This window comes from Amia ocellicauda, chromosome 7, assembly GCF_036373705.1.
Source record: "Amia ocellicauda isolate fAmiCal2 chromosome 7, fAmiCal2.hap1, whole genome shotgun sequence".
NCBI classification, from domain to species: Eukaryota; Metazoa; Chordata; class Actinopteri; order Amiiformes; family Amiidae; genus Amia; species Amia ocellicauda.
Genome location: NC_089856.1, coordinates 1,901,239 through 2,041,319, shown reverse-complemented (window position 1 = coordinate 2,041,319; position 140,081 = coordinate 1,901,239). Strand labels below are relative to the sequence as shown.

General features: G+C 45.0%; 11 protein-coding genes and 1 long non-coding RNA gene across 19 annotated transcripts; 7 read left to right on the top strand and 5 right to left on the bottom strand.

The window, feature by feature from the left end:
* Window positions 1–14,303: 14,303 nt before the first annotated feature.
* dnmt1 (DNA (cytosine-5-)-methyltransferase 1) lies at window positions 14,304–31,945 on the top strand. The gene is made up of 34 exons (XM_066707852.1): window positions 14,304–14,732; window positions 15,762–15,804; window positions 16,190–16,297; window positions 16,990–17,209; window positions 17,671–17,743; window positions 17,992–18,076; window positions 18,224–18,264; window positions 18,362–18,413; window positions 18,690–18,773; window positions 19,260–19,369; window positions 19,468–19,586; window positions 19,684–19,776; window positions 19,872–20,023; window positions 20,570–20,757; window positions 22,619–22,799; window positions 23,146–23,243; window positions 23,458–23,608; window positions 23,713–23,828; window positions 23,995–24,196; window positions 24,479–24,615; window positions 24,713–24,889; window positions 25,002–25,226; window positions 25,521–25,713; window positions 25,863–25,953; window positions 27,367–27,495; window positions 27,589–27,871; window positions 28,004–28,145; window positions 28,312–28,478; window positions 28,581–28,758; window positions 29,043–29,238; window positions 29,584–29,747; window positions 30,001–30,117; window positions 30,450–30,540; window positions 31,626–31,945. The coding sequence occupies exons 1-34, from the start codon at window positions 14,686–14,688 to the stop codon at window positions 31,661–31,663; spliced, it is 4,491 nt and encodes a 1,496-aa protein (XP_066563949.1). The 5' UTR covers window positions 14,304–14,685; the 3' UTR covers window positions 31,664–31,945.
* A 1,443-nt stretch (window positions 31,946–33,388) lies between these two features.
* eif3g (eukaryotic translation initiation factor 3, subunit G) lies at window positions 33,389–37,023 on the bottom strand. Its single transcript, XM_066707851.1, has 10 exons — window positions 36,902–37,023; window positions 36,766–36,815; window positions 35,885–35,973; window positions 35,520–35,579; window positions 35,138–35,242; window positions 34,732–34,921; window positions 34,509–34,616; window positions 34,263–34,399; window positions 33,868–33,974; window positions 33,389–33,496 (listed from the first exon to the last, which is right to left on the bottom strand). The coding sequence occupies exons 1-10, from the start codon at window positions 36,919–36,921 to the stop codon at window positions 33,481–33,483; spliced, it is 882 nt and encodes a 293-aa protein (XP_066563948.1). The 5' UTR covers window positions 36,922–37,023; the 3' UTR covers window positions 33,389–33,480.
* Window positions 37,024–38,323: 1,300 nt separating this feature from the next.
* Window positions 38,324–39,244, bottom strand: LOC136753561 (P2Y purinoceptor 11-like). Its single transcript, XM_066709786.1, has one exon. It carries the CDS (start codon window positions 39,242–39,244, stop codon window positions 38,324–38,326), a length of 921 nt encoding a protein of 306 aa, XP_066565883.1.
* A 2,140-nt stretch (window positions 39,245–41,384) lies between these two features.
* On the bottom strand, window positions 41,385–44,658 carry p2ry11 (purinergic receptor P2Y11). Of its 2 annotated transcripts, none has more exons than XM_066707848.1 (2): window positions 44,158–44,658; window positions 41,385–43,562 (listed from the first exon to the last, which is right to left on the bottom strand). In XM_066707848.1, exon 2 carries the CDS (start codon window positions 43,503–43,505, stop codon window positions 42,597–42,599), a length of 909 nt encoding a protein of 302 aa, XP_066563945.1. In that variant the 5' UTR covers window positions 43,506–43,562; window positions 44,158–44,658; the 3' UTR covers window positions 41,385–42,596. The 2 variants fall into 2 exon arrangements, with proteins under 2 accessions (XP_066563945.1, XP_066563947.1); XM_066707850.1 differs by having other exon boundaries at window positions 44,284–44,658.
* Window positions 44,659–47,716: 3,058 nt separating this feature from the next.
* ppan (peter pan homolog) lies at window positions 47,717–54,288 on the bottom strand. Its single transcript, XM_066707847.1, has 12 exons — window positions 54,112–54,288; window positions 53,508–53,678; window positions 52,957–53,058; window positions 52,765–52,815; window positions 52,146–52,316; window positions 51,656–51,732; window positions 51,163–51,270; window positions 50,585–50,708; window positions 49,983–50,061; window positions 49,435–49,564; window positions 48,794–48,960; window positions 47,717–48,597 (listed from the first exon to the last, which is right to left on the bottom strand). The coding sequence occupies exons 1-12, from the start codon at window positions 54,124–54,126 to the stop codon at window positions 48,152–48,154; spliced, it is 1,641 nt and encodes a 546-aa protein (XP_066563944.1). The 5' UTR covers window positions 54,127–54,288; the 3' UTR covers window positions 47,717–48,151.
* Window positions 54,289–56,563: 2,275 nt separating this feature from the next.
* Window positions 56,564–67,152, top strand: angptl6 (angiopoietin-like 6). 2 transcript variants are annotated; one of them, XM_066707845.1, is made up of 7 exons: window positions 56,564–57,044; window positions 58,117–58,730; window positions 59,251–59,391; window positions 60,273–60,456; window positions 63,301–63,494; window positions 64,039–64,309; window positions 65,557–67,152. In XM_066707845.1, exons 2-7 carry the CDS (start codon window positions 58,143–58,145, stop codon window positions 65,739–65,741), a joined length of 1,563 nt encoding a protein of 520 aa, XP_066563942.1. In that variant the 5' UTR covers window positions 56,564–57,044; window positions 58,117–58,142; the 3' UTR covers window positions 65,742–67,152. The 2 variants fall into 2 exon arrangements, with proteins under 2 accessions (XP_066563942.1, XP_066563943.1); XM_066707846.1 differs by having other exon boundaries at window positions 56,564–57,242.
* Window positions 67,153–68,661: 1,509 nt separating this feature from the next.
* On the top strand, window positions 68,662–112,413 carry LOC136752490 (vascular cell adhesion protein 1). 3 transcript variants are annotated; one of them, XM_066707844.1, is made up of 16 exons: window positions 68,662–68,871; window positions 71,344–71,610; window positions 71,798–72,121; window positions 73,379–73,636; window positions 74,118–74,450; window positions 74,857–75,093; window positions 75,889–76,125; window positions 76,546–76,803; window positions 77,285–77,617; window positions 78,024–78,260; window positions 79,057–79,293; window positions 79,710–79,967; window positions 80,450–80,782; window positions 81,189–81,425; window positions 108,979–109,215; window positions 109,450–112,413. In XM_066707844.1, exons 1-15 carry the CDS (start codon window positions 68,814–68,816, stop codon window positions 109,161–109,163), a joined length of 3,792 nt encoding a protein of 1,263 aa, XP_066563941.1. In that variant the 5' UTR covers window positions 68,662–68,813; the 3' UTR covers window positions 109,164–109,215; window positions 109,450–112,413. The 3 variants fall into 3 exon arrangements, with proteins under 3 accessions (XP_066563941.1, XP_066563939.1, XP_066563940.1); XM_066707842.1 differs by lacking the exons at window positions 108,979–109,215; window positions 109,450–112,413 and adding exons at window positions 82,121–82,393; window positions 82,721–84,434; XM_066707843.1 differs by lacking the exons at window positions 78,024–78,260; window positions 108,979–109,215; window positions 109,450–112,413 and adding exons at window positions 82,121–82,393; window positions 82,721–84,434.
* LOC136754094 (intercellular adhesion molecule 1) lies at window positions 92,461–105,020 on the top strand. The gene is made up of 8 exons (XM_066710425.1): window positions 92,461–92,591; window positions 92,799–92,890; window positions 93,519–93,788; window positions 93,921–94,244; window positions 95,294–96,543; window positions 98,933–99,202; window positions 102,227–102,587; window positions 104,054–105,020. Exons 5-8 carry the CDS (start codon window positions 96,474–96,476, stop codon window positions 104,295–104,297), a joined length of 945 nt encoding a protein of 314 aa, XP_066566522.1. The 5' UTR covers window positions 92,461–92,591; window positions 92,799–92,890; window positions 93,519–93,788; window positions 93,921–94,244; window positions 95,294–96,473; the 3' UTR covers window positions 104,298–105,020.
* Window positions 112,414–116,467: 4,054 nt separating the features above from the next.
* Window positions 116,468–121,837, top strand: LOC136752488 (uncharacterized). 4 transcript variants are annotated; one of them, XR_010817306.1, is made up of 6 exons: window positions 116,468–116,775; window positions 116,951–117,050; window positions 119,513–119,785; window positions 120,286–120,603; window positions 121,211–121,397; window positions 121,528–121,837. It is a non-coding gene; the product is annotated as an uncharacterized LOC136752488 (long non-coding RNA). The 4 variants fall into 4 exon arrangements; XR_010817307.1 differs by adding an exon at window positions 117,677–117,821 and having other exon boundaries at window positions 121,211–121,837; XR_010817308.1 differs by having other exon boundaries at window positions 116,468–116,724; window positions 121,211–121,837.
* An 872-nt stretch (window positions 121,838–122,709) lies between these two features.
* Window positions 122,710–126,052, top strand: LOC136752487 (intercellular adhesion molecule 1). The gene is made up of 4 exons (XM_066707841.1): window positions 122,710–122,976; window positions 123,752–124,021; window positions 124,365–124,697; window positions 125,212–126,052. The coding sequence occupies exons 1-4, from the start codon at window positions 122,913–122,915 to the stop codon at window positions 125,286–125,288; spliced, it is 744 nt and encodes a 247-aa protein (XP_066563938.1). The 5' UTR covers window positions 122,710–122,912; the 3' UTR covers window positions 125,289–126,052.
* Window positions 126,053–128,126: 2,074 nt separating this feature from the next.
* LOC136752486 (vascular cell adhesion protein 1) lies at window positions 128,127–134,626 on the top strand. Its single transcript, XM_066707840.1, has 5 exons — window positions 128,127–128,303; window positions 130,112–130,384; window positions 130,819–131,151; window positions 132,848–133,126; window positions 133,345–134,626. Exons 1-5 carry the CDS (start codon window positions 128,234–128,236, stop codon window positions 133,440–133,442), a joined length of 1,053 nt encoding a protein of 350 aa, XP_066563937.1. The 5' UTR covers window positions 128,127–128,233; the 3' UTR covers window positions 133,443–134,626.
* A 72-nt stretch (window positions 134,627–134,698) lies between these two features.
* LOC136753552 (microfibril-associated glycoprotein 4-like) lies at window positions 134,699–136,868 on the bottom strand. The gene is given in 5 exon segments (XM_066709773.1): window positions 134,699–134,834; window positions 134,836–134,983; window positions 135,377–135,567; window positions 135,759–135,978; window positions 136,781–136,868. Coding segments are annotated over 5 exon segments (768 nt in total). The 3' UTR covers window positions 134,699–134,713.
* Window positions 136,869–140,081: the final 3,213 nt, after the last annotated feature.

Here is a 140,081-nt window from a genome sequence, read left to right as displayed (position 1 = left end):
CCATAAAGCACGCGTTTGATCGGCCGAGGAGACGGAGCGAGTTTCTGCAACAGGGTGTGCATCTTTTGCAACTGAAGATAACTAAACACCAACAGATGATTTGTTTTGATTTGCAATTACGAGAAATTCCAACACCTAAGGGCATTCTCATGAATTCACGGTTCGTGAAGAGTGCATGACGCGACAAGTTTCATTTGGATACTTATTTAATTAAATAAATATTTAGGTTAAGTCACAAGGGTTTTGTTTTTTCTTCTTCTTTCATTCTTTGTTCTGTTTACACCTACACTAAAATGGCATCGATACTCAGCTTGGGTGACAAGACCATGCAGTTTTACTTCACTGTCACGGCAGCGTCAATTTTTAAGGCACCATATTGCGTATAAGGTGAGAAACGTTAATCAACGATGAGAGAGTGGGCCTTTCCCATGCTGTGTGAATCATAGCGAGCAAAATGAAATCTGAGTAGGGTAACAGTCAGGCACACACAAGGCACTGTCTGTTGAAATGCAGCAGTATTTACAATCCAATGTATTAACTCATTAAAAACAATTCTGCAACATTAAAAAGTACCGATTTCCCAACAAAAACACTCTGTAACACTTTAGCTTAGGGCATCAATTTCCATTTTGTATTAACAAACCCTCGCGTGCCGTTTAAGCAGTTTTTCCCCAAGAAGCTGTGACAACATACAGACTTGTCGAAAGGGGACATCTTGCTCAAATTATACCGGGATTTATTATTCTGGGACACACAATACATAACTGAATTTGAACCCTCCGGGTAGACGTTGGAAAGATACCGAACAACAACGTGAATTTTGCCGTGTGTAGCAAAAGCCAGTGGATTATATTTCCCAAGTCTGTGCAAAAGTATTGTGTATTGATCGATTGGGTGATTGATTTGTTTTCTATCTGGACTTTCAGCCTGTTATACTGCTGCGTGGGTGTGCCCTAGTTAAGCTTGCACACCTTCCAAGTGAATTTTGAATTAATAATATTGTGGCGTTTTCTTTTTGCAAACAACGCCAACTCCCAGGCTTTGCAGTCCAACTCATGGTTTGGTAAATCAGATTACCAAATCCTAATGCTTGAAGCCCTTTCTCTATTAAATCAAAGAACCCTGTGCGTTCCCTCTTAAGTCTTTCATAAGCACAAAGAATGACATGCAAAAAAGAAAATGGAAGATGGAAATCCAGTCAGGTCTGCTGTTAAAGTTGGCGGCTTTTATCTGAGAGTTTCATGCCCCGGCGAAGTGGCGATGAGATCATGTTAATAGATATGGGCGTTTTGCACAACAAAAAAGGCAAATTCATGATCATAAGACAAAATAGAAGGCAGCTATTATTAGTATCATCATTTTGCCTCCAGCTTTCCAGGGTCATATTTTCTTTGCTTATCTGCCTTTTAAAGCATTCTCCACCCACCTGGTTTCTTGACCAGACTCGGCTATCGTAGAGCAGAGACAAGTTGGAGAAACGTAAAAGACGACATCGAGAAGCTCGTGTGAAGGATTCAAATGATGCTCTGGGGTTGTTGCAGCAAAATAACTTTGGTAAGGCTTGAGGTCCTATTCAAGGACAAAAACAGAGCCTCCCCTGAGTGGGACAGGTTTGCAGTTTGCGATTAGGCCCACGGTGTCGCGTCAGCTGGTTTGGATGTCTCTGACAGTAAAGGGGTATTCATTCAAGGTACAGAAGAAAAGCAAAGAGAACTGGACAACCATGTTTTTCAATTGAGAAACTCTGGTGACAGTGTTTTACAGGCTGATAGTTAAACCCTGAAGTGGCCATGGACAGCTGGCAGCTGACATGTTCACTAGCAAACAGTGTTCAAGACAACCAGTGAAATTAATTGTATTTTTTATCCATTCAATTTAATTTAATCATTTAATTGTATTTTTTAATCATACGAAAGCCATTCAGCCCACCCTGTTTACGTGTGGTCTGGGGATTCGGAAATGTCACCCAGCTGTCAACTTCAGCAGGAGGTGGGGGGGTTGTGTACAGTGCTTCCACCACTCTTTGTGTAAAGAACCGCACCTCTCCCATTTTCAGCTCTGTACGATTTCGTTCCATTCCGGCTTCTATCGTCAGCCAAGTGATCGTTGCGTAAAAATAAGTTGCAGTGACCAAACATCTGAGCCACCGGTCTCCTGCAGCTGACTGTGCGCCTCCCTCTCTCTCTCAGGGGGGAATGGCGGCACATGAAGGCTCACACGTAATCCAACACGTTTCAAGGTGTCGAAGGACAAAAAAAACAACCCAGCTGTGTCACTTCTGCAAATTCAGCTGGGGACCGGGGTTGTCATTTAGCATGAATCACTCATATCTTCTCTCTCTCACTTCTGCAATAGACACCGAGAACAAGGCAGAGAAGCACATTTTCCCCTTATACGGCACAGGACTAACCGTCCTCCAGTCCTAGCGTCCGATTCCCCGCCTTCTGCATCTCGCGTTCGCTTTTCACCCAGAGCACGCAGGCCCAGGGAGGGAAAAGGCTTTTCATCCCAGTTCAAATCCCCAGTGTGGTCCTTCAGAAGCCAGCGCATGATTGAAATTGCTGGCCTGTTCCCGCTAATAATAATAACAATAATAAAAACATCCTCGTGGATACTGTTGCTTGTTTTGCTTTCTTTTTCCTCCAGAAACATCATGACCGCCGAGACCGTCGACTGCCAGGTCTCCACAACAACGGAGTAAACAGCTGCAAAAGCAGACAAACAGAGAATCAGAAGAGCAGGACGCCTCTGTAAAAACACTGCGCTCAGGTTAGGAAATGCCAAAAGTGCTTGCAACACTTTTATTTTTATGGTATACAGTCTGAAACTGAACCTACTTGCAATACACTAAGCTAGAGATTCACACCGCCATCCCAAACTGTGAAAAACTTTCTACCATTCTCTAGGAGGGTTTGTCTCATTCCGAACTGTAGATGTTTTGCAGAATTTTGCATTTTATGTTATTATTTACAGTTTAGGAGTGGCTGCGGAGGTAGCATCACCTTTCACATATACACCCACCCACACACACACACACACTGGTAACAGATCAGTGCGAATGACAAAGTAATGGCGTATTCATATTGGCGGTCATGCGAGTGCAGGTTGTGGTTGAATGAGAGTTCAGATGATGGAGGACTGAAGCAGAAGGTTTGGTGAATCCTGCTTCCAAATCTGGGTCTGGGACTCAAACCCAAGTCCACAGCAGTGTCCGCTTCCTGCTGCGGCATGTGATTCATCCGGCCGAGGAAGCTGCTGTACATATGTCACGGACATAGGAGAATTTACAGCCTGCTTATGTCTTTTTAAGCCAGTGTATTTTTATACCAAGGCAGCATTGGGGATTGATTTAAGTGAAAGGCTGTTTACTGGGAACAGTTTGTTCTTGTTTGTTTTGTTTTCCGTTGACGTTCACTTCTGAAGCCGATTTCAAAGCCCACCACAGAAACGGAGACTCAGAGATATCAAGACGAAAAGCTTTGCCGGAGAGGGAGAAAAAAGCAGTACTAACAATTTTTTTTAATACAAATCATCTCTCATTCTCACTTTGACTGTGAAATTAAACAAGTGAATATCAATTCTATCCTAGTCAGACCACAGATCTAGTGTTCAGGTAGGACTGTGTACAGTTGTACCTTGTGAATTACCCTCTGTAATGAAATCTTCCTGCTGGAGGTGGAGGAGGACGAGGAAGATAATAAAAGAAGACAGTCAGTCCATATACTTTGGCGGTTTGGCGCCTGGCTCTCTCAAACACGTCTTGCCAATAAAAACAAATCTCAAAAGATGCCAAACTCATCAGCCTGTGTTTCGGATCCAGTTTATCTCACAACATCAGCGCCATTCCCAGTTCTGCAGACCCGCTGTGTGGTGTTTACTGTCAGACAACGAGCGCAGGACTGACTGCGGCAGGGGTGTGGGTGTGTGTGTGGGGGGGAGGGCGTAGGGGCAAGTAGAGGGTGGGGGGGTCACCGCTGGTAGTGAATTATAACCCCCCCACTTGGCTTGAGCCTGGCGCAGGACCAGAGCAGAGTCCTTTCAGTTCTCTACAGCAGTGTTTTCACACCTTTTCAAAGTCTGAATCTCACCTATTTAACACAGAACGCGGGGTGGGGAACCAGCCCTCCCTGCCGGCCCACCCGCCCCAGTATACACTTTGAAACAGGACTGACTGTGGGGGAAAAACCAGCGCTTGTCCCAACGCACCAGGTTGTGTCATTCTGGTAAGAGATACTTATTTCACAGTTTATTTTTCTCTTGAATGCTTCCCGCGTGCACAGAAAGCAAGAATATTTGACAACGGTACATTTGAATCAGGGAAAGCTAATTAATCCTTAATTAAGGATACAGAGGAAGGTATAAATGGTTATGTTTAGGTTGTTTAGCGTGAATTATATTGAGTAATTTAGCAATATTTACAGGTTAGGGTTGTTAGGGTTACATTCTGGTCTGGCCAGGGTTAGGGTTTGAGTCCCCAGTAATCCTAGACCTTTGGAAAGGTGAGGGTTGCATTTCTATACAGTTAACTGAACCGTGCTGGGATTTGCACGGGCCTAGATTGACACTGTGGGGTTGGCTAGGGCTGCTGGGGCTTAAATTGCTTATAGTCTGAATATTTTGTGACAACCAGGTCTGCATCTTTGCTGACTTTGGAGGAAAACGCTTTAAAAACAAAATGAGGATGGAAGAAAACATCTCTTTAATATTTAAGATATATCTGGAGATGCACAGATCTATAGATCCTTGTCACCAACCCCAGATTGTTCTTCTTCTTCATGAGACTTATAACCACACTTTTACTACATTTCTAAAGAAGTCAAAGCCTACAAAAGTATTGCAGAGCGCTGGTGACACTCACCCACGCAGCCCGTGAGCTGCTCAGAGGATTGAGTCATAATCGCCTTCGCAGAAAGGCTGACACTCAGAAATGCAGTGTCTGTCTGCCCCTCTGCAAACCTGAAAGCTTCAAGCCTCATTTTACCAGTAACTGTCCAGACAAGCACAGTTCTAGGCCAGAAAAGGATGCACAGGTATTTCATGCCTAACCATCGAGCTCAGTGAGAAAGAAAACTGGCACTTACTCTCGCTGCAGACTCCCTCCAGTTCCCTAAACAGACTATATTAACAAACAGCCGGCAGGCAGCATGTCTCTCTTTCAGGTGTGTACATATTTGGAAATGCATATACTGTTGTTCATTATAGGACAGCGGGCTGCCGGCTGTGATGGCGCATTATGGGAAGGGCCTGGCATGTCTTCCACTGTAAAGTCTGTTTCAGGATCAGGAGAAATTTCTTTTTTTTATGGTGGTTTGAGAAATTGGAACTGAAAAGACAGTGGGATTCTCATTGTATCGTGAAATCGTCTGTATATTTAATTGAGCAAACACTATGGTTGTTCCTGTTTCATAAGATCAGAGATTTCTCTGGAAAGCAGAATCCAGTGCTTGGCAAGCTTAGACAAATAAAAAGAACAACAATAATAATAACTACAACGTTGGATATATGAATATACGATGCCGAGGACTTTGCGGTTCAAGTATTTACGAGGAATTCATAAACTTGGCAGAAGCTAAAGGTTAGTACGCCGGGCTGCAAATACAAAAAAGAGACAAAAAAAAGAGAAAAGAGGATCTGTAAGGAACAGATTTTATAATTTGTTGACATCATTTAGCAGATCTCTTGATGCAAGACGGTTTCCTGGCAAGGTTTTACAAAAACGGATATACACTGTGACATTAAATATATAGATACACAAAGATCGCAGTGGCTGCCTAGTTGACAGGAGATGTTCGACTGGTGTGTGTGGGGGAACAAGTGAAGCCGGGACATCCCAAATCCCGTGACTTTACCCCTCCCCTAAAGAAAAACGAACAAATACACAAACAAACAAACAAAATTAAGAGCATAAGTGAGTGATTCAACGTTTAAAAGTATCACCGTGATTTTTTAAAAAGTGGCAAAAATAAGGAGGTGTTTTGCACAAGTAATTCTTACACCTCTTTCACTGACGTCCCTAAACCCCTCCAAAAAGGATGATTTAATAATGATCACTTTTCCATTTCCTACAGATCGAAAGAGCGTATAAAACAGGAGATGGGATCACGGCAGCCCAACACTATGACACCAGCGCCTCATCTCGCCGCCGGGCTGATTTCGTGACTCCGGTCATCCAGGTGTGAGTCTCCCGGCTCTGTGGTCAGACCAGTTATAACCATTTCGAGCGACTTTAAAACCACGCCACAGATGGATTGGGGGTTATCCGGCCTGCGAGTTTATTTTGAGTATATTTGCATAGGCAGACATGCAAGCTTGATGTCATGTTTTAATATCAAGCCCAGTTGGTGTCGTTCAAACTGGGCCAGAACGACCGCAGGACCAGAGGAGTCTTATCTGGTTTTCCAGGACTGCTTTCCTTATTAAAACCATTTCAGTACTTTAGACACACTGTGTGCCGCTGGTGCAGTTTATGGTTGAATGCAGGCAAACATGTACTTCAGGTGCTTAAACAGCAGCACGTCAACGAAAGCCTTCATGTTTTGGAAGTGTGGTTATGGTACGGCGTGTTTGGCTCCGTACCCACACTGTCTAACACTTGTTTTGTGAGCAGCTTGTGAAGTGAAGCACATTCTTCTCTGTCGGTTCCAATGAAAACCACAATCTGTGTGCGGCGGTGAGGTGGTGATTTGAAACAGCTGGTTAATCTTTACTTACGTGCTTCTATACATTTCTCACATATAGTCTGAAACATATTTTATTTTGGAAACACACAAAACACAGAAGAAGAAGAACAACAAAAGAACACTTTCCGATTTGCAAGATTTGCTTCCCTAGAGTATAAACCCTTGTCGATGTGTTGTTCGCAGTTAGGTAGGGCCATCCTCCTAGGGCACGCTTTTTCTGTGTGACTGGGTGAAGGTTGCCAGCTTTTTAAACCCAAACCGTGTCCAGGAGCAACATGGCCTCTTCTGTCTCGCGATCGCTCAGCTGCACCCTGCCTGTGTCTGATCCTAACACCGAGACACAGACGCTCGTGCTTCCCAGCCCTCAGGTTCTCCCAGACTTGTTTACATTCCCAGAGCAGAGAGAGAAAGCCGCGCTCGGAGGCCCGGGGCACAGAAAGTGGCTCTCTGGAGCTTCAGCAAAAGCCACCAGACTATATCGAGATACCAGTTTTATCACTCGAATCAGGCAGTGCGTGATGCCCTGCCGTGCCGTTTCTTTTGTCTTTCATTGGTTCTTGTCCAAGCCCTCACAGTGAATGAGTGAACACTTTTTATGTTGTGAATTAGCAGATGCACAGTGTGGGGCGTGAGGCCACCATTATATAGACCTTTCTGAGCATGGAGCCTCGTTATAGTAATTATCCATCATGAGCTCAGATGATCAGACTGTTTAACGGGCTTAGGCGGGGAAAACGTGTGGGGCAGGGGGAAAGAAATCACTGCCTCACAGTGCTCTGAAACCACCCCTGTTCCTAGAAAGCCACAAGCCCACACGAGTCACAGGTCTCACTTCAACAGCAGTCATTATATATTATGGGCAGGGCTGGCAGTACATTTGATTTAATTTTATGTAATTTTATTTATGCAATGTAAAATAATGTAAAAAACGCAAATGGAACCATAGTTTTACCTCTTAGCTCCACATCATGTAAATATCAATAAGTAAAAGAAAGAAAACCGGGCGGTTTAGACGTTCAAAATCTGCACGGCTATCAGCTATCCATTCACATGCAATTGCTATTATGTGTGTTAATGAAGGTTTTAAATATATTTCCTTCAAGAGACCTAAAATCACATAATTTAAGCTACACTTTCACAATCAGTGTGTACATTTCTCCTACCGGGTCATTTTAAATCAGAGCACAAAGTGATGAAACGTGAGGAATACTTTAAACTGGTGATTTAAATCTGCCGGCTTGGAGGAAGTCATTAAGTGTTCGGTCTGCAGCATTTAATCAGCTCAGCATTAGGCCAATTTAATCGCAGCGCCGTGCAGAATTTAAAGTATAACTTACTACAGTGGTTTAAGACTAGTTTAATATCTTTCACTGTGCTATTTAAAGGCTCTAAAAACATACTTTATGTGTTTCCTTTGCAAAATGATGTATCAAATAGGTACGTTTAAAGCAGTAACCACTTATATTCCTAACTGTGGTTCAAGCCAGTAATTGTACACATCCCTTTGCCTGCAACCAACAGGGATAAAGTTAGTGACACACTGACCCCTATTGGTCTTATTATAACCACCATTTACACTAGTGCTGCTGCTATCGTAAACATAATCATAAAAAGAGTGAACGACACTGAGGAGATTATAAAACTAGCTCAATTATTCTAAATATTGATCTGGTCTCTGCTACATATCACAATTAATCTGCCACGGCGCTTTAGCACCTGCATATTGAAGTACATTCATTGGCCGAAAAGACAAACTAAAAGTAAAACTGAAAAAAACTTTACTGCAAGGAACTGCTTGGGGTTACATTCGGGTTATAAATACCACACAGAGACAGTGGGCTGCCGAACTGGTGCGCAGACTCAGATGGTCTTCCTGAAGAAATCTCAAACTGAAGCGCCTCAATCCCGTGTCCCCGGTCTTCCAGGTGGGACGGGTGTCTTTGAACCGCCTGCCTGTGTGTTGCCTGAGCACGCGATAGCATCTCACATCCTGCCCAGCTGCCTACCTCCATCTCACAGGACGGGACGGGGGGATAGGGGACCTGCCGACGCCATGAATGACAGCGATTCACAACAACGGCCAGGTGTCATCCCGCGGCCAGAGATAGGATCTGTCAGACGGGGCCCAGCGCGCCCCGCCTCGGCCTGCTCAAGGAAACAATGTAGAAAGGGTGTCTTTGTGGTGCCGGCGCCGTACGTGCGAATTGTTGACTCGTGTTCATCTCAGCCTGTTCTCATATGAAATTACTTTTTAATTTTTTAACTTTGTCCTGATCCCACAAAAGATTTCATACGAAAATCGCAGGAAGAGTGATGGGAGAGTTCCTCTGCTGAAATGTGTGTCTACAAATTGCCCCGTGGGATGCAAACCTTGGGGAAATGGCCAACCGTGTCAGTTGGGGTTCCTGACAGGCGAGCAAAGGCATTGAATACTGTATTGCTACGTTTATATGAACCCCTGAAGGACAGTATGGCACACAGACACAGAAGAAGTAGACACACACACACACACACACCAACAACAACACGACACGTTTCAAAGCTCACGGCCACAGCGAATGAAACGCAGCAGATTTACATCCCCTGGGTTTCTTTGTGCTTGCACTCGCACTTTCATCTGCAACACCTCCGTGCCCTGACTCTCATGGTCGAGCACATTCTGAAACCAGCCCAACGGGCCCCCCTGCTGTGTGAAAGTCTCATCTCACACCGCAACCTCGAAAAGAAAAAAGACACCGGCTGAAGAGGCAGCACAGTCTTGGTTTTCCAGTAAACAAATGCGGTGCATCTAGTGTCGGTGTATTAACCTCACCGAATACCACTTCGTGACGGGGGCCGTTGAGTTCGAGCAGCGCGTAAGATGGGGTCTGTGGTAGCGGAGCCACTTGAGTGAACTTTCCTGTTACTTTTCTGCTTTCTTCACAAAGCAAAGCACAAAGCATCGACGCATTAAAGCCAAACTCTGCTCTGCTTCACACTTGCTTTTCTTGTTTGGTTGTTTCCTGCAGGCTGACGGGGTCATTCTGCAACGCATTAATTAACTCTGGTCAACCCAACCCAAAAACACCACAACACCAGACACACTTCAGCCATCGAGTGTGGGAAATGAAAGATGGATTTAGCTGCTGGTAATCGGGGTCAACCTGGGGTTTTCTTTCCCTTTATTACTCAGAGATCTTAAAACCTGACCTCGTGACCCATGTTTCACCTCTCAACCTACGTGTGAATAACACGAGCCGTGTAGGACACCGAGACCTTCTTCTGCATTCAAGCAGCAGTGCAGAGGATTGTAGGTTTCATCATTAAGCCGAATAATATCACAAATCATACAAAGGACCCTAGTACTGGCTGGAGAACTGGGCTGGGATCAGGGTTAGGGTCCTTATCAATGGGACTTAAGCATCTCCCCATAATGACAGCCTGTAACCCAGCACATAGCTCAGAAAGGTTAAGGTACGAGACAATTGGACACATACAGACAGGTGACACATTAAAGGAAAAACCTGAATAAATGAGTGGAGGAACATAATGAATGCAGACGCCTCCAAACAGGTGCACTGCATGACGCAATTAAGCAATTAACATCCTATCCTGCTCTGTGGCATGTATACAAATGCTGAGCAGACCCAGCTGACCTTGAGTTTGGATCCAGTTGGCAAGATGAAAAGATCAAAGTGACTGTGAAAGAGGGGGCATTATTGGGGCACGAATGGCAGGAGCTTCAGTCACACAGACGCTCAACTGGCTCGTGTTCTGGACAAGTGGGCGAGTGCGTGTGTGGGACACCAAGAGAACGGGACAGGCCTGACTGCTGGACCCCTACAGTGAGGGGGTCCGGAGGCTCTGTTATGCTGTGAGAGTCATTTTCCTGGCATGGTTTGGGTCCACTTGTCCCCTTAGAGGGAAGGGTCACTGCAAATCATGACAAAGTTATTCTGAGTGATCACCTTTATCCTATGGTGTGACATTTCTGTCCTGATGGGAGTGTCTCTTCCAGGATGACAATGCCCCCATCCACAGGGCACGAGGGTCACTGAATGGTGTGATGAGGATGAAAATGATGTGACTCATATGCTCTGGCCTTCACAGTCACCAGATCTCAACCCAATTGAACACCTGTGGGAGATTCTGGACTGACGTGTTAGACAGCGCTCTCCACCACCATCGTCAAAACCCCAAATGAGGGAATATCTTTTGGAAGAATGGTGTCCATCCCTCCAGTAGAGTCCAGAGACTAGAAACTGTGCCAAGAGCATTGAGGCTTCTGGGGCTCGTGGTGCCCAACACCTCACTGAGACACTGTATGTGTTTTTCCTTTAATTTGTCACCCGTCTGTACATCACTTCCTGTTTGTGATCTGTACACAAACCCACTGCAGAGAAATAAAACATTAGAGAGCTTTTTCATGTGTGAAGACCCTACAGCGAAGCAGATTGTGCTTGTTTGTCACATACAGCTGCAGGTGTTTCCAGTAAGTGAAGTTCATTCCGGGTAAACATTAAACCACACTAACAGCTTCTCCAGGCTGTTCGGCTTTATATTAAAACTCTTTTTTAGGGGGGTTTTGGTTTGGTTTTTGAGTCTTGCCTTTAAAGGTGAGCTCTTGCTATGCACAACAAGACAGGTGATTTTTTCGGAGAGTAGATTGAGATACTCATTCACTTTTGGAGTCAAGGATCTGTTCCGTAAGTTTAATCGACGTCTGTCTGACCTGAAGATGAATGGAAGACCTTTTCTTTCCTGTTGATAGTTGGAAGAAAGAGCTGAAGAACTGGGACTGAAGATTCTTCAGTTTTAATTAATCTCTGACCTGTACATGAGAAACTTAAGAAACATAAGACAGTGTCCAGTCGAGAGGAGGCCATTCGCCCCATCGTGCTCGTTTGGTGTCCATTAATAACTAAGTGATCAAGGATCCTATCCAGTCTGTTTTTGAATGTTCCCAAATTGTCTCTTCAGCCACATCGCTGGGGAGTTTGTTCAGATTGTGACGCCTCTCTGTGTGAAGAAGTGTCTCCTGTTTTCAGTTTTGAATGCCTTGAAGCCCAATTTCCATTTGTGTCCCCGGGTGCGTGTGTCCCTGCTGATCTGGAAAAGCTCCTCTGGTTTGATGTGGTCGATGCCCTTCATGATTTTGAAGACTTGGATCAAGTCCCCACGTAGTCTCCTCTGTTCCAGGGTGAAAAGGTTCAGGTCCTCAGTCTCTCAGTAGGACATTCCCTTCAGACCTGGAATAAGTCTGGTTGCTCTCCTCTGAACTGCCTCTAGAGCAGCGATATCTTTCTTGAAGTGTGGAGCCCAGAACTGTCCACAGTATCCAGATGAGGTCTAACTAGTGCATTGTACAGTCTGAACATCACTGCCCTTGTTCTCAATTCTACACTCTTCAATCTTGTTGAAATACTATCCGCATATCTCTATACTTCCTTTCAGAAAATCAATGAGATCAACGTGGATTAGGGAAGCCTGGCTCCAGTGGCACACAGTTGTCGAACTAATCCACTGCACTACCTGGCACTCAAACAACACTCACTGTCAGTAGGTGAGGATCTGGTGTGAGGCCCAATATAGATGCAAGTCCGCCACTGAAGAGCAAGGCGGGTGGGAGCTGTGTGCAACCGAATGTCTTTCCCCTCCCTGAAAACTTGCCATCCGCTTTTCTGAAAAGTGTTTCGGAGGCCTTTTTATACACGTCCTTCTTGTCTTATTGACAGAACAATCGCTGGGAGCCTGGACCAAAAAAAGACAACAGAGAAACAAATTACACAGCCAGGGGCCCGAAATAATAGAAGAAAACCCCCCAAACAAACAGGAAACCACAGATGTTATAAACGCGTGAAAAATGATAAGAGGGGCCTTCCACATGCACATCGCAGACACAGATGCGGACGTGTTTATTAAAAGAGTGTGTTTGTTTGAGTTTGCGATGGAACAAAATGTATTCTGTTAGTTCGGGCCCTTGAGGCGTACACGTGATGCACGTTTGTTTAAATGACTGAAAACTGATCATTATTATTATCATTGATGCGAACATTAAAGAGGTGAAAAACTATTTATGAAGTGTTGGATGATGGCATGCAATCTGTGTAATAAAGCACAGATCTGTGGGAATCAAAGGACATTCCCAAGAGCGATGCACAGACAGCCGTTTCCACTCTGTCACTACGTAATCATGACCCAGAACAACATGACAATTTGCTCTCGCCCCTGTTGGTGAATTATTTACTTTGTACTCGGGCGCCCCCCTGTGGAAGAGGGGGAATTCACAGCCCAGAAAACCCTACCATGGAGCAGAGCAACACCAGGACAGATAATATAAGCAGCCTTAAGATGCATTGGGGTTTTCCCTATGCATAAAATGCATCATAAAAGTACTACACATATGATGCAGATACGATAAGCATAGGAAACAATAAGGTACTGATACTATTATTAACATGGTAAAAATACACAAAACCCACACAGATAGACAGCCAGCGTGCAGGGCAGGCGAGAGGAGGCGCTGCGGACTCATCTGCATTTTCTCCACGTTTCCCAAATGCCTCTGTAACTGCTTTGTACTGCACGGACACTCGGTGAAATATGATCACTCAAATAAAAACGACAATGAGAAACGTGCACTAAATAGTGGGCTGCACAATTAGAGCAAATTGCAACCAAAAAGCTAACGGGGGAGGGAGCGGATCCAGGGGTTTATTCCCAGCAGGAAAACAGGATTTCCAAACCCTAAATGCAAGTTACCTAAATATAACAGTCCCTGACTGAAATGCATATTACTGAAGTGTCTGTGTTTATTCAAAGTGTTGTAATCACACTCCATTGTCTTATTTCCAACAATTAACAACTAATTGCATGGTCTTAGATGTATTACAGTGGCGGGAACTTCGGGGCACAGAGTAGATAACAATGATGCTACTAAAGAAAGAAGGAAAGAAGGAAGGAAGGAAGGAAGGAAGGAAACGCCTGGGTGCTAAGACCATGCCTGTTCGGACACATCGCTGCACGTCCGCCGGACGGTTGAAGTTTCGCGGCAGAGCCCTCCCGCGGCGCTACTGGTACCACACGGTGCACACGGCGTCCTTGTGGGCGAGTCCAATCCTGCACCCCGGGGGTCGAGCTGATAACCTATACGAGCCGTATTCATTTCCCCCTCACGTCGCCGCAATGATTATCGCATCGCTGCCTTATAAATGACACAACATGATGATCTGCTCTCTAAGCGCGGCGCCGTCCCTGCTGGAAATAGCGTTATACTCCGTAGTAGACAGCCACACCCCCATTGTCCTTAATGTGTATCACTTGGGCTGCGCGTCTTCAGATATAGTATTTCACAGTAACAGGGGTGTGCATAATAACAGTCAAATGCGTATTGTCGCACAGGGCGTACTTTAATAGCGCAGATAACAAGTGCACTTATTATTTCCACCCCCGAAGCCCCGTCTTTATCACAAACAGCTGGGGCAATTGAAACAGCGCGCTGGGAATTGAAGCCGCTCGTCCCCCCTTTTCATCCCGGAAGTGGTAAAACCCGGGATAGGTTGCTGGGGGGTGCGACCATTCTGGAGGGGGGGGGGTGGGGACCAACATTGCACTGGAAGGAACCCGCCAAAGATGCATCAACCGCAAGAACAAACACGGGTCTCGTCTGGGGGGGAGGCGGAAACGCGCATCCCGTGTGAGGCTGAAGCGCCGCCAGCGGACGTGGTTGAACACGACCCAGCAGACGGCCGCCTCACCTCTGCGCTTGACGAATGGTAGAGTCCGGTGTACCCCGGTTTCCGCGCGAAAAGCCGGCCCGCCGCGCCGCAGCTGCAGACAGGATCCATAAGAAGCGCCTCCTCTGCGCTGCACTCCGCCTGCGCTGCGCGTCTTTAAGGATATTTTATTTTTGTAACCCTCTTTTGCGGGTTCTTTGTTTTTTTCCCTTCCTTTTAATCTCACACAGCCGCGCACTGCATTTTTAATCGCCTTTCCTTTATTTTAATCCAGCGCGTTCAAACTTGCGATGCCAGCCAAGACAGCCCGGTCCCTCCCCGAGGACGTCAGGAAGCGGTAGTTACCTTCGCCGTGGTGTCCGCGGCTCTGCCTCGTCCCTCCGCCCGGCCGGTCGTGTTCTGCGCCTGGTGTCGGGGGGGACAGGAAATGCATGCATGTCGGCTGTCCGTGTGGCTGCTCGTCTGGTTGTTTGGGAGGAGAGATGGATGGATGGATGGAGGGAGAGAGAGATGGGTTGCACGTTGAGCGCGCGCTGTCTGTTTTCACGGATTTGGCGCCAAAGATCCCCGTTTTCTGGCTGCTGTGGCGCCGGTGTTGTGACTGACGCGGCTCTGGGGGGGGCAGGCGCAGTGACGTGTGTTGCTGGTGCTCGGACACGTTTGTTGTTGTTTTTTTTGGGGGGGGGGGTCGTGTTGTCCTGCGGCTCTGTGGCGCGCGGGTGGGGGGGCACGCACAGGCGCACGGCTCGCGCTCTCCCGCGGTGCAGATTTCCCGCAGTTCTGCACCCTCGCACCGTGTGCATCCCCCCCCCAGCGGCGTGCAGATCTGCGGGAATCGGCCGCGCACCTGGACCCCCATCACAACCACAACGTCGCTGCTCCTGGACTGGTGGTGCTGGTGTCGGGTCTCCGCATCAGTCTCCAGTGTGCATGGGCTGCACGGTGTCTTTCAGGCTGCTTTCCCCCCCTCGTCCCTTCCTTTTCTGGGGTGTGATGTGTGGACGTAGGTTGTGCAGGAATGCGTTTACGCTCTTGCTCAGGTGTGTTGCAGGATCTCGCCCTGCCTCTCATGGTGACTCTCACTTTGAACTTCACCTCTGAAAGCATCTGTCCAGGTGAAGTGAACGCGTCCCCCTGTTTTCAGTGGTGCTACTAAGCAGCAGTGCTTGATTACAATACAGGGGATGCCCGATCTCCAAGTGTTGGTTATTTCTCTTGGAGGCCGTTTCAGTGCAGAACTGGGCAGCTGTACTGGAGGGAACCTGGACTTGAACCATGTTCTCCTCGATGTGCGCTGCTTTGCTTGACCGCTTTACTCAATGAAGTGTACCGTCCTGATCACCTGTTAATGTGATTTCTTTTACAGGCTTCAAGTTTTGGATAAAGATGGGGATGGTCTCACAGACGAGGTACTTTTCACTTTGCAGTTATTTGAACTCCCAGGTGGCAGGAGGATCACTGTATAGTTAAAGTCCAGACCATCGGGTGTCCCCAAGCCTCCCTCAGTTTGTCAGCACACATCTTGTTTAAAGTAAGAGCAGAAGCTCAAAATGAGCAGTGATTTAAGCGTCTTGATTAGTTTTCCAGTCCCAGCATCCCCTTAAGCTGTTGCTAGAAGAAATGTTGCATCTACATGTTGCCTGTTTGCCCGAGTAGTTTGTTCCACACCCCTGCTACTCTTTGTGTAAGAAGTGCCTTCTGTTTTTAGCGTCTTCTCTGCCCCATCCCTCCCCCAGAAATGTAGTTTCGTATCGTTTCATTGTGGTCTGATTGGCTCTGTTGCTGCTTTTGCAGGAGTGTGTGAAGGAGAAGCTGAGTCTGGTGCATGGCTACCTGAAGGCAGATGCCCAGGTTCAGCTCAGCAGTCTGGAGAGCAAGCTGAAGAAAGAGGAGCTTTCAGTGGTAACTTGACCCTTTTCTAATTTTTGCATGTCTCGAAACGGTGCTCAGCTGTCGTGAAAATCACGTTTCGTATCCTTATTTCATAGAGCGTTCAGTCGAGTACATTCAGAGGGCGGAAAATTGGGACTACAGTCTACAGTTTTTAATCTTGTTTGACATTCACTGGCTCTGTAGAGCATTAAAATCTGTATTCAGTGAGGGGATCGGCCCAATTTCAGTCTCGTGTCAGATTCTCTTTGCTCCTCTGATCAAACGAACCCTTGCTAATAGGGTCCCTGACCTTGACGACTTTCAGATTGTTGTGCATCCCTCTCTCCATCCATCTAATCTCATGAGGGCTCGCTTGCTTCCTTGGCCAGAACTTGAACACTTCTCTAAAGTGTGAGGCTGACAACGATGCCTTGTAGCAGACGCCACCGCTCTATTCACACCGAGCTGTACCGGTTATTTATGTATTGGCACACAGGCCCATACCAGCACATAACCTTTGAGGAATAGTCACTTATTTCCACTGTGGTCCTCTTGCATGGATACTGAACTTTTAACGATACAAATTTTAAAAACCAAAACAATCCTAGGTGTGAGTGATTGGACTGAGCTCGGGAACACTGCCGATGTGCAGGGCAGCGGCTGGGGGTGAAAGGTCACACCGGCTGGGGCAGCAGAAGCCTGACTCTTGCCTTCCCGTGCAGGAGGGGTACCTGACCAAAGTGAAGGCGCTGCTCGGCCAGGAGCTGAGCGCGGAGAACGGGGAGCTGAACGGCCAGGCCAACGGCTGCGCGGAGAACGGGGAGCACAGCGACGACCACAATGGAGAGGCGGCCATGGAGAGCCAGGACGAGGGAGTGAAGTCGCCCGGTGCCGCCAAGCCCAGGGGGGGCAGGAGGTCCAAGACTGAGGGGGACGCGAAGAGTGAGTGAACGGCTAGGACGGGCGTGGGGTGGGGACAGCGGGGGTTTGGAGGGGCAGCCCATCCAATAGAGGGAGGCCAGAAACTACATTTAAAGCAAAACCCACTTGAGAGTGACATCGTGTAGCCAGTAGCAGTTGAGATCTCGGGCACTACACTGTGCTTGTGAGGTCACGGCACTTTCCTTCCTTGGGCGTTGCCAGTCCCGTTGCCAGTCCTCTCACTGGTTCAATTACGAACATCCTTCTCTAGTTTACCTGATGAAAGCGTGGGGCGGGGGAGCAATAAAACCAGCTCCGTACTTCCTGGTGAAGTCGCTGCTGTTTTCCAACCTCCGTGCTGCCCCGGGAGGATGTGCGCAGACATGGCCTGTCTGTTCTCTGCCGGTGTGTCGTGTCCTGACTTCACGTGTGTGTCTGGAGGACTCAACTAGATCTTAATGGTTTTGTCCCATTTCTCGCAGAGTCTCCAGTCAGTTCAAGGGTCACCAGAAACTCGGCGAGGCAACCGACAATCTTGTCCATGTTTTCAAAAGTGTAAGTATGCCTTGTATTCGGCACAACCTATGTTTAGTTTGGGTCTTTTATGTAGGTTTGTATGACAATCCCCTCATATCTAAATGCATTGTGAGCTCTCATCTGTAGTTAAAATTGGTCAGATGAGTCTTTGACAGGAATTCACTTCGAGTCTGAACCCTCTCCGTGTTTTGGATATTAGGTTTACTTCTATATGGACTGACTTGATTAATTTAAACTCGCGTACGTCTCTCCCCTCCCTTCTCCAGCCCAGCCAAGCGTAAATCCGATGAAGCGAATGGAGTGGAGGAGCCGAAGGCTAAAGAGGAGGAAGAGCAGGAGGAGGAAGAGAAGGTGAGCATCGACGCGTGGGGTGATAACAGCCGGCCGTGGGGTCACGTCTCCATCACTGCATAGACTTGTCATTTTATGAGTGTGATCTGGTGCAATTCCAGGTTTAGTCTGGAACAAAAAGCACTAATTCTACTTTTTTCTTTCTAGTCACAAGACGAGAAGAGATTAAAGATTGAATCGGAGGAAAAGTAAGCATTTGTTTCCCTTATTTAAATGTGCAATTGCAAGGTTTGTACGATGTGCCTATGCAGCTCAAATATGGCGTCCTTGCTTTCTTGTGTCTAGGCCTGAGACTAAAGATGCTGCTATGGAGAAGAAACCTGTACCGCCAGCCAAGGTGAGGGTTATTACATCTTTTATTAATTTCAGTGTGTGGCGATTGGGTCTTTAGTTGCAATTTTGTGTAATCGATATTTTAGTACATTCTTGTCAATTTGGACAATATGAAATGGTTTTAGGTTAGACGATCATTTAAATGAAGGCATAACTTTTCCCCTCCCTTCTTACTGCTGGAGTTCTTGTTAAACCATTCTCCCACAAATCTGATGTGTTTTGAGTGCCTGTAGACCCGTCTGAGAAGCCTGTGTATAAACCTCCCCCGTTCCCCTTTCAGACTCCGCCTCCCAAATGCCCGGACTGCCGGCAATACCTGGACGACTCGGACCTAAAGTTTTTCCAGGGAGACCCCGATAATGCCGTGAGTACTCCAGCCGCGACCTCGGCCTTTGGTGCGCCGTCTCCAGTCTAGGGCTGTCTGGGCACGACCGCTCGTAGTGGAGACCCTCTACGGCCGTGGTCTCCACCCCTGGTCCTGCCGCGCTCCTGTCCAGCAGGTCTTTAGAGGTCCCGCTCCTAATGCCAATTTATAAGTGCCTGGAAGGATTGCTGTACAGGGTGTCGGTGACTATACGGTGGCTTCTGTGGTCTACACCAGTCCGGCTGCATTTTTGAGCTGCGCTCGTGTGTTTACGCAAGATCAGGTTTAATTCTTGTGGCACGCTTCTGGTCTCGTCGATGAATGGCTTGTACTGCAGGTTGAGCCGACTGTTCTGCAGTTTATTTAAAAAGTGACTTAACTTACACAAGCAAGTCCTCAGGGTGCTAGGAATATAGGGACACAGTTTATGGGGGGCGTGTGCTCCGCAGTACGAGGTGCGAGGAATGAGCTGCCATTGTGTTGCAGCTGGACGAGCCGGAGATGCTGACGGACGAGCGTCTGTCCCTGTTCGACGCGAACGAAGACGGGTTCGAGAGCTACGAAGATCTGCCCCAGCACAAGATCACCAACTTCAGGTAGGGCTCGGTCTTGGACGGTTTTCTGAGACTTGATTAGTCTTCCCCACTGCTGTCTGCCGGAGGTGTAATTTCCGCCCTTCCTCTGGTCTCTGCAGTGTCTACGATAAGAGGGGCCACCTGTGTCCCTTCGACTCGGGGCTGATTGAGAAGAACGTGGAGCTGTACTTCAGCTGTGCCGTGAAGCCCATCTATGACGACAACCCCTGCATGGACGGTACGAGCTGCTGTAGTGTGTTTTTTAAGGCTTGACCTTCACCTCTCTCTCGCGCGGTTTTCCCTTTATTTAAATCTCTTGTCATCTCCTCTCCCAGGTGGGGTTCCTGCAAAAAAGCTCGGCCCGATCAACGCCTGGTGGATAACCGGGTTCGATGGCGGTGAAAAAGCCTTGATTGGATTCACTACAGGTACTGAATAGCGTAGCCGTATACAGGAACTATACATCTACCTGTAATGCATAGACTTCAAGGGCCAAGGCGCTGATCTCTCCTTCCCCCTCCAGCCTTTGCCGACTACATCCTGATGGACCCCAGCGAGGAGTACGCGCCCATCTTCGCCCTAATGCAGGAGAAGATCTACATGAGCAAGATCGTGGTGGAGTTCCTGCAGAAGAACCCGGAGGTCAACTATGAGGACCTGCTCAACAAGATCGAGGTGAGGAGCGGTGCGGCGCCGGGCTGCTCCTCCCGCTGGGGCGAGAGGCGTGGCTTCGTGGTGGACGCTGCGGTGTTCAAGACCGGGTGCTGGGTGTGAAATGTAAACTCGACTCGTTTTAAAGGTTTCAGAGACAAAGTTCCCCGGTGGCGTCTGTTTGAAGTCCGGCCTTTTCTTCTGTGACGCATCTGTCTCGCTGATTCAGGAGTGCCGGGGCTGAATAATCCAGTGTAAATTGAGTTCAGGTGGTGTCTGCGGCCTGTCTGACACTTCGGCATGGCTTGGCCTTGAGTCATTCTGTCCGGATAATAAAATGAATAACTGGATGTGACACATAACCACCGGTTTTCATGATTCACCAGTGTTTCCTTGTAATAGTTTAACCCTTTACAGACCTCCACTGTTTTTGGATCGCCTCATGATCTCAAACTTTTTCATAAGCTGCACTATTTAGTCAAATTAAGCTAATGTTCAGTTAAGATCTCAAGGGCGGGGGCTCCTCCAGGACCAGTGGTCTAAACTCGTCTTGCCCATCTCTCTCCTCAGACCACCGTTCCTCCGGCTGGCCTGAACTTCAACCGCTTCACCGAGGACACGCTGCTGCGGCACGCCCAGTTTGTGGTGGAGCAGGTGGAGAGCTACGACGAGGCGGGGGACTCGGACGAGCAGCCCATCATTGTCACGCCCTGCATGCGAGACCTCATCAAGCTGGCGGGGGTAACCCTGGGCAAGAGGTACCAGTCTGCGGGGGTTTCGGGTGGCGGGGGGCTTGTGGGGAAGCCTCTGTGGAGCGGCTGTGTGGTCGTCCCAGCTGTCATGGTTCCACGGTTGCTGCCATTGCGTGCCGCTCTGTATAGTGCCTTGCTGAGTTGCTGCCGGGGTGAGGTCCGCGAAGGTCCATGAAACCTTCGGCTGCTTTTTGTTTTTCTTTTAAGCAGTATGCAGTGAATGGCTTTATCCCCCCCCCCCAGTGACCCTCCCATCTCCATCTAGGATGTCCATCTCTGTTCACAGGGGTTCATTAAATGGGTATTTTAACCAGAAGGCAAGTGGTGCTGGGCATTTGGATGCTGTTGGTTTGCTACAGCAGCTCCATCCGTCTCCTTTGCCAAGATCTGAGCTCGTTCTTATTTTAAATGATTGACCGTTGCAGGTGCACAGGCCAGAGCTGAGAAACCGTACACCGGCCCAGACCACTGAAGGTTTTGAAACTACTAGAGTACTGTACGGAGCCTTGTGACGGTTTTCCTGAATCCAAAGGCAGGGGATGCTATTTGAGCATTTTTACCTAATCAAGCTATGAAGATTAAAAAGGTTTTTTGATTATCTCAAGGCTAAGAACCCTGTGAATTACCCAGAATTCACAACTCTCCAGTTACAATATTCAGTGTTGTATGTGGAGGTGTATTTCCAGAGTCCCCAACCCTGGCCCTGGAGGAGCCCCTCCCTGCTGGTTTGTTCCAGCCGAGCTCCGACTTAATTGAACCCTTAATTGAAGTAAGTTTGCTTAGATTGAATTTAAATTCTGTGACATTGATTCTTTTAAGTTCTTTATACAATTCTATTAAAACTCCTACTGTTTAAAATGATCATTCAGATTCTAATTAGTTCAATTAAGTGTTCAATTAACACTGAGTTTGTTTAGAACAAATCAGCCGATTGGGGGGTCCTCCAGGACCAGGATTGGGAATCCTGGGTGTATTGTAATCCCGAAGGAGTCCCCGTGTTTCTTTGAAAACGATCTGCTCCTGACCTGGTGCTTTGCCTTACTGTGTTAATCTGTCTTTGGTTTCCCTTATGCAGCATGCTATTGTACTGGTAGGTATGATTCAGTTTGAATGCTTCCCTGCCTTGTCTTGTTCTGTTCTGGGTAAAACTCTTAACGATGGGAATTACAAGTTGAGCCCCCAGCTGGTTTCTGCTGCTCGAGTCCAACCTCATGCAAAATCGGTGTTGTAACGCTCAAAGAGGGAGGGGGAGGGGAATGCTTGTTTGTGTGTGTCTAGTGGTCCTGTAAACAGATGTCAAGCTGGGGTTGCATGCTGTGGATTGCCGCACGTTTGCGCCGCACGTTTGCGCCGCACGTTTGCACCGCACGTTTGCGCCGCACGTTTGCACCGCCCTTGTGGCTTTGGCATGAACCCTGCTTATCGTTTACAGAAGAATCCACCAGCAGTTGCAGGAATACCTGGTTCAGACCATGACCAGTCATTCAAGAAGAACACTTTCTCAATTTGTAGGGTTTTGTTTATTTAAGGTAATTTTACTTTTTTCTAACCTGCATATTGTTTGGGCAAGGACTCCAAACAGTCAGGTGTAATGGGACTTTGTAGACGAGTTCTTGGTTTACTTCATCTCCCCCACCCCCCCCCCCACACACTAACTGGCCTGCCCAGTGATTTGTGGTCTTTCTGCAGTACTCTGCCTTTGAAAGTTGATCGAGAGGCTTTGTATCTTGAAAGATGTTAATGATGCAGAATGCTGCACAGAGCTGAAAGGGTTAATGTAGTGATCTACCCTTCTGGATATGTGTGGGGGGGGGGACAACTACAACAGCCTCGGTCTGAACTGGGATCGTCTGATGCTTCTCCGCAGGCGAGCCGCGAGGAGGCAGGCCATCCGCCACCCCACCAAGATCGAGAAGGACAACAAGGGTCCCACCAAGGCTACCACCACCAAGCTGGTCTACCAGATCTTCGACACCTTCTTCTCTGATCAGATTGAGCAGGATGACAAGGAGAACGTCACCAAGCGCCGGCGCTGCGGGGTCTGTGAGGTGAGCCCGGCTGGCACGAACCCAATAATGAGGATTTAATGGAACTGAAAACCTGGAGACGCTGCAGGGCAATGTGCCTGCCCGCCCATTCCCAGGTTTCTTTCAGTGCTGGCTGACATGTTGGCCTCCAGCCGACTGTGCTGGGAAGTTTTAAAGTGACCTGTAAAACCCACTGGATTACAGCACTTAAGGGAGACGGTTAGCTCAATTGTGTGTGAGTTGGAAAGTCCAGCACAGCGTGGTAGAATGTTTTCAATTAAATTGGGATTATTTTTTTAAACGTTTGGCCAAGTGTTGCCTCGGGTTTCTTTAGTTGTTGGTCTGACTCCTTGTTTCTCTGGAACAGGTCTGCCAGGCTCCGGACTGCGGGAAATGCACGGCCTGCCAGGACATGATTAAATTTGGGGGGAGCGGCCGCAGCAAACAGGCCTGCATGAAGCGGAGGTGAGCCTCGGTCTGGCCTCCTGGTCTCTCGGCACTCTCGTTTCAAGCTGGGGGGCTGCGAGTGTCCTCAATTGCTCTTCTCCTTGGCTGCTTACCTTCTTACTCGGAACCCGCCATCTCCTGTAGGGTGTTCTTGCCTCTCAACATTTGAAGCTTTGAATCCAGAAAAGCCCTTTTAAAGAAACGGCCATTTAATTAACAAACTGATCCCCAGGTGTCCAAACCTGGCGGTGAAGGAGGCCGAGGATGATGAGAACATGGAAGAGGAAGACGTCCTGCCGGTGAAGATCACGCCCAAGAAGATGTCCCAGGCCAAGAAGAAGCAGAGCAAGAGCAAGCTGTCTTGGGTGGGAGAGCCGGTCAAGGTATGATCTAGCCTCTAGACGTATTGGAAGCTTTACAGGTTGGGGGGGAAAAGGCACGTTTTTGGGGTTTGTTTGGAGTTGACGTTGTGGCTTTTCTTCTGCAGACGATGGGCCAGAAGGACTACTACATGAAGGTCTGTGTGGAGGAGGAGATCCTGGAGGTGGGGGACTGCGTGTCGGTCAGCCCCGTTGACCCGTCCCACCCTCTCTACCTGGCCCGGTGAGTGCCGAACGCTCTGTGCCGGCTGCTTTTATAATGTCCAAGAACCCCGGCACCTTCCGAGTATCGAACCCTGTCGAGGACAGACTTCAGTGCTGGGGGGTCCGCCTGGTTTAATTCTGTAATGCGATGAAAAGTGCAATCTGAGAGATATCGTCCCCTGCAGGATCACCGCGCTCTGGGAGGACAACAATGGCAAGATGTTCCATGCCCACTGGTTCTGCCGGGGGACGGACACGGTGCTGGGCGAGTCCTCGGACCCCCTGGAGCTTTTCCTGGTCGATGAGTGCGAGGACATGCAGCTGTCCTACGTCCAGAGGAAGGTCAACGTCATGTACAAGGCCCCGTCCAACAACTGGGCCATGGAGGTAAGTGGACCCCCATATAAGTGTTGTTAAACCAATCTTCAAGACTGGTCCCTGGTTCTGGAGGGCTGCAGTCTGTCAAGTTTAGATCACTAGAGTTGAGTAGTATAGTTGAGTAGTTGAGTATCTGAATTGGGGGCAGGGGGACGTCGCTACAATTTTAAAGTGCTATTGGAGTCCTGTGTAAGGACGTAGCAGTTCGTAGAAGTTTTAGGATCAGAGAACTTGATGTGTCGCAGAGGTCGGGAATTCTCGGCTAAAACGTTTTCTACAATCCGTTTCCAGGGTGGAATGGACAACGAGATCAAAGTCATAGATGACGACGATGGCAAGAGCTTCTTCTACCAGCTGTGGTATGAGCCAGAGTACGCGCGCTTCGAGACACCTCCCAAGGTCACCCCCCCGGAGGACCGCAAGTTCATGTGAGTGCTTGCCCGGGCAAATTGAGGGTTCCTCGTCTCCGACTTCCCGTTTGCCTCGTGAGCGGGCCTGTCCTGACCCCCGTGTCTCTCCCCTCAGGTTCTGCGCCAGCTGCACACGCCAGGACGAGGTGGCCGCGCAGCAGACCCCAAGGGTGGAGGAGCCGCTGGACTTGGAGCACGACTCCAAGGTGTTCTACGCCATGGCCTGCCTGAGAGGGGAGCAGTACCGCGCCGGCGATGGTGTCTACATGCCTTCGGATGCCTTCTCCTTCAAGTAGGGACCTGGCGGGGGGCCCGGGTTGTCTATCCCGGAGCTTCAATGGCAGAGTTAAGTTGACGCTGTACAACCAAAGCCTTATTCCTACTTCTCTCCACCCCCCCTGCAGCGTGAAGGCCGCCAGCCCGGTGAAGCGGCCCCACAGGAAAGAGGATGTGGACGAGGAGCTGTACCCCGAGTACTACAGGAAGTCCTCAGACTACATCAAGGGCAGCAACCTGGACGCCCCCGAGCCATTCCGGGTGGGCCGCATCAAAGAGATCTTCTGCAGCAAGCGCGGCATGAGCAAGACCAGCGAGCCCGAGATCAAACTGCGCATCTACAAGTTCTACAGGTACTGGCCGCTGTCCCCCTCTATCCCCCTCTGTCCCATGGGGAGAGGAGAGGGAATAAGGGTCTCAGTGTTGCGTTGTAGACTTGAAACCAGTGGTTCTCAACCCTGGTCCGATGGACACCTTGTCCTGCTGTTTTTTGGTTCTGACTGAGCTCTTAAAAATTAATTTCTAGTGGGGTACTTAATTGAACCCTAATTTAATGAATCTGCATATTCTGATCTTAAACTTTAAACCGTTGCAGATCCTCGACGCTTTTCCCTTCTCTGCTCAATAACCCCTCACTCCTCCCCCAGGCCAGAAAACACCCACAAGGGCCTCAAGGGGGGCTACCACACCGACATCAACATGCTGTACTGGAGCGACGAGGAGGTGACCGTGGACTTCAAGGACGTGCAGGGCCGCTGCACCGTGGAGTACGGGGAGGACCTGATCGAGACAGTGCAGGAGTACTCCAGCGGGGGGCACGACCGCTTCTACTTCCTGGAGGTAGGGGGCTCACCGGCGCTCGGCTTCCCAGAGGGGTGCGGCTGACCTGCAGCTTGCCTTGATTTCTCCTGTTTTGGTTTCATCCCCCTCTTCCTGTGGATCGAATCAAGCTCGAGGCACAGGGTCTAACCTGGTCTTGTTTATCACAGGCCTACAATGCCAAGACCAAGAGCTTCGAGGACCCTCCGAACCATGCGCGCAGTGTGGTCCAGAAGGGCAAAGGCAAGGGCAAAGGAAAAGGTAGGCACTCCCGTGCAGCAGGGGTCCTCTCGCTCGCTTGCTTGACTTGCTTTTAAAGGCGCTATAAAAGTGTATTAGCAGTAATTGTGTAATGTGCAAGACCTTTCTTCTCTTCCTCCTCCAGGAGCTACTTTAGTGTGTTTTTTGGTGTTAACCCACAGAGGACTAGCAGGCCAATTTTCAGCCCAACCTTCCGCCCCCTTTTTAGCCTTAAAAGGGGTTTTTATTGGACAGATCTACATAGCAACTAATTGTTTTAACCAATAGCAGATATGTTTATGGAGAATAAACCATTCAAAAAGCTTTTAAAGAGTTTTGTGTTGGTTAAAATATTAGATGGGAAAAGATGGCGTCTCACTGCATGAGAGCGCTTTTAAAGGAGTCGTGGAATGTTTTGAACTATTTTACTGCTTCGGAGACCAGTAAAACAAACTTTACAATACTAAAAACTTTTAATTTGGCACATTGATTAGTATTGTACAGTTATGGCAGCGATTTGGAAGTGGGGGGGGGGGGGCAAGTTTATTATGAGAACATGCGAGGGGTGAAGATGTATATTAAGACGTTTCTACTTTATTTCCGCTGGTCAACATGTCTCCTTTTTCAACAAATAAGACCAATTGACACGAGCTGGTAAGATTAATAAATACACCGTATTAACAGTCCAATGTGTATTTCCACACGGCAACCCCGACCGGACGATTTCTCCATCAGAGATCATATCTGCCCCGAGCTGAACACAAGAGTTTACAATCAATGCAACGTACATTTATTAAATATTACTGGTAATAACTACAACAATCTGTACGTTTTTATATTTATTCAACACACCGCACAAGCCGACTGGCCAATTAGTTTCATTTTTTTGTTTTGCCGTGTAATTGACTAGTTTCTAGACGGGTGCGCTCCTTGCAACACTGATTTTATATCTCAAACAAATTTGTAAACATCCAAGTTTTTTTTTGTATTTTCAAAACAGCATTCTGGGGATTTGTATGGATATGGTTTTCTAAGTGTTTATAAGCCAGGTCAATTCGGAGAACGGGAATGTCTTGAAAATTAAAAATGGTGTCTAAGTTTAGTTTTTTTCTTTGCCAATGCACATTTCTGTATTCATTCCCAAAATACACTAATTTTGGAAGAATGAAAAACGTCCGTGCCTTAAGTTTCTTGTGATTTAGGTTTTATATTATGCTTATGTATCGATGTTCAATTTGCTGCTCTATGTTAAGTGCTGTGATGTTTTTGTTTTTGGAGCTCTAGGCCTGAGGCATTGCGCATCCCCTGTGGGCCTAGTACTCTGGGTTAAGCGATGCCCTTCCGACTTCCGGATGTTTCATTTGGCGCACAAGCAGTTTTTCCTGGTGTGACACAACAAGGGTTTGGGCTGACCACTCGTTTCTCGCCCCCCAGGGAAAGGCAAAGGGAAGTCGTCGTCCCCCCAGGAGCAGCAGGAAGCGCAGGACCTGAAGCCCCAGAAGCTGCGCACCTTGGACGTGTTCTCCGGCTGCGGGGGGCTGTCTGAGGGCTTCCATCAGGCGGGTGAGTCTGGCATGGTCATTCGGTGTAAAATCAGTCTGAGTAACTTGTACGGCCCACAGCCCGGCTGATGTTTCTCCGGCCCTCTCCTCGCAGACATCGCCGAGACCCTGTGGGCCATCGAGATGTGGGACCCGGCCGCCCAGGCCTTCCGGCTCAACAACCCGGGCACCACGGTGTTCACCGAGGACTGCAACGTCCTGCTGAAGCTGGTCATGTCCGGCGAGAAGACCAACTCCCTGGGCCAGAAGTTGCCGCAGAAGGGGGACGTGGAGATGCTGTGCGGCGGCCCCCCCTGCCAAGGCTTCAGCGGCATGAACCGCTTCAACTCCCGCACCTACTCCAAGTTCAAGAACTCGCTGGTGGTCTCCTATCTCAGGTCAGTGGTGGGACTACAGGCCTGGTTGGGTGTTGATGGGTGAACGTCTGAGTTTCCTGTGCTCTGCTCCCGTGGTGCAGTTGTGTGGCTTTGTCTGCTCTTTGCTGACCGGTCTTCTCTCCCCCGGTGCAGCTACTGTGACTACTACAGGCCCAAGTTCTTCCTGCTGGAGAATGTCCGGAATTTCGTGTCCTTCAAGCGCTCCATGGTGCTGAAGCTGACTCTGCGCTGCCTGGTGCGGATGGGATACCAGTGTACCTTCGGCGTCCTGCAGGTGAGCAGCTCTGACTTGAAAGACCCAGATGAGACCATTGCAGTATTTCTTGGCTCGTTTACAAAGGGAAGCGGCGTGAATATTGATCAGAGATCCATCCCAGCCTGCTGTGTTCAGAGTTGGTTGCACATGTCTTGTCAACGCCAGTTGTGTCCTTCCTCTGCAGGCAGGGCAGTACGGGGTGGCACAGACCCGCCGCCGAGCCATCATCCTGGCCGCTGCGCCGGGGGAGAAGCTGCCCAAATACCCCGAGCCCCTGCACGTGTTTGCCCCCCGCGCCTGCTCCCTCAGCGTCGTGGTGGACGAGAAGAGATACGTGGGCAACATCACCCGGTAACCGCTCCCTCCCTCCTGCCCTGAGCAGCAAGACTGTGGAAACGCCCTCCCACCACCTCCCTGCAAACCCACATGTCTCTCTCCCCCGTCCCTGCGCAGGATCGGCTGCGGCGCATACCGGACCATCACCGTGCGGGACGCCATGTCCGACCTCCCGGAGATCCGCAACGGGGCGTCGGGGCTGGAGATCTCGTACAACGGGGAGCCCCAGTCCTGGTTCCAGAGGCAGATCCGCGGCTCGCAGTACCAGCCCATCCTCCGGGACCACATCTGCAAGGTGCGGTGCTGCCACAGTCCGTTCATGAAAGTCTAGGGTCAGGGTTCTGATGCCCCGGCCCTGCGCGATTAGTGGCTTCTCTCACGACTTTTTTTTTTTTTTTTAGTTTTGAGTCTCTTGCGTCCTTTGGTTTTTATAGTTTTTCAATGCGAGCCTTTGTTACAGAAGACTATAATATTTGGTGTAAATGTGGCCAAATCTGAATTCGCAGTCTCTCGTGGAACCATTTAAGGTCCACTGGTTTTAAGTGTACTGCCGGATCTAACCTGTCTCCCCCCATTCAGGACATGAGTGCGCTGGTGGCGGCTAGAATGCGGCACATCCCACTGGCGCCGGGGTCCGACTGGCGCGACTTACCCAACATCGAGGTGCGCCTGAGCGACGGCACCACCACCAAGAAGCTGCGCTACACGCACCCGGACAAGAAGAACGGGCGCTCGAGCACCGGGGCCCTGCGGGGGGTCTGCACCTGTGCCGGAGGTGAGCGGGGGCCGCGACTGGGACATCGCAGGTCTAGACTGTGCTCCAGCGGCACAAGCTTGGGGTGTATAGTGGGGGAGATGCAGTAAACTATGTGGCTTGTATTTTACATGGGGGAGTTGTTCAGGGCAGGGGTAGGTCCTAAATTGGTTCCTTAAAGGTAACTTTTTATCAGTTTAAACCATCGGTGTAAGCTAATTATGACTTCAATTAGTGTTGTAATTTGTTTAGTCCAGGTTATAAAAACCTGTATTCTTAATCTAAAGCGCAACTGTACCACAGCAGCTTAGCAATCAACATGCATCTGCTGTAAAACTCATTCCCTTCCCTTCCTCTTGAATTCAGGCAAACCGTGTGACCCAGCTGACCGCCAGTTCAACACCCTGATCCCCTGGTGTCTGCCGCACACCGGCAACCGGCACAACCACTGGGCCGGGCTCTACGGCAGGCTGGAGTGGGACGGCTTCTTCAGCACCACCGTGACCAACCCCGAGCCCATGGGCAAGCAGGTAACCCCTCCAGAGCCCCGCTCCGCCTCCTGCAGGAATGTCAGGGCATGAGGTCCGGTTAGCCTTCTTGGCACATAATTCGGTCTTAAAATGGAAATCTTTAAATTCTCAATGCACTTAACTGAGGTGGATCAGTTTGCCATCCTGCCCTGCCGCCTGTATTGGCCTGTACACCCTGGGCTTCAGGATGCAAGGGTGTCATCGCTGAGTGTGTAAATTCTGACTGTCCGTCTCTCTTCCCCGTGGTTCCCAGGGCCGCGTCCTGCACCCCGAGCAGCACCGGGTGGTCAGCGTGCGGGAGTGCGCGCGGTCGCAGGGCTTCCCCGACACGTACCGCTTCTTCGGCAACATCCTGGACAAGCACAGACAGGTGAGGGGTCTGCGCTCGCGCCCTGCCCCCCTAGTGCCACGGGGGGTTGAGTTTTTTCCTTGTCTGCCCACGCACCTTTTAAGGGATGTTTGTCGGTTTTGCTGTCGGCATGCGAATGTCTGACCTCTGCCAATTGTAAAAGAGGCACCGCTGAGATCTTCAGTTGTCTGACTGGAGCGGGTTTGTGCTGATTTATTGAACTTGGTGTTGATGGCCTTGAATTAAATGTATATATTAGATTTAACCCCAAGCAGGGCAACTGGAAATGTAACTTCCCTCTTGCTCGCGTGTTGGTGTAATCTGAATTTCCCTCCGTCTCGATGCGTCTGCAGGTTGGAAACGCCGTCCCGCCGCCTCTCGCCAAAGCCATTGGCCTGGAGATCAAACAGTGCTTGTTGGAGAAGATGAAAGAGAGCAGCGCAGGTAATGATCTGGAACTCGCACTTTCTGAATTCAAACTTCATTTTTCAACAAACCGTCACACTGAGTTTACATTTCTTTACATGCACAATGTGTTCAAATCCTAGTGACACCACCAGTTTTATGTATAAAAAATTAGGCTGATTTCCATACAACTGAAGTCCAGTAGATGCTACTTAACTAACTTCTCTAAAGGAGACGTCGCTGGAGTTAAAAGATTTAGAAGTTGAATTTAAGCAGTTGCTATAGGTTATCTAATCCAGTATGTGGAAAAAGTGTCAGTGAAGACGGAATATTACTGGTCCGGTCGAGGGAGTGCTTTAACCCGCTGCAGTCCTGAGTCGGACTGGATCAGACATTGTAAAGATGCAGTTGCGGTCCTGTGTCGGACACGGTCTGACGTCTCTGATCGCGTCTTTTGCAAAGAAAAAGCCGAGCACGGCCTTCAGCAGCCTTTGATAACATCGCGATGGAAAACTCAAAACTTATGGGCGAAGCCCCCCTGTGAGAGTCGGCAGTCAGGAAGTGACGGACGCAGGCTAAACTATACTGTACTATAATGTACTGCCAGAACTTTTTTTTAGTTTTGCACTTATTTGCACCTGGAGTAATAGTCAAAAGCCTGTTGGTCCTTTTTTTCTAGTTGAGTTGTTTTGCACAATTTTACAATGAGGGTGTCCTTTGGAATAATACTGCTTTGTGCATTGTTTTTTGCAAAATTATTTTATTTTAACTTGGTCTGAAATGTTTTCTTCACAAAATTGGACACGACGGCTGCAAAATTGGACTGCAGAGGGTTAAGATTAAAATACAAATGAGGCTGTTTTAACCATAACCCTTGTCGTCCACGACCACCATTGTGATGCCAGTGCAGTACATACAGTAGCAGTGCAATGCGTTTAGTTCTTCCAGCTGGAATAAATGAAACTTGAATTAGTTTGGTAGACTTGTTGTGACGGGGTCTTGTAAAGATTGACGCATCGCAGGCTCTTCAGCCGGGTGTCGGAGGCGCCCGTCGTGCCCTCGCTGTGCAGTCTGTAAAGCTCTGTTGTCCAACTGCAATACCACTTATTTCTGTGCTCCAACAGAGAATGTGAAACAGGAAAACGTGTACATGGCCGACTGAATCCTCGCACGTTCCCGCTCTCGAGACGCCGCCTCCGAGGGGCTTCTTATAAAGCACTGAAGCCCTGCATTTCACTCCCATATCAGCGAGCGATCGCCCGCCGACCGACCCATGATTTTACAAAGATGACAATGTGGTGCCATTGTGTAATTTTATTTGTCTGTTTTTAATGTAATTTTAACCATGTATTTGCAACATCGATCCGCTTCCAGCAAGCGGGAAATAATTGTATGTAGTTTTTATATGTTGTAATATTTCAAATAAAGCTCTTATTAAATGGAACTGCTGTGTTTTGGTCAGATTGCCGGAGGGAGAATTGTTACACACTCCTGTACTTCCGTTCACGGCAGGGTTGTGTGCCTACCTGCCCAACGTCCGAGCTGGGTTGGGGTTTTGACCCTCGTTAGTCCTAAAGGGTCAAGTGGACAAATTACAGGCTGTAACTTTTTTTTGGATAATGTTCTAAACCGTGGCGAATGCTCTTGTGTACACGGATCAAATTAACACCATGGCTATTAAATAACTGAATATATTGAAGCTGTACAGCAATTACCCAGCTGGAATTTTAAAATCTAATGGGCTGTATGGAGCCTATAGTCCACTTGTGCCAGTACAGTGTATTGGGACACCGAGCCGGGGCAGGGCTTTGGTGTTGGAGGTACCAGGGATGATCCTCTGCCTGTACATTCAATTGGATCATTCAGACCAATGCCATTAGTCCAAATGACTGGTTTCCAGCCCTGCTAAGTAATTTGCTTAAATTTTACTCTTTAACTGTATGTAATGGATAAAAAGTTGGTTCCTTAATAGTAACATTGTAAAAGGAATTTAATTTTACAAAAACTTAACCCCCCTACAGTTTTAAAGGTGGTGATGTAGGATATTATAAGGGAGCAGTGGGTAATGGTTTTTAGTTTTTGTGCCATAAATACATTTTTGTACACAATTCTCATTAAAAACTCATTTAAATTTTTGACCCAGAGGGATGCACTTCTTAGTGTGTAGTTCCACTTGTCAAATGTTTTCCCAAGATACCCCTTCATTTTCCAAATCTCTCAATGCTGGTTTTAGGAAGAGATGTGACTGGAAATCACATACCAGTCTACCTAGTATCAAAGATGCCATACCACTTTCAGTGTGTGTTCTGCCCTTGATGCAGATCAAGCAGTCGAACTACAGTAGGAAGATCCACTGTTGATCCAAACACACTGTGCCATGGGTGGAAGGCCTACAGCAATACAAGAGGACCTGCAGTGTGTCCTGTGCAAACATTTCACTCAGGTCTGGACTTCAGTGGTCCTGGAAAAAGCCCTTTCACCTTCTCTCCTCACTGCACTCTTGCTTGTGAGCAAGTCATTCTGTGAAGATGCTGCACTGGGAGTGTCTTCATACTTCAAATCCCATTTTATCTTCCCACTCCTGTTCAGAAAGTGACCATAGGGGCCCTTCGTCATGTTGCAGAACAGGGATTTGTTGACTGTGAGGTGGTCATGCACATTAAGCTTAATTTGACACCAGTATGTTTATTATCCATGGAGACTCCAGGGATGGAACTTTTTACTTCAAAAGGAAAACATCCATTTGTAAACAGACAGCAAAACTAGAAATACAAATCACTGTTCACTGAAAATAAATGCCGAGTTGATTTTAAAATCAAACCTAATAATGATCAGAACTAGATAAGACCAGGTAAGGCTGTTGAAAGACATTAATCCACAGCAGATATTGAAGACCAGATCATATTTATTAACAGACAATTACAATTCTGATTCTCCTCTTCCTTCACGTGGGAAAGGTTCACAGGAATTCTTTCCGTCTCAGTTGTTGGAAGGTCTGGAAGAAGAGTTTTAAAATTGAAATCCACACTTCAAACCTGTTGTAGCCATATCTGTTAGCATATCACTGTGAAACACCAGTCAGCGCTACCTATAGGCTGCAACGTACTGTAACTAACCTGAGGGGACGGATTCTTAACAATGAACGCCTTTGAAGCCGACAACACTCGAATCCATAACTTACTCAAAGTGCTTTTCACAAATTTAGTGTTATTACTTCCTCCACATGAGCTTAAATCAATTACAATAAGCGTCACTAATTAAATTAATCACATCTATAACTGTGCACCTTGTCAACGGATCAGGTTTTGATTGGACAATTAGCCATTAATACAAGGTAGTGATGCATTTCTGAAGAAAGAGACTTACTTGGCCCATTCGACGTTCAGGATCAAGTGATCGTAGCCGAAGCCGGACACGCCGGCGATGGCTCGGGCCGCGTCCTCGCGCCGGTGGAAACTGATGAAGGCGAAGCCCTGCGGGACGAGAGGGAGGCGGTCAGAACAGCGTGCCAACCCGACCGCTCGGCAGCTCAACCACCCCAGCCAGGGCCCGCCCCAGATCGCTCTGTCTGGAGGTTCCGGCTTTCCTCACTCGGACAAGAGAACGTCAGCCTGGACCGTCAGGAAACCCACCCCCCACCCACGCCTGATCATTTTTTATTAAAACCTCTCTGCCTTCTGTGCCACCCACAGCTCGGGCAGACAGACACAGTCACCCCCACAGCGGTTTCAAAGGACCGTCTCCGGGAACGCCCTGCTCACCTTGGACTGGCCGGTGTTCTTGTCCTTGGCCAGGTAGATCCTGGAGATGGATCCGAACGGGCGGAACAGCTCCTGCAGGTCCGTCTCCCTGGTGTCCTCCGACAGGTTGGTCACGCGGATCGTGGCATTGTCGTCCGCTGGGGGGAGGAGAAGAGAAGAGGTTTGGCTTGGATCTGGGACGTGGGAGAAGGCAGGACCGACACCGTCTCTAGCCTAACATCTCCAGCCACGTTCACGTCGACTCACCTCTGCGGTTGGGCTGCATGGACTCCCCTCGGCGAGTGCTCCCGTCCCGCAGGCTGGGGGGGACGTACTTCCCGGTCTTGCTCTGTGCTGGCTGTGCCGGCTCAGGCTCTGTGAAACCAGAAGGTGACAGCCGTTTTAATGCCCCCTCACCTGATGCATGAACATTGGGCCCTTGGGGCTCTAAAACAAAAACAACTACAAATGAACGGGAGAGGTCAAGTACCAGAGGTCTTCTCCTTGTCCCCGGTGGAAAGACCCAGCTGCTCGGCCAGCTCCTTCTGCATGGGGCCCAGCGTGTCCTTGTACGGACAGCGGGTGGTCCAGTGGTCTCCTTTACAGATCCTACAGGAGACGATCTTCTGGCCCCTCAGCTTGTTCATGGGATCTTCCTCCAGGTCCTGGCTGTTCAGATCCTGAGAGAAGAGGGGGGACAAGAGACGAGTCATCCTGGGGGTATCATTACATCACTTCCTGCTATCAGCCCATGCCCAGCTTCTTAGCACCAGCCTTGCTTTAAGCTCATTAAAACATTCCTGACTGCTGCTCTCAAGGCCCCCGATGCTGCATGAACGTTTGAGGGCCTTTTCTCTTCACAACGAGCTTCCTAAAACCCAGCAATTCCGGCTCACCTCTTTGCTGGAGATGAAGGTCATGAAGACATCGTCGCTGACCGTGGTGGTGGCCACGTTGGGGCCGGGAGGGTCGAACTCGGAATTCCCAAACTTCTTCCAGTTCTAGGCAGTGCAAAGACAGAACACACAAGTGAGCCGAGCCGAGCAAAACACCTACCCGTCGTGGGTGACGTGCTTTCATTACAGCGAATATAAAACCCTAGAGAAGAACACCGGGCTTGGTTTGTAGAAAGGTTAGTAACACATGGGAATCTACATGTAAGCCTACAGAAATGCGTCTGAACTGCTTGTCAATTAACCAAGTTGGGGTCAAGATGCACAAACATGGCTGGCACAGTATAAAACCGTAAAACACATACTGACGCATCCAGGGTCATACCTTTCTCCGGGCAACAACTTTAGAGGCCTTCCTGGTCTCGATTTTGAACGTGCGGACAATCTGGAAGAAATCGGCAAGAATTTGATTATCGGATGCTCTCCACCATCCTTCCAGCACGATCTCCAGACACTATTTCTGTGGTACTGATGTTGTGTGGATTGCTTAATGCATTTACCGCAATCTACAGTCCCGGTCCTGTGTGTGAAAGTCACGATTACACCGGTAAACAGACGCCACCTAATCCTGGCCCTCCATTCTGTGAAGCTGAGTTTCTGGTGGCTTATGATGAACTGCAGCTGGATGAACCACAAAGGCATGTGTGTTCATTTGACACCCTCTGGACATTTTCCCATTCCCAACCTCACCTTAAATTTCTTGCCATCCTCGTCGATCTTGTACTCTGTGATGGTTTTGATGTTGCCTTTGATCGTTTCCTTCGGCGAGGGGAGCGTCCCTGTGAAACCGTGGCAAAGCGGTTAGATCCCCCCCAGGACATGGAGAGACAGCGGAGGAGAAACAACTACAGAAACCCTGGCACCTCAGAGGAACACAGACAGGGTTTGTTTGTAAAGTGGGGCCTTGACATATACTGTCCATTAAAATAAGTGTAAGAAAAACCTGACATTCATTGTTTGTGCATCTATACCAGGTTTGACATTACTGCTGTAAAATACAATTAAAATACTTGAAGCAAACTACCTTTAGTATACATTGTAATGCAGTCTTGTATACAGATGTTTAGCATCAATGAAGTATGGCCCGGCATTATATAGGCCTACGTCACCAACCTGCTGGTTCATTGTTATTTACTAGTTTATTGTCAGTTACAGGATACCAGAGCAATACGAGAGTGCAAAAATGTATATAAAATATACAGTTAACATCCTGCTGCATACTAGTTTTAATAGCTAACAGGTAAGAGATAAAGTACGGAGGTTAGGGGACATAGGGCATTTTTGTAAAGTAATATAAAGTGCAGACTCACTGCAGTGCTGAACCGCAAAACACTCACTATTGCTGCAACTACATTATTTTCAACCTCCGCCATTTTCCCAGGCCGTTCCTGCGTTGCGACCACAGCGACAGTTCGCTAACGAGAGCCGGCCCAGCCTGGCTGTGCTGTGGCCGACACGCAGCGCCGCTCCCCGGGCACAGGGCGGCCGTCTGCCCGGCCTCGGCTGCACCACACGTGCGACGCGGCTGTTTGCGGCCTATCTCTGCCCATAATGGCTGCTCCGGCGCTTACCCGAGTCGTCGCCTTCTTCCTCGACCTGGTCGGCCCAGCTGGGCTTGGAGCTGCGGGCGAGAACAGGCAGCGCGGCGGGTTAGGACACGGCGGGTTATATTTGCGTCAACAGTAACCGCGCTGATCGGAGACTTACTCGTATTCACCAGACGGCATCCCGGCCCGTAGCTCAGCGCGCAGAAAGAGCGAGAATCACGAAGGCAGCCGAGCTTAATCGATCCGGCCCGAGCGACGGCAGACGCGCTCAATCGATCCCAGACCGCGGGTTTAAAGGAGCAGCGCCCTCTACCGGAGCGGAGGAGCTTCTACCTGTGGAGAGCGTGTATGTTTTGGCACATGCTGACTACTGCAGAGGATTTAAAATACCTGTTTAGTTTGCCCACCGGTTATTTGAATTGTATGCATTGTTTATGGTTTGTGTATTTGTTTATTTGTGTTGTCTGCTTATCAATTGATTGATTGGTTTCAGAATAATATCATACTCTCTCATTTTGTATGAATACCTGTTTTTTTGTTTTTTGCTTTCTAAAGGGGAAACATTGCTATACTATTTTAAAAGTTACTTGGTATACTGTACACAACTTCTGATTTCTCATTTCCGAGGTGCATAACTGTGATTTTCAATTTAATAGCAGATAGATTGTAGTTTGTTTTGGAAAAGTCCATTATCAAATGTCTGATTTTATTTTACTTTGAATCAGAGCTTCTCCTAATGTGTGTGTGAGTGTGAGAGGGGGGGGGGGGGTGTAATTTAAAAGTTAACCCATGCTGGGTTCTCTCAGTTTAGGGGGTAGTAAACAATTGTCTATTAATGTTACTGTTACAGCTAAATTATACTTTTGCCAAATCTGTATTCCTAGATATCATCATTTAATTCTATTAAATAGCCTAATAGTTTGTTCATTTATCTATGTAACAAAGCTGTTCAGTTTGATTGACTTCAGTGGTGCTAAGTCCTAAGTGAAACCATTGAAATTGTGATTGTAAGTTCCTATTCCAGACGTTCTTGCATCACATACATTGCTTCAGCAGTAATCTCAGCAACATTGCTCTGCACTCAAACTTAAGCTCTTCAATTGAATCCTCGAAGCAGAAACAACAAACCCCTAAGGCAGTTATTACACTCTGTCCCTTTAATAGCACATTTTACACGCACATAAACATTCCCATTGTCTCTGTGCAATTAACAGACACCTTCATACTACATTCAAATTCTACTCCCTAATAACATCAGCGCATCCAGGTTTAACATCAATTTACAATGCAAAGGGGTTATAAAAGGTTTTCAATGGTAATGGTGAGTTTAACATTAACAGAGTGCGTGTGTGTGTGTGTGTGCATGCTTGTTTCCATGTAGTGTTAAAAGCTTGACTCTGAGTTGGTGTCGATTTGTCAGACAATCGTTTAAGCAAAAAGGCTTTGCAAATATGAATCAATGTATATCTCTGTCTCTTAAATACCCGCAGCTGCATAAGAAGTGTCCAGCAATAGCATATGTAAGAGGCTAGTCATCACAGATGCATGTATAGGTGTGCAGATAGCATTGCTCTGGGGCATTTCAGGCTGTTGGGTTCCCTCCACAGCACCGAGCTCGACAGCTCTCCATCAGTGATGCGTAGAGCAGGGGGTGCACACACATGTTCAGGGTGATCAGACCTTTGGTCACCTGATACACATTATACACGGAGATGTTGCATCTTGTAGCGTCGTGCACCTTGAGATACTGGTTCACATTCCTGAAGACGTGATAAGGGATGAACGAAACAAAGTACAGGGACACGACGGCTCCCACCATCAGAGCTACCTTGTGCTTGTCCTGCGCTGAAATGCTGTGGCTTCTGCCGACCTCCCGCAGGATGCAGTAATAGGAGGCGCAAGTAGCCAGGAAGGGCACGGCGCACCCAAAAACGGTCAAAAACAGACTATAGGAAAGGTAGCTCTCTTCGTCGTCCTTCCCAGAAGCGGTCTCGCAGTGGGTGCGGTTGGAGCTGACTGGGGTGGATGCGAACTTTGCGATGGGGGAGCAAATCACAAGAATGAGAATCCACACGCACACACTGACCACCTTGGCATGCTTGGTCTTGATGTGGCTGTTGGTGAAGAGAGGGTGCACTATGGCTACGTAACGGTTCAGGCTGATGCAGGTGATGAAGAAGATGCTGCCGTAGAGGTTGCAGGTGAAGACGAAACGCAGGACCTTACAGAGAGGGTCCCCGAAGATCCAGTGCTTACCCCTGGCATAGTAGACCACCGGCAGTGGCAGGGTCAGCGCGTAGATGAGGTCACACACCGCCAGGTTCAGCGAGAAGATGACCCCGGTGTGCCAGTCCGGCCGCTCTCTGGTCAGCAGGAAGAAAATGGCGCCCACATTGCATACAAACCCCACGCAACATTCAAACCCATACACTGGGGGGAGATACGCTATCTGCACGTCGTCAAAACCACTAGAACAGTCATTTCTAGCCACCAGGATGGTCATTTCAGAAATAATTATTCTTGTATGTATTAATTTATTTTAAAGTAATTAGATTAGACCTACTGTTGGATAAGATGGCACAGGTTCTCTTTGGTTTGTCCTTCAGGAATCCGATGTCATGAGTTTTCTGGTGTATCGCAACAATATCCCAGAAAAGGATGTCCAACTGTTTCCCCTCACTTCTCTCAAGTCTTCGTGCTCAGCAGAAGACAACACACCTGTCTGGTGGCACAATAGCCTGAGGACAGCCTCTGTGAAGCACTTACATAGTTCAATTCAAGTGGAATATGCATGAATGGTTTGTTTTAAATCCAATCCGGAGACGCATCTAAATGCTACTAGAGCTAAACAGCAAGGGCAGTAACATTGTCTATTCCGTGTCTGACACAGCAAACAAACCGTATATAGGCTATGTAAAACATTGGCCACAATTTATATTCTTTATATAAACAGACATAGTCAAATCCTCTTGGTAATATGAGTGCTTTCCAGGAGCATACAGTTGCCTATTCATCAGCGTCGAGCCTCGTTTCCAGGTATTGTAGCATTTTGTTGCTAGTGGTCCAGACATAATTGAAACCTAATTTAACTACTTTGCCTAATCTCAGACCTTGCATGATTTTAAAGTTGTAGAGTTAGAACATAAGAAAGTGTCCAGTCGAGAGGAGGCCATTCGCCCCATCGTGCTCGTTTGGTGTCCATTAATAACTAAGTGATCAAGGATCCTATCCAGTCTGTTTGTGAATGTTCCCAAATTGTCTCTTCAGCCACATCGCTGGGGAGTTTGTTCAGATTGTGACGCCTCTCTGTGTGAAGAAGTGTCTCCTGTTTTCTGTCTTGAATGCCTTGAAGCCCAATTTCCATTTATGTCCCCGGGTGCGTGTGTCCCTGCTGATCTGGAAAAGCTCCTCTGGTTTGATGTGGTCGATGCCTTTCATGATTTTGAAGACTTGGATCAAGTCCCCACGTAGTCTCATCTGTTCCAGGGTGAAAAGGTTCAGGTCCTCAGTCTCTCAGTAGGACATTCCCTTCAGACCTGGAATAAGTCTGGTTGCTCTCCTCTGAACTGCCTCTAGAGCAGCGATATCTTTCTTGAAGTGTGGAGCCCAGAACTGTCCACAGTATCCAGATGAGCTCTAACTAGTGCATTGTACAGTCTGAACATTACTGCCCTTGTTTTAAAGTGGTCCCTACAAGTGTTCTGGTCCAGGACCAAGATCTGGAGCAAAGCTGGACATTTTTGTTAGCTGCTCCACTCTCTCCCCCCTCCATCAAACTCTCCCAGATATTAAATCCAGATCTCTTGATTTAACAAAATGTGTAACTTCACAGGTATTATTGTGTGCTGTGTGTTATAAAATAATATCAGTTCTCACACCAGCTCTTAGTAGGTTATATAATACACTATTTTTGTATTAATTGTAATTCTCTGACACCTTCACTTTCTTGAAGTGATTGTATAATCTCGGTGCACATCTCTCGTAAACCACCTGCAAAAGAAGGAAAGTCTATTTTCACTCCACACTTTTAAGTATCTCCAAATTATTTCATTTTAACCCAATTCTTTATCTGACTAAATTTACCTGACATTTGACTGGCCAAAAGTTGGTGGCCAGGGAGTTCAGGTCACATGCTTGAGTCATGGGCTCCTGCACCTGGATGGCCACAGACATCTTTATTGCACTGTTTTCTACTTGTTCATGGTTGAATGGTTAAACAGATGTTAATGTTATAAATATTTCAGTTTTGTTAAACAGTTATTTACACAAAAGCTGAAAAAATATTAAACAAAGCACTGACTGAAGCTTTTAATCCAGACTTCTATATTCTTATCTATTTTATCATTTGGAAAATATATAGCAAAGCAACACAACTTTAATACACTTTTTAAATAATGATCAAATTTTGTGTGCCTCTGGAGCTGTTTAAAAGCAGCTAAGGAAGACTATTTTATCTGTTATTACCTGTTATTATCTTTTAGCATAGCCTATTTGTTGTTGTTGTTTGTTTGTTTCTGTATGCATGTTATGGCTGTTTTTTCTGTTACAAAGATACTATATACAAGAAGAAATGTCATACAGCACTAAACATAGGCAAAACAAATGTTATACAGCAGCAAAAAATGCCAAGAAACAAAATGATGGCAAGAATGAAAAAATAGGCAAGTTTTATTTTCAGTGTAGAAAGAAAAATCAGTCATAGGTAATTACCAACAGCACAATTTTAGAACTGATGTGTTAAATGTAACACATTCAAGGACAACACATCTTCCTGTTAAAATTCACAAAAGCACCACACAATGTATATTTGTAACACAATAATGTGTTTTTCCCACACAAGAATTAGTTGAACAAAAAAAAAATGTTTTTCTAAATGAAGATCTGCAGCATAGTTTGCGTGAGAGTAAAACTGCGTGAGAGTAAAACAGCGTGAGAGTAAAACTGCGTGAGAGTGTAAAACTGCGTGAGAGTGTAAAACTGCGTGAGAGTAAAACTGCGTGAGAGTAAAACTGCGTGAGAGTGTAAAACTGCGTGAGAGTAAAACTGCGTGAGTGTGTAAAACTGCGTGAGAGTAAAACTGCGTGAGAGTAAAACTGCGTGAGAGTGTAAAACTGCGTGAGAGTAAAACTGCGTGAGAGTGTAAAACTGCGTGAGAGTAAAACTGCATGAGAGTAAAACTGCGTGAGAGTGTAAAACTGCGTGAGAGTAAAACTGCGTGAGAGTGTAAAACTGCGTGAGAGTGTAAAACTGCGTGAGAGTGTAAAACTGCGTGAGAGTAAAACTGCGTGAGAGTGTAAAACTGCGTGAGAGTGTAAAACTGCGTGAGAGTGACACCCGAGGACCCGGAGATGCAGCGTGCAACATTTCTCTGTTAGTAACTTAAATTCAGCTTCAGATTTGAGTCTCACACTATGGTGACTCAACTACAAGTCTGCAATTCACAAACTCCAATTAAGTAATTTATTTATTGATCTTCTTAATACTGTACTTTTAATAAAGGCCTTTAACTGATTATTTGTTTGTGTTCGTGTGATTATGACTGAAAAACATTTAATAAGAAAATACAATCTAATTATTATCTAATTATTAACACTTAGGCCACTTATACTAACTGACATACTATCACGTAAACGAACATGCCTGCTATTATACTATAGTACCCTACTACATACTACTGTATTACTGGTGCTATGTATGTCTAACCTAAATTAGAAGGTTATACTGCTACATGTAGGCTACATGTATTACAAACTATGGACACTGCTGTACAAATAATACCTGTCCAGTAATAAACCAAGCAACAATCCACATGATGCAGAAATGATGATCTTGCATTGATCTTTTGAAATCCCAGTTTATTCTTTGGTAGCCCCCCTACAACACAGGGTCCTGAGAATACTGTCAAACACTGCCATGTACAGCAAGGGGTGGATGCACATGTTCAGGGTTACCAGTCCTTTGGTGACCTGGTAGGCTGAGTAAACCACCGTCGTGTGCGAGCTAATGGAGTGCTCAAGCTTTAGGTGGATGTTGTAGTTCCTGAGGACATGGTAAGGGATGAAAGACACCGTGTACATCATGACCACCGTGGCGATCATCACGGCCACCTTCCTCTTCTCCAGCCGGGTGATGTTCTCGTTCTTCCAGACGACCCAGAGGATGGAGAAGTAGGAGGCGAAGGTGGCCAAAAAGGGCAAAAAGCACCCAAACACGGCCAGGAACACATTGTAGGCGAAAGACGTGCTATAGCCTTCCTTCCTAAAGGAGACGCACTCCGTGTTGTTCCTCCATCCTGTGGTCACGGTGGCGAAACTCAGGACGGGGCAGGAGATGACCGTCACCACCAGCCACACGCCCACACTAGCCAGCTTGGCGTGCCTGGCTCGGACGTGGCTGTGCATGAAGAAGGGGTGCACGATGCCCACGTAGCGGTTCAGGCTGATGCAGGTGACGAAGAAGATGCTGCTGTAGAGGTTGCAGGTGAAGAGAAAGCGCTCCATCTTGCACATCGCCATCCCAAATTGCCAGTCCTTCTGGTGCCGGTAGTAGTGGACCAGCAGCGGCAGGGTGAGCGCGTACAGCAGGTCGCTCAGCGCCAGGTTGAAGGCGAACACCACGCCAGTGTGCCAGTTTCTGCGCTCCCTGGTCAGCATGAGCCAGATGGCCAGGATGTTGCCCGTAAACGCCAGGCAGAACTCAATCCCATACACCGGGGGCAGAAACTGTATCTGAAAGCTTTCGAAGTTGCGTGACTGGTTGGACATCTTGGTAGGGTTTCTTCTTTCGATATACAAGTAGTGTAGTGGCCACACTGATGAGTTCTGAAAGACAAGCGCACAGGCTGCTGGTCAAGGTCTGTGGTGTGTCATGTCACACGGAAAAGTTCATATTCATAAAGTTGATGTCAAATGGACCACTCTCTTATAAGACGAGAAGCAAGAACACGATGTTCCCAAGAAAATGTCATTTGTTTAAGCTGGTACTGAGAGGTTAATGTGACACTTTTTTCTCGTTGTTTTTAACGTTACCGTGTGATTTGGAGAACACATTTTGTGCGCTTTTTCTTTTCTTACAAAAATAATATTCTACAATACATCTCCACCAGTTCACGTTACATTGAAGATAAAAACGCGCTGTCCCCAATCCTAAATGTTGAACAGTATCAATATCGCCATGCATTTCACATATTTCTGTTTTTAACATAGTTTAAAAAGTGCCCAACAGATGACTGATAGTAAACATGCAGCTCAAACCCGACAGCACACTGCATTGTTAACAATACTGCTCATATTCACTGCGCAGCTCAAGCATCATTTGCAAGACCTTTGCAAACTGAGTGCAACATAGGAAACGCAAAAGAAGCGTGAAGTGTGAAGGCAGTGAATCGTTTAAGCGCATTCTTTTAAAAATACTTACGTGATATTGAGGTCTCGTACAATTTTTCAAATGCTACTACAAGACTTCCTCATTCTGTCGGTTCGGATCACAAAAATAGATGAAGCAAATGACAGAGACAGAAACGGGTGCAAACGCGCAACTCACAGGCGACTCAGCTCGACCCCCCGTCAGTGGAAACCGGCTTCAGCACCTCCAGCACAGGAAACAGCGGCAGGAAGAGCGACTGCGCCCCCGAGAGCAGCGGCTGCGGCTGCGGACGTGTGCAAACTGCGCATCACGACCCCAGCCCAGGCAGACCACACTGGGGCTTCACAAGCAGTCACTCTGTATGATCAACTCAAACTACAACCAGCAACACCAGCACATCCTCTCTGCGCTCTGAGTGCCCAGAGACCAGCTCCAGTGAAAGACAAACCACAGGACTGCCCTCCCCCAGTAATCGGTGATTGGAAAGTAAACTGGTTTCACATTATTGACCGAGCGCACCGCATCAGTACGACTGCTTTGCGTTTTTGGCTGCCCTGCCTCTAACTCGACTGCATGCTAACCCGACTCTAATTTCCTCTTTTCGCTGCTTTAAATAATCCTGCCTGCTTGTGCTCACATCACAGAAATGACAATTTACACTCAATACCTTTACATACAGCTCTGGACCACTCCAAGTTCAGAAATCAATGTTAAGTGGTCTCACTTTTTTCCAGAGCGGTGTATGTGAATAAATACACATTTTGAAGTCGTGCCAGTTTTGCATGTTTTAAAACAATCACAGATAAACATAACCTTAATATGCGTTTGATTGCAGATAGATATTACAAGGCAACAATTGCATGTGCAGTGGATTGCTAGCATATACAGCAGTACAAGGAGTGGTTCACCTGATCTTACTGCAGCAGGCTCTACAGCATGGCGTCAGAGGTCTCCGAGATGAACACGCTGATCTGTGGATGAGGGTGACGTTTATAGAGGACAGTCTGCTTCTCATATTAGGATATGCATTCATTCAAAAACCCGTCTGCTAGGCCGATTTACATGACAGTTTCCACAGCACACCCTATTCAGCATTATGTAGATCACCTTCCCAGAATAGAGTGGCCAGGGGCCGCCAGCGGGCCACACAACCCACTGTATTGTAATCACTCTGACCCCAGCTTGAGCGAACAAAGGCCCCCCACAGTCAACAGATGCAGGTATCGGTATACAGAGTCACATTTGGTCAAATAAAACATCTCCAACCTACAGTGAGGGAAAAAAGTATTTGATCCCCTGCTGATTTTGTACGTTTGCCCACTGACAAAGAAATGATCAGTCTATAATTTTAATGGTGGGTGTATTTTAACAGTGAGAGACAGAATAACAACAAACAAATCCAGAAAAACGCATTTCAAAAAAGTTATACATTGATTTGCATGTTAATGAGTGAAATAAGTATTTGACCCCTTCGACTTAGTACTTGGTGGCAAAACCCTTGTTGGCAATCAGAGGTCAGACGTTTCATGGAGTTGGCCACCAGGTTTGCACACATCTCAGGAGGGATTTTGTCCCACTCCTCTTTGCAGATCCTCTCCAAGTCATTAAGGTTTTGAGGCTGACGTTTGGCAACTCGAACCTTCAGCTCCCTCCACATATTGTCTATGGGATTAAGGTCTGGAGACTGGCTAGGCCACTCCAGGACCTTAATGTGCTTCTTCTTGAGCCACTCCTTTGTTGCCTTGGCTGTGTGTTTTGGGTCATTGTCATGCTGGAATAGCCATCCACGACCCATTTTCAATGCCCTGGCTGAGGGAAGGAGGTTCTCACCCAAGATTTGACGGTACATGGCCCTGTCCATCGTCCCTTTGATGCGGTGCAGTTGTCCTGTCCCCTTAGCAGAAAAACACCCCCAAAGTATAATGTTTCCACCTCCATGTTTGACGGTGGGGATGGTGTTCTTGGGGTCATTCCTCCTCCTCCATACACGGCGAGTTGAGTCGATGCCAAAGAGATCGATTTTGGTCTCATCTGACCACAACACTTTCACCCAGTTCTCCTCTGAATCATTCAGATGTTGGCAAACTTCAGACAGGCCTGTACATGTGCTTTCTTGAGCAGGGGGACCTTGCGGGCGCTGCAGGATTTCAGTCCTTCACAGCGTAGTGTGTTACCAATTGTTTTCTTGGTGACTATGGTCCCAGCTGCCTTGAGATCATTAACAAGATTCTCCCGTGTAGTTCTGGGCTGATTCCTCACCGTTCTCATGATCATTGAAACTCCACGAGGTGAGATCTTGCATGGAGCCCCAGACCGAGGGAGACTGACAGTTATTTTGTGTTTCTTCCATTTGCGAATAATTGCACCAAGTCTTGTCACCTTCTCACCAAGCTGCTTGGCGATGGTCTTGTAGCCCATTCCAGCCTTGTGTAGGTCTACAATCTTGTCCCTGACATCCTTGGACAGCTCTTTGGTCTTGGCCATGGTGGAGAGTTTGGAATCTGATTGATTGATTGCTTCTGTGGACAGGTGTCTTTCATACAGGTAACGAGCTGAGATTAGGAGCACGCCCTTTAAGAGAGTCTCAGCTCGTTACCTGTATAAAAGACACCTGGGAGCCAGAAATCTTGCTGACTGATATGGGATCAAATACTTATTTCCCTCATTAACATGCAAATCAATTTTTAACTTTTTTGAAATACGTTTTTCTGGATTTTTTTGTTGTTACTCTGTCTCTCACTGTTAAAATACACCTACCATTAAAATTATAGACTGATCATTTCTTTGTCAGTGGGCAAACGTACAAAATCAGCAGGGGCTCAAATACTTTTTTCCCCTCACTGTACACAAACAAGGTCTTACAGTTCCCTTATCTCACATCAGTGTAGATGCACCTTCCGCAGCAAATTATGTGCAAGGAAACAAAGCCGTGGGCAGCTCAGATAACTCTACATGACTTACTTCCACTCTGTGGGCAGCGCTTCACTCACCGCCGCGCCGCCTGGGGGAGGGGGACACGTTTCCACCTCCAGAGGCTGGCAGATCAAGCCCATGTAACTTAAAAATGTTGCCATGTTTTGCATGCCTGTACACAAACACTGGGTGGTGAAAGGCTTTGCTCTCAGTGATGCAACTGGATGTGAAGAAGCAGAACCTGGTCACAGTACGTCAGTGCCCTCTGACTGGGACAAACTAAAAAGCAACAATGTGCCAGGCTGGGCTCACAGGTGCTGAGCGACAAAGCATTCATTATTTCAAAAAACTCAGACATCTTTCAAATTTTTTTGGTTCAACATTTTATTGTACAAAACTTTAACATTAACTTTATCTGCATCTGTACAGCATGTATACACAAAAACACTGGAGGAATACAGAAGTGACAGGAGAGGAACAATCAGCTTTCTGGGTTTACTGAGAGCACCGTGCAGGAAACAGATATCGAACATGAAACCACAGCACTGTTCCTGGCAACTGAACAAGAACCAGACAGGCTTTGAATTAGACCCAGTCGGGCCAAAGAGCACAGCTGACCCTGCGCAATAAAAACAAGCAGTTTAAGGAAACGGCAGACGAACTGAAACTGAACTTTAGACGCTTAGAAAAAGGACACTCCAAGCACGTGGTCTTCTAGGAAAAAACAATGTACACCTCTTATATCGGCAGAGTGGGTTTTACACCGGTGACTGAGCAGTATGGAGGGGGGCTAATTCCAGACATCTCTGTAGGTCTCCCTGAACTATGCTTTGCAAAACGGGTTCTTTCGTATCATGAACATCAAGCTCAGACTAACCTTCGTCAGTCACTTCCCCGTCACATGCTTCACCCGCACCTGGACCGAGATACCGCCTCCTCACCAAAACCCCCAAACCCACACAAGCTGCTTCCAGGACCATGGCAGCCGACTGCACCGCTAAGACTCAGCCGGCAGCTCCGGCTCGTCACTATTTGTGCAAGAGACGGCCTCGATAAGAATCTGTTACATCCTGCCAATGCAGTACCAGCGTCGAGAGGTCCTCCACACTAGACAGACTTCCTCACCCGAGGCCTACGGCCTGCCTTTACCCTTTCTCTGCTTGAATCCTGGTTTCCCCCCAGGCCTCGCCTTGCTCTGCCCCTTTCCCTTCAACCCCGGTCGAGGCTTCCCCTTCTGCCCCTTGAACTTCAGTCCCTTCGCCGCCCCCGGGGTCGTCTTCCCCCCGAACTTCTTCCCCCCAAACTTGTTCCTCTTCTCCTCTCCAAACTTCCTCTCCCCCTGCCTTTGGTGCCGCTTCCCCGGTGCCCCGTCGCCCGCCCGTCCCCGCTCGGCCTTGCCCCTGCCTTGCCCCGGGGAGCCCTTGCCGTATTTCGGGCCCCTCTTGGATGGTCCCTCCCGGGCGGGGTCTCGGCCCGCCTTGTCCCCTCTCTCCGCGGAGAACTTCCTTTTCTTGAAGGGATTGTGGGGCTTCCCTTCAGCCCTCCTCCGCTTCCGCTTGGAGGCGTCTGGGAACATGTCTGAAAGGAAACGAGGAAAGGAGGGGACGGCTTTAGATCACGACCGCAATCGTACATCGCTCAACACGTACACAAGGAAAGCAAGGCCTTTGCATTTTAAATTGTGACAACCTGTCTAGTAAAAAAAAAAGCACCTAATGGGACGTCATCACATCCCTAACATCCACCCGAACACAAACGAGCCGCGCTCCCTCACCTTCGTCCGGCTCCTCCCCCACGGCCTCCCTGTAGTAGTTGGCCTCTTCGTCAGACTCCTCGTCCAGCGCCGGCTTGTCCTCCTGCGTGCCGGGATCCTCCACCTCGCTGTCGTCGCCCTCGCCCTGCTCCTCCTTCCTCCTCCGGATTCCCTCCAGACTCCGCTGCCTGTCAGGGTCACGTCACACGCCGAGTCAGTCACACGGAGAAACAGTTTCCAGCCATACGCTCGGGGGGGAAGTGAAACTGGTCACTTGTTACTGAAAATGAGTCACTTCCTCACGCAGACCAGATGGGGACGGTCAACTGCAAACCTCCAGCTCTTCCCCGCCCCGATGTGGCTCTCGAATAAGGGCTTCTACGTTTAGTTTAGCTCCTACATTTGCATGATGGCTTCAACATCAATTACAGTGCAACTACGGGGGGCGACTGTACTGTGCTTGTGAAAGGCGCTCGGATGCATCAGTAAGCGTTTACTTTTGAAGAGAACAATCACCGCACAATCAGTAGAACAGCTTTCATCACTTGCATCCAGTGTGGAGCGCTGGCCAGGGCTCTGGAGGGGTGTGGGGTCACTGCTGTACTCTTGACAAAGGTACTCTACCCAGAATGCTCTTCTGCCGGCCACCTCGGGGTACTCACTTGTTCTCCCGTTGTTTCTCCTTCTTCAGGGCGATGTTCTGCTCCTGGGCCTTCCTGCGATCCTCCTTCTGCTGCAGCTTCTTCGCTTTGCGAGCCTGGATCTCCCGCAGCTCCTCCTTGGTCTTCTCCACTGGAAGGGGGTTAAAGGGTTCAAATCAAAATCGATTGATAGACACGGGCCTCTAGACCGCAGGCCGGCTCTCAGGGAGAAAAGGCTCAGGAAAGGCTTGTGAAAAGCTCTGGGATGCATCAGTAAGCGTTTACTTTTGAAAAGAGACATCACAACACAATCAGCAGACTAGCTTTCATCACGTGCATCCTGTGCGGAGGATTCAGACCCAGGTGGGGGACACTGCTGCAGTGCCCAGAATGCTCCAGTACAAACGCAGCTGTGTAATTGGGAAACTGCTGTAAACTTCCTGGAAATTTGCAACAAATTCAATAACTTTCACGTTATTTTGACATCCAGTCCAGTTTGGGGCAGGACTGCTACTGTACTCCATCAGTTCCTCTCACTGAACTGAAAACCCACACAGCCGACCACTTACCGACAGCGTGGTACATCACATTGCCTTCGCCCATGCCTTCCTCAATTTTAATCAGCTGCAGGGTCATCCTGGGGCCGATCTGGGGACAAGAAGGAGGAGAGACTGATCATGTGGGCAACGGAAAAAATTTATAAAAAGCAGCTGAGTGGGCCTCGGCCGTGACATTAGACACGCGAGCGCAGTTTCCCACTTCCTGCACGCTGGGGGACCAGACGACTGAAAGACCTACATTTGAAAGGAGGGGGGGGGCTTGTCAGAAAGCGTTTACTCTTGTAGACGTCATGGAGAGGTCAGCAGACTATACCATCATCACACAAACCCCATCCCTCCTTCCTCACACGCAGTCGCCTGCCACTCTCTCCCTGCTCGTCTAGACTAGAGGTCCTGGAGGAGCCCCCGCCCTGCTGGTTTTTGTTTCAGCTGAGCCCTTACTTAATTGAATTCCACCAGGTGGAGCACATTCACCCACCACTACTCGTTCAATGCAGCTGTACATCCTATTTATCTGACCCCAGCCATGGAGATTAAAGTGCGGCTGGTCCCTGTGTTTCCCTGCTTCAGTGTCCGGACACAGTTCAGCTCAGCCACCCGGGCGTCCGTACCTCGGTGAGCCGCACGGCGCTCTGCTGGGCCTTCATGTTACCGCGGCCGGCGTACACCTGCGGCAGCTCCGTGATGTTGTGATCCCCGTCCTGCTCCGCCTCGCTCTCCGACAGGTTGGCCCCCCTGGGATGGAGAGACGACCCACAGGTTAAACGACAACCGAAGGGACGGCGCGGTGGAACGCCTTATGAAGTGGGTTCTTCTCCCTAGTTTACTTTCCACCACCCTTACAGATTCATTTGTGGTCTTGGTTTGCTCAGATGCTTTATATTCCCAAACCTGGTCCTGCTGGTTTCAGTCCTAACTGAGATCTTAATTGATTAATTGAATTCTAAATTTGTTTATGGATCTGGACTGGGTGCATCAGTGCGTTTACTTTGAAAAAGATCACTGTTCCATCAACAACACATTACATCACATCACGTGCACCCAATCCACCTACAAACGCTACTTAAACGTCACAGCGCAGCACAGAACTCACAGCGCGTTGTACCCGACCACGACCACTGAGGACCGTGCGCTCAGAAAGACCACCCCAGGGTCAGTGTAGCCCCCCCCCAAGGTCACTGGCTCTTACTTCATGAGCAGCTCGCTGATGTCCTCGAATCGGCCCATGTTGGGAAGCTTCTCCTGCATGAGCTTCTTCACCCCCCGGCTCATGCCCACAGGAACCACCTTCACACTGCTGCAGAGGGGAGAGAGACAGAGCGCGTTTACTCATTTTATCATGTTGAGCGAAAGCATTTCCCCCAATTAAAACACTTCCGAGATCAGAGCAATGATTAAGTCTGGCTGCCGAGCCCGACCCAAATTAATGAGACCAAAGACCCCCACCACCCTCAGACTTCCACCCCCACCCTGCGTTGCCTCCGAGACCGGGTGAATCAGTGCGTTTACTTTGAAACAAATCACTGTGCCGTCAGCAAGTATACGTGTCATCACTTGCACCCAGGTCCTTTGTCAACACAAGGCCGGCAGGAAGTGACCCGAGGAGACGTTACTGAAGTACCGCACCGGCCACAGCTGTGGAAACACGCCTGTGTCCGGGGCGACACCGACGGGGCACTTACTAGTGTCGGAACTCAATGGACTGGGTCTTGGGGTCGTAGTTGATCAAGACGCACCTCTTGATGCTGTTGAGATTCACCTGTGTGATGAAAACAAACACGGATGCATCACTGGAAACAGCAGCTGACGAGTGAAGTCCCAGCTCACGAGGCTACTGGGTCAAAACGCCCACCACGGAGATCTTCATACGATGGGTTCCTCACTGAAGCAAACTAAGACACTGCTGCCACCTTGTGGTCAAAAGCTGCAATGAACATGACTGTAGAGATGCTCTCTGCTTTCTATGGAGCTGTATTGTCACATTTAAATCTAATTCTTAAATTAATCAATTCCTAAATGAAAGTATAAATCAAATGAATTAAACCATTCCAAAATTACTGACAAACCGACTAATTTATGTAATTGTTTGCCAATTGATCTTACAATTTTAATTGGCAAACAAACTCTTATGTGCTGTCAATCAGGGGGGGCAGGTGCTGGACGGACGCTCACCTTGTGCACGTTGATGGAGGGGAACATGTTCTGGAACATGGTGGCCATCAGCTTGACGTGCATGCCCTCCACCCCGAAGTTGTTGAGGATCAGGAGGGGGTGGTGCGTGAACTGCTCCTCGTGCATCCGGTGGCGCTTCACGGACGACACCACATCCTTGATCAGGGCGTACTGGGGCAGAGGGGGGGTTTAAAGACCAATCACATCACACACCGGGAGAGAGGTTCCCTGTGAACTGGGCTGGGCTTCCAATGCACTGAAGGCCATAAGTTTAATTAAAATCCCCCCAGTAACACCTCACTGCATTTTAATTTTGGTTCCAACGGGTTACACAAGAGTAATTTATTCCTCAACTCAAACAAATGAGAACAGACTTCAACTCAACAAGGACATATTATAATTTGAAGCATAACGGTTTTTTCACAGTATAACGGAAATCAAGGCCTGTTACACGCATCATAAGTAACTTATTTCTGCACTTCTAGTGTCAACTAAGTTGCCTTGGATAGGGGCGTGTGCAAATAAATACATAAATAAAAGCCCATTAACTGTCCGTGAGGTTTCTATCAAGCTTGTGGTTCGGGATTCTGTGCAGCGGTTCTCGATCTAGAACCCTTACCTTCAGAACGCGGAAGTGGAGCATCGGGCCTTTGGGCAGACGGGCAAGTCTCTGCACGGAGAGAGAGGGAGAGGACGGAGGTGTCAGGTCAGAATGGGGACGGGACGCTTCTCCTGGAGTTTTTACAAAGCGATCCTATGAACTATCCCTCTGACCCTCCCCTCCGAGGAGAGAGAGGGCCGCAGCACTCACCAGGCCGATGCTGGAGGGCGACTTGCCGAAGATTAGGAAGTGCGTCACCCCAAGCGGTCCCGCCACGGCAACGAAGTCTTTCAGTACGTTCTTCTTGCGCACCTGGACGTGGGAGAAACGGCACAGGGATCAGGGACCGAGGCGTGAAGCAGCCAATCGACAATCGCTAGATCTGCATCCTGGGTCTCCAGCTTTCAGAGCCCCCTCCCAGGTGAGACCTGAACTAAGAAATGCAACACACTGAACTTCTGCCCTATAGGACCTACACGCTGCCAGACCCGCCCGATTCCAGATGCATCAGTGCGTTTACTTTGAAGTATCACAGAAACCTCAATATGTCTTAAGCTTTCATCACTTGCATCCAGCACTAGTCAAAGCCACAGAGTCCTGGGGGGCGCAGTGTCTGTTCTAACAGCAGCTCCCAATTAGTTCATGCCATGACTGACTCGGGTAGGCTCATCTAAAACGGTCATATTAATATGGCCGATCTCAATCTGTTGATTAGTCAAAACACTGAGCCCATACAACATGCCAGTCTGGAGAGCATGTACCGTGAGCGACTCGGCGGTGTAGGGCTCCATGACGCGCCGCATGTCCTTCACCAGCTGCTCCACGTTCTTGCCGATGTGGCCCCGGTGGAAGACGAACGAGTGCGGGACCGAGCTGTACTCCTCCTGGGCCACATGGAGGGCGTTCTGCCGAGACTTCTTCTGGTTCTTTGTCTGAGAGGGGGAATAGGGTTGATCACATGAAAGAAGTACATCGATCCATATAACCGGTCGGACCGCCGATATACCAGATGCATCAGCGCGGTTGAGTGATCAGGTTTTCAGAAACGACGGGCCTTGTCGTCCGCATCCCCTGATCACAGCTCCCGCGGGGATCCATCGTAAACCTCAATATTATAGTTGTAATTGTATTGTATGTAATTAAATTGCATTACAAATCGCAATCCTCTCACAAATACACGATTTAAACTAGCAAAAACACACTGCAACGATGCATTATATACCAAAGCACAAACACAACCTCATTAAACTGTTTGTCACTGAAGTCTGTTGGAGAGGAATTTATAATCGCACGTGTATTTATATAGATACACGTGCAACTGCAGTAAGAGCTGCTTTACAGCTTAATTAATAACACGTGGCTTACCTTACTTTTCCCCATGGCTAAAGGTTGTTGTTGTCTTAATACAAAATAAGCGAAACGATAGTGATGTTAAATAAATAAGAAATCTTTGAATGTACAGGAACTGTGTCTCGCCATAGCGCTCCGTCTCCCTCCGCTCACACGCTGCAGCCGCGCCATGCGCTTCCGGTGCGTCACAGGAAATGCGCTGCGCGTCACGGGAGCCGCTCTAATTGTGTCCGGACTGGAAATATACGTGAAATATACGTTCCTACGTCTGTGTGGCAAGAACGCGTGTAATTGATAGCAGGTTTACATTTCTTTAGAGAAAATGTGTAAACAAATGTTATCATCGAGGGGAGGACCATTTAGACATACACAAAATACAGCAAAGTCCTCAAACGCTAGGGTATGTCTAACATTGAGGTATGCAATTCAAATGATGTTAGACCATGGCAAAAATACCAAGGGTACATTTGCTAAGACCCCTTTAAAATGAAATGTCATTGTGTTATTATGTGCGTCTCCAGTGCAAAATATTGAAGCACAAATGTTAATATTTTTGTACTAAAATAAGTTCTACAGTGCAATGCCAAGGTTGTTAGTTTTTTTTTTTTTTTAAAGAAAGGTGAATATATATATATTGTATATTTTGGACTATAAAGACTTTAAAGCAAGCCTACATTGTTTTAAACCTTTGTGAATCAGTAATCAAAGCTGTACTGCTGTGCTCACAACACCGTAGAGAGTTGAACTCAATCTGATTGCTGTTTATTTCCACACAATGCATTGTTTGACGTTCTCATTCCCACTGGCAATTCTTTCCCCTCTTTTGCTGTGTCTGCAGTTGCTCTGCGGTGCCTGGCTCCTGTTTGTGTCTCCTACTGCCCTCTGGGGTCACTGCCCTGCACTCAGACCCCTCTTCCACGGTCGGCTGGCCCACCTGCCCCGGCTCAGTGTCCTCTCCCTGACCGTAATCGTGACCCTTTCTAATCCCCTTATCCAGGAATGTTGAGACTTCATGTGATGGGTTGAGAAATGGGGAGGAAGCCAGGGTCGGGAGCTTTCTGGGAAAATGGTACCGGTAGATCTGACTTGGAGAAGCAGACGATGGTTATCTGAGGGTCGATAAATCTACACTGACCTAAAGATGAGTTGTGTAGCTCCTCGGATCCCCTTTCACATCCAGTACTGTGTTGAATCATTGGCTAACCACACACGATGGGGCTTTGATTGACACATATATCAACGTCTGCCACAGCTTTGTCTAGGATGTCCGAGCCAGGACTGTAAGTGTACTGTGCAAAGACTGTGGTAAGGTTTATCACAAGAGAGGTTTTAACAAGACTCAGGTCAGACTGTTGGCTAGGTTCATTAAAGACTTCACACTGAAGTGTTGTTTGCATCTCGAATAGAAACCCGAACCTGGTCAATGTAACAATGTCTCCACATATGCAAATATCTGGCAGCCTAATAGATGCTCCAGATGTTTTTTGTTTGAGTGTTCAGTTGTTTTTTAGGAAAGCCATCCTGCAGATATGTTAGAGAATGTGTCTCCCAACAGATCCCCAGTACTGGATCTCTTGTGCTGTCAATGGGTTGCATCGGCTCCTATACAGCAGCCCAGCTGTTGTAGTGTTTTGACTAGGCACGTCTCATATTGCATATAGTTAAACTAGATGAGAGTCCCCAAGTAGACGAACTGGAAATCAAAGGCTGTCCCACGCCCAACCCCGCCCCCCACCACTCCAATTATCACATACCACTGAGAGCACAGAAGCCCTTATTATCTTCGCTGAACACTCACGAGATACAACCCTGTCACTGTTTACACTGAGGAGTCGGCGGTAAGATGGGCAGTCATTCACTTCCAGCTCATCGATATAAACAGAATTATCTCATCCACACGTGCATACTATGCTGTCTAATACATCCATTAGGGGATTTATCACACTGCTGGGGTATGAAAATGACACAAGAGACAGACAGGATTGTATTGGCGTGAATTCGTTTGATGTATCCCAAGTGCATTTTACAAGACTTTCAAATATTCTGCTCTTTTTAAACGGAAGGTGGGAATTCAAGAGCCAGAATATCATCAATACATTCCTCCTGGTGGTTTCATTTTCATACATATATATTGTTCTCATGACTGATGTTACAGAATAATTTAGTCCATTACCATGTCTGCCCTTCACCAAATGTCTCATTAAAATCTGTGTTCTACACAGGTTCCTTCAGTGACAGACTAAAAATATAGGAAGGCGAGAAGGAGATTGAGGGAGAGGGAGAGAGGGACGGAGGGAGTATAAGTAATGTTCAAAGAGTTGAAGCTGGGAGGAGGAAAGGGTTAAGAGGTCAATGGAGAGCTGCTGTAATTACGTTGTCTTTGTCTGTTAGGCACTTGTCAGCCTGAAAGCGACGAGGGGGAGGTCTCTTTCGTATAAATAAACCGCATCCCCCTGGCTCCTCTGTCAGCCTATCTCTTCAATCCACCTCCCTCTCCGGGGTCAGGGCAGTAGTGCTGGTGTCCGAGCGGTTCAACTCACTCCGGACTGAGAGACCCACTGGCATCACTGCAAAAACCTTTTCGACTTGGACTTCAAACCACGAGGAGGACCTGTCTGTGGCCGGAGGACGCGCGAGCCTGCGGGAAAGTGGGAGGCCAGCTGTGCCGAGCTCTCACTCATTATCGTCTAATTGGTGGGAGCTAAAGTGGCGACCCAGTAGAGTTTACTCCAGACCAATTATCCCCCCGCAGGATAGAGCCCATCGGTCATTGACCACAGCCTGAGGGAGTCCTGCTGAGGGTCTCCAGGCCTGTCACCCAGCTCTCGGGATCAGTCACGATCACTGGGCCAACTCTCTTCAGCTCTCTTGAGCAATCGCCGCCGTGGTCCTTATCATTGAGCTGTGGAGAGACGACTCCGGAGGATTCCAGCAAGATCCACCGTCTGGTGAGGGTTTTGTTTCTAAAGCTTTGCCGAGGGTGAAGAATGGATCTGAAGTAAAGCTGGGCTGGTTGTGTGGCAGTAACACTTCGACTGGTTCACGTCTGCTATGCTATTGAATGTGTCTTGGCATCTAAGACCTACAGAAACACAATCTAATTTCTTGGGCTGTTCTGGTGGGAGCCATACTGTGAAATCTTCTCAGTAAGTTAACAAGTAAAAACTGTTTGTTTGTCATCTGTTGCCTGATTTTGAATCTCAGAGCAGTGTTTGTCAGTGCCTGTGAATTTTACCCGTGTTTTAGAGATGCTGTGGTGTTCTTTTAATCTGCCTTGAATTCAGATGTCAGATATTGTTAAAAATAATAATAATACAATCGAGAAGAAGACTTATCCATGACATTATGTTCAAAGTAGGTGGGTGGGGGTCGTAGAAAAAAAAATGTCAGCGTGAAATTGACCCTGACTGTCGATGAAGATGAATTCAGTCTGGCCACCTTCCTCTCACCAGCCCTCAAACACACATCTTTAGAAGGTGCTAATGACTTTAATGGAGAGCGACGTGTCTCTGAAGTTCATTTCAGGACCAGCAACCAGTTGACCGTGTACATGCTCATATTGACCTGTCAATGGCTTCCATTTGCTGCTCTGACTCCAACTGTATGCCTTCTGCTCTCAGGCTAAACATCTGGAGCTCTAAAAACTCCCAGAAGGAACACCTGGAATGTGCAGAGATGGAGCCGTACACCTCCACGGCTCTGTTAACACTTTTCTCTTGTCCAATTCTCCAGTATACACGGAGTATAGTGTAATTGTAAATATCTCAGTGGACATTTCAGAGATGTGTTGCATTTACAATTGTTCAGGTCATAATGGATCCATTTAAATTGTTGTTGAGAAGCCAGGGCAAGACCGTTGCACACGAGTATCGTGTCATGCTGTAGGGGGTGATAAAACACTGCTTTTTATGTGTTTATCTGATGAGGGTGTGAAAGGGAATTTCCCCAGCCTTGAGGTTCTGTACAAGGGTGTGTGTTACTGTTAAACTGAATTGGTTTCTTCTGACTCACTACCTGCAGACAGACAGACAAGGCCAGTGAGACAGATGACAGACAGACAGAAGTCCACTGCCCTGCTTCTGCTCTTGCTGATGTGCGTCGGTGGGGTCCTCCCCAGTAATGAGATGGAGAGACGGAGGAGGGAGAAGGAGAAGGAGAAGACAAATGGGGAAGGAGGAGGAGGAAGCGGAGGACAGGAGGGGCGTGAGGCCTCTCAGAAGCGACAATCCCGTTCCTCTGAGCACAAGATGGCGACAGGGGCAACGGGGGCGACGGGGGCGACGGGGAGTGGGAAATGCTCCTACACGTTCATCGTCCCCCAGCAGAGGCTGACGGGGGCGCTGTGCCTGAATACCCGGGGGGGAGCAGAGGAGGGGCCGCTGAACGCCACGGAGCTGGCCGAGCTGCGGGCCCAGGTGGGGCGGCAGCAGCAGCAGCTGGAGCAGCTCCGGCAGCAGGTGGAGGTGGACGGCGGGCTGGCGGGGGAGGTCCGCCTCCTGCGCAAGGAGAGCCGCAACATGAATGCCCGCATCACCCAGCTGTACGCCCAGCTGCTCCATGAGATCATCCACAGGAAGGACCGGAGCCTGGAGGCCGTGCAGCTGGAACAGCGCCTGCTCAACACCACCGCGCAGGTCAGTGGGGATTGGGTGGGTGTTGGCAAATTGGCAGATATTGACTGTGTAAACTCCTTAATTGAATCAATTAAGTGCATAACAGTTTGGATGAAATACGGACTACCTGTTTATGTAGATTATATTTTATAGTGATGCTGTTATTAATATTGAGCATGTAGAAATAAAACATTGAATTATAGTGATTGTTAGACCTTGTAAAACTGTGTGTTAATGGCAAACTGAAATAGTTGCTGGTCCCAACACTCTACACCTGGGCGTACAGACAGACAGACAGACACCGGTTAGACAGAGGGGTAGACAGACAGAAGTCCACCGCCCTCCCACTTGGATACAGCCATCGACTAAATAACATCCCCCTCTCAGTCTCTGTGCAGAGTGTGTGTCAGAGATGCTGCTGGCTTTGGGGCTGATCCACTACCAGGGTTGTGTGTCACAGCTTGGTACTTCTGTAGGAACTCATTGTAAGAAGCATTGAGGCTGCAGAGGAAGATTAAACTCACTGCACTTGCTTCTCCAGGTGCTGCAGGTGACCGCCAACTACCAAGAGCTGGAGAGGAAATATGCCACCCTGGTGTCCCTCATCAGCAACCAGAGCCTGTTGGTCGCCCGCCTGGAGAGACACTGCCAGCCCACCACTGCCAGCACTGCCCCACCGCAGGTAGGGGGCGCCACTGGGCAGCATGCCATCATCTCTGATTTCCCAAAAGGGATGGAGAGAATATCTTCACAGCAACTGATTTTTAAAACCAGATTTTCATCATTGAAATCTCTTCTTTCATCTTGTGATTTAAGGGGCAGAAATTTGAATTTGCGGTATTTTATTTTAAGACATTTATGAAGCGACCTGAATGAGGATTTAGAAATTAATTTGACACAGTGGACTGTTGTTCGCATTTGAAACACTGAATAGTACAGTGTGGTGATATTGTAAAATCGGTATATCCATTAAAAAGACCGAGATTGAATATTTAATTTAATATTAAACAGATATTCAATTGAAAATCTATTAATATCCAACAACTTGATAATAAAGTTCAATAGACTGTTAATGTAATATGTATCTGTAACAGAAACATTGTAAATATAAAAAAAATGCAAGTTACAAAATCATTCAGCCATCTAAAGTGGAGGTATCTATGTTTGCCTCAATTGTTTCTTGTAACTTGGCATATGTGTTTGATATCTCCACTTTAGATGGCTGAGCGATTTTGTAAGTTTTTGATTACATTAACATTCTATTGATATGTATTTAGCAATTATTAATCGAATATCTATTTAATATTAAATTGGGCCACACAATCTAAAGCATTACTGAGACAGACAGAAATTTAGTAATTTAGGTTTGCGTGACCGAGGCACAAAAGGTCCTGCAGCTCAGTGCAATACAGCCCATAGGGGCAGTCTTGTATTAAATTTTACTTCTCGCTGCTCAAACACGGTGCGGCTGTCTGAAGCGCCTCAGTGAGGGCTGTTTTCATGATGCTGGCCGGCTCCAGTTGTCTCCTCCTGTCAGCTCTGTTCGTTGTGCTTTGCTCTCAGCCACCACAGGTGCCAGGGATGCCTCCGTCCGGGAGCCCGAACGGCAGCAACGACATCCAGAGAGACCAGAACCAGAGCCCCTGGGTAACCCCGGAGTCCCCTCCCCGGCCCCCCAACACCAGCCCTAGCCCCAGCCCCCACACTGACCGCCCCTTCGTTGGCTACTCCGCCACCAAGTCCCCAGGTACAGCCCTAAACAATAGCCACGTATACAGTGTCTTCTGATCAAAGTTAACTGTGGTGAAATTTGCACTATATCGTGTAAATTGATTTTAATTACTCATAGACTTTAACCGACTTTCACTGCGCTGCACTCCGTTAGATGGTCACATTATCATGATTTACTGTGATATATTCTTGCAAGAATTTACCAGTTCTACTTGGGCATGCTGTGACTAATACTCTATTGTATGCAGAGAAAAAATATAACAAAAATAAACTCATTGTAAATCTGTCGGTAATGACTTGCAAACCTCAGCCGTTACACAATTCACCTTCTGTCTGTATATGTCTTGTATGCATGTTTGTGTGTGTGTGTGTGTGTGTGTCTACACTTTAAATGACATGTGATTACCAGAACAAGTTTATATAAGTGGCCAGAAGCTAAACAAAATCAGCAATAAACAATCAGTTTGTGGAACGAGAGCACTTTCAAACCCTGCCATCCATTTTCCATGACCACGTTATCCAGTACAGTACAGCCTAGGGTTCGTGGTGAGCCAGAGTCGAACCCCTGTTTTAAAATCCTTTGTTAAAAATAATAAAAATGGAGCAATCAACAGCAGCTCTGTGTTCTGAGAGGGAGGGAGGGAGGGAGAGACAGAGAAAGAGAGGGGGAGAGGGAGAGACAGACAGAGAGCAGGATTGTTTATCTGTGACCTGTTATTAGGAGAGGGTCTGGTTTGAAACCTGCTGCCTGGGAAAATGTAAACAGACCAGCTGTTCCCATCAGCAAAGAAAGAAAAAAAAAGGTGGTGGTGGCAGGAAATTCCTTCAGTGGACAGCTTGTTAATTACGTTAATGGCCTGGCTGGCGCCCCCTGACCTCGTGAGTGTAGGGGAGGATCCTTTGACCTCTCGGAGCCTTGTCTGATGCGGGGCCGAGCATCTCTAACTATTGTTTCAGCCCGGCCAAAGCAGCAGCCCCACTTCAGCCCCCTCGTGAACAATGACTTTGCTCCACTGCCAGGGACACTGACACTCTATGCGTACATTTAAAAAACAAAATATATATATACATATCAGAAACCACCAGCTGTTCTCTAAGACAGTGATAGCTGTGATATCTGATTCCTGTTACCTCACACATGTTTAGGACAGATAGCACCAGGAATCTATTTTTCCCTCTGTCATATCTCCCCTAAATGTATACATTTCGAACCCACACCCACATTCGAACGCACACTTCTAAATTGTATACATTTTTTTCCTCAGTATATCGCTGGGGAGTATATATCTATATGCACTGTGTTCTCCCGATCCTTGTTGAATGCAACCCAGCATGACTTTCGTGTTCCCACCCCAATTTAGAAATCTGTAATCTTCACGTTCATGGGTCACTTCCTTTTTCTTCAGATCCAAGGGTGTGTAACTGTGCATCGTCCGCTCTCTGCCTCTTGAACTGCTTTTCTGTTGTGGTGTTTCAGTGGCTTTCCTCTGTAGTCCGGTTCCCCAGTGCTGAAAATGTTGTAAGAGGATTTTGTTATGCTTAGTTATTCAGCCAATCCAATAAATAGTTGAACTGAAAACTTGTAGGCCAATGTATACCTCAATAAGATTCTTTTTGTAGGGAAGATATGGTCACAGGTGTGCAATAATTCTTTATTTATGACAAACATAGAAAACTAATATCATTCAATCATATTACTGGAAACAAGTAATATTAAGCTTCTGCTGGATTAAAAAAAGAAACAGATAACACTGTCCTCACAGGGCAGTTTAGGTCAATCTGGTCAGGCAGGCAGCGGGTGTGTCTCTCTCTCTCTCACTTCCTCCTGATCTTCTTGCTGTGTTTATCTTTCTTCTTCTGTTTGTCTGTCCCTAGTTTTATAAGGTTTCTTTTTAACCAATCACATCTTGCCACCACCATGAGTTGTGTGCGTGATACAAATATATTTCGAATTTGGCTAGGAGCCAATCAGAGGACAGGTATCTTTTGGACTCTGGACACATAGTTAAGCCAGGGTCTAGCATTCCCCTTGGAAATTAGGGACTAAGTCAAAGGACAGAAGTCTGTTTCTTGTACCAAACCAGATAGCATAGAATTTCCCACAGAAAAATGCAATCTAACAAATAATATCTTACAATGTATTGCAGCTCTGGACACAATTCCAGCCCCTCAGCAACTGTCAGTCCTCTACTGTCCTGGTTAAACACACACAGACTCTCATTGAGATTGTTTATATGTTAGGCTCTCCTTATCTGTAATTGTCTGTTTTTAAGAAAACAATCTCTCCACCCCCACCCTTCTCCTCTTTCTCAAGTCTCCAGTATCTCAATTTCGTGGTGGTATTTATAAATGTTTCTGAGCCAGATTAACGTCCTTGGGGAAACCACCGATTTTGTCTTCTTCAAGCAATCTGCGGCACAAAATCTCTTTCATGGGCAGGCCTCCGTTCAGATTTTCCCGTTGGTGGTGGAGTGACAGCAGGGGCTGCTGGGTAAAACTGGCATAGTTAAGAGTCTGTTGTCTACAACTAGTTCATAATCCATCTACTGACATTACCCTGAATGCCTACAGCTTCCAATCTGAGGATCAGTCTTTTTGAAAATCTAAGTATATCATATCATATGCTTTCAGGTCCCTCAGGCATGCCACTGAGCAAAGCAGGGCCTCTCCGGGAAGTTGGATGCCCCACACTGCCAGGGGGTCTTGTATATTTTGCCGACCGTGCAGTGCTCACAGTACTTCAGTTTTCTGGGTCCGGAGGGGCAATGGGCACAGGTGTGTGATTGCGCTGCCTGTGCTTGCATCGTATTTGCCAGGTCCCCTGAAGAGTGTCCTTGGTTGTCTTTCTTGCCTCACGCAGGGCCCTGGCAAGATTGTCAGCACGTGCTGGAGGCCGGTGAGACGGACAGCGGGATCTACCTGCTCCGCCCACGCAACGCCAACCGTCTGATGCAGGCGTGGTGCGAACAGAGCCAGGCCCAGGGCGGCTGGACGGTCATCCAGAGGCGGCTGGACGGCTCGGTCAATTTCTTCAGGACCTGGGAGCACTACAAGGTGGGCGGGGTCTCCCGAGTCCGCGTGCAGACTTCCTCTTATGGAACGATGCGACTCAGCTTCCTGTTGTCGTTCCCTCTGACATCACTCACTGCTCACGGGGGGAGAGTCTGAAGCGACAGGCCACTGCTACTGCGACAAGACTATCTCTACGGCAGTTGGGACTGACCAGAGACAGAGCTACATCTTCTAGAGAAAGAAGAGAGAACCCTGTGCCCTAAATACCACAAATCCATAGTTGTACTGAAGGAGTACAATTTCAGGGTACATTATGAGACGAAATATGCCTTAACACACTCCAAATATACAGGCCTCATTCGGGTTACCCCACACTAGTTTAGTGAATTATTTTTGCCCTCCTGCCTGAGTATGACCTAGTAATTGGCCATCCAGGCACTAAAGTTTGGGCACCCCTTGCTCTAGACTCAGGGCTTTGATCGCCTACTGTGTGACAAGAGAAGTAAACGCAAAAAAAACAACAACAACACAAGGAAGTGGGCGAAGTGTCCCATAGAACTGAAGTCAATTTGTCTTTGTTTCACAGCAAGGCTTTGGAAACCTGGACGGAGAGTACTGGCTGGGGCTGGAGCACCTGTACTGGCTGACCGCGCAGGGGGACTACCGCCTGCGTGTGGCGCTGGAGGACTGGCAGGGCCGCCACGTCTACGCTGAGTACGACAGCTTCCGCCTGGAGCCCGAGAGCGACTGGTACCGGCTGCGGCTCGGGGAGTACCAAGGCGACGCCGGCGACTCGCTCTCCTGGCACAACAACAAGGCCTTCACCACCCTGGACCGTGACCGCGATGCCTACGCTGGTACTGCTATCTTATACACGGGGGTTTTGGGAGAAAAGAAAAGTGTATTGCTTTAAGGGCTATAAAAAGGAAAAATCAAATGGAACTTTTTCTGTCGCTCATGAAGGGAAAACCGAGAGGGAGGGAGATAAATTATCCTCAAGGATGTGGTAATGGGAAAAAATCCTCTCTCCCCTCTTTCCCCTCTCCCTCCTCCTCGTCCCCAATTTGAACTACCCCCCTCATTTATTCCCACAGTGAAAATCAGTCCCGACAAACTCCTGCAGCCGTGATGGCAGTTTCCATCACCAGATCATTTGATACCCCTCCCAGAAACTCCACCCGAGTACTTGTCAACATGGTGCCAATGATTCTGGTTTCCGTGTGGCCTGTTTAAGTGAATCTGTGTTCTGTGTGCGCCAAATAATAACACCAGCCGCTCTTGTGACAGGGTCAGACCGCTGTGCATCATTTCCCATGCCGGCTGCATTGCTCTAACACTCACACTGTGGTTTGCACAAAAGTGTTGTGAAAAGTGACACTTCCTCCTCATTTCTCCACACCCTGCAGTCACATTGGGCGAAGTCTTAAATATTAAATTTCCATGCCGGCCCAAGCCAGCTAACATGCTTGAGCCACTTCTAGACCGAAGATTTACCGCTCATAAAACCAAAAAGCAGATCTAAGTACGGTGCGATTGGAAAGCTGTGTACTTACTAGATGACGGCAGTTCACCGCAGTCGGGAGTGTCACCGTATCGCATTGCAGAACGCTTTGGTTTCCCACACTTGTGTGTGGCACAGTCTGCATCAATATCGACAGGATACAGAGCCACCGGCTGGGGATGTGGTTTTGCCATGTGTCGATAAAATGGAAGTGATGGCTCAGCTGTAGAATTACTGTTTATGTGTTTAGGTGTGTGTGTGTGTGTGTGTGTCTGTGTCTGTCTGTGTCACTGTTTGTCTGTCTATCTGTGTGTGTTTTTGTGTCTCTGTGTCTGACTATCTGTGTGTGTGCGTTCATGCCTGTGTCTGTCTGTGTGTGTGTGTCTGTGTGCGTAGGTGTGTGTGTTAGTCTGTGTGTCTGTGTAGGTGTGTGTGTCTCTGTGTGTGATTGATAATTTATATATATATATATATATATATATATATATATATATATGATACCATGTAACTGCTAGATCAGCTCTCACCCTTTCCCAACCCCCTGTCCTGTCCCTCCCCATATGTCCAACCCCCCCACACCCGTCCTTGCCCTTTCTCTTGCAGGAAACTGTGCCCACTACCAGAAAGGAGGCTGGTGGTACCACATGTGCGCCCACTCCAACCTGAATGGTGTGTGGTACAAGGGTGGGCACTACCGCAGCCGCTACCAGGACGGAGTGTACTGGGCCGAGTTCCGGGGGGGGTCTTACTCCCTGAAGAAAGTCACCATGATGATCAAGGCCACCTAAACCCAGAGGACGAGCCTCACGTGCCGTGGCTGGGGACCTCTTGGGCGGCAACTGTGACGAAATAAACAGACAGACAGACACACACAGACAGACGTCCCCCTCCTCGACTCAGCACCGATCCGGGGAGCTTCAGTTTGCTCAGGAGTTAAAGCAGTAACCCAACGGGGAAGGGAGATTCCAACAGAACAGGATCCTTTTTGCTTTTTGATTTTGTTTTTAATTTTAATACTATTTCCTCGCCAAATGTGGGTGATTCCCCACAGCTTGGTGTGTCCACGTGTCTTGGTTTCTCTCCGCCCTCTGACTGCTGTACTGCCATTACTAAATGTTTCCAATTTGGAGCAGACCATGGAAATTTCACACCCACATCACTTGGCTCTCACTATTTAAGGTGGTGGAGGGGGATGGAGGCAGGGGATTGTGCTGTACCTACAGGTTATACAGATTGCTTGTGAATGAAAAGTCCAATATAGGAACATATATATACGTGGTTAAATATATATGTTTTCATATTTTTGATGATGCCCTCAAATTTCAGGACACTGAAAGCTCTTGCAGATTTTCTCCCCAGCTGTCCACTTGCTGTTTACTGCCTGAGAGAAACTGCCCCACTGAATCGGGCCAGCAGAAAGGCCAGCAGGGTCAACCAGATGTCACACCATGTGAACCAGCAATCTGAACCTTCACAGACTTGACACTTACCTCTCAGCAGCCAAACTATTCATGAGCTTCCTGTCGCTTCCTGACAACCCGCACTGAATAAAATGCAGGTCAAATGCAAATCACTTCTGTGGTTTTGACACGGAGGGGAATTTGCAGAGAATTCACCCCTTCAGTGACATGAATGCAAATTGCATGACTTCTGATAAATGCATTTCAAATACTATTTCATGCCAATCATTTATTCATTAGTCCTCCTTGGTACTCCTTATGTCGTATTGTCCTTAACTGGTAGAGGCCTGTGTCCAGGCTGTCATGCCAGTAGTTTATAAATAGCTGCCTAAACACGGCACCTATGTAGTTAGTATTTATATCTATCACTCAGAGGCTTGAGAGGGTCGCGATCAGGTGAGATTGACTGGGTTTCGCGCATGGGAGTGGGTAGGGGTGTGATTTGCATGTCTCTTCTTGCTGAACAGAGCTAATGCAAACATGGCGTATGAATGAACCTCAGATACAATGTTCTGAAGTATTTCCATGATTTTAAATGCCAATGCGTTCAGGTCAGAAAATGCAATAACAAGTGAAGGGAAAATAGTTCCAAGTCTTGCATCTAAATACATTAGACCTTCCAGTCTGGCTACTGTGTCCTATACCTGCATAGTAGAGCACTTACTCACTGTATATGAATCCACTTGTGTTTCGCCACGTGATTGGCTGTTTGTGTTCAATAAAATCTTTAGACTTGAAACCTCTGTTGTGAACTTTCAATGGAAATTAAACCGTGAATCGGGTTGTGGGGTCAGGTATCGTCTTGTCCTTTCTGTGCAGTCAGTGGTATTAACCACTACACTTTTCAGTGCATATAGATCACCTGAAAAGCATCAGAGACCAACAGCACAGCCAGTCAGCATGGCTCTCAGTTTTTTCCTATACGGGTTTGTGTAATGCCACTGATTTGCAACCGGTACGTAATTTGGCTTCAGGAGAAAGGTAAGGGATTCTCAGGATGAACACAAGGCATACCTGCTCAGAATAAAGGTGGAGTTTTTATGTACTTTATATGTACAGCTCTGGAAAAAGTTAGAGACCACTCCAAGTTCAGAAATCAATGTTAAGTGGTCTCTTAATTTTGTCCAGAGCTGTTTATATATATATAAACATATATATATATATATATATATATATATATATATACATATATACATATATATATATATATACATACATGTATATATATATATATACATACATATATATATATACATACATATATATATATATATATATATATATATACATATATATATATATATTAAACACACTTTCTCTCACAGTCCATAGGTTTGTTATTCAGTTTTGAAGGGGTCTAGTGTTACGTGGTCTATTCGACATTTTTTAGAAGCACAACTTATAGTAGTAGTATAGTCAGGGGCATCGCAAGGGGGTAGGCATCCTATGCAATTGCCTGGGGCCCTGGGCTGAGGTGGGGCCCCCAAATGGGGAACGCTGCCCACCCCCCCACTCTCACGGGAGAAAACTAATTTTCAGAAAAGCATCTTTAGGGTAAATATGTAAAATAAAGTCAAATGATTGAATTTTATATACTGTACCATGTCTTACATACATTTTTTGATTGTAATTTTGTTTTGTACAGAATAAATTACTTAATAAGGCAAAGACATCTGCTGCATGTTTGCAATAGTAATAATTTATATTGAGGTTTATATATTTACATTAAACAACTACCACATAGTTTCATTTGTTAAATTAATATTTTAAGCCAACGTGTTGAGTAAAACTAACATATTAGTGTTAATGAAAGAACACATGATTTGTGCTAATATTCCTACACAAAACCAGCGATTCAGTGTTATCTCTATTGTCGCGGCTTGACTGCTTATAGAGATGGGAGGGCCGACAATATCAGGCCCTGCACGACCACATTGTGCACTTGGCTTCCCAAGCTGGTGTGAGATTCTAGTTTGTGAGGAGAAATACGATGAAAGTGGAAATTAAGGCCTCTGAGATTTGTTTGTATGTATATAAATAAAATGGATGCTTCTTACGTGAGCTAGACCTGCTTCTTTTCATACTCTTTTACAAAAGACTACAGCAAGACAGGCTTGATGCTTTTATATGAGTAAAAATAGTTTTTTGGAAGGAGGGGCCTGTTTTTTGTTTCTTCAGGTTTGTCAGCTTAGATAGAATGGATGGTTTCGGTTTGCTCACCCACACGTCGCAGTTTTAATTTCCTGTTAGTCAGCCTTGTGTGCAAAAAGGATGTGTCCGTCGTCTGATTACTCCAAGCACTGCTGATTTTCAGCCGGTTGGAACACCATATTTACCTCGTCAAAGTTCTTTCGTTTTTACCTTCCTTTCCCCCAGGACTGCGAACACGGTGATGAGATCATGAGGACCTGCATACTTCACGTGCTGACTCTTGCAAGCTTACTTACACTTTGTTCAGGTAAGTCATCTTTGTATGTGTGTGCATGGATATACCACGAGAGTAGCAATCAAGTCTAAAGAGAGGCCTCTTGAGTCTAGCGAGGAATGGAAAGCAATGTGTTGTACCTTTCTATAACCATTTATTGCATGCTACTCAAAAGGTCAGCCATCACTGTGTTTGCACCAGTACAGCAGCATCACCGCTCTCGTGCAGTGCCTGTGGTTAAGGGTCAGTCTTTTTTGGCGGCGCAAAGAGTGACGGCCAAGGTTGAAATTCAAAATGAAGTATTTTCCTGAGGACTGTAAATCATTCATTTGGGTGCATTTGTTCCTGTCTTAAAGAAGAGGGGGATCTAATCTAAGGAGGCAAATAAGAGTTAAAAGATGGAGGTACCTAGCCACCCGACCCCTGGCACTCTGAACTGGATCGGTGCCTTATAAATCCAGTCACAAGTTTGATACAGCGGTATCATTTTTATCGATAGCTTTGGAATCGATCTAGTTTAATGTAAAAAGGTGTCGGTGTGTCTTTTTCTGCTTCTGTACAATTGAAATACTCTGCCTTTTCCATGTGCTGCACTATATTGTGCCCATATTGCTGGACCACACCTTAATCAGATGATTTTGTGAGTTTCTTAGTGGCACAAGTTAGGCTGGTCTCAGTGCCATTGAGGAGGCATGAAAGAAATCTGCAGGTCAATTTTGTCCTGGAGATCTCTAAAGTGTACATGAGGTATTGAGATCAGTATTTAATCAAAACGAAGGCCTGTTGGCCCTTTGAGCTCCTTTAGTTTCTCACAGCTAAGCGATCCCACAGTTTCAAACAGACGTTTCTTGAGGGAGACGAAGAGTATGTTTTCGGTGTTTTTGCTTGTGTTTGCATTTTTTTCTTCAGGCCTGTATAATCTTCATAATTCGCGACATGTCACGTGCTCCATCAGTCGACTGCTCCCTAGGTGCTGCTGTAGCTTTCCCGAGATGCTCTCCCCCTCTGCAATACCTAGCTCTCTGCTAACACGTGCCTCTGCAATTTCTATGGTGTTCCATGCTTGAGATTGACGAACCTTGGCAGTTACTTAAAAGAGCAGCCTTGACAATTGCCGCAGCATCGCCACTGCAGATGGGAGCAGACACACACTGGTAGATCGGTGCGTTTATTATGAATTGATGGCATGGAAAGTAAAGACTGATTATCATTATTTTGAGAAGTAGTAGCAGTAGCGTTTGCAGGATTTGTATTACTATTCTGCCAATGCCTTCATTTAAGATAACTTCCATTCCTATATGGAACTGTACATATGTTAACTAGTGCTACGGTTGCATATTCATACATAGAGACAAATCACACTGTTGAATACAGTACTAGATTTGAGCAGATATTTGGGCTTAAAAACAACAAAGAAATACAGTGCAGAGCCCAATCACAATCTGAGACAGCAGGCGGCAATTGATACGAAGGGTGTGGAACTCTTGCAGAAGTTGTGGACAGCAGACTGTACACTGTGTGTGAGTGCTGCGTCCACAGCAGTGACATGATAATGAAATGAAATACAAGAAGCCACCCATTTGAAATGCAGAAGTCTACATTTAGCAAAAGGTGGAGTTACACACATTTTAACCACACAATCTATTAATTCACTGTTTCTGCAATACACAGAGGAGGAGCGAGACCCTGCATGTCCCCATGTCCTGAGGAGAGTTAGGGGGTTTGCGTGAGGCTGGAGGTCCACTTGAACCTGCTTGATAACATTGTTTCTTCAGCTTGCAAACAGGATGCGTGCTGCACTCTGTGCCTGAGGTTGGGTGTTTGTGGTCACATCTGTCTGCGTTGTGACTTCCTCTTGTATCATGAGCTCAACTGACTCGCCCGCTCACCAGCGCACAGCAGCAGATTGTGTTGCTCTCCAGGACCCGAATTGTAGACTCCTAATTTAGGATGAGCTGTTCAGAAACCGAAGAGACCTTTCAATGGAAAACTCGGGAAACAGAATCAATCAAAGTTCAAAATTTAAGTAGCTGGTTAATTGTAATTAATTGTAATTTTAATTTGATCAGTGTCCTTCACAGTAAGTTGTCACAGGGCACTTTCACAGGTGAACATACCAGTCAATTAACCCACAGGGAGAAATTCAAATCTCTGGGGTCTAGGGCCCAATAGTGTGGCTCCCCCCCCAGGGAGCGAGTTCACTACACCTGAGTGTAGTCATGAGAACAAAGGGAGTTTTTCCTGTGGTTAAAACACACTTCCCATAAATGAGCTTCCAAACTAGGAGTTACTGAAGCATAAGACCATAGGTGGACTGGCCATCGAGCAATTCTGGCAAATGCCAGAAGGGCCTGTCAATTGTTTTGGTTAGGTGGGCCTTCTTCAGCAACCAGAACCGCAGATCGACAGCATGGAGGGAGGCCCGCACTTTACTGAATGGTTAAAATTCCAGGGCTGTTTTATGGTCCCAGTCCGCCCCTTCATAAAGCTGTGCTTGTTTTGTAGGAGATGCTATGGACTGTCCCATTGAGATTTACCCCGAGAGAGTGGTGGTGAGATATGGAGATCCAGTAGCGGCTAACTGCACTGTAACACAGACAACCAGTGGAATGGGCTGGGAGGCAACGGTTGGACCCACAGGCATGCAAAATGATACCTCTCTCCTCTGGCGTGTCAGTAATCTGACTGACTGGAATGAAGAGCCCAGATGCTTCGGAATCTTTCTGACTGAGCCAATTCGGTGTGAGAAAAACCTCAGCATCAGTCTCTACAGTAAGTCACTTCCACACTTCTTCTACATCCTATCCTTTTATATTCTTGTAAAATATGAACAAGCGGGTTAAGTAAAGGCTGACTGAATATTTGTGCTACAACGTATTCCTAGTAAGATGTCTCTGTGATGAAACATCAATGAAAATGCTACCAGGTGGAGTGATTCTGCATGTGTTTCCCTCCACAGAGTATCCAGACAGTGTCTCTATCAGCTCTGTGGGACACACTGGTCCAATGGAGGAGGGGAGACAGTACCGGCTGCAGTGTGATGTCCAGAGCATCGCCCCAGTCCAGTATCTCTCTGTGAACTGGTATAGAGGGGGGGCATTAATCCACACTCTAAACTTCTCTGAAGACACCACTAGAACACCTGTGAATGTGTCTCCTACCCTCCTGATCACACCCAGCCGCACTGATGATGGAGTTCAGTACACGTGTGAGGCAGAGCTGAGACTGGGACCAGGAGGACCACAAGCAAACCAGTCAGAGCCCCTCAACATCACAGTGCTGTGTGAGTTTACAAGCCTATAATTCCCCCCAAAATCCCCCCCCCCCACCCCGGCTCTTCACTTTGTCTGTGCCCCCAACTTCTGCTCGTCAGTTTGCCCTAGTGGCTAAGTCGAGGGGCAACTGAGGTAATGTTGTATAAAGATTTGGATACTGTGGTAAACAAGGATTTCTTGAAGTGTAAGAAGACTGATCCCAGCTGATGTACACAGTCTGTGGCAGCCTCAGACTGATTTGTGAGAGCATGAACCTAGAAAGACAATGAAAATTATAGCATTATCCCCCACATTTCCACAAGGCTTTCTCAAGTATAAATGTGCCACCGAGCTTCTAGTGTCAAGAACGTTGTTGCCTAGTACGACCATCCCACCTAGTGGTGACATGTGGAAACTGCAGACTGGAGGGACCCAATAGTAAGAGGCAAAGTCCCGTGATTAGTGACCTGTAGCAACTTCGAGTTGAATAGTAAGCTGGACCTCTCAGTGGGCTGTATAGCTTGCAGAGTGTAAAATAACAGGTGGCTCGAGGGGGTACTTGCAACCCTTCTCCTGTGATCACATGGTCGAGGGGCGGGGAACAGGTCAATTCCTCTATGGGCCTCGACAGACTTGGCGAAGGGGTGTACCAGTATGCATTTGCTAACACCTTGGGATCTGTGAACGGAAGTGTAAATATAACGGTGGTATGTAAGTATCAAATTGTGGTTCTTCCCCCCCACCCCCTCTCTCTCAGTTGCCCTTAATTGAGCAAGCTATTTGCCTAATTGATCAATAACTTCCATGTGGTCCCAGGCTGTTAACGTTGACAAAACTTACTGGATAGAGGCTCTCCAGGACTGTGTTTGGGCACCATTGATGGAGCACCAGACCCTGGGTGACACAGATTTAGTGTTTTCATTTCCGCTAGTTCACATCCAGTGAGAGTTTCTGTCCATTGAGTTACTACTGACTTACTGCTCTCGGCACTTTTAAAACCAATTAACCCGTTAATAAAAGACACAAGCGCAAAACAACACTGCGGTGTATTTACTCTGCATCAATAGTCACCATGATGGAGGTCAGCCAGGAACCTAATTCTCCAGCCCGTTTTCTAAAGGAAAGGTCAAATTTGAATCTGACTAACAAACCTTATTATTATTATTATTATTATTATTATTATTATTATTATTATTATTATTATTATTATTATTACTTGTAATAGTATTTCCTAGTTAGTTTTTTTTTTTTGTTTCTTACTGTGACTTGTCCTGCTTATTCTGCAGACTGTCCCATTGTGATTGACCCTCCCACAGTGGTGGTGAGATATGGAGATCCAGTAGAGGTTAACTGCACTGTAACACGGACAACCAGAGGAATGGGCTGGGAGGCATCGGTTGGATCTATAGACATGAAAACAGATGTCCAGTCTCTCCTCTGGAGTGCCAGCAGTCTGACTGACTGGACCGCAGAGCCCAAATGTTTCGCAAACTTTAAGACTGAGCCAAAGCAGTGTAAGAAAGAGCTCAATGTCACTCTCTACAGTAAGTATCCTGTACTGTGACGTGCAAACAAAGGAATGAGAGCAGGGCTGCCCGTTGATATTCACTCCCACTCCTCCAGACCAGCCTGACCATGGAGAAATTGGCCTGGTACCATGGTCAATACCCTGCAGGTGAACCCTCACTGGGGTTCGTGTGTCAAGAGCTACATGGCAGGTTACTGGAGGCTCCGTTCTGTGATCTGTAACACGTGTGCAGGCCAACATTCGACACGAGAATGAGGAACCTAACCTGTTGATAACTGCGCCCCAGAATCCCCCCAATAGACCCATTTCTATGGATAGCAATCCTCTACATATGTGTGTGTTCGTGTGTACATGTGTGTGCGTCCGCACGTCTTCACCTGTCAGGACCCATAAACGCCTCTAAGCTGATTCTTCTGAGGCTCTTTCTTGTGGAGTGAGTTTCTCCACTGCCAGCCAGCATCACCCAATGCTGTAACTCTGTGTGTTTCCCTCCACAGAGTATCCAGACAGAGTCTCTATCAGCTCTGTGGGACACACTGGTCCAATGGAGGAGGGGAGACAGTACCGGCTGCAGTGTGATGTCCAGAGCATCGCCCCAGTCCAGTATCTCTCTGTGAACTGGTATAGAGGGGGGGCATTAATCCACACTGAAAACATCTCTGAAGACACCACTAGAACACCTGTGAATGTGTCTCGTACCCTCCTCATCACCCCCAACCGCACTGATGATAGAGTGCAGTACACGTGTGAGGCAGAGCTGAGACTTGGACCAGGAGGACCACAACCAAACCCTGTGATGAAGTCTGAGCCCCTCAATGCCACAGTGCTATGTAAGTGTTTACAAGCCTATAATTTGCTCTTCGTAAGATGGAGCTGACTGCTAGCCTTTCACACTTGCAGTTATTCATAAATCTACTGCTCTAAGAGGACTAAAGGGGCGTATTAAAATGGTATAATATTAAAATCGATATACCAGCAAGCTGCTTGGAAAGCCGTTTAAATTGTCAAAGATACATCATGGGGCAGAGGGTACCAAGACAGTGCAGATCAAAAAGTGAAGTTCAACACGTGTGATTTACTACATTGTAAAGTACACCTAATATTTTATTTAATATTTTTTTCAGACAAACCTGTGTTTAAATATTTAATGTGGTGCTTATTTGTTTAATCTTGTCAAATTCCCACTTGTGAGGAGTAATACTGACTGTGTGTATGTTTCTGATGGTGTTTGTGTAGATGGGCCAGAGCTATCAGGGTGTCGTGACCGTGTTGAAGTGATGGAGCACCAGACCCTGGGCGACAGTGTTGTCTGCACAGTGCAGGGCAGTCCTGCCCCTGAGACCAGCTGGCTCAAGGATGGACGAGAGGTTGACGCCTCTGCTCCCCTGAGCAGGACAGACGGAGGACTGTACACCTATAGAGCCTTCAATACGTATGGATCCACGACTCACAATGTCAGCGTTGAGGTGCTCTGTGAGTCTGAGCTGCTCATTATTTGAAATTCTCTTTCTTTTTCTCAGTACACAGATTTAGTGTTTTCATTTCTGCTAGTTCACATCCAGTGAGTTTCTGTCCATTGAGTTACTACTGACTTACTGCTCTCGGCACTTTTAAAACCAATTAACCCGTTAATAAAAGACAACCGCAAAACAACACTGCGGTGTATTTACTCTGCATCAATAGTCACCATGAAGGAGGTCAGCCAGGAACCTAATTCTCCAGCCTGTCAGTGTCACCTATGAGTCTCCTTCCTTCCCTGTGTCCCCGAGTGTGTGTCTGCATTGTGGCGCTTCATTTGAAGGGCAGACCTGACGTTTACTTTGCAACATTACTATGAAGCTAGTTCACATTCACAGTGCTATGTAAGTGTTTACAAGCCTATAATTTGCTCTTCGTAAGATGGAGCTGACTGCTAGCCTTTCACACTTGCAGTTATTCATAAATCTACTGCTCTAAGAGGACTAAGGGGGCGTATTAAAATGGTATAATATTAAAATCGATATACCAGCAAGCTGCTTGGAAAGCCGTTTTAATTGTCAAAGATACATCATGGGGCAGAGGGTACCAAGACAGTGCAGATCAAAAAGTGAAGTTCAACACGTGTGATTTACTACATTGTAAAGTACACCTAATATTTTATTTAATATTTTTTTCATACAAACCTGTGTTTAAATATTTAATGTGGCGCTTATTTGTTTAATCTTGTCAAATTCCCACTTGTGAGGAGTAATACTGACTGTGTGTATGTTTCTGATGGTGTTTGTGTAGATGGGCCAGAGCTATCAGGGTGTCGTGACCATGTTGAAGTGATGGAGCACCAGACCCTGGGCGACAGTGTTGTCTGCACAGTGCAGGGCAGTCCTGCCCCTGAGACCAGCTGGCTCAAGGATGGACGAGAGGTTGACGCCTCTGCTCCCCTGAGCAGGACAGACGGAGGACTGTACACCTATAGAGCCTTCAATACGTATGGATCCACGACTCACAATGTCAGCGTTGAGGTGCTCTGTGAGTCTGAGCTGTGAAATATTTAAAATTCTCTTTCTTTTTCTCAGTACACAGATTTAGTGTTTTCATTTCCACTAGTTCACATCCAGTGAGTTTCTGTCTATTGAGTTACTACTGACTTACTGCTCTCGGCACTTTTAAAACCAATTAACCCGTTAATAAAAGACACAAGCGCAAAACAACACTGCGGTGTATTTACTCTGCATCAATAGTCACCATGAAGGAGGTCAGCCAGGAACCTAATTCTCCAGCCCGTTTTCTATAGGAAAGGTCAAATTTGAATCTGACTAATACACCTTATTATTATTATTATTATTATTATTATTATTATTATTATTATTATTGTTACTTGTAATAGTATTTCCTAGTTAGTTTTTTTTTTATTGTTTCTTACTGTGACTTGTCCTGCTTATTCTGCAGACTGTCCCATTGTGATTGACCCTCCCACAGTGGTGGTGAGATATGGAGATCCAGTAGAGGTTAACTGCACTGTAACACGGACAACCAGAGGAATGGGCTGGGAGGCAACGGTTGGATCCATAGACATGAAAACAGATGTCCAGTCTCTCCTCTGGAGTGCCAGCAGTCTGACTGACTGGACCGCAGAGCCCAAATGTTTCGCAAAGATTCAGACTGAGTCCAAGCAGTGTAAGAAAGAGCTCAATGTCACTCTCTACAGTAAGTATCCTGTACTGTGACGTGCAAACAAACGAATGAGAGCACGGCTGTCCGTTGATATTCACTCCCACTCCTCCAGACCAGCCTGACCATGAAGAAATTGGCCTGGTACCATGGTCAATACCCTGCAGGTGAACCCTCACTGGGGTTCGTGTGTCAAGAGCTACATGGCAGGTTACTGGAGGCTCCGTTCTGTGATCTGTAACACGTGTGCAGGCCAACATTCGACACGAGAATGAGGAACCTAACCTGTTGATAACTGCGCCCCAGAATCCCCCCGATAGACCCATTTCTATGGATAGCAATCCTCTACATATGTGTGTGTTCGTGTGTACATGTGTGTGCGTCCGCACGTCTTCACCTGTCAGGACCCATAAACGCCTCTAAGCTGATTCTTCTGAGGCTCTTTCTTGTGGAGTGAGTTTCTCCACTGCCAGCCAGCATCACCCAATGCTGTAACTCTGTGTGTTTCCCTCCACAGAGTATCCAGACAGAGTCTCTATCAGCTCTGTGGGACACACTGGTCCAATGGAGGAGGGGAGACAGTACCGGCTGCAGTGTGATGTCCAGAGCATCGCCCCAGTCCAGTATCTCTCTGTGAACTGGTATAGAGGGGGGGCATTAATCCACACAGAAACCTTCACTGAAGACACCACCAGAACACCTGTGAATGTGTCTCGTACCCTCCTCATCACCCCCAACCGCACTGATGATAGAGTGCAGTACACGTGTGAGGCAGAGCTGAGACTTGGACCAGGAGGACCACAACCAAACCCTGTGATGAAGTCTGAGCCCCTCAATGCCACAGTGCTATGTAAGTGTTTACAAGCCTATAATTTGCTCTTCGTAAGATGGAGCTGACTGCTAGCCTTTCACACTTGCAGTTATTCATAAATCTACTGCTCTAAGAGGACTAAAGGGGCGTATTAAAATGGTATAATATTAAAATCGATATACCAGCAAGCTGCTTGGAAAGCCGTTTAAATTGTCAAAGATACATCATGGGGCAGAGGGTACCAAGACAGTGCAGATCAAAAAGTGAAGTTCAACACGTGTGATTTACTACATTGTAAAGTACACCTAATATTTTATTTAATATTTTCTTCAGACAAACCTGTGTTTAAATATTTAATGTGGTGCTTATTTGTTTAATCTTGTCAAATTCCCACTTGTGAGGAGTAATACTGACTGTGTGTATGTTTCTGATGGTGTTTGTGTAGATGGGCCAGAGCTATCAGGGTGTCGTGACCATGTTGAAGTGATGGAGCACCAGACCCTGGGCGACAGTGTTGTCTGCACAGTGCAGGGCAGTCCTGCCCCTGAGACCAGCTGGCTCAAGGATGGACGAGAGGTTGACGCCTCTGCTCCCCTGAGCAGGACAGACGGAGGACTGTACACCTATAGAGCCTTCAATACGTATGGATCCACGACTCACAATGTCAGCGTTGAGGTGCTCTGTGAGTCTGAGCTGCTCATTATTTAAAATTCTCTTTCTTTTTCTCAGTACACAGATTTAGTGTTTTCATTTCCGCTAGTTCACATCCAGTGAGTTTCTGTCCATTGAGTTACTACTGACTTAATGCTCTCGGCATTTTAAAACCAATTAACCCGTTAATAAAAGACACAAGCGCAAAACAACACTGCGGTGTATTTACTCTGCATCAATAGTCACCATGAAGGAGGTCAGCCAGGAACCTAATTCTCCAGCCTGTCAGTGTCACCTATGAGTCTCCTTCCTTCCCTGTGTCCCCGAGTGTGTGTCTGCATTGTGGCGCTTCATTTGAAGGGCAGACCTGACGTTTACTTTGCAACATTACTATGAAGCTAGTTCACATTCACAGTGCTATGTAAGTGTTTACAAGCCTATAATTTGCTCTTCGTAAGATGGAGCTGACTGCTAGCCTTTCACACTTGCAGTTATTCATAAATCTACTGCTCTAAGAGGACTAAAGGGGCGTATTAAAATGGTATAATATTAAAATCGATATACCAGCAAGCTGCTTGGAAAGCCGTTTAAATTGTCAAAGATACATCATGGGGCAGAGGGTACCAAGACAGTGCAGATCAAAAAGTGAAGTTCAACACGTGTGATTTACTACATTGTAAAGTACACCTAATATTTTATTTAATATTTTCTTCAGACAAACCTGTGTTTAAATATTTAATGTGGCGCTTATTTGTTTAATCTTGTCAAATTCCCACTTGTGAGGAGTAATACTGACTGTGTGTATGTTTCTGATGGTGTTTGTGTAGATGGGCCAGAGCTATCAGGGTGTCGTGACCATGTTGAAGTGACGGAGCACCAGACCCTGGGCGACAGTGTTGTCTGCACAGTGCAGGGCAGTCCTGCCCCTGAGACCAGCTGGCTCAAGGATGGACGAGAGGTTGACGCCTCTGCTCCCCTAAGGAGGACAGACGGAGGACTGTACACCTATAGAGCCTTCAATACGTATGGATCCACGACTCACAATGTCAGCGTTGAGGTGCTCTGTGAGTCTCAGCTGTGAATTATTTGAAATTCTCTTTCTTTTTCTCAGTACACAGATTTAGTGTTTTCATTTCCGCTAGTTCACATCCAGTGAGTTTCTGTCAATTGAGTTACTACTGACTTACTGCTCTCTGCACTTTTAAAACCAATTAACCCGTTAATAAAAGACACAAGCGCAAAACAACACTGCGGTGTATTTACTCTGCATCAATAGTCACCATGAAGGAGGTCAGCCAGGAACCTAATTCTCCAGCCCGTTTTCTAAAGGAAAGGTCAAATTTGAATCTGACTAACAAACATTATTATTATTATTATTATTATTATTATTATTATTATTATTATTATTACTTGTAATAGTATTTCCTAGTTAGTTTTTTTTTATTGTTTCTTACTGTGACTTGTCCTGCTTATTCTGCAGACTGTCCCATTGTGATTGACCCTCCCACAGTGGTGGTGAGATATGGAGATCCAGTAGAGGTTAACTGCACTGTAACACGGACAACCAGAGGAATGGGCTGGGAGGCAACGGTTGGATCCATAGACATGAAAACAGATGTCCAGTCTCTCCTCTGGAGTGCCAGCAGTCTGACTGACTGGACCGCAGAGCCCAAATGCTACGCAAACTTTAAGACTGCGCCCAAGCAGTGTAAGAAAGAGCTCAATGTCACTCTCTACAGTAAGTATCCTGTACTGTGACGTGCAAACAAAGGAATGAGAGCAGGGCTGCCCGTTGATATTCACTCCCACTCCTCCAGACCAGCCTGACCATGGAAAAATTGGCCTGGTACCATGGTCAATACCCTGCAGGTGAACCCTCACTGGGGTTCGTGTGTCAAGAGCTACATGGCAGGTTACTGGAGGCTCCGTTCTGTGATCTGTAACACGTGTGCAGGCCAACATTCGACACGAGAATGAGGAACCTAACCTGTTGATAACTGCGCCCCAGAATCCCCCCAATAGACCCATTTCTATGGATAGCAATCCTTTTACATATGTGTGTGTTCGTGTGTACATGTGTGTGCGTCCGCACGTCTTCACCTGTCAGGACCCATAAACGCCTCTAAGCTGATTCTTCTGAGGCTCTTTCTTGTGGAGTGAGTTTCTCCACTGCCAGCCAGCATCACCCAATGCTGTAACTCTGTGTGTTTCCCTCCACAGAGTATCCAGACAGAGTCTCTATCAGCTCTGTGGGACACACTGGTCCAATGGAGGAGGGGAGACAGTACCGGCTGCAGTGTGATGTCCAGAGCATCGCCCCAGTCCAGTATCTCTCTGTGAACTGGTATAGAGGGGGGGCATTAATCCACACAGAAACCTTCACTGAAGACACCACCAGAACACCTGTGAATGTGTCTCGTACCCTCCTCATCACCCCCAACCGCACTGATGATAGAGTGCAGTACACGTGTGAGGCAGAGCTGAGACTTGGACCAGGAGGACCACAACCAAACCCTGTGATGAAGTCTGAGCCCCTCAATGCCACAGTGCTATGTAAGTGTTTACAAGCCTATAATTTGCTCTTCGTAAGATGGAGCTGACTGCTAGCCTTTCACACTTGCAGTTATTCATAAATCTACTGCTCTAAGAGGACTAAAGGGGCGTATTAAAATGGTATAATATTAAAATCGATATACCAGCAAGCTGCTTGGAAAGCCGTTTAAATTGTCAAAGATACATCATGGGGCAGAGGGTACCAAGACAGTGCAGATCAAAAAGTGAAGTTCAACACGTGTGATTTACTACATTGTAAAGTACACCTAATATTTTATTTAATATTTTCTTCAGACAAACCTGTGTTTAAATATTTAATGTGGCGCTTATTTGTTTAATCTTGTCAAATTCCCACTTGTGAGGAGTAATACTGACTGTGTGTATGTTTCTGATGGTGTTTGTGTAGATGGGCCAGAGCTATCAAGGTGTCAAGACCGTGTTGAAGTGATGGAGAACCAGACCCTGGGCGACAGTGTTGTCTGCACAGTGCAGGGCAGTCCTGCCCCTGAGACCAGCTGGATCAAGGATGGACGAGAGGTTGACGCCTCTGCTCCCCTGAGCAGGACAGACGGAGGACTGTACACCTATAGAGCCTTCAATACGTATGGATCCACGACTCACAATGTCAGCGTTGAGGTGCTCTGTGAGTCTGAGCTGCACATTATTTGAAATTCTCTTTCTTTTTCTCAAAACACAGATTTAGTATTTTCATTTCCACTAGTTCACATCCAGTGAGTTTCTGTCAATTGAGTTACTACTGACTTACTGCTCTCGGCACTTTTAAAACCAATTAACCCGTTAATAAAAGACACAAGCGCAAAACAACACTGCGGTGTATTTACTCTGCATCAATAGTCACCATGAAGAAGGTCAGCCAGGAACCTAATTCTCCAGCCTGTCAGTGTCACCTATGAGTCTCCTTCCTTCCCTGTGTCCCCAAGTGTGTGTCTGCATTGTGGCGCTTCATTTGAAGGGCAGACCTGACGTTTACTTTGCAACATTACTATGAAGCTAGTTCACATTCACAGTGCTATGTAAGTGTTTACAAGCCTATAATTTGCTCTTCGTAAGATGGAGCTGACTGCTAGCCTTTCACACTTGCAGTTATTCATAAATCTACTGCTCTAAGAGGACTAAGGGGGCGTATTAAAATGGTATAATATTAAAATGTATATACCAGCAAGCTGCTTGGAAAGCCGTTTTAATTGTCAAAGATACATCATGGGGCAGAGGGTACCAAGACAGTGCAGATCAAAAAGTGAAGTTCAACACGTGTGATTTACTACATTGTGAAGTACACCTATATATATATATATATTTTTTTTTTTTTTTTTCCAGACAAACCTGTATTTAAATCAAAATCAGAAGACAGTTTATCCATTTACCAAGGTGAATTGCTAGTGCTAAACTGCTCTGCTCATGGCAACCCACCTCCAAAATATCACTGGAAGTATTCTGAGGCTCTTAACAAAGAGGAAAGAGACATCGGTGACGGCAGCACGTATAACGTCTCTGAAGCCTCACCTGGACAGAGTGGATTTTACACCTGCACTGTGAGCAACAAGCAGGGAGAAACCAGCCAGAAATTCTCAGTGACGGTGAAGGAGAAAGGTAACGGTGTGTTTAATTTCTATTGCCTTCCTATAGAGCACCTGGTACGCTGCAGGGAGATCTAGAAAGTGTCCTTCAGTCTCTCACCTGTGTCAGTGTGACCGCCGGACGCCTAGGCGATTCTAGTCCCTCAAATACACAGATCCATTCCCAATCCATTCCCGCCATGGATTGATTTTACTTTACTTCTCTTTTCTGAATCAAGACCTAGTCCCCTTGAGATCTTGCAGTGTAGATAGCAGCACTAGCATACAGGTGCTCTGAATTCCCCTCATATCTGAATGAAATGCATGTCTTATTTATATACATATATATTTTGTTTTGCAGATGGTGGCTCTGCAATAATTATTGGGATTATAGTAGGAATTATTTTTTTAATTCTGCTGGTGATACTGATTTGTGCCTTTATAAAGGACTATAGACATAAAAGAGGAAATTATATAATAGTAGGCCAACAAGGTTCACAAGCCAACGGAAGTCTTCTGCACAACGGACACTCAGACGGCATTGCACTGGAGACGCTGCCCACAGTCTGAGCCAACGGCAACTCTCTCCACAGCTTCTAAGAAAGGTACAGATTCCTCACTAGCACTCCAAAAGCCCCTCAATGACTTTATCTAATTCCACTCCAAAAAAGAGACTTTTGCATGACTCTCACAACTGGAAACTACGTGCTGACACTCAAACTTGAATCGTTAGGATTAACCAGACTGTCCTTGCTTCTGTGCCTTTCCCTCACCTTGTATTATGGCATTTCCGAAACACCTACTTCTTTGAAGGGGGGGTGGGGGGTGAAGGAAGTCCAGGGAAAATGAGTCGAGGGTTTAAGAGGTTTGAAGAGAGTTGACAATGTTTTCCTGCCCATGAGAAAACCATGGATCGGAGGTACAAACTGCAAAACCCCCAGGAAGAGACCACATTGGTTGTCGGGAGGAATATGTGAAAATGACACCAGTTTCACAGTTGGCTGAAAAAGCGCTGTAGCTCTCGTGATTCCTGTTCTGGGGGCCGAGACTTTGTTGGCGCATTTCATTTTGCAGGAGCACTTTGAGATATCCAAATTACTTCATATTTGTTTTTCTGCCCCCCACAATCCCCCCAGATGGAGCTGGTGTGCTTTGTAATGATGAAATGTGCTGTAGTACAGCTGTGTAAGAAGAGGAAGTCACAATGTGAGTAACGGTGTTGTAATTAAGAGTGGCTGGCGACGGGGGGGGAGTTCTCAGCTGCAGTCCACTGTCGGGAAAATGATCTGCTTGACAAAGCAGATTTCATCATGACTGTGTCACAAGATTTCGAGTGGTAACAGAAATCAATGGTCAACGGCCTCAAAGCGACACAACTGATACAATATCCGCATGCGGTTGCAAAATGAGCTGTGGACAAACTGAAGAGTCTTTTTTTGTATTTATGTTATTACTTTTCTTGCCGTTTGCTTTTCTTTTTAAGCAATGGCATCTTTGCTTTACGCTTGATGATTTTGCTTTTATTAGTGTTTGTTGAACCGACAGGCTGAAGTGCTTTCAATGCACCAGAGGGCTTCAGGATTTCAAACATCTATACACCCGATTGGTCTCACCACAGGTGCAGTATCGACAGTCAGGAAAAGTGCACAACTCTCCCGCTCACTGTATTATGGAGAGTTTAGCAGTTTTTACCATTTTGCTATTTTCTCTTTCCTCAAAGAATCATCTGAGGAAATGTTCTTTACCTACCTACTACCATTGTAGTTCTTCCCCCTTGAAAATAAAACCATAACCCTGGATTGTTCTCTTCCTTATCGGGCCCCTTACTGATATTCTGAGCACCACGATTCAGTTTTTCCGAATTCTTCTCGGTTCAGAGTTTCTACCATCAAACTGTATAGAACTGAAGCAATAGCTATTGTGACAACAAAGAATATTGATACATGCAAAGTACAGTGTTTCAATTTTATTTATATATTGTTATTTTATTTTTCTATTATGCAGCAGATGTACAGTTGTTTTGTTCTCGATTTAATTCCATCTCTGTGTACATACTGAATAAAACATCATTGTCATTTGCTGGTGTTGGCATATTTGTATCATGTACGTTCCTGTGGATATCAAAGTTCCTGTTTTTTAAAAGAACGCAGCCAGTGAGAAAATGAGGGACAAAAGCAAAGAATAGATTCTTACCCCTGACACATTTTGAGATGTATAAGAAACCTCATGTGCTTGTGAAACATCAAGAGATGAAATCATCTGGGTGGTGACAGGAATTTGGTGTGAACTACAGTCACTGCTTATTAAAAATAACATAAATAAAAATACTAATGAAAAACAACCATTCTCACCATATTTATTTTCTTGCCGCTCTTTCAACTGACACCTGGGCTCTTTCTCTGTGAGGCAATTTCTTGCACCAGCTTCCTGTGTGAAATGGCCTCTTAAATCAAGAAACTGACTGACACAACGTGTGGTATTTGTGGCAGAAAACCCAGCTATTCAATACAGGCTTGTGATGGCAAGGAACCGGTACCTGTACAGTATAGACTTCAGTGTTAATGAATGGAAAACCCACACCTGAAACACCATGTCCAAACCTTCATCCTAGGACTTTTTTCAGACATTACCACTAAGGGCCTGATTTTTCAATTTTTTTTTATAAAAAATCTGTATGTGTGCTTTTACACTTTCAATGTCTTTTTGTATTGTAGGGAGAGCCGTGGGTTTTAATTGACCTACGCGGTTTGTATAGAACGACTCACCCGAGGAAAATGTTTTATATTTTAATATAATCACCATCAAGACTTGTAGCAAGGTTTGTAGCAGCAAACTTTGTAAAAGGGAGACAACTGACCATGTATGTTTAAACAAGTTTTTCTGTCTTGTAGTAGCGTGTGCACTTTGCTGTTCTTCTAGACATTTTAATCTGCCGCATAGGGATTTGACTATTGTTTGTGGTTATCGTGTCTTTTTACATATTTCTTTTAGCCCACATGCTTAGTGTTCTGAACATTCATTGCTTATCTCTGCCTCGACCGGGAGTTACTTTACATGTAAGTTTACTTTAATGTGCTGCTCTACATTTTTGTTTTTGTTGTATTCTAGCCACTTGTATTTCTGATACCAGTTACTGTTAAAACATCTTTGCTTGGTTCCAAACAAAGTGTGAGGGTAGACATCTAACACTGGTTGAGTGTTAATGGCCTGATTTTAATGGCATGATTAAACTTGTCTCTATTTCATTATTAAAAAAAAAAAAACTTAAAAAATGTTGTGCTTACTGTATTGTACAAACTACAAGAACAATTAGGCCAGTGTAATTGCAACTGAAGCTTTTTACAAGGTTAATTTTTCATGTATCACTAATGCATGTATTTGGTCTTGTTGCACTATTTCTGTTTTAACACCTCCTACTGAACCTCACAAGAAAACATGTTCTGCTCTGCATCCTTGCTCAACATAATTGTTTTATAAGATAAGGGAATATTTCTGCATCTCCACACAGCAGCATATCACATATTACATGTACAGTGACCTCCAGATGTATTTATACGTGATGTAATGTAACAAAAGGTTTAAACGCAGGAAAGAACCAGAACACTCGCATCATAATCAAGTACCAAAAGTAAAATGATTGACAGCAATTTATGCTGTACAACCCAGTTACACAAAAACATTTAACCATTTACACTTTACTTAAAAAAAACCATGTTGTCATTGCCTTATATATCAATAGTACAAGAGTTAAAACAACTCCTATATTTTGTGTTTCCTAAAATATTGTTTCAAGCAGATTGCATATGGGTTAAAAACAGAACATTACCACAAGAATATAACATTTCGGGTTATAAAAAAAAAGTTATTGCATACGGTGGCTCGTTGAGGACATGAAAAAAATAATAGCCCCTTTTATTAACTCGTGATCATGACAACCTTATCTCTCGCTGTCGGAGGAAACGGGAGTGTTGTCATTTTCATGAGACAACGCTGAGACTGGGGCAGTGAGGTGTCAACACACAAATGCTTGCGACGCGACGCACTTCTGCCCGGATGGCAGTTTTAGATGTCCAGAGGGTCTGTTGCTGGGTGTCACGGTTACCTCGTGGGAGGACCGTAAAGCTGTTAGAGACAGGACCAAAGTGCAGAGCTAATGAGCAGACAGAAACCAAGGAGAATCCAAAGGCGAGGTCGAGGTCACAGACAAAAGGTCGAAATCCAGGAGGTCAAGAGAAACAGATACAGAACAGAAAGAGATAGATAGAGATAGAGACAAGGACAGGGCATAAAGTGAAAGAGGAAGGACAAGGAGAGAGAGAGAGAGACCGGGTTAAAGGGCAAGGAACAAGGAACCAGGAGAACAAGGCTTGGTGATGCAGGGAGAACTGACAACACTTTGCCAAGAGTGAGGGGTTTATAAAGGAGAGCAGAAACTAGGAAGACAAGAGCAGGACTAATGAGAACAAAGGACAGGAGCAGAAGTGCACAAGGGTGAGGAGGAATGTTAATTGATAGAATGAAAAAAGGAAAGCAGTGAAGGGAGCAGGAAAAGGCAAGAGAACATTGGTGGCCTCTAGTGGGGGAAGAGGGTCAGGGCTAGGGAACTGTGACAGTACCCCCCCCTCCACGCTGGGCGCAGCCGAATGGGACTGGACACAACAGGGGACAGAAGATCAGGAACAAAGGTACTGGGGAAAACAGAAGACAAGAAGGAGGGAAAGGGCAAGATTTCTAGAGAGTGGCCATAAGGCAAGGTCGGGAGGCCTGGGAAGTGGCCACAAGTCAGGGTAAAAAGGTCTGAAGGATGGCCATGGGATAGGATCGGGTTCTGGAAGTCTTGGAGGTGGCCATAGGTAAGGAACGGGATCAGGAGGTTTGGGAGGTGACCTCAGGACAGGAACAGGTTCAGGAGGTCTAGGGGGTAGCCACAGGTCAAGGACAGGGTCTGGAGGTCTGAAAGACAACTGCAGGACAGAGACAGGATTGGAAGGGCCGGGAGGCAGCTTCCAGACAGATGCAGGGTCCGGGTCGGGTGGAGGAGGTGCTGGAGGCTCGGTGGACGGATCCGAGGAGGCCTCAGGAGCCGAGGCCTGGGAAGGCGAAGCCGTGGAAGCCATAGGAGACTCCGAGAGTGGTGCCTTGGGAGGCGAAGCCGACGGAGCTTTGGGAAGCGGAGCCGTCGGAGGTGGAGTCCTGGAAGGCTCAGGAGATGGAGACGGTGGAACAGTGGAAGGTGGCGCCACGAAGGCAGAACCGAAGGAGGCGCAGTCTCAGGGGGCGGTGACAAGGAAGGCGGAACCACAGGAGGCGGCGCCAAGGGAGGCCGAGACGTAGAAGTCTCATAAGGCAGATCCGAGGGAGGCGCAGTCTCATGAGGCGATAAGGTCCATGCCTCAGGAGGCATGAAACCCTCAGTAGGCGGAGCCATAGAAGGCGGAGCTGTAAATGCGGGATCGGGACCTCATGTTCGGCGGCGGGCGCGGCTGGGGTCGGGACCTCTGGCTGGGTGGCCGGGGTCGGGACCTCTGGCTGGGTGGCCGGGAGAGGCTGCTGCAGGGGAAGGCGCTCAAGCACCAGGTTCAATTTGGCCCCTGGAGCAGCCGCGTATTCTCCCCGATCATGGCCCCCCGGGTAGCGAAGGCGGTCAGCATCACTGGGTCCATTTACTGGCGAAGTGTTCTGTCACGGTTACCTCGTGGGAGGACCGTAAAGCTGTTAGAGACAGGACCCAAGTGCAGAGCTACTGCAATAAGCAGACAGAAACCAAGGAGAATCCAAAGGCGAGGTCGAGGTCACAGGCAAAAGGTCGAAATCCAGGAGGTCAAGAGAAACCGATACAGAACAGAAAGAGAGACACAGGCGAACCAGGCGAACCAGGCGAACCAGGCGAACCAGGCGAACCAGGCGAACCAGGCGAACCAGGCGAACCAGGCGAACCAGGCGAACCAGGCGAACCAGGCGAACCAGGCGAACCAGGCGAACCAGGCGAACCAGGCGAACCAGGCTTGGTAATGCAGGGAGAGCTGACAACACTTTGCCAAGAGTGAGGGCAGTGAGGGGTTTATAAAGGAGAGCAGAAACTAGGAAGACAAGAGCAGGACCAATGAGAACAAAGGACAGGAGCAGAAGTGCACAAGGGTGAGGAGGAATGTTAATTGATAGAATGAAAAAAGGAAAGCAGTGAAGGGAGCAGGAAAAGGCAAGAGAACATTGGCGGCCTCTAGTGGGGGAAGAGGGTCAGAGCTAGGGAACTGTGACACTGGGGTGCAGACAATTTCAGCAGACTTGACTCACGTTGAAAATACACGAGGGAAAACACACATATATATTTATGGCATATACACTCTTTCAATTCCTCCTTAGCTGCAGACATTGCAGCACACAAACACTTTGGGGAAAACAACTCCGTATAAGGCATTGCTCATTGATATTTCCTCTTTTCTTAGAAACACTTCTAGCTATGTTTAGTTAACCCCTTTTACCCAGCCTTCCTCACTCTGTGACTCGCTTGTGTATTCTGGTTTCATTCCATTTCCACCCAGTCCAAAGACATGCGGTTCAGGTTAATTGGTCAATCGAAAGTGCCCGTTGTCTGAGTTTGTGTCCGAGGTCCGGCCCACAGCGGCCGAGTGGACCACCGCGCACTGGGCTTAGAGCAAACACTGCGCCTGGCATTTGTGTTAGTTTTCTTGACACAACTCCTAAAAACTATACAAACTACAATCACAAAAATAATAAACGTTCATATTAGCATATTCTTCTTGTGCCTATTTGTAAATAGGCTCATTCTGCATAATGAACACGTTACAAGTGTTACAAGGTACTGTGTTGTGGTGTAGTGGGCGAAATGCTCTGCTGTGATGGAGGGTGCAACGAAGGGGGTTCAAATCTCCGGTGGGGTGTTTCAAATGCATCTATCATGTATTTACTGTTATTACTATAATAATGCTTTTACTGTTATTATTATTCCATACAATAGCAGGGTTGGAATAAGTGTGTTAACCACTGAGTATAGTTATGCCTTCTTGAAATTATATCTTGTAAGCCTTCATCTGTGTACTTTGACAGAGTTGTCTGAGTGTCTGAATCACCACACAGTGGTCCCTTTTGATATGCATGAAATTGTCTGTGTATGTTTTTATACAGTTTTAACTGTTACATATGTAACGGTCTCAGTCCACTGTACGTTTTTCACTTTGATCACTTTGATTAAATACACCTATACTCACCTAAAGGATTATTAGGAACACCATACTAATACTGTGTTAGACCCCCTTTCGCCTTCAGAACTGCCTTAATTCTACGTGGCATTGATTCAACAAGGTGCTGAAAGCATTCTTTAGAAATGTTGGCCCATATTGATAGGATAGCATCTTGCAGTTGATGGAGATTTGTGGGATGCACATCCAGGGCACGAAGCTCCCGTTCCACCACATCCCAAAGATGCTCTATTGGGTTGAGATCTGGTGACTGTGGGGGCCAGTTTAGTACAGTGAACTCATTGTCATGTTCAAGAAACCAATTTGAAATGATTCGACCTCTGTGACATGGTGCATTATCCTGCTGGAAGTAGCCATCAGAGGATGGGTACATGGTGGTCATAAAGGGATGGACATGGTCAGAAACAATGCTCAGGTAGGCCGTGGCATTTAAACGATGCCCAATTGGCACTAAGGGGCCTAAAGTGTGCCAAGAAAACATCCCCCACACCATTACACCACCACCACCAGCCTGCACAGTGGTAACAAGGCATGATGGATCCATGTTCTCATTCTGTTTACGCCAAATTCTGACTCTACCATCTGAATGTCTCAACAGAAATCAAGACTCATCAGACCAGGCAACATGTTTCCAGTCTTCAACTGTCCAATTTTGGTGAGCTTGTGCAAATTGTAGCCTCTTTTTCCTATTTGTAGTGGAGATGAGTGGTACCCGGTGGGGTCTTCTGCTGTTGTAGCCCATCCGCCTCAAGGTTGTACGTGTTGCGGCTTCACAAATGCTTTGCTGCATACCTCGGTTGTAACGAGTGGTTATTTCAGTCAAAGTTGCTCTTCTATCAGCTTGAATCAGTCGGCCCATTCTCCTCTGACCTCTAGCATCAACAAGGCATTTTCGCCCACAGGACTGCCGCATACTGGATGTTTTTCCCTTTTCACACCATTCTTTGTAAACCCTAGAAATGGTTGTGCATGAAAATCCCAGTAACTGAGCAGATTGTGAAATACTCAGACCGGCCCGTCTGGCACCAACATCCATGCCACACTCAAAATTGCTTAAATCACCTTTCTTTCCCATTCAGACATTCAGTTTGGAGTTCAGGAGATTGTCTTGACCAGGACCACACCCCTAAATGCATTGAAGCAACTGCCATGTGATTGCAGATAATTGCATTAATGAGAAATTGAACAGGTGTTCCTAATAATCCTTTAGGTGAGTGTATATCACATTTGCATGTTCTTTTTGTAGGTCACTTGATATCATCCTGTGGTTGTTGAGTGACATTCGAATGAGTTGGCGCTCATCCCGGTCAGTGGAGAGTTGTCTTCACCCTCTGCTGGTCTGTAGCTCTGTTGTCCCCAATGTCTGCTGCTTGACCTTGTTCTTATGAACCGCCGTCTTTGAAATTTTAAGGATGTAAGTAACCTGACGCTCACTGTATCCCTCTGCCAGTAAAGCCAGAACTGAACCCTTTTCCTCACTCAAAACTTTCCTTTTCAACTCTTTTGGCATGGTCAATAGTTATTTTTTGATTCCAATTACCTTTGAGGTTCTACTAGCATTGTTTTTGCCACCCGGCTGGTCCTATTGCAAGAGGATAGTGATGACCACAGCAGTGTTTTTTATACTTTTCCTTAAATAAGATTTGGGTCAGGTGATCAACTAATCAGTTCCTCATTCAGTAGAAGAGGTGTGCCTGTGCTGGAATTTCAACAGACACTGGAATGGAATGGCTGCCATAGATGCTGATTTAAGAAAATATTTTTTTTTTCCAGGGCTCTAGTTTCAGTTCCTATACAGTTCTGTGTATTGCGAGGTTACTCATTAGAACTACAAATGGTCTTGGAATACATTTTTAAATATATTTTTTGTGGCAACAACACACGCCCTCCCCCACCCCCCCAAAAAAAACATGTTGTCTGTTTGCGCTCTGCAAATAAATGTTTTACCAACTTTTTTGTTGTTGTTATTGTCGCCTAAACCATATCTACCACATTTTATCACTGAGATCTAGGAACACTAAAAACATATTTAAAAAATATATATAATTACTGTCAACGATTCAGAAATGTAAAATTACACTATATTGCGTAAGAAACGCAGCTGTGATGTCTCTGCATGTTTGTTCAGCTGGGTCTAGCAGAGGTTAGACAATGGTAACTAGTTTAATATTGAATTGAAAATGCAAATATCTTCACAGAAACATAGGTTGTTTTGTCTTCGTATAGTTATCATTGCAATGGTTATTTTAAAGAGAGATTATTAGAGATATTAACATATTTATGCCTATAGTATTTTCTTGAAGGATAATGTCATTTTTTTTGTTGCTCCCTGCCCAGGATTAGGGGATCCCACATAAGCTCTAACCCAATTCGAACACTGGGAGCCCATCTTCTCCTGCTACAAAGCAGAGGGTAGTGCAGTCAGGTATAGCCCTAAGGGAGCGCTAAAAACACTTTAAAATGTTTAAACACATTTTTAGTTGCTTTTTATGTCAGTATGTTGCAGTAACTCTAATAAACACATGCACTGCCTCACCCTATACTTTATCCTTTACCAACCCCAGTCCAGACACAAATCAATAAGGAGTTGACTTGGTATTCAGATATATTAAAAAAAATATAATGGGAATTTGATTCAAGTCTTCAAAATCATGAAGGGCATCGACCACATCAAACCAGAGGAGCTTTTCCAGATCAGCAGGGACACACGCACCCGGGACACAAATGGAAATTGGGCTTCAAGGCATTCAAGACAGAAAACAGGAGACACTTCTTCACACAGAGAGGCGTCACAATCTGAACAAACTCCCCAGCGATGTGGCTGAAGAGACAATTTGGGAACATTCAAAAACAGACTGGATAGGATCCTTGATCACTTAGGTATTAATGGACACCAAACGAGCGCGATGGGCGAATGGGCTCCTTTATTATGTTCTTAAAAAATCTGATTTTGAAATGAAAGAAAATGAAGAAATGGCAGATCTGTGCAATGAAAAGTGTTACTAAAACTTGGTGGGTATGATGATACGTCCTTCCTGTTTCCCTTGGATAGTGTATTTAAGCAATTGACAGCAATCTGTAAAACTCATTTGTCTTCAAGGTATGTTTAATAATGAAAATAATACAATTTTATTTATTTATCAAATATTTATTTCCACTATTCATTCCACTTGTTGATTATGTTTTCTAACTTCCTGTTTTGAAATGTGTTTTATCCAGAGAGGGAGTCTCAGAAAAGAAGACAATGGAAATCATGATATTTCGCCATCAGTGCTGTTTGTGGGGTTTCGTCCTTTTGTTCACTGGCTGTGGTAAGTAACTGATTTGCTATTCTGTGTTAATTCCTTCCATTTGTGCCAATTAAGGTTACACAACCGTAGTAAAACTGTAGCAGTTAACAAGCAGGTATATGCACAGATGGAGAATAACAACTGTGTCCTTTTACAAAAGCATTATTTGTGTGTTAATGAACCTTTATAAACTCATTCTCCTTCAGGAAATTGTAAGCGAGAGCACAGAAAAGGGATCCTGGTAAAGCTGTATAATCCATTAAAATTAGAGATGAGATATTATAGTCATTGGGCTTCAAAGCACAGGTTTTGCCATTCAAAAATATCTTCCACAGAACAGGTGCTTTAAATTAGATTACGTGAACAGTGTTTTTTAACTACATTAGTAATGCTTTCTTAGGTGGTTACTACTTACCAATTATTTGACATAGATTACTAATAACTGCTAAAAAGTGTCCACATTTAAAAAGATATATATATATATTTATGTCCTCCAACATAAAATATTTAATCACACAAATGGCAGCTTTCTCCAAGGACCCTTTCAAATGGCAAGATTGTAGTTTTCTGTGTCTCTACGCACTTGGCTTGAGAATGGCGCACCCATCGGAGATTGAATGAGAAAATGAAAATCATTTGCATTTTGCAGTAGCTGCTGCAGACTGTCCCTTAAAGATTAACCCTGCCAGAGTGGTGGTGAAACATGGAGATTCAGTATCAGTTAACTGCACTGCAACACGGACAACCAGAGGAATGGGCTGGGAGGCAACAGTTGGATCCACAGGCATTAAGATTGGTCCCCAGTCTGTCCTCTGGAATGTCAGCAGTCTGACTGACTGGACTACGGAGCCCAGATGCTTCGTAAACTTTGAGACAGAGCCCAAGCAATGTGAGAAAAAGCTCAACATCAGTCTCTACAGTAAGTATCATTTAATTGCTGTACAGTTTAAGCTAAAGTCTCGTTCCATAACAGCTATGAATTGTGTAATAAAGTCTTGACTGAAATCCAGCTACCAATAATGTTTATAGTAATTGTTGTGTATTTCCACAGAATATCCAGCCAGTGTCTCTATCAGCTCTCAAGCCCGCACTGCTGAGATGAAGAAGAGGGGAGAATATCTGTTGCAGTGTGAGGTCAGGAGCATTGCCCCAGTCCAGTATCTCGCTGTGAACTGGTATAGAGGGGAGGCTTTAATCAACACTGTAAACTTCTCTGATGACACCACTAGAACACCTGTGGATGTTCCTGTTATCTTCATGGTCACACCCACCCGGACAGTGCAGTACTTCTGTGAGGCAGAGCTGAGACTGGGACCAGAAGGACCACAGCCAAACCCTGCTATGAAGTCTGAGGCCCTCGAATTTACAATAATGTGTAAGATCAACAAGCCTACACTTCGATCTTTTCCTCCTCCTTGTATGCTGCTCAGGGTGTTGACTGGTTACAACTCATAGCTGTAGGACCTGAATCCCACTGGAGGTCTTACGTGCTCCAAAAATAGTCCTGTTCGTATTAAAACACTGAGGTCCCTAATGACTCGGAGCTATTGAGGATAGGGCGATACAGAGATGCATAAATCAGGGTCAATGAGGAAAGTGCTCATGATGTTTGCCATCAGATTTTGTAAACCCCTTGTTAGGAAAAATGAAGGAAAGACAATTGTATAATTCTCCTTATTCAAGGAACAATCTCACTAATTCTGAAAACTAGTTATAAAATACACTAGTCTTGTTTTAATCATCTATTTGTGTTATAGATAAATATAAATATCCTGATCGAATCCATCCTATAAACACATTTTTACCTGAAAGGTTGTGGTTTTGTCGTGTTATAACACCCGGTTTAGAGGAAAAACTGTGAATCATCAGATTTGTCTTCCCCATGTAAATCCAATCAATGATGTGAACAACAGAGGAGTTTACAATTAAGCAATCATGCATACAAAAAGTGAATACTAACTTTCTTATTCCAATACAATCTGCACAAAGTAATTTAATTGTACGTATTTTTTTTAAGATAAATGCTGCCCCAACTCCTTATTCTTAGGTGACCTCTGTTATTGAAAAAGCTGATTAATTTCGAAATTGTTCCACTCAACAGGATGTTATGACACACCACATCCACAAAGATTCGAGAGTGTATGTGCTGAAGTATGACATCTGCCATTATTTGATACGTTTTCTATTTTACATTTTTAAAAGTTGCTTATACGATGGACTCAGTCTGGAAGAGTTGTATTTATCTTACTTACAGCACATATAGATGCTTAAAACTGAGATTTTAGAACTAGTAGGACCATTCCTGGGACCAAGTCATGTAGTAAACTTCCATGTTTTTTCAACAGTTTACAAAAACACACACACACATATTTGACTTATTTTCTAACATTGTATTGTTGTTTCTTACTTTCTTCGTCTTCACAGCTTCGGCCCCTGCAAGAAACACCATAGTGTCTTCTGTTGTCCTTGTGATCCTAATAGCTGTAATAACAGTATGAAGGAGCAGGAGCTGCCATTGTGGCTCTGGAGCTGCCAAGGGACAGACGCCCGACAACACAAAGAAAGAAAGACACCTGCAATCACCTGAAGCTCTGGAAAAAACTACTTTGTGTGTGTGTGTGTGTCATTTAGCAGATTTGCATGTGTTTTCAACAGCTGACAAACACACAAACTGTATATGCATGTATCACATTGTATTTCCCTGCTTTTGTTCTGTATAGCTTCGACCAATTAAAAAAGGGCCATTAAGACTTCAGCTGTAATTCTAATTATGATTGTCTAATATTGCCCTGTATGTAAACTTTATTTGAAATGTTGTTTTGGTGTTTGCTGTCGTCATAAAGTGACCTGGGGAGAGTAAAAGCCCCACACTAGCCCAACTCCTGTTGTATTGCCTGCTGATTGGTATGTGTGGGTCCCTGCAGTGTGTGCTCGGAGCTGCACATTGTGCTTCTCTTTATGTCAAGATGATCCTTGTTTAGTATTTGTTTACAGCAGATATTTCCCCCCCTCTTTCCTTCATCTTGTTGTCATCACTTCATTCTTCCTTCTAAGACAGTTAACAAGATGTGAACAAGGCCTGGTTATCTGCATGTGACAGGCAGCGGTGGGTATTTCCTGGGCGGCGCTGGACTGAAACCATCTGACACCCGCAGATGTCTTCTGTTACTATAAAACCTGCTGTAGTCGTATCTACTGTATTTTAAAGTATCAGCTTGTTTGTTTCCTTTTAAAATAATATGAATATTAATCATTAATAATACAATGTCACTATAACACTATCTAGTTCTCAACATCATCCTCAGTTTCATTATGACGATCCTCATTCTCATTCTTACTCTTGAAGGGTGGAGTTGCCACATGACATCCTTCCTGTACGTTAAGCCGCTTTATTTCCTGCTCTCTTGGGTTTTCTTTTCTTTCTGCAACTGCCACCTAAGAGAGAATCTCAGCTGGAGTCACTTTCAAATACTGTATAATAACTTATAATACGAGTACAATTCGTCTGATGGGAAAACTGCATGTTCTTGTATTTTAAAGACATTTTTATTGTATTTTATTGTTTTATTTTAATTTTCTAGATTTGGGGATCATATTTTAAAACATGGAGTACAAATTCACAATTCATATCCAGTCCTTTTTCTGTTTTTGCATCATTTTCCTGTCTGTCTGTGGTAAGTCACACTTTACACCTTGTTGAATCAATGCCACGTAGAATTAAGGCAGTTCTGAAGGCGAAAGGGGGTCAAACACAGTATTAGTATGGTGTTCCTAATAATCCTTTAGGTGAGTGTATATTGTCATTGAAATTAACTTGAAAACATTTCGCGATACAGAAAATAAAAAAGCCTATCATTTGATATTTTGAAAGCAACCACAGTCATACATACATCCTGACACTTCAGACAACTAAATATTCTACTTTTCAGCACATTTAAACAGTACATTTAAACATTTTAATAATAAGTCATGAAGGTGAACTTCCCTCTCGGCTCTCCGGTGTGACGTCATCGGAGGACACGCCTCTTCTGGTCTTGAGGAAGAGCGTTGGAGAGCTTCAGTGCTGAAGCTGCACATTGCTGACAGTATCAAACTGTCATAAGGAGTATTATTCATCCGTGTGATATGTTAAAGTTGTATTGGTCCATTTAGTAAAACAAGTTGCACTGATATTGCATCTGTCGGCATTTAGTCGGACATGATCCATCTCGCTGACCGTAACTCTTGTCCGACCATGCCAACCATAAGCTGACATCGGGCCAACGTCCTGTGCTATCTGGGATGGCCCCACTGAAATGAGCCCCCCCCTCCCCTCCGCTATCAACGACACTCCATCAGAGCAGTGATGATAGGATGCCCCCTCAGTTTGCCCTGTGCCCCCACTCTGCCACCCATTTGAACATAATCTGGACACGCCGCTGCTCATAGGCTTAATTTTCACAGGAGACTTTCTGCTGAGGTTGACAGGATGATGTTGGCTGATTGAAGATTTCTGTAAAAGCTATATAAACAGAACTGACCAGAGCACGGCTGCTCCACAAGGCTGTGCTGGTCATATTTTAGGATGAGTTTATGGGGTTTCTCATGCTTTGATTGAGATCTGTATGCTTCCTTGTTGATTTGAATATTCTGAACATATCCTTCCACTTCATATTGCAATCCCTTTTGCCTCGATCTGGAGGATATCACAGAGGTATTACTCCAGAAAGAATCACTTACACTGAGCGGTGATAAGCTACTTTCCCCTCCTTGCTCGGTGTTTACAGTAGATACCTTCATCCTTTTAAACTTCTCATGATAGCCTTCCATACCAACCTATACCATCTGTCTAGAATTAAACAGGACTGGTTATTTAAGATTAAGCAAGAAAAGTAACCTAGTTTGACATTTTCAAAACAATAGTGGGTTATAGCAAGGGACAGCCCAATGGCTGAAGCCACAACAGGACATGGAGTCCACCCTTCATTGCATATTTTCTTTTCCAAATTCTCTATAATTACGCTTTTATACTAATCATTTGAGTATGGAGCCGTTTACCTCTAAAAAGCAAACTAATTATTCAAACCTAATGTATCAAATTGATATGTGTCACAGTCGGTAGGATGGTGAAAACAGGGAAACGGAGGACCCAAGAGTGGAGCTTGGTAGTGATGGTCAGAAACAGGCTTTGGTCAGATACCGGCACAGCTGGGCAAAAGGCGTAGTCGAGGTCACAAGCAAAGGTTCAGAAGATCAGGCAAATGAGTTTCAAAGGAAGTCCAAGGTCACGGTCAGAAGGAAAAGCCAGAGGTAATCGTAGTACATTGAGACAAACAGCAACTGCTCGGAGATGTAGTTAAAGCATAGAAAACTTTGCACTGAATGAGAGTCAGGGAGGGGTTAAATGTGAAGGTGGGAGAACAGAAGATGGACAACAGGTGTGCGGTAAGTAATCAGGGTAATTGCGGTGATGATTGACTGAAGCTGGAAGAGGTATGGATGGGGCAATGGCGACCTCTGGTGGGGAACAGTGGAAGTGCTTAGATCGGGGTTGTGGAAGTGCTTAGACATGGGCCGTGAATTGAGAGATGTATTAGAACAAATACTTACTCTTTTGCAACGAATGTAGCAGAGGCCGCCCAGCTCTGTTACAGAAATTAAATTCAAATAGATATATGTTTAATTAACGTAAAGCTTTAAAAATGTATATATACTATGAGAAGAATATGTTCATCGAGTTCAACACAGGTTTGCCTGCCGGTGCAGTGCAGCCTGTTAAACCTTCTGTTGCATCAACAAGTGTTTAAATGCTAGAGTTTAAAACTCTGTGCAGATAAAGCCTTGAGACCAGGAACTATATGGTTGCACTTTATCCATTGTTTAATACCTGTGATTGTTTCCCGATTGGTTTAGTTTTTCATTTGAATGCATATGTAGCTTATATATTCAACAATTAAAAATAGCTTTGAAAGCAGGAAGGAGCTTTCAGGAGTGACTTCCACAACACTGCATCTGTTGTTGGGACTAATTCACATCCGTCTAAGACACAGTTACCAAAAAGATAAAGCCTCTTATTGTTCACAGGTGCTGCTGCGTTCTGTCCCATTGTGATTGACCCTCCTGCAGTGGTAGTGAAATATGGAGATCCAGTATCGGCCAACTGCACTGTAACACGGACAACAAGAGGAATGGGCTGGGAGGCATCGGTTGGATCCATAGACATGAAAACAGATGTCCAGTCTCTCCTCTGGAGTGTCAGCAGTCTGACTGACTGGACCGCAGAGCCCAAATGCTACGCAAACTTTCAGACTGAGCCCAAGCAGTGTGAGAAAAAGCTCAATGTCACTCTCTACAGTAAGTCATGTTTAATAAGTCCTGTGAATTATGTTAAATTAAATGTCCTGATCAACAGTCTCTTACCTTCAGTTGATGTTTAAAGGTGTCTTGGCATTATAACTGTTTTAAGGCACTGCTTAACACTGTGGAATGGACTGGTTGGGATTACATATATGTAAAATAAGTCCCCAATTACAGTGTGTACCAGTGTATTTTACATGTGGAATGCTTATTGTTATATTTGACTATGATTGTTGTAATTACTATTAGCAGTCATCTCAAACGGCAAGAAAACACATGTCATGAAACAGGCACAATGCACTTGCAACAACAACAACAAGTGAAGTGAAGGAATCCACTTCTCAGCTACAGATACTCACAGCAGAGGACGCAGCCCAGCAATGTTTCTAAGATGAAAGAACCTGGACAGTATTCTGCACATGAGGTTCATATAATTGACCAGGATCAAAGATAACTCAGAACAGATCAAAGATCAGTTCCTGCTTAATTATTCCCATGGTAGCTGTTTGGTTATTTTACTGTGGCCAATATCTTTTTTTATCATGATATTAGAACAGGGATGGCGAACCTGTGGCATGCAGAGCCATATACACCGATCAGCCATAACATTATGACCACCTGCCTAATATCGTGTAGGTCCCCATTTTGCTGCCAAAACAGCCCTGACCCGTCGAGGCATGGACTCCACTAGACCTCTGAAGGTGTGCTGTGGTATCTGGCACCAAGACGTCAGCAGCAGATCCTTTAAGTCCTGTAAGTTGCGAGGTGGGGCCTCCATGGATCAGACTTGTTTGTCCAGCACATCCCACAGATGCTCGATTGGAATGAGATCTGGGGAATTTGGAGGCCAAGTCAACACCTTGAACTCGTGATTCATCAGACCAGGCCACCTTCTTCCATTGCTCCGTGGACCAGTTCTGATGCTCACGTGCCCATTGTAGGCGCTTTGGGCAGTGGACAGGGGTCAGCATGGGCACCCTGACTGGTCTGTGGCTACGCAGCCCCATACGCAACAAACTGCGACGCACTGTGTGTTCTGACACCTTTCTATCAGAACCAGCATTCACTTTTTCAGCAATTTGAGCTACAGTAATTCGTCTGTTGGATCGGACCACACGGGCCAGCCTTCGCTCCCCACGTGCATCAATGAGCCTTGGCCACCCATGACCCTGTCACCGGTTCACCACTTTTCCTTCCTTGGACCACTTTTGATAGGTACTGACCACTGCAGACCGGGAACACCCCACAAGAGCTGCAGTTCTGGAGATGCTCTGACCCAGTCGTCTAGCCATCACAATTTGGCCCTTGTCAAAGTCGCTCAGATCCTTACGCTGCCCATTTTTCCTGCTTCTAACACATCAACTTTGAGGACAAAATGTTCACTTGCTGCCTAATATATCCCACCCACTGACAGGTGCCATGATAACCAGATTATCAGTGTTATTCACTTCACCTGTCAGTGCTCATAATGTTGTGGCTGATCGGTGTAGGTTGGCACACCAAGTGAGTATTTTTTTTTTTTTTTTTAGTTTATAGCCAGCCCGCCCCTCAATTGTCTAAATTGATTGACAATTTAGAAAACCAGTCAGTATATTTGGCAGTGACCCAAGTAACTGTGCAGCGGCGCTCACATTATTGTCTGAATATTCATATTTTAGGTCGGGTTCTTGTGCGCAGATTTTCGCTGTTATGCGCAGAACTGCAGAATCTTCTCTCCCATTGGTGGAGCTGCGCAGATCCGCGCAGAACACGGACGAGGTGTGAATGTCCAGATGTTAAGATGAGTTTTTATGCTGCTGTGCGGCGCTGTGGGAGCAGGAGGAAGATGACAAAGTGTAAATCTGTTCTGTCCTGATTCATCGTGTCGGCAGTGGATGTGTGACGGGGAGCATCGTGTTAATCTGCTGTATCAAATGCAGAAATGGCCACACATTCATATTTAACACTCTGACAATTTAAAACTGTGCATTGGCAAAAGAAAACTGTACATTCTCAATAATAAATTAATTATGCCTTTGATTTGTAGAGTACATTTGTGCACACTCATACTCACGGTAGATTGATACTACCAAATGTATATTAATCTACCAGTTTGTAAAATGTAAAAGCAGTAGATATTAAGTAAATATACATTGAACAAAACACACATTGGTAATGGGGGAATCTGTGGGTCTTGGGTCTTGTAGATTGTGATTTAAATGTTTTTTTCAACTGTACTTTAGCATTATAATCCTCAAACTCAATGTGTGATGAAATGTACTGCACTATAGCAGTACTGCAACATTTAAATGATGTATTCATTGTATGATGCACTTATTCTTTATTCTATAATGTTGTGACATGCTTTGGCATGGTGTTCCACTATATACAATTAAGGTTGATTTAATTTGAATGAGGATTAAAGATTCTCATTGTCCAAAATAAAAAGGGACAGTTCCAAAAATGATCAAGCTAGTGAAGTGCTGTTACTATTGCTTTTTTTATATTTGTAAATTGACAATAATCTATGAGCAAAAATGGAACCTGCATATTTATAATCTTTTTTGGGTAAAATATGTGCCTCGATTCATTCAGCTTCATACTTTGCTCAAAAAAATGTTGTTTCAGCTTCAACCACATCGCTGGGAAGTTTGTTCCAGATTGTGACAGCTCTCTGTGTGAACTAAAAGCAAACACATCAGGGGTCAGACTTCTCTATTTATGGAAAAAGTAAATGTCAGTATTACATAATGGGGTTTGTGTGTGTTTCCACAGAGTATCCAGACAGTGTCTCTATCAGCTCTGTGGGACACACTGGTCCAATGGAGGAGGGGGGACAGTACCGGCTGCAGTGTGATGTCCAGAGCATCGCCCCAGTCCAGTATCTCTCCAGTATAGAGTGGGGACCACAGCAAAATAATGAAAACACAAACTATATAGATCCTGTCCAGTGGATGAACCTCAGAACAGCCCAATGAATGCTGTACCAATCACAGATAACACATTGTGAAAGCTGACACTCTAAAACTCCTGTCTTTGCAGAGCTGCCGGACAGCGTCTCAATCAGACAAGGAAACAAAACCCAGGAATGGAATCAAACTGAACTCCACTGCGATGTTGTCAATGTGGCTCCTGCTAGATTCCTCACCCTGAAGTGGCTTAAAGGAGAGACACTTGTTGAGGAGACAGACTTTCATGACATCACAGAGAAGGACCCTAGGAATATAACAGAAACTCTGCTGATCACCCTCAGCCGCAGCGACGACGGAGTTCAGTACACGTGTGTGTCAGAGCTGAGACTCGGGCCAGGAGGGCCGCAGCCAAACCCTGTTATGAAGTCTGAGCCCCTCAGCATCATAGTGCTGCCGTGTGAGTTTATTTTATTTGAACTGACGCTGCATCAGTACGGTGGCAGTTCCTGTGTTGCAGGTGTGGCGCACTGAGCTGCCCAGGGTGTGGGGTTGACTGACTGCGGCTCATAGCAGGAGCATCCGATTCCCGTTGGAGGTCTTACTTGCTTGTGAACCCCATGTTAGGTGAAATGAAAGAAACATCAGGTGCCTGGAATATACACTACCGGTCAAAAGTTTTAGAACATCCCCATTTTTGCAGTTTTTATTAAACATTTAACAGTTCAAGTCCAGTGAATAACCTGAAATGGTAAAAAAAGTTAAGAGGTAAACTGCCAGAGGTTTTAAAAAAATATATGTCACCAAAAACTGAAAAATAATGTCTATTTCAGAGTTATATACTGTGTTACTACACCCTCTTAAGCTTTGGTTACGCACAGGTCCTGTGCATAGAAGTGACACTGTATTCCTACAATGCGCACATCGTTTGAAAGCTTATTTTTAAGCAAAAGGATTACATTATTTTTTTTAATCTCCAACTGGAAATATTGAGGTGTTCTAAAACTTTTGTCCGGTAGTGTATAGTATATTTTTTATTATTTAATAAGTAATATATTATTATTAAGTGATGTAGTAAACTTATATATTACATATATACGACTCATTTTCTTACAATTGTATTTTTCGTTCTTCCTTTCTTCGTCTTCACAGCTTCGGCCCCTGGAAGAAATACCATAGTGTCTTCTGTTGTCCTTGTGATCCTAATAGCTGTAATAACAGTATGAAGGAGCAGGAGCTGCCATTGTGGCTCTGGAGCTGCCAAGGGACAGACGCCCGACAACACAAAGAAAGAGAGACACCTGCAATCACCTGCAGCTCTGGATAAAACATACAAATAATGAATCTTCTGCCCATTTGTAGCCACAATGGCCACTCTATTATTGTTGGGATTTGACAATTTGATGTGAAAGAAGCTGAGGTGTGTGTGAGCTGGCAATCACTGTCCAGTAACAAACAAACAATTCCTTTTGAATAACATAATTATTTGTATTGTGTCACGTGTGACTGTATTCCTGCACTTTTGCAATATTACTGTAACCTGTGAGCCACCCTGGATAAGGGTGTCTGGCATTAAATAAATAATAATGGTAACACTTTACATTAGGTATCCCAAATTACAGTTTATGAACATAGTAGGTACTAAGTAACTACATGATAGTTACTCATAAGAACAGTGCATTAATATTGTTAACATCCTTAATGTGTAAAAATGATTAACAGTATATGTTAGTACACATTTAAGGATGACTTTGGAGCGGTTTACTGGGCATCATAGGCACAGGCTTAAAGGGGGTGGGGGGACGGATGTTGAGAGAACCTTAAATTGTTAAAAGTCCACTTGGCACACTTTACACACATTAAGTACATGTTAACAAATAGATAATTACAGTGTTCCAATGAGTAACAAATATGTAGTTACTGAGTACCTTCTATGTAATTAGGGAGACCTATTTTAAAGTGTTAGCATAATAATAATAATAATAATAATAATAATAATAATAATAATAATAATAATAATAATAATAATAATTGTTGCAGCTGGAATTGCAACTATTGTCTTGTGCAGATGCTGCCTGCTTATTGGTATGTGTAGTGTGTACATTGTGCTTCTCTTTATGTCAAGATGGTTAATTAATTTAAATATAAAACAGTACAGCTGCATTATTACACTTGAACATTTAAATACACAAATAAATAAATAAATACGGAAACACATTATCAAAAAACCTTATCAAGTAGCAGCATAAATACAAATAATCTCTCAGGTTTATCAAGAGACACAAAGCTGTTTACATAGTAATAAAATCACATGCTTTATATTAAATTAATACAATGCAGTCAATAAACCTTTGTTCTGTATTAATATGAAACTCGCATAAATGCAGCCTCACACCCCATACATCCTGCTCGTATTCACATCAAAATAATAACAAAACAATTACTATGCATTCATCGCCACCCTCAATCACTTCCTCTTCTGTAAACATTCACTCTATTGCACATTGAAATAAGGTATACTCATGTCAATAAATCATTCATACATATGACATTTCCCTTTGCACTGTTTGTATAGTTTTATAGACTGGCATGTACGCAATCATAAAATATGGAAGACATCTATTAATATTAAACTGCAGTGAGGGAGCGCACACTACAGCTGCTCCGTCACAATCTTGCCATCACTTCATTCTGCCTCCAATAGCCGTTAAGAAGCCGTGAACAAGGACTAGTTATCTGCATGTGTCAGGCAGCCTTGGGGATTTCCTGAGGGGCGCTGGAGTCACAAGCTCTGTTTCTGAACCTGCAGATGTTTTTGTTACTTTAAAACCTACTGTACTTGTATTATACAGTGTTTATTGTCCACTGTCCCAGTACCAGTGTGTTTATTTCCTTTGAAAATAATAATAAAACATGACTATTCTTCACTATGACCCCTGTTGTCTTGTTTGCTTTCAAAATCACTGTACTGCCACTTACAAAGCTTTTGTACTTAGCAGATGCTACATTGTGTTTATTGTCTGTGTGTGTTTGAAGAATTGTGATTATTAGTGTGATTTGTTCCCTTTGAAAATAAAACGTCATCTTCAAAACTTGGCTCCTGATCAGTGCTGAACTGCAGAAAGCGTGAGGCTTACCAGGACCAATCAAGTGACAGCTTTATTTGATCTGGTTTAATTCCTCCCCTCTGCTTGCTGTAAGCCCTTCTGCAACTCACAGCTCATGAAGAGATCCCAGTGGATGCAGTGGATGCTTTATATTACTTCCCATAGTAACAATAATAATAAGTACATATGTAAGTAAATAAAATAGTTCCTCTGATGGGCACACCAGTACTATTTGTTGAAGATCGAGTTCTGACAATGGAGATGACATTCCTGTGGCAGGTTCAATGCTTTTTGAGTGTTTCTGTTCTGTTCTGTTCTTGTCCTCCCTGGCTGCGGTAAGTCACCATTTCTTACTCTAATTTGCATCCCTGTTTGTACATGTAAAGAGACAAACTGCCAGGTTATTATAATAATGTTTTATAATTCAGACACACTTCACAGTCTACCTCCCCTTGCCTCGCTATATCCAGGGAGTGAGTGTGTGGAAGGGAAGAGAATCCCCATTGCTATAATGTGGTGTGTGTGCGTGTGTGCGTGTGTGTGTCTTGAGATGCATTTATGTTCTTCCAAGACTGATCCTCCATGAGCCGTGTGACAAACAGAGATAGGCTTACTAAAACAATAATTATTTTGCAGACGCCACTGACAGTCCCATTGAGATGGACCCTCCCACAGTGGTGGTGAGATATGGAGATCCAGTAACAGCTAACTGCTCTGCAACACAGAGAACCAGAGGAATGGGCTGGGAGGCATCGGTTGGATCTACAGGCTTGCAAACAGGTCCCCAGTCTCTCCTCTGGAGTGTCAGCAATCTGACTGACTGGACTGTAGAGGCCAGATGCTACGCAAACTTTCAGACTGAGCCAAGGCGGTGTTTGAAAAATCTCAGCATTCTTCTCTACAGTAAGTATCCTTGCTGTACAATGTAAACTTATATTAAAGTCAAGGTCATCTATCAAACGTTGGAGCCTGCATTGAGAGGGCTCTATTGTAATTAGGAAACAATTTATGTGTTTAGTTTTTTATATAATTCTTAAAACCCTACATTTACCTTCCGCTGAGAAAAATATTTCCCAAACAGAAATTGAATTAAAAAAAAACATACACGTAGAGATTATTTTTATTTTGCAAAAATATACCCTTGTTCATTTTAATGACTATTTTGTCTTAGTCTTTCTAGTTGATCTGGACATCGCCACACAAAGTAGCATTACAGTTACTGAATGGTCCCTGTATTAGATCAGAATGGAGCGGATTGGCTGGAGATGATATCGTGCAGCACTTTGACAGTGGGGTTTTGAGGCAGGGTTACATTTATATCCTGCTGTTAAAACTAAAAAGTTAAAACTATGCACCATTTGCGTCTTTCCTGTGTTTTTGCTGTCCAGTAGCTGCAAATTGAGCTTCATTGCGGAGTCCTGTCACTGACATGATTGCCATTGTCTGCAGACCAGCATCAGAAAGTAGCTGAACAGTTGTTGCTCTTATACAGGGGTTCATGTATGTGCAGGTATATGCACATATTTATTTATTTGAATTTAATTTGTTTGATTCTATTGAATCTACAGTTGGGCAATTTCACCGTTTCATCTGGAAGCTGATTGGTTGTTGGTACACATTCGTTTTCTAATATGAGATAATGTTCATGTTAATTATCTATTTCCACAGAGTATCCGGACAGTGTCTCTGTCAGCTCTGTGGGACACACTGGTCCAATGGAGGAGGGGGGACAGTACCTGCTGCAGTGTGATGTCCAGAGCATTGCCACAGTCCAGTATCTCTCTGTGAACTGGTATAGAGGGGGGGCATTAATCCACACTGAAACCTTCACTGGAAAAACCACTAAACCTGTGGATGTGTCTCCTACCCTCCTGATCAGCCCAAACCGCACCGATGATAGAGTGCAGTACATGTGTGAGGCAGAGCTGAGACTGGGACTAAGAGGACCACAACCAAACCCTGTGATGATGTCTGAGCCCCTTAACTTCACAGTGCTGTGTGAGTTAACAAGCCTTGTATTCCTTCCCCCCCCGCTCTTCACTTCATCTCTGCCCCATCCTTTCTTCATTTTGCCCCAGTATCTAAAGGTTTCAGCATTCAGGGGCAACTAAGGTAATGTTGTACAAATATGCGGATACTGGGGTAAACTCTATCAAGGATGTCTTAGAGTGTGAGTCTTGGCATATTTATTCATCCCAGCTGATGTACACAGTCTGTGGCAGCCTGAGACTGATTTGTGAGAGCATGAACCTAGAAAGACAATGAAAATTATAGCATTATCCCCCACATTTCCACAAGGCTTTCTCAAGTATAAATGTGCCACCGAGCTTCTAGTGTCAAGAACGTTGTTGCCTAGTACGACCATCCCACCTAGTGGTGACATGTGGAAACTGCAGACTGGAGGGACCCAATAGTAAGAGGCAAAGTCCCGTGATTAGTGACCTGTAGCAACTTCGAGTTGAATAGTAAGCTGGACCTCTCAGTGGGCTGTATAGCTTGCAGAGTGTAAAATAACAGGTGGCTCGAGGGGGTACTTGCAACCCTTCTCCTGTGATCACATGGTCGAGGGGCGGGGAACAGGTCAATTCCTCTATGGGCCTCGACAGACTTGGCGAAGGGGTGTACCAGTATGCATTTGCTAACACCTTGGGATCTGTGAACGGAAGTGTAAATATAACGGTGGTATGTAAGTATCAAATTGTGGTTCTTCCCCCCCACCCCCTCTCTCTCAGTTGCTACTCCTCCCAATTACTACAAAAGTCATAGAAGCACAGGAGTCGTCGTCTTCTTTTGGAAGTCTATGATAGTGAAATTCACCGTACACGCCTACATAGTTATTGTATGTTGGAAAGAGGTAATGTGGAAGTTATACAATAATAACTAACATCTGTCAATCAATTGCAATACTCAAGATGTGTCCTCTTAATTTACAATCGCTTTTGAAAATATGCCATTTCCCCCAAATAGTTAAATACATAGGACCCTTCGGTGTCTCTTGAGTTCCAGACTGCATTCTGGGTTTTGCTTTTCTTAACAAATGTATATCGACTCGCAAGAAAAGGTACACCTGATTGACAGATGTTACTTATTTTATTACTTTCACATTACCATCCAGCGTACAATAGCGATGTGGGCCAGTGCTGCTCAAACCCAGTCCTCGAGGGCCACTGTCCGACAGGTTTTATAGGTAACCGTTAATCAGCAGTTTCTTAACACCTGGAACAATTTCAATGTGATCAATTAAGCAGGTGATTTGTAGAGATCTGGTGTGAAGAGAGTGATCTACCCTTTTCATCCCTCAGTGGCCAGAGTTCCCTTAATTCAGTAAGCTATTTGCCTAATTGATCAATAACTTCCATGATGTGGTCCCAGGCTGTTAACATTGACAAAACTTACTGGATAGAGGCTCTCCAGGACTGTGTTTGGGCACCATTGATGGAGCACCAGACCCTGGGTGACACAGATTTAGTGTTTTCATTTCCGCTAGTTCACATCCAGTGAGTTTCTGTCCATTGAGTTACTACTGACTTACTGCTCTCAGCACTTTTAAAACCAATTAACCCGTTAATAAAAGACACAAGCGCAAAACAACACTGTGGTGTATTTACTCTGCATCAATAGTCACCATGAAGGAGGTCAGCCAGGAACCTAATTCTCCAGCCTGTCAGTGTCACCTATGAGTCTCCTTCCTTCCCTGTGTCCCCGAGTGTGTGTCTGCATTGTGGCGCTTCATTTGAAGGGCAGACCTGACGTTTACCTTTATCTCCTCAATCCACAGACGGGCCGGAGATAGCAGGGTGTCCCGACAGTGTGTCTGTGCAGGAGAATCGCAGTCTGGGCAGCACTGTAAACTGCACAGCGCAGGGCAATCCTCAGCCGCAGATCACATGGCTCAGGGGTGGACAGCCCATTGACATCTCTGCAGGCCTGAGCAGGACTGAGGGAGGACAGTTCACCCTGTGAGTTACCAGTCCAAATGGAAACGCCACGCACACAGTGAACGTTGCAGTTGTGTGTAAGTTGCCCCAGTGCACTGGTAACAGTTTGTGTGTGTCTCTCTCCATGTACATTGTGTAGACATATCACTGTCCCCACTGTGGCACTCTGTTCACTCCACTGTGTGATGGGAAATCATCTGTCGATAGCCCTTTACAATGCTCTTCTGTACAGAAATTTGTATTATTATTTTTGCATGTATCTTAATAATAGTAATACCCAATTGTTTCTGTGTCATCTCCTCGATCCACAGTTGGTGCTGAGCTATCAGGGTGTCCAGACCGTGTTGAAGTGATGGAGAACCAGACCCTGGGCGACAGTGTTGTCTGCACAGTGCAGGGCAGTCCTGCCCACGAGACCAGCTGGCTCAAGGATGGACGAGAGGTTGACGCCTCTGCTCCCCTGAGCAGGACAGACGGAGGACTGTACACCTATAGAGCCTTCAATACGTATGGATCCACGACTCACAATGTCAGCGTTGAGGTGCTCTCTGAGTCTGAGCTGCACAATATTTGAAATTCTCTTTCTTTTTCTCAGTACACAGATTTAGTGTTTTCATTTCCTGGTGCTGAGCTATCAGGGTGTCCAGACCGTGTTGAAGTACAGACACTTTTGAGTTTAGAGCCCATCGTTTTTAATATATCCTAATAGACCCTACACAAATGCACCTCCAGGCTTTGTTCACAATATACAGCTCTGGAAAAAATGAAGAGACCACTCCAAGTTCAGAAATCAATGTTAAGTAGTCCCTTAATTTTTTAAATAACTATGATCGCCTCTGGTCATCCAGTTTCCCAGTGTCTCTGAGTGTATTTTACCCATATGAATAAACAATAAATTAGGCTATATATGTTCCTATTGATCAGGACACATGCAAAGATGCAAGTTAAAGTAGGGGAGCTGGTTGTCACAATTTTTACTCAATCTTATATTTCTGTGTATCTGATGTGATGGTTTGTAACACTGTCTGTTTCATAACAAACCCCTTATTCCCCTCAGGAGGCGTAACACAGTGCAATCCAGTCAAACAGTTCAAAGGGGCAAATCCAGTAAGAGTTAGAGTAAACAGAAGTAATAGCATGATGATGTTAGGTAGGTAGTTAGCCCCAATCTTAACCTTTGTACTGCGTGTATTTTTCTATGTGTATTTACTTCCAAAGAGCAATGCAGCAGAAATGCTCAGGGAAACCTACAGGGAGAGACAGCAAGGGATTACGGGGGCTGTAGTCCATGGACTTCAAATTGAGGTTTCACTGAAGGACACATGAAACTATAGCTCTCAGGGTCCCACAAGCTAGCCCTCCATAGAAAGGCATCATGGGGGCTGTAGTCTTTCAGCTTCAGTCTTCAAACAAAGAGTATATATAATGGTAACATTATTCAAGATTATGCCATGCAATATGATCAGCAAAAATATATTATGATGATGATGATGGTGTTAGGTATTTATGAAGCCTAATAATAGTGCATATAATTTAGGGGAGGGGGGATTTATAATATTATACTACTGTAGCGTTATGTTGGGTGTATTTGGATAAGAGCATTTGGGCTCTGAGCTGAAGCACTGATCTAAAGAATACCTCTCCCCCCCAAAGTTATCAGATTTCCTTAGCTCATCAGCTTGGAACTGGTTTGCATCAAAGTGACAGTTGTGGGGAGGATGGCACCGAGAATAGGCCAAATAGGTTGGAATTCTGCTATGAGATGTCTGGATAAAGGGGCCTGTAGGTGATAAAAACTCTTTGAAGTGGATGAGAGCCGAAATCCCGACATAGAGCTACGAACCCAGGCATTTCCAAAAGATGGCATGGATTGACATCAGTCATAAATCAAGCCCCCCTCCAATAGGACACTGGGGGCTGAAACCGAAATCCAATCTCAAGAACTCAGGGACCAATCACCTATTGATCTGACAGACTATAAGGAACAGCGGACAGTCTTTCTCTCTCTCTCTCTCTCTCACCTGAACCAGAAACTTGCTGCCACAGCTCAACCTGTAGCTCTGTTGCCAGAACCGGAACCAGAAACCAACCAAGTCTTTGCCGGCAACAGAAGAGTTAAACTGGGAGAAGGAGATTGAGCCGTACGAAGAATTCTTTTAAAGGACTTTATTAAGTAAAGAACTTTACAGACTGCGCTGCCCGCCTGTGCCCACCTGATCAGTGGAGTTTTACAGCTGGACAATTGACTAAGTCGACTGCATACGAAAGTGTCAGTCATTTAAATAGCTATTGAGTCTTAAGAAACTTGACCCTTGGAACGAACAGGGTCCTGCTTTCCTCAAAGACTTTGTCTTCAAATAAGTACGGTGAGAGACCCTGCTTGCCAAGAAGATTTTGTGCACAACCTTGGAGCCTTCAAACCAGTGGAAAATCTGTTTGGAAACGACTCTACTTTCGCGAAACCCCAACTTCCAGGTGCATCGACTGAGTGGAAGTTCTTGGACGAAGCCGAACCGGACTGCCTTTGTTCCAACCACACGGACCTCGTGCCGTGTGCTGTTTTCTGAGCCCGAAGACAGAGAGGCCTCTCTGCGACGAAGTCCAGATAAGTTTAACAGTTTGGAGTTTGTGATTCATGACATTTGAGAAATCAATTAGAAATGTTAATCTGTGATTCATAACTCTATAATGTGTAATATCATTTAGTTTTCTTAAATATAAATGTGTGTTGCATTAAACTGTTTTGTTGATAATTCTAGAAATAAAATCTGTCAACGCCGAGAAATATCTTCTCATTCCTGTTTAACTGTTTAGTCTGAAATTGACACAAGTTAATAGACATTAGATTATTGGTGGCCCTGCCTATCCTTAATCATTGAATAATAATCAGTTAAGGGAAATTGTGGTAACAAGTAATGATAGGATCTTTCTCGGCACCTAAACGTAAATGAGACTGATATATATATAACGAGAAGTTACCTGACATAAATACTAACCTGTGTAGTTATTTAATGTCTGACTAACAATACTAACGAGAGACTCACCTTCGTCTTACTAACCGGTATTGTAGTCAATGTGTTTATAACCTTTTTTGTTTAACGATTTGTGTGTTATCATATGCGATCCCATGGTCTTTGATTTGGTCACGGAAGTGATTTGTCTTTGATTTGTTGATCTAGAGTTGAATTTTAATAAGTTTTTCCCTTTTGTATAATTAGTGTAGTGCTACATTTAGTCTTTGTTTTGAATAAATTTGACAATTTATATCTTTGGAATTGGTGTCTGCGTCCAATTATTACAGAAATTGAGTTCTACAAGATTCCAGGATTCGTGATAAGGTGATACTATAAATTCACTTCTTTAATTGAAATTTATAAGTGTACCTTACGCTACACTACCCATGGAGAAATGCATCCATTGTTTTGTGTCCTTCTGCCTTTTTTCCCACATATGTGACCAGTACCCTTCCGTGTTAAGGAAAAATATGATATTTATTTTTTAGAAAAAGGCTAATTTACATTCTACTCACACTGAAAAGTTTTTTTTTGGCAAACCTTTTTATATTACCAAATATCTGGACAAACTGTACAATCAGTAACTTTGTGATTGACTGAAAATCTGGGTAAACGCTGTGAAATGGACCATAGTTCTGGTTAGTAAGTTCTCTGAGTTGCTTCGTATATATATTGCAACGAAGACATACATATTGTGCGATTGTAAACCATCAAGAAGAAGAAAGGAATAAATTCTGATCTTACAGCCTTCTAAGAGTAGCACTTTTGATGGGCAACAGTCAGATATTGATAGGCAACATCATGATCTGCCTATGTTCTTCCCTGGGACCATACAGTCCGATCTGATACAACAGGTACTCTTTTGTTTATATGCAAATATGCAGCATTTAACACGAGTGAAACATTGTAACGAACACAATCGGAAATTAATTTAAAAAAACACAAAGAGAGCTAGTTTGCAGTACCCCTTTGTTATTTATTCAATCGGTTTTATTAAGTTTGCTAGTTAGGATTGTTTGCAAACTCAAGAAGCAACCGGCGCAACGATCAGCCTCTACAGCTCAAGATCATATGAGCCAACATATGTGAGACAACCAGTGATCATAAGTATAGGACTTGCTGGACACATATACACCGATCAGCCATAACATTATGACCACCTTCCTAATATTGTGTAGGTCCCTCTTTTGCCGTCAAAACAGCCCTGAACCGTCGAGGCATGGACTCCACTAGACCTCTGAAGGTGTGCTGTGGTATCTGGCACCAAGACGTCAGCAGCAGATCCTTTAAGTCTTGTAAGTTGCGAGGTGGGGCCTTAATTTGTATTTATTTCAGTTCATCAGCATTAGTTTAAATGAGTTGAAAATACATAGTAAGAAGAAGACAAGAAATTGCTATCCCTTAAAACAGCACTCTAATCAAATGAAGGCATGTCAAAAATCAGGAGAGCCCTGTCAGAGTAAATGTTTACGGCTTCGGAAAAGGACGAAGCTTTCCGGAGTCGTACGAAATAAGGAAGCCATATTGGATTTTCTATGCGGTTAAGGCCCGAGAACCAGGACTGTGTTATAGGTCTCGATCAGCTCTATTCTGCCTGCCACATGGGGCACCATGTGGCCACCAGATGTCACTGTCCACGAAAGGCACTTGGGTCCCTCTTGCCCTGTCCGGGTGTCACACACACACATTTGACTGGTTTACATTTTTCTCAGCAATTGGCTGCATTAAAGAAAATGTTGAATCAATCTTCTACTTTCAAAATAAATTAAAACAGGATAAATGCACACACTTGAAAATACAATATATGTGCAATTCACCTTTAAGCATCATGACTTAACCTCCTTTCATACTGCATGTCAACTTAAATTCATACTTAAATGCACAACTTCTCAAGATGACATAAAAAGAGTATTAAATGCACCTGGTCAGCAGCCTGTTACCATTACATTTCCTAGGAGAGAAGTATTAATCGGTAAGACACCCTTTAATTTCAGTTACATATGTTCAGTATCATATCAAGTTCATAGGAATTAATGTGGCATTTAAGGCCCATATAAATTAGTATGGAAATACTGTATATGCAATTCCTCTCTAAAAAGGGTATTTTGAAAATGGGGGGATATGTTTGGAAATGGAGGGAAATTGGCTCCCCACTGCGGGGAATTTCAGAGTATCTGGCAACCCTGAGAAGAAGACTTGGTGTATAGCAGAGAGCGACGGACTCCTCCACAGGCTAGGTGAGTGCTCTTTCGGTTTCATTATTACCACAGAGTGTGGAAGCACAGAGAAGATTAAGACAACTAAGTTTGTTGTGTTGATTTCCTGCCGTTCTGCAACCAGACTTATTCCAGGTCTGAAGGGAAAGTTCTACTGAGAGACTGAGGAACTGAACCTTTTCACCCTGGAACAGAGGAGACTACGTGGGGACTTGATCCAAGTCTTCAAAATCATGAAAGGCATCGACCACATCAAACCAGAGGAGCTTTTCCAGATCAGCAGGGACACACGCACCCGGGGACACAAATGGAAATTGGGCTTCAAGGCATTCGAGACAGAAAACAGGAGACACTTCTTCACACAGAGAGGCGTCACAATCTGAACAAACTCCCCAGCGATGTGGCTGAAGAGACAATTTGGGAACATTAAAAACAGACTGGATAGGATCCTTAATCACTTAGATATTAATGGACACCAAACGAGCACGATGGGGCGAATGGCCTCCTCTTGATTGTTAACGTTATTATGTTCTTAACTCTCCCGCTCACTGTATTATGGCAATAGAGAATCATCGGAGGGAATGTTCTTTACTTACCATTGTAGTTCTTCCCCCTTGAAAATAAAAACATAACCCTGGTTTGTTCACTTCCTTATCGGGCCCCTTACTGATATTCTGAGCAACGCGATTCTGTTTTTCTGAATTTCAGCTTCATAATTTCAACCATCAAACTGTATAGAACGTGTATTGTTCTGTAGAAGGTCTCTGAACTAAAGCAATAGCTATTGTGACAACAAAGAATATTGACATATGCAAAGTACAGTGTTTCAATTTTATTTATATACATTTAATTTTTTTATTATGCAGCGGATTTTGAACAGGTGTAGAGTTGTTTTGTTCTTGATTTAGTTCCATCTCTGTGTACATACTGAATAAAATATCATTGTCATTTGCTGGTGTTGGCATATTTGTATCATGTACGTTCCTGTCGATATCAAAGTTCCCGTTTTTTAAAAGAACGCAGCCAGTGAGAAAATGAGGGACAAAAGCAAAGAATAGATTCTTACCCCTGACACATTTTGAGATGTATAAGAAACCTCATGTGCTTGTGAAAAATATTAAATAATCTGGGTGGTGACAGGAATTGGGTGTGGACTACAGACACTGCTTATTAAAATTAAATTACAATTCTAATACAAAAAGAACCATACTTACCATATTTATTTTCTCTCTGACACCCTGACTCCCTGGCTCTTTCTCTGTGAGGCAATCTCTTGTGCCAGCTCCTGAGTGACACAAAACGTGGCATAAAAAAATATTTGTGGCAGAAAACCCAGCTATTCAATACAGGCTTGTGATGGCAAGGAACCGGTACCTGTACAGTATAGACTTCAGTGTTAATGAATGGAAAACCCACACCTGAAACACCACGTTGTTTTTTAATAAAAATATCAGTATGTGTGCTTTTACACTTTCAAAGTCTATTTATTTTGTAGGGTGATCTGACCTACATGCTTTTCATAGAACGACTCACATAAGGAAAATGTTTTATGGGTAACACTTTACAATAGGTCTGCCAAATTACAGTTTATTAACATAGTAGGTACTCAGTAACACGTTAGTTACTCATAAGAGCAGTGTATTTATATTGTTAACATGTTCTTAATGTGTAAAAATGATGTTAGTACACCTTTGTCTGGTAAGGATGCCTTTGGAGCTGTACTGGGCATCATAGTTGTAGGTTCAGAGGAGGGTGGGGGGGACATGGCCTCTGCAATGTTGAGAGAATCTTAAATTGTTCAACATTTGATGCCCCCCCACCAATATTGATGGCATCCACCCCAGCTCTGAAACTAAACATAAGTCCACTTGGCCCACTTTTTACACATTAAGTACATGTTAACAAATTGATAATTACAGTGTTCTTATGAGTAACTAACATGTAGTTACTGAGTTCCTACTATGTAATTAGGGAGACCTATTTTAAAGTGTTATCATAATAATAATAATAATTGTTTCAGCTGGAATTCTCTTTATGTCAAGATGGTGCTTGTTCAGTGTATTGTGTCCAGCCCCTTTCCTTCATCTTGTTTTCATCACTTCATTCTGCCTCCAATAGCCGTTAAGAAGCCGTGAACAAGGACTAGTTATCTGCATGTGTCAGGCAGCCTTGGGGATTTCCTGAGGGGCGCTGGAGTCACAAGCTCTGTTTCTGAACCTGCAGATGTTTTTGTTACTTTAAACCCTGCTGTACTTTAATATACAGTGCCGAACTGCAGGAGTGAGGCTTACGAGGACCAATCAAGTGACTTCTTGCATGTTATTTGATCTGGTTTAATTCCTCTCCTCTTCTTGCTGTAAGTCCTTCTGCAACTCACAGCTAATGAAGAGATCCCAGTGGATGTAATGTATGTGTTAAACAACTTCTACTACTACTACTACTACTTATAATAATAATAATAATAATAATAATAATAATAATAATAATAATAATAATAATAATAAATACAAACGTAAGTAGATAAATTATGAAATCCTCTGATGGGCACACCAGTACTATTTGTTGAGGTTTTTTTTTTTCAGATTTCTAGTCTTGAAGATCGAGTTCTGACAATGGAGATGACATTCCTGTGGCAGGTTCAATGCTTTTTGAGTGTTACTGTTCTTGTCCTCCCTGGCTGTGGTAAGTCACACTGTTTTACTCTATATTTGCATCCCTGTCTCTAGGTGTAAAGAGACAAACTGCCAGGTTATTATAATAATGTTTTATAATTCAGACACACTTCACAGTCTACCTCCCCTTGCCTTGCTATATCCAGGGAGTGAATGTGTGGAAGGGAAGAGAATCCCCATTGCTATAATGTGGTGTGTGTTTGTGTGTGTGTGTGGATCCACATCCTTCCAAGACTGATGCTCCATGAGCTGCATGACAGAGACCGAGATTACCAGTGTGTCCCATTGAGATTGACCCTACACAGTGGTGGTGAGATATGAAGACACAGTAACCATTAACTGCACTGCAAGACTGACAGCCAGTGAAATGGGCTGGATGGTATGGATCCATAGGCATGCAAACAGGTGCTGACTCCATCCTTTGGAGTGTTGGAAATCTGACTTTCTGGTTTGAACAGCCTAAATGCTACACATACTTTGATACAGAGCCAAGGCAGTGTGAGAAACATCTCAGTGTCAGTCTCTACAGTAGGTATTTGCTGTGAACTGTAAGCCAGCATCACAGCGCTGCCATGTGAGTTTGTTTTATTTGAACTGATGCTGCATCAGTACGGTGGCAGTTTCTGTGTGTTGCAGGTGTGGCGCACTGAGCTGTCAGGGTCCCATCCCAGTGTGTGTGGGGTTGACTGACTGCGGCTCATAGCAGGAGGACCAGAATCCCATCGGAGGTCTTACTTGCTCTCAAAATGCAAGAGTCCAGTTCGTCTTAAGACATAATCAGGTAAATCTGAAACAGATGCCTGAAATATATTGTAGAAGTCTTATTTAGTCATAAATAAACATGCTTTTCAACAGTTAACATACACAGGGTCACCTACGTCACCCCCGGTTTCTTTTTAGTGAGGAGGGGGACCTCACACCCTCCTTCTCCCCCGCAGAGGCTTGGCTCAAATCTCGGGTACACACACCAATAGCAGCAAGTGGTTTAGGAATCAGTTTTACAAAAACATTGCACATAATTTCAAAACAGAATATTTCAAATATTACTGTAAAATACAATAACCCTAACTCCAGCTCTCAATCCCCAGCACCCCGATCAATTGTCCACTGCGGATTCTCCTCGGTCCTTCCTTGGCCGGGATACAGCCGCTACCTTTCCATCTTTCTCTGGGAGTTAATTTCCACCGGCCGACAGTCGCTGATCTCCTGAAGGATCCCAAGTGCGCCGACCCACCAGCCTCGATCAAACGGGTCACGGTATCTTACAAGTCCTACAGGTGGAGGAAGCGCCGGCCAAAGGGCAGGTCCTCAAAGCGGCAGCTGCCCACAGATCAGCACGTCTATTCTTAATGAGAGTTTAAACTCCAAAAACACACTCAGCTCCTCTGGGTCAGAAACCCTCACGACCGGTGCGGTGCGGTGCGGTTTCAGCCCCTGCGTCTCTCCAGAAAGGAAGAGCCAAAGAGAACCCGTCCTTACTGCTCCATAGGCAGCCTTTTAAAGTCCACTGGCTTTCTTTCACAGAGGTGGGGAGGAAGGGAAAAGGTGCAAGGATTGCTCGGTCAGGGAACCAATACCCAGTGCAACAGGTGCGCTGCGCTTGGGCTAACCAGCTCGTAAATAAGCAAAAATAACCCGTGCAATCAATCAACTAATTTTTCTTTTTACATCACTGCACTGTAGTTTGCTCACTGTGCTCTACTTTATTTCTAGATTAACAGATTTTGCATTGTGCTTTATGTTATCTGTAATTATGAAGAAGCATACTTTAAAGTGTGTTTATTTTCTCTTAAATAAAACGTTACTTTTGTGGACCACCGCAGTCTCTCTCACACGTGACTTTCCCTCCGCGAAATATGGCGGATTTTTCAGTTCTGAGCTGGAAAAGGGAGGTGCTGACAAGGGACTGACTCTTCTTATCTGGTTTAACACTCCCCTTCTGCAACTGACAGTTGAACAAGAAACCATTTGGAACCGAAAGACTACTACAACAACCACTACAACCAATCCTCCTACTACAACCACTACAACTACTATTCTACTACCATTATTAATCACTCCGATGGGAAGACTGCCTGTACCCACTGTCTGACATTTTGATGATATTTTCATTGACCGGTTTTGGACGTCATATTTGGAGAATGGAGTGCAAACTCATATGTCATGTTCTCTGCTTTGTGGGTGTCTTTGTCCTTCTCCTCTCTGGCTGTGGTAAGATATTCCACTTTATGTCTATGTCCTGCACCCGGACCTGTCTGGGGGTGGACAGAGACCCAGAACCAATAATGATGTAGAATCCAGGCAATCACAGTTTACCTTCTCTTGCCCCACTGTATCCAGTGAGCGAGTGTTTGGGAGGGAAGAGAATCCCCACAGCTATAATGTGATGTGTGTGTGTGGTGTTGGGATGGATTCGTGTCCTTCTAAGATGTTTAGAGTTATTAAAAAGACAAAGCCTCTTATATTTCACAGGTGCTCTCCCACACTGTCATATTGCAATTGACCCTCCCATGGTGGTGGTGAGATATGGAGACCCAGTATCGGTCAACTGCACTGCAACACGGACAACCAGAGGAATGGGCTGGGAGGCAACAGTGGGATCCACAGGCATGCAACCAAATAGTACCCAGTCTCTTCTCTGGAATGTCAGCAGCCTGACTGACTGGACCGCAGAGCCCAAATGCTACGCAAACTTTCAGACTGAGCCCAAGCAGTGCGAGAAAAAGCTTAAAGTCACTCTCTATAGTAAGTCAAGTGAAAAAACTCATGTTCCTTAAGATAGCTCTAGAAGGAGTGCCTTTAGTTACAGGTAGCTGTTTAAGGAAATGCTCAAGGAATGGGTTGTAATTTTATTTACCTCCTGGCAAATACACACATCAATAGTGCTGCAATTTCACACACATTTTCATGAACGTTTACCATGACTGGTTATAGGAACTGTGTCGAACGGTCGAAACCACAGTAGTTACTGTGTTTTTTGTATATGAGGGCACATTTAGGACAGTTTATCTTAAAGCTGCAGCTGCTGTTTGGAGTCAGTTTCTTCTTTCACAGCAGTGCAATCCAGATAGCAGTAATGGTGTTTGAATTGTCCATTATGGGTTTAAAATTACAATATTTTTAAATGTTATTTAAAAAAAGAAGAGATAATTAACTATAGATTAATTCTTAAATAGGCTTCTGTATTGTTTAAAAAGTAAACGTGAATATAGCATCATGGTGATTAATATTGTCTGTTTCCACAGAATATCCAGACAGGGTCTCTGTCAGCTCCAACACTAGTGTGATGGATGCAGGGAGACCGTACCGGCTGCAGTGTGATGTCCAGAGCATCGCCCCAGTCCAGTATCTCTCTGTGAACTGGTATAGAGGGGGGGCATTAATCCACACAGAAAACATCTCTGAAGACACCACTAGAACACCTGTGAATGTGTCTCCTACCCTCCTGATCACACCCAGCTGCACTGATGATGGAGTTCAGTACACGTGTGAGGCAGAGCTGAGACTGGGACCAGATGGACCACAACCAAACCAGTCAGAGCCCCTCAACATCACAATTCACCGTGAGTTTATTTTATTTAATGTTTTTCTGCATTGTTCCCTTTTATTTTACACCACATACTTGAGGTATACAGGTAATTTACTCTAATGTAGCACACAGGACAAGTGGTGTTGGAATTCTCTGTCTGGAAGCTGGGCTCAGGTGTGGTGACTTGCTGTGCAGCAGTGCCCCCTGTGGGTTGGTGCTTGCCTGTGAAGCTCTCCAGGTTAACAATCGCTTTACTCCCAGTTGGGATTGGTAATGGAGCTCCACCTGGCACTGAAAAGTACCACCATAGGCCACCCCAGTGTCTCCCGTGCCTTTCAAGGCTAAGTCACACCTACTTAACATCATAAACTGTCTGTTAGAAACCTGAGCTTATCCTGATGTTCAGGTTAAGCCATCCTGGTGGGAATTGTCTTTCCTGTAAATATTGTTTTTCTCACTGTGTGTCTTCTCCACATTGCGGTGGCACAGCCCCCAATCAGACAATGTGATCCATCCCAGTTTTAATTCGTGATGAGGATCAGAGTGGGGGACGGCCTCACATTGATGTAGTGACCTACGATGACCTACTATAAGTGATATAACACAATCCTGTTGTGTGTTTTTTCATTGTTCCTCTTCAGCACAGTGCCGTGAAGTGTACATCGCCATTGTGGCCCCTGTGTTCTTCATGAACATTTTAATCATTATAATCTGCATGGTGATTAGAAAGAAAAAAGTGACATTTTGGTGCTGGAGTGGCCGAGGGATAGACACTCCAACATCAAGAGGACCAAAGACACTTTGACTCACTTACAGACCAAGAAAAAGGCAAATTGTATTATTATTATTATTATTATTATTATTATTATTATTATTATTATTATTATTATTATTATACATATCTTCCCCCACCAATAATCAGGAACAATTACTCGTGTTCTCTTGCTGTCCATTCCAGCTTTCTTCCTTAAGCGTCCAAGGGACACACTTCCCTGTACATGTTATTGTGCTGGTGCTCCAGATCTGCACCTGCCTGTGTGTGGCCCCTATCACTGCTGGTCACCCCGGGTGGAGCTGTGGTTGGAGCACCGAGCACTTCAGCAGCAGAGCTTCAGTAAACTTGGACCACTTTGGCGGACCACCCCCAAACTCTGTCTAGAGAACGAAGATAACTGATTCAGGACAGGGAACTCAAGTCATTCCTTCACACAAATACAAATGTTATCATTGTGGAGAAATAAATATGTACTAAGCCGTTTTATACTCAACATGTTTCCATGCTTCTTTGAAACCATGTTCTGACTGGAAGTGAAGGACACTGCTGGGGAATGCATGTGTGTGTGTGTGTGCATGTACATGTGTGTGTATGTGTGTGTGTGTGTGTGTGTGCGTGTGTATGTGCATGTGTGTGTATGTGTGTGTGTGCGTGTGTGTGTCTCTGTGTGTGTGTGTGCATGTGTGTGTGTGTCTCTCTGTGTGTGTGTGTGTGTGTGTGTGTGTGTCTCTGTGTGTGTGTGTGCATGTGTGTGTGTGTGTGTCTCTGTGTGTGTGTGTGCGTGTGTGTGTCTCTGTGTGTGTGTGTGTGTGTGTGTGTGTGTGTGTGTGTGTGTGTGTGTGCAGGTGGGGTGGACTATTACTACAGGGAGGGGTTACAAATTACAGTACTTTGTTTCATGTGTCACGGCTGGCTCTTAGCCCGTGACAATAAGGGATACCACACTTGGGAGGAAGGACTTACAACAAATGTTTTATTTAACTGAACTTAATATAACAAAACATAACAAAACAAAGATAATCAATGAGATGTGATCATCAGTAATCAGTAGTGTAGTGAGTGGATGTATTGTCAGGATGTATAGGCATATGTTGAAATATAAAAGTATAACGCAACACAAATCAAAACATGCTCGTGGAGAGAGAGACCTCCCGTGTGCTCAAGGCAGCAGACTTTTATTCCCTTTCTGAGACACACCAGTGGAAGCTATCAATCTGACGAGCCTCTAAGTCCACCCACCACCGTCCTGAAAGGGGAAAACTCCAAACACAGCAGCTGGAGCAAGAGAGCTGTCACATATGCAACATGCCCCATCCCCCACACCCATCCATGTTGTTTACAGTGATGCAGGGTCAGACCCTGAACTTTTCTGGCTGCCAACGATCAGAGCACAGATATCCCTGTGCTCGTCGTGCCCAGACAGGAAGGAAGGGAGTGTCCGTGCTGCTGTCCAGTGGCTGTGCCCATCCCCACCTCATCGCTCCTGCTTCTCAGTGCTGCTGCTGTGACCACAGAAACAACCAGGGCTGACTTTTCACGTAAAACAGGGGCATTTTGGCAGACACAAGATGAGGCTGCGTGTCCGATTGCTGAGCTCAGTTTTAGGTTTGTTCTTCATCTTCACTGATATGGGTAAGTGAACTGCCTGACAGTTTATTCTTTCCTTTTCCTTTTTGCACAACATTGGCAATACAATCTCCCTGATTTATGGACTAAAATGGTCGAGGTCTTGTAGCCCTTGAGAGGAACAAAGCAAACACATCAGCAATGGAAAGCTGATTGGAAAAAAGATGGCTGTTGATTGCCATTTCCTTTGAAGATTTTTCAGTTTTTTATTTATTATTTTAGGCCTTAGAAGTGTGCTTTCTCTTTACTCCAGAGATGCGATTTATGATAAATAATTAGTCCTAAATAATACAAGAGAGTAGGGGGAACAAAAGGTCGGTGTAAAAAGAGAAGACTCTGAAATTACACAAACACAAACATAACACTTAAGGTTCAGAAATGTTTTACTTTCTAATTCTTTCCCTCAGAGATCTAACATCCCCCCGTATAGTAACACTGCCATACACAATAACTGTTGCTAACAAAAACCTTTAAATGTTGCTAAAATACTGTCTTGATTGGTGCATTTGTAAAGCTAAAGTTAAGGGCAAACGGTAAAAACAAATGACCATGAAGCACGAGAACAGTTCAAAACTGCTTTAAAACGTCTGTTTAAGACCTACCTTGTTTTTTATTCACGTGTTTACAGTCATATTCAGTTTCAGAGAAAAAAAGGGTCTCAAAGTATGTTTGTGTGTGTGGGGCGGGGAATTGGTAATTACCCCCTGCTGCCATGGTCCCAACCCACTAATAACAGAATATAGTTTGAAGGAAGAAACAAATATATACATATATTTTTCAGGTGCTGATCCGGTCTGTCCCATTGTGATTGACCCTCCCACAGTGGTGGTGAAATATGGAGATCCAGTATCGGCCAACTGCACTGTAAGACAGACAACCAGAGGAATGGGCTGGGAGACATCGGTTGGATCCATAGACATGCAAACAGATGTCCAGTCTCTCCTCTGGAGTGTCAGCCGTCTGACTGACTGGACTGCAGAGCCCAAATGCTACGCAAACTTTCAGACTGAGCCCAAGCAGTGTGTGAAAAAGCTTGACATCACTCTCTACAGTAAGTATCCTTTCATAATCGCTGTGAAGTGTACGCAAACTTTCAAACTGAGCCCAAGCAGTGTAAGACAGAGCTCAATGTCACGCTCTACAGTAAGTATAATTTAATAATTGCAGTTCCTTGTAAACCAGTGGTTAACTGTTTCTATTTAAAGAGGATGGAGAAAATAACATGCCATCATTAACGTTCAGCCTACCCAGGTTGCCAAGCCATTTTTGTGCCATTAAAAACAAAACTGAAACTGCTGCAGGGTGTGAATGCTTTGTCTATCACAGCTGGATGCATTTTATATCTTGAAGGCAAGGGAGGGTGAAAACTGACTCCTCGTCATCTGTCTTTGCAGAGCTGCCGGACAGCGTCTCCATCAGACCGATTCCAGGAAAAAAAAAACAGGAATGGAATCAAACTGAACTCCACTGCGATGTTGTCAATGTGGCTCCTGCTAGATTCCTCACCCTGAAGTGGCTTAAAGGAGAGACACTTGTTCAGGAGAAACTCTTTAATGACATCACAGAGAAGGACCCTAGGAATATAACAGAAACTCTGCTGATCACCCTCAGCCGCAGCGACGACGGAGTTCAGTACACGTGTGTGTCAGAGCTGAGACTCGGGCCAGGAGGGCCGCAGCCAAACCCTGTTATGAAGTCTGAGCCCCTCAGCATCATAGTGCTGCCGTGTGAGTTTATTTTATTTGAACTGACGCTGCATCAGTACGGTGGCAGTTCCTGTGTTGCAGGTGTGGCGCACTGAGCTGCCCAGGGTGTGGGGTTGACTGACTGCGGCTCATAGCAGGAGCATCCGATTCCCGTTGGAGGTTGTGCATGCTCTGAGAATACAGTAACGCTGTTATTTTTTAAGTGCTGTGCTCCTTCAGGGCAATGTGTATCAACTGATGCAGGGATACACAAATATGTAAACATATAGATATGATGTTTGTTAATGCAAGATTTTTTAAACCCCTTGTTTGGAGATATTAACTAAATACATGTGTATACAATGTATGTATCCAAAATGAAATGCACATATACTTTAGTTAAATTGGAACATTAGATACCCAAATTCCATAGTATAATTCTTATTATTAAGTCATGTAGACTATCTATATTGAGTTTCAACAGCCAGCAAACATATGTTATTTTCTAACATTGTATTGTTGTTTATTTCTCCTTTTTCTTTCTTCTTCTTCACAGCTTCGGCCCCTAGAAGAAACGCCATAGTGTCTTCTGTGTTCCTTGTGATCCTAATAGCTGAATTGGTGCTGCTGTAATAACTGCACACACTGTATGAAGAAGCAGGAGCTGCCATTGTGGTTGTGGAACCAACAGGACTCAACACAGCGAAGGAAATCGCCTACAGCTCTACAGCTCTATTTTCCTGCTTTTAATTTTTTTAAATGTGTAATATTTTGGGTTCAGCCCTGTTGTATTCCCAAAGGGAGCTGGTAAAAGTAACAGGCCCACACTTTCCTTCAGATGTCTTTAATTGTGTGATCGCTAAATGCTTATTCTCCCCCCACACTCTTTCCCTCAATTAAAGCAGTCTACTCATGCTGCTTTCTCGCTTGACTAACCAGCAGTTAATACCATCAGACCTGATGATGTGTTTCCTGAACACACTGCACTTATATGGTCTGATGTTAGATTTTCAGTTGTATTATTTTGTTGTTTATTGTTAGATCACTACACTGTCATTTTCTGTATTAAAAAAATAACCGATGTTGCGATGTGCTTTATATTCTCTGTAATTCTGAAGAACCCTACTTTATAGTGTTAGTGTGTTTGTAAGGGCCTATGCGCTCGGCACAGGTTGTTTGTTTTGTGTATTGTCAAAAGCAATGTTTTTTTTCCGATCTTTTATCTATCCTACATCTTGATGCAATCTCCTCATTCTGTCCTCAGTGCCTTTATTAGACACCGAGGTGTTGCCTGTGAATTGTGTGTCTCAGTATGCAACTGTGCTGATTTGCCTTGAACACTGACACTGACATTTAAACTGTAAAATAAATAACAGTTTCCAGGTGTTTCAAAGAGACCCTGTGCTGGTGCTTTGTGTCCACAGCTCTTAATGCTTTACAATCCCTGTCCCTGCAAAACATGATCACATCAAAGTGTTCGTTCTGTTCATATTTTCCCTTGTTTTTGCAGGCCTCATTTCCTGACCAAGGCCATTGTCTTTCGAGATGCTGTTTTGGAAGCCAGATCAGATCTGTGTGCGTGCATGCGTGCCTGTGTTTCTGTGTGTTTCTGTGTGTGTGTGTGTTTCTGTATGAGTGTGTGTGTGCATGTCTGTGTGTGTGTGTCTGTGTGTGTGTTTCTGTGTGAGTGTGTGTGTGTGTGTGTGTGTGTGTGTCTGTATGAGTGTGTGTGTGCATGTCTGTGTGTGTGTGTCTGTGTGTGTGTTTCTGTGTGAGTGTGTGTGTGTGTGTGTGTGTGTGTGTCTGTATGAGTGTGTGTGTGCATGTCTGTGTGTGTGTGTCTGTGTGTGTGTTTCTGTGTGAGTGTGTGTGTGTGTGTGTGTGTGTGTGTGTTTCTGTGTGAGTGTGTGTGTGTGTGTGTGTTTCTGTATGAGTGTGTGTGTGCATGCCTGTGTGTGTGTCTGTGTGTGTGTTTCTGTGTGAGCATGTGTGTGTGTGTGTGTGTCTGTGTGTGTGTTTCTGTGTGAGCATGTGCGTGTGTGTGTCTGTGTGTGAGTGTGTGTGTGCATGCCTGTGTGTGTGAGTGTGTGTGTGTGTGTGTGTGTGTGTGTGTGCCTGTGCCTGTGTGTGTGTTTCTGTATGAGTGTGTGTGTGCATGCCTGTGTGTGTGTGTGTCTGTGTGTGTGTATGTGTGTGTGCATGTCTGTGTGTGTGTGTGTGTGTGTGTGTTTCTGTATGAGTGTGTGTGTGCATGCCTGTGTGTGTGTGTGTGTGTTTCTGTGTGTTCATGTTATTTTATTGTTTCATTGTGATACAAAACATTTTATGAAATGCTCTCCTATATTAGGTTAATAAAGTCAGTGCCAAAGTCTTAAACTTAAAGGCAACACAGGATAATTAATAAACAAAATAATATAGTAATTTTAGAGACTTGTGTGTTGTCTGTTATTTTATATGACTAGTTTTGTTTTCTTTAATCGATCTCAGACTTTGAAATGTATACACCACATACTTAACAATAAAGGTCACTAAATAAATCATTTAAGATACCAATTAAAAGGTATAGTGAGACTTAACGACTCGAAGACTGTTGTGGATTCCAACAATCAGGGTAATCAAAGATCTTCATGCAGAGGAATCGCTCTGGTTCTGTCCGGAAATGGACGAACACGGCCGCTGATCCCTGTCGGAACCAGCAGTGGTGTGGATGGCGTTATGCACATCTGTAACATCCAAACCATCACATTCGTCTGTTGTCTTTAGACAGTTTAGATTGCTTTGGAAGTCTATAAAATTACGCTGGTTTGTATTTTCCCTCATTTATTTTTAATGAGTAGCTACTGTATGTATATTAAATTAATTAAATTCAATAAAATCTCACTGTGTCCTGATACAGTAAAGTAATGATACCCAAATGCACTACGATGATGGTAAATTTGAGATGTATCAACATGGTGCAACAATAAAAATGTAAATGTGGTTTTAATTAAATGTTTTATATGTCATAGCACAATTAATGAATTAATTCATACAAATGTAATAATCCATCTATAATCAATGGGGCCTAACCCAACACATTGGCGCACAGCAGGGTACACCTACACACACTAGTACAAGGCAATGTGGAGTAAACAATCAACCTCAGCAGCATATCTTTGGGATTTAGGAGGAAACCGAAGCACCTGGCGAGAACACACTCTGGCACGGTGAGAACATATAAACACCACACAGGCAGACCCCCAAGACTGGAACCCAGTCGAACCCAGGTCCAGGAGCTGTGAGGCAGAGGCGTTAACCAGGACATCACCATGCGCCACCCCGAGTACAAAAGTGCAGAAAATGCAACCTGTTCCCATATTTCCATGCAACAATGTTCTGATATGGGCCGTCCTGAGCTACACCCCGTACTGTGTCCCAGTCCCAAGAGAGGAAGGAAGGGGAGTGTACGGTGCTGCTGTTCAGTGGCTGTGACTTTCTCTCTGCTGCTTCTCAGTGCTGCTGCTGTGACCACAGCTCCCAGCAGAAACAATCAGGGCTAACTGTTCACGTAAAAGGGGGGGGATTTCGACAGACACAAGATGAGGCTTTGTGGCCCATTTCTGTGCTCAGCTTTAGGTTGGTTCTTCTTCTTCTCCCTCGATGATGTGGGTAAGTGAACGCGTCTGACTTCTTTTTTCTTTTGCGGTTCACTGTCAGTGCGGTCGGTACTGTATCTGCTAATGTGGTGGCTAAGCTCGGATAGCACAAATCGGCAGTAAAATCTCCTTGTAAGCGTCTGAGGACATGTAACCCTAGAGAAAAACAAAACAAAGAAACAAAACAAAAAACAGACATCTCATACATAATTGCAGTGCACTGTATTTCCTTTGAGGAGTTTCAATGCTTGAATCAAATCCCTTAGAGGACTTAGGAGCAAGCAGGTGCTTTCTCTTTACTCCAGAGATCCCATTTAAGATTTAAAAAAATACAAGAGACTCTGAAAATACCTATTCAAAATTATTTACTTTACCCTGAGACAAATACTTGCCGCCAGAGATCTAAGAGAATAAATCAAAGTTCTCCCGACTATAGTGACACTAACATGTACAATAACTGTTGATTGCAGAAGAACAAACTAAAACTCAATCTAAGTCTAAGTGATAGATCATACAAAACACAGCTTGTCAATTAAAACTGGTTGGGCAAATCACATTTGCATAAAACTGATGTAGGTGTAGATTAGTCTTTCTACTGGTCCCCTGGAGCAACTTTCTCCACAAGCGAAACAAAGCAGCGGTGAGCAAGTGTGAGATCATCCCATAATTTAGATAAAATGTATGAAAGCCTTCCAGTTGTCAATGATGTATTTGTTTCTGACCAGGTATTGAATGTGCCTGTGTGATGGCTAATATAAATACCAAGAGGAAAGTCTGTGCCCTGTTATTGCACATATTTGGGTACTTGCCACATTTTATTTAGCAGTGGGTAGTTGGGCTTTAACGTCAAAGTTAACTCCTTCTGTGTTCGTGTGAGGTGTCCTGGGAAAGCTTCTAGAAACATTTCAGCAGCTGTACAATTGTTCCAAGTTAAGTTGCCATTTTCCCTCCTAAGCAGGATAAACAGTGGCGTCTGATATGTGTACATTGGCACCACTCACTGTTCTTCTTTTGTTGCTTACACTGTTTGGCAGGATGACCTCACCCTGCGTTTTTCTTGCTGTTGCTCTCTCCCTCCCTCTCTTGCTCCCTGTGCTGGATTCTCCAGTCATAAACCCCGGCTCCAAAAATCCTCTTTTTCCTTTAAGGGATCTTGATGGCCTGAAATAAAACATTAAACACTGAATGTGTCTGTGTTTGTTGTCTTCTAATAATCAGGTGTGCTTATTTTAATTTAGATGTGTCTGACTTTAAAGCCAAAAGAAGTTGGGGAGGAGTTGTATCGCGAGCTAGTCGATCAGCCAGTGTTCATCTTCCCAGATTTTCTCTACTGACCAAGTGATTGGCCAGTGCTAAACTCTCTGTATCATAACACAGTATTGGTCTGTCTATGTACCTGTGAACCCCTACTGAGAAAACATTCACTTATGCAAGCGCCTGCAAAGACATATTGCATGATATCTCTTTCTTTAACTTATACTTATATAAGACAAACCAACACAAAGACCCTTAAACATTGTTAATGTTGTCTAGTTCTGTTTTAGGCAGTTAAAGTCATGTTAAATAACAGAAAAACTTGTTTTATAATAGACCTAAAAGACACAACGAAACAGTACAAAACAGCTTCAAAAAGGGGTACAGATTCTGTTTAAAGCCAACCTAGTTGTATTTACTTGTTTACTGTCATATTCTGTTCAGTACAGGTAGGGAGGACAGGGGAGACTCACATCTTCCCACATACCCACCCCCTTTGTTCCCATCTACTAAAACAATTACAGTGTATTATTTATAAAGAAAATACATTTCTTTATTACTTTCCAGCTGCTGCTACGGACTGTCTCATTGAGATTGACCCCAAGAGAGTGGTGGTGAAATATGGAGATCCAGTATCGGTCAACTGCACTGCAACACGGACAACCAGAGGAATGGGCTGGGAGGCATCGGTTGGATCCACAGGCTTGCAACCAAATAGTACCCAGACTCTCCTCTGGAGTGTCAGCAATATGACTGACTGGACCGCAGAACCCAAGTGCTACGCAAACTTTCAGACTGAGCCCAAGCAGTGCGAGAAAAAGCTCAACATCAGTCTCTACAGTAAGTCATGTTTAATAAGTGCTGGGAATTGTGCAAAAAACTTATGTTCCTTAAGATAGCTCTAGAAGGAGTGCCTTTAGTTACAGGCAGCTGTTTAAGGAAATGTTTGAGGAATGGGTTGTAATTTGATTTACCTCCTGGCAAGTAATTGTGTCAATCGTGCTGCAATGTCAGACACATTTCGGATGCTTCCCATGATATTTTACCATGACTGTTACATGTCGAACAGTCAAAGCCACATAAGTTACCATATTGTTCAAATGCAGATTTTTATGTTAAAATTAAAATATTTTAAACATAATTAAAATAAATAATTAAATATAAAGTAATACATCAATATGCTTCTGTGTAATTTAAAAAGTAAATGTAAATATAGCATCATGGTGGGTAACATTGTCTGAGATAATGTTCATGTTAATTATCTATTTCCACAGAGTATCCAGACAGTGTCTCTATCAGCTCTGTGGGACACACTGGTCCAGTGGAGGAGGGGAGACCGTACCGGCTGCAGTGTGATGTCCAGAGCATCGCCCCAGTCCAGTATCTCTCTGTGAACTGGTATAGAGGGGGGGCATTAATCCACACAGAAACCTTCACTGAAGACACCACCAGAACACCTGTGAATGTGTCTCGTACCCTCCTCATCACCCCCAACCGCACTGATGATAGAGTTCAGTACTCATGTGAGGCAGAGCTGAGACTGGAACCAGAAGGACCACAACCTAACCCTATTATGAAGTCTGGTCCCCTCAATGTCACAATGCTGTGTGAGTTGTTGTTTATTCTGCTGAATTTACTTAATAGAATGTCTGCAACACTTCACCTTTCTCCAGGATACCAGTGTGGTTGCAGTTAGTTTGCAAAATCATGTCACAATATGTAGCCTGGCTACACAGGATCTGGAATTGACTGGTTACACTTCACAGCAGACCCTCTGTGCAGACTGAGCATGCTCTGATAATACACTAGCCCTCTGCTTCTCAGACAGTTGTCCAGACCTCAGTAAAAGGGGGCAGGGCCTTGAAGAAATGTGGGCAAATTATTAATAAGTGGTGAGTATGAATAGGAGGTGACAACTGCCCTTGGTCAGTGTCTTCTATAGAACTGATATTAACGTGTGTATGGAATTGAGGACTACAGCTTCAAGAGGTGACAGCAGGGTCTGGTTGGGTGGGCTAACGTCGGCCAGGGTTTCCTCAGATTGTTGTGTGGCAGCTCCCCCTGTGGAGAGCTAGTGTTATCTGTTATATCAATCTGCATTTGACCTTCCTAAAATGCCTTATTTCTACTTAGTGAATGATTTGAACTCAGCATCCCTGGATTTCTGTGTGGCAGGAATGTAACCATCCATTTTGGCATGCTTCTCCACACGTCTGACTGCAAAATGAACCTTTGCATCATGAAAGGAAAATACTCCTTAGACTACACAGAGTTTGTTCTTATGTTTGCTGTTTTTTCTCCATGAGGCCAAAATTAGGACTATATTCCACAAGCGACTTCACAATCTTCAACTCATTTCAGCCTTTGTTTCCAAAAACTGACAGATGCTGTTACTGAAACTCGGTGTTCCCCCAGAGCTGTAGTGATGGAGCATCACAGTCTTGACAGCACAGTGAACTGTACAGCAGAGGGCAATCCTCCTGCTGACAAAATATGGTTTCGAAATGGGCAGGTGACTGACCCTTCTCAAAATCTGACCAGGGCAGATGGAGGAGAGTATGTCTTTAAAGCTGAAAATACATATGGAGGTGTAAATTGCACTGTAAATGTCACGGTCATCTATAAGTTTCAGTCTTTCTTCACTCTGCCCACTAGCTCAGAATACCAATGATCTCAAGCCTATCATTTGTCTTCCCGATCTTCAGATGGTCCCGAGATATCAGGGTGTCTTGAGAGAGTGGATGTGACAGAGCAGGGCAGTCTAGACAGCATTATTCCCTGTACAGTGCAGAGCAACCCTCCCTCTGAGATCAGATGGCTCAAAGAAGGCAAAACAGTGAATTCCTCTACTCCCCTGGCCAGTGCAAATGAAGGCTATCAACACATATAAAAGAGTGTCTCACAATGTCTACATTAGAGTTATATGTAAGTTTCTGCTTAACACACATTTACTTGTGAATTCCTTTAACTTTTAAAACAATGGCTGCAAATTCCCAATGACTGAAGGTATGACTACCACAGAAATCACTCCTGAACATCAGATGTAACGATCACATGCATAAACCTCAATGCTAGTCTAAGACACTGATCCCTGAGTCTGACACTAATTAGACCTGAGAGGAAGTGCATGGGTCATTCAGGTGTTATTCCTTGTCACAAAGATCCTGTATCCAAACAAGATAGCCAACTCCAACTATTCATTACAGTAGATATGTGGAGTGCATGTCAAGTTTTAAAGATAACTGGAATGCTTCCATGAACACAAAGCACAGCGAGAATTAACTCGTTGGCTTATTTTTCCAGTCAAACCAGTGTTTCACAAAGCAGCAGAGACCCTGTCCGTGTCTCCTGGTGGACGTATAGTGCTGAACTGCAGTGCAGAGGGGAAACCGCATCCAGACTACAGCTGGAACTACACCGCAGCCCCAAATGTCAAGAACCAGACCATGGATGGAGTGGCTGTTGTAACCATCACTGGATTCTTGGAAAGGAGTGTGGGAATTTATACCTGCACTGCTAGGAATTCTGTCGGGGAAAGTCAGAAGACATTTAAAGTGGAACTGAAATCGAGTGGAAATCAAGGTAGGGCTCCAGGTTTTCTCATCTTGCACGAGTTAAAGTATGTATTTATTTTGTGGCTGGGTTAGGATCAGGGTTTCAGTGGGAATTAAGAGCAACAAGGTACATGTGCATGCCACCATCTTTAATACTTAAAGGTTGGTTTTAATTGTTGTTGAAACATGCCTCACGGGTTAATGGTGTGCTGTGATTTCATCTTCTGTTTGTGTTCCTTTTGTCAGGAAGCCCTGGCAGAGTCATTGGGATTTTAATTGGAGTTGGGCTGGCCTTAGCCGTGCTGATATTCATCTTCCACAAATGCAAGAATAGAACCTCCTGAGCCCCATGCCGCCCACACAGCCAGTGCGCTCTCTGGTATTCGCACAGCGTACAGCGGAGTGCAATCAACAGTGTGCAGGAAGGACCAGTCCCGGGGCCCAAAGAAGACAATTGAATCTGTAAATTGTATTGTGCTTCTCTTTTCAGATGATGATGATGTTGTTGATTATCCCCCAAAAAAACACACTGACACAAAATAGTGATATCAGAGCCTATCTGACCAATTACAGGCAGCCTGATGGTGATCTCTTTACAAGGAGTCAGGTGTGCTGTTTTGCTATTATCTACAGTGCCTGGTGCGTATAAACAAAACAGACCAAAACCATAAACAGAGACCGAACTTGTCCTCGAGCCTACCTACATGCACAACAGGTCCCTATCTAAACATATACCCAATCAGAAAAACAAACGTGACACACACACAGGAACCAGTCCACTGCATAATCCATTGTCAATGTTCAAGTTCAAGTCCAAAAGTAATTACCGCAAATCCAATTCAGACAGTGAAGACTAAAACAACTCCACTATTTCAATCACTACTTCTTCCACCTGCTTCTAAAGGGATTGTCTGAACTACTGAAAGACGGGTTTGGGAACCATGTGGGCTGCAGTCTATCTATAACCTGTTTTAATTTACATTAGATCAGCCCAGAGCCTCTCCTCTCCACGCGGTAATGGGCTGATGTTCAAGACTGTCCCACCCCGCTTTGTTTCCGTATACCCCAGCTGTACCCCTCTGAATTAGTCAATATATTCATAATGTGGCTTCCTTCCTTAACTTTAAAAAGTATGAACAAACTTCCAGGGGGTAACTTTGTATTGATATGATTCAAATGTTTATTTCTATTTTTTGGCTTTTAAAATACAGCTTCTTTATATACAAAATAGAGATGTAAGAAATCACAACGGGTGTCTTTGTTCTGTCAGAGGAAGAACCCTTATGGAAGTTGACCACATTGACTTTGTACTGTAACTGGGATGTTACCATGCATGTACTTTGCTTCCCCCCTGGTTTCCCAGTTTTTTTTCCATAGATTATATCTCCGTAATTTTCCATAATTCCAATTTGCTCTCCTACACTTAACTGTGGTTTCACCAGTTGGATATACAGAAGCAGCCACAACTGTTTTGGATACTTTTTTTAATTTAAATTAAAGGGATAACATTATGCATGTATATATTTTATTATTATTAGTGTTGTTGTCTTTATTTGGGGGCTCAGCTGGGCCCTTTGTCATGTGCCGCATGTGAACCCCTCTGCTGGTGGCCGAGTTACTCATCTGAGAGAAGAAAAGCTACAGGTCTGATCTTCATCTCACTGGTTTTCAGAGAGTAGTAATGTCCCTTCCAGTGATACCAGCTGACACCATTTGCATAAGAAGTGACTCTCCCTGAGATACAGCCCATTCAGATTGGCATAATGGCATGCACTATACCAAAAAGCTCCACTGAATCTCACAGCACAGTTGGTATCCGAAGTGTCCTGGTCTCGGTCAAAGGTGCTGAATTTCTTTCAATTATGTCCATTTGAAAGAGAGTCCCCTGGGGATGAAGAAAATGTTGAGTGGAAACAATACAATCAGAGAGCCATTCTTGATTGTAAAATATTGAAACTGTGTTTCTCTCACAAGCACTTTCCCCTCCCAGTACAGAGACTCATTATCATTATCAAAGTCATTATCCTTCAAAGCTTTACAAGTCTGGATCTTGTAGCTCAGTAGTAACATCCATCCGGTTAATTTCCACTTTTGAATCTCATACTCAAAGTGATCAGTGGGCACCAATGTTAGCATAGGATCTTGAAAAGGATGGTGAGACCACTTTGAGCATGCAGTAATGATGGACAGAAATACCTCGGATGTACACCCCAGTATGCATAGAAGAGCAATAGGGTCAGGATCTTCACATAATAGTGAACCAATAAAAGTGTCTGACCTGCTCCCCCGTCCTAGAAGCCACCGACATGGAGAGAGTACCCGTCCGCCTCTGCATTCACAGCATCAGGGGCGATGGAGAAGGACGAGTACTGGGCATAAGCTTTGGCCCCTTCAAAGTCCTCCAGGTCCACCCTCAGCTCATAGCTCTTCCTCAGTGTGAGGAGGTGGATGTTCTGCAGGCCTACCAAAGATCACAGATATGAATTGGTACAGTTTTAATAAACTAAAGCTTTCTGATTATAACGCATTGTCAGCAGAGTTAGCAGAGGGTAGTTAGGACCAAGTGAACGACACTTTATTAATACCCTCTGAATTTAGTCCAGGGTAGAGAGCATTTACACATTTCATTCGCAGCCTCTAGCCTGTTGCCCACTCCTTACAGAGGGTCTGGAGGAGCCCTGCACAAGCAAAGCCTTATAATACTCACCGTCCACTTCCCGCCGTCCGTCTCCATGTCACAGTAGACGTTGACGGGGATGTAGGGCCCCGCAGGGTAGATGTGGTACACTCCCGAGACTCTCGAGAAGTAGCGGTAAATATCCTCACAGTCCAAAGGAACCAAGACAGTACAGGGAGTAGCACTGCGATGAACACAAAAACCTGCAAAAGACAAATCACACCAGCCTGTACCCCCGAATCTTTAATGTACAACTGATGCCAGTAATTTTAAAAGAACGAGCCACCTCTTTTAAGAACTGTCTACCTTCATTTTGTTTGTAGATCGGCGATGGCAGTTTGGCACAAATCGCTCGTGTTTACTTGCTTGCCGGGCAATCCCTGTTTTTATAGCACGCAGCAGTGCAACATGTGGTTGGATTCTCAGACTTGAGGGCTGAGCTGGCAGGGATGCAGGTATCTGTCAGCTGCAGGTGGGGAGCTCGTTCTGGTTCATAGGACATCATTGGCGCAGAACAAGGCCGCTCTCTTTTCTGGGTCAAGTCACTCGGCCATGAGAGTTTGGTGTCGTTGTTGCTGACCACTCCTCCTCTCGTATCTCCTTCATCCAGGCACAGTGACCTTTTTATTAGTGTTTGTGCAGCGCAGAGGGAGAAAGGTCCTCAGCAGGAAATAAGGAGATCAAACCTTTGAACTCTCTGCAATTTGCAAATTACAAACCAGTACCCAGTCAGGGGTTATTGTAATGTCAGAGGCCATTTTCTACTACTTCTAAATAAAACCATGTGTTAGGGTGCAGATTTGTAATTTGCCACTTGTGAGAAGTATAAGGATTTGATTTGGTCAAGGCCTCACATGGCTTCCTTCAGCTCAAGGCAGCAGAGTTTGTTGAAACTGAGTGAGCGCTAAAGCAATGTGCATTCAGTGCGCCTGTTGTTGGTTTCTGATTGATGTCACTCTGTACTCATAGTGTAACACCTCGTTACTGTGATGTCATTCTCTGAACTTCGAGTCACGTGTTCAAAGCCCCTGCTGTCGCTCAGCTGGTGGGGCTGTGTAGAGTGGGGCGCTCGGAGGTGTGGGAGGGGGGACATCACTCCTTCACTGTTCTTTTTTCTTTTCTGTCTTAATACTACAAGACTGAGTCTAGAAAACACATGTTGGGAAAACTGATTTCTAAACTTCCTGTTAATCTAGGCCCCCCAGGTGGTGTAGTAGACACACAGCAAGGCACACCAACAGACGCACACACAAAAAAAACGTCTAGCGTTCGTATTACATCACATGTCATTTTGAGAACTCAAACAATGCAGAGCCCCCCATTGGCAGACACCCACATGACTGATCAGTGGCTGCTTTGTCTCAGATCTCTTGATTGGGCTCCACGTGGGCAGGAAGAGACAGTAAACTTACATTGCAGAGCCTGAGTACTTTCAGATACATTCATATAATTGCGTATTTTCCAAAATGCCAAAATTTGTATTATTTTGTAAAAACACTTAATATGAACGTGTTGCTTGTAGATGTTTGTTTGATAGGTGTTTACAAAATCCTTAATAATTAAGTTATCAGTAAAGTCTTGTAGATATATTATTGAAATTCAGTAATAATAATGTACACTATCTCTCGATAATGTGAAAGATGTTATTTTAATTGTTTTAGTATTTTTTCCAAATGTAATTTGGACTTCGTTAATGGTCGATAACTTCGCTATTAAGCATATATTAAACATTAATACAAAACAAACCCACGAAGGCCCTTGTCATTTATTGAAAGTAATACAGAAGTGGGATCTGGCACTCTCGGTCCGTGAATTAATATGAGAATGATTTTTTCACCACACAGATATTCTGTTTAGTCGCTGTGCTGGGCACCGACTGTATCTTTGTCTGTGGAGAAAAGGTCATGCTATTTTACATTGTAGGATTGGACTACTTTGAAGGACGGGCTCAGGTTATGGGGAGGTTTAATTGGGGTCTGTAGTGTAGTGACCTCTACAGGTGGATACGATATATGTTGGTTAATATGGTTGTAGTTGTAAACCAGCAGGAAAAGTAAGTGCCACTGCCTAACACAGGATTAAAAGTGTTTTCCTGAACGCTGCTTGGTTGCCTGCATGAGATATGTTACAGGGTCATTACATATTAGAATTTAAATGTAATATGTTGGACGCTGTTGGGATTATTTATGGGCTGGTAATTTGTATATTTTTGTAGTTTAACCTAAATTGAATATATACTTGGTTAAATAAAGAATCTGATTAATACGGATTAAAATAACCCGTCAAGTGTTATACCCCGTTTCCACTAGACAGGGCCAGTGGAAACGGGGCACAAGTTGCCATTTGTTAAGGACAATCGCCGCTTTGTACCACAAGAGGGCGCTCTTCACACATCTCATAATTAACAAACTCGGATCTCAATTCTAATCAGTTTTTAAGCGCAAACTATCAATCCTCAGCACAGCCGGCTGTTGCCCACACTGCATTAGATTTGTATTTTAAGATATAGTGTAAAAGACTATAATGCTGTACATATATTGTACGATGTTTGTTTTAATGTTATGTTAATAATTGTAAAATTACCCCGTCACATATAAATTCCCATTTTAATATAATTAAATATATTGACCTTTTTCATTATGGTGATTATTAGTAAGTTGCTTGTGCTTTTTCCATGGCTATTTCCATTGTATGCACAGTAATTAAGAATAACAACAACAATAATTGTATTATTATTATTGTTACTCATAAATAATAATAATAATAATAATAATAATAATAATAATAATAATAATAATAATAATAATAATGAGTGCATTTACTTAAATAAAAAAGTATTTGTGACATCATAGTGTAGCCCAGTACAGCATAGCCAATATACAACATTATAGTGACCCCTCATTATAATGATGCTCTTTAGTTCCATGGTTTTAGTTTTTCCCGTAAAACACTCTATTGGTCACATATGACACTTTTTGTTTGAATAACATTTCTGGTCCCCATATGTCACTTTTTTCCTGCCCTGTCCCACATGTGGTCTGTCTTTTCCTCATCGCGGTCTTCTTCATATATTATGATACTTTTGCTACACGTGGGGTGAACGTGTGGGGATTGGTGACTTCTGCCAGGGAGGTTGGACCTCTGTGGTAGCCATGCGCTTTATAAGGAAAGGAGTTATTACCACCAGAGAATTTGGACTGTTTTCCCTGTGCCATGTGTCTGAATAAAGCTTCCCTGTTGGCTGTCTTGAGTGTTTTTATCAAGAGTTTCTTACATTGGTGGTAGGAGTGGGATTATGAACACCCCCACCAGCGGGTCAGATGGAGACTGTTGGGGTGGCAGTGCGATGGCTGTAGGAAGGCATGGAGGACAAACGGAGTTCAAGGAGGGTCGTGCAGCCACAAATAGGGACTGGAGAATCAGGCAGGGTGAGAGGCCCCTGCCTCTCGTGTTGAAGGGGGAGCTAGCCACAACATGGAGACAGGAGGGAGACCAACACAGAAGGGTGGACTGTCGGGGCTACTGACTATCATGGATGCTAACATACCCGATTTATACTACAGCTAGTAACTTACTGTCACATATTATCACTTATGCAAACTATTCCTAACCAAATTCCTATGACTACTGCTATTGCCAGTAACGTGAAAATCTATAACCGAGAGTAACCTGCGTACCACACAAAATACATTCAATCAAATATTAGACATCTTACACATTTTAATGCTATGTATTTGATATTGATTTAAATATTCATTTAATTTCAGAAAATATAATACCAAGTCCAAAATCAGGAACATCTACTGTATATCCACAGTCATCATCTGTAGTGCGTTGCACTGGGGGACATTTTTTAATCTGGTTCATTGCAGGTCTAGTTTTGACCATGCTTTTTCATAGCTCTTACTTTTTCAAAACGTGAATGCGTGAGAGTTGTCACGTCAAAAATATATCTGTTGAGTGGGGGTGTGCACAGAATATTTTGGGGCAAAGGTGCAAAATGTTAGCAACAAGGCCTGAGAGCTTGAGGTGGGGCCTCAATGCGTGAGACTAGAAAGCTATTTTTTTCTCATCCTGTTAGAAAAACAGGAGATTGTGTGGATGGCAGAGTTAAAATACGAACTGTGTTATTTTCAACATATTTGTTATATTGCTCTTTTAGAAAGTCAGTTACTACTTGTTCTGTGGCCTTTATTCCTCTAACGGTCGCTAGGTGGTGTAGTGAGTCAACCCAACTTTCCCCCAACTTTTATGGAAGACGGTTATAAAATAATAACAACAGTAATAATGGTTATTAAGAAGAAGA

Excerpts from the sequence above, each read along its gene's own strand:
- LOC136752487 (XM_066707841.1), top strand. The coding sequence starts at position 122,913 with ATGAGGCTGCGTGTCCGATTGCTGAGCTCAGTTTTAGGTTTGTTCTTC. Across the intron at positions 124,022-124,364 it reads GCTTGACATCACTCTCTACA|AGCTGCCGGACAGCGTCTCC; the intron begins GTAAGTATCCTT and ends CTGTCTTTGCAG. Across the intron at positions 124,698-125,211 it reads CAGCATCATAGTGCTGCCGT|CTTCGGCCCCTAGAAGAAAC; the intron begins GTGAGTTTATTT and ends TCTTCTTCACAG.
- dnmt1 (XM_066707852.1), top strand. The coding sequence starts at position 14,686 with ATGCCAGCCAAGACAGCCCGGTCCCTCCCCGAGGACGTCAGGAAGCG. Across the intron at positions 17,744-17,991 it reads TTGTCCATGTTTTCAAAAGT|CCCAGCCAAGCGTAAATCCG; the intron begins GTAAGTATGCCT and ends TCCCTTCTCCAG. Across the intron at positions 28,479-28,580 it reads TACGTGGGCAACATCACCCG|GATCGGCTGCGGCGCATACC; the intron begins GTAACCGCTCCC and ends GTCCCTGCGCAG.
- p2ry11 (XM_066707848.1), bottom strand. The coding sequence starts at position 43,505 with ATGTCCAACCAGTCACGCAACTTCGAAAGCTTTCAGATACAGTTTCTG.
- LOC136752486 (XM_066707840.1), top strand. The coding sequence starts at position 128,234 with ATGAGGCTTTGTGGCCCATTTCTGTGCTCAGCTTTAGGTTGGTTCTTC. Across the intron at positions 131,152-132,847 it reads CCTCAATGTCACAATGCTGT|TCAAACCAGTGTTTCACAAA; the intron begins GTGAGTTGTTGT and ends TTATTTTTCCAG. Across the intron at positions 133,127-133,344 it reads GAAATCGAGTGGAAATCAAG|GAAGCCCTGGCAGAGTCATT; the intron begins GTAGGGCTCCAG and ends TCCTTTTGTCAG.
- LOC136754094 (XM_066710425.1), top strand. The coding sequence starts at position 96,474 with ATGGAGTACAAATTCACAATTCATATCCAGTCCTTTTTCTGTTTTTGC. Across the intron at positions 96,544-98,932 it reads CATTTTCCTGTCTGTCTGTG|GTGCTGCTGCGTTCTGTCCC; the intron begins GTAAGTCACACT and ends TATTGTTCACAG. Across the intron at positions 102,588-104,053 it reads TTTGAACTGACGCTGCATCA|TGTTAGCATAATAATAATAA; the intron begins GTACGGTGGCAG and ends CCTATTTTAAAG.
- ppan (XM_066707847.1), bottom strand. Across the intron at positions 52,317-52,764 it reads TCCACTTCCGCGTTCTGAAG|TACGCCCTGATCAAGGATGT; the intron begins GTAAGGGTTCTA and ends CCTCTGCCCCAG. Across the intron at positions 48,598-48,793 it reads GGGGGAGGAGCCGGACGAAG|ACATGTTCCCAGACGCCTCC; the intron begins GTGAGGGAGCGC and ends GTTTCCTTTCAG.
- angptl6 (XM_066707845.1), top strand. The coding sequence starts at position 58,143 with ATGACAGACAGACAGAAGTCCACTGCCCTGCTTCTGCTCTTGCTGATG. Across the intron at positions 60,457-63,300 it reads CTCCGCCACCAAGTCCCCAG|GGCCCTGGCAAGATTGTCAG; the intron begins GTACAGCCCTAA and ends TGCCTCACGCAG. Across the intron at positions 63,495-64,038 it reads GGACCTGGGAGCACTACAAG|CAAGGCTTTGGAAACCTGGA; the intron begins GTGGGCGGGGTC and ends TTTGTTTCACAG.
- LOC136752490 (XM_066707842.1), top strand. The coding sequence starts at position 68,814 with ATGAGGACCTGCATACTTCACGTGCTGACTCTTGCAAGCTTACTTACA. Across the intron at positions 68,872-71,343 it reads CTTACTTACACTTTGTTCAG|GAGATGCTATGGACTGTCCC; the intron begins GTAAGTCATCTT and ends CTTGTTTTGTAG. Across the intron at positions 79,968-80,449 it reads GCTCAATGTCACTCTCTACA|AGTATCCAGACAGAGTCTCT; the intron begins GTAAGTATCCTG and ends TTCCCTCCACAG.
- LOC136753561 (XM_066709786.1), bottom strand. The coding sequence starts at position 39,244 with ATGACCATCCTGGTGGCTAGAAATGACTGTTCTAGTGGTTTTGACGAC.
- eif3g (XM_066707851.1), bottom strand. The coding sequence starts at position 36,921 with ATGCCGTCTGGTGAATACGA. Across the intron at positions 35,974-36,765 it reads GGAAGAAGGCGACGACTCGG|GGACGCTCCCCTCGCCGAAG; the intron begins GTAAGCGCCGGA and ends ACGGTTTCACAG. Across the intron at positions 35,580-35,884 it reads AGGATGGCAAGAAATTTAAG|ATTGTCCGCACGTTCAAAAT; the intron begins GTGAGGTTGGGA and ends GATTTCTTCCAG.